Source organism: Beta vulgaris, chromosome 2 (assembly GCF_026745355.1).
Source record: "Beta vulgaris subsp. vulgaris cultivar EL10 chromosome 2, EL10.2, whole genome shotgun sequence".
Taxonomy (NCBI): domain Eukaryota; kingdom Viridiplantae; phylum Streptophyta; class Magnoliopsida; order Caryophyllales; family Amaranthaceae; genus Beta; species Beta vulgaris.
In genome coordinates, this window is record NC_079203.1 from 49,452,073 (window position 1) to 49,596,251 (window position 144,179).

The following is a 144,179-nucleotide window of genomic DNA, read 5'->3' on the forward strand; positions in this document are numbered from 1 at the left end:
ATCTTTTTTATTGTTGTGGATTACATGGTGTAAAACTCCCTTAGGGAGAGCGCCACGTGGCACCGTTTCTTGTTTGCGCACGCCTTTTAATATATTAGTATAGATATCTCTAATTCCTTATATGTAAAAATTATAAAAAAATTGTTATATTGAGAGAATATATGTTGAGACGATTCTAAAGAGCCCTTATTTTTCATTACATACAAATCACTGAACATAGTAAAGAAAGAGTATGTGTGTATAGCAGAAGTCAAAATGTGTCAGGTACGTACTTTGAAACATGTAAAGTACTAGAATTGTTTGCACGCGATGCGTGTTTGAATTTTTTTCGAAACAGAAACTTGATTTTCTTCAGCATAAGAGTCAAAATTTGAACATTAGACATATGAAGTATAATTGTTTTTAGTTGCAAAATTTGATTGGTTTAGTTTCTGTCACTTAAGTCTCTCAACATTATTTTTGTCTTTTTTTTAACTTTTCAAAGTTAAATTCTATGAACAAAATAGAAATTTTATTGAATTTATTTATGATTTCTAATATTATAATTTTTTAGTTGATTTTTGAATTAAGTACAATACTAACTTCTAAATTCTAAACACTATAAAAAAGTAAATAATTTTTTTCCTTGTCTAACTTCTAAATTATGATTTCACTACAAATACACCTCTATTGTTATCATGACCCACCATTAATTGTGAATGGTTCTTGAGAATAGTGATTTGTAAGTAAATTTTTGTAAATGTTTTTGTATGTATTGACGTTCTACGTTATTAGTTTTAGTTTGTATGGTAATTTTAAGTTTAAATACAGTTTCCCGATTATTTGAGTGATTTGCGTGATTTTTATAACGTGATTTTCTCAATTATATGAGTGATTTGTAAAGTTTCTTCTTTTAAGTGATTTGTGAGTGAGTGTTGTAAATTAATTTTCGGTAGTTTTCTTTGAGTGCCAATTTTAATTTTGACATTCCTTTTGTAATTTAGAAAGGGAAGGGGGCAAAATAGATATTTCAAAAGAGGACACCATTGCTCCCCCCCTTCCCTTATATAATAGAGATATGTAAAAGCTTAACTCCAATATATAAATTATTTTTAAAAAAAGAAGTATATGAATATGATAATACTAAATTAGTATAAAAATAGACATATTTAATTTGATTGTGCAAGTCAAGTATAACATTTACAAACATGTTTTAGCGTTAAACTAGATATTTGACTCGAGAGATACTATGGGAAATTTATTTGTTAGTACTAATCATTAGTTTAAATAATGTCATTAATGAAGTTGTCTATTATTTTGGATGGTCTCAAAGCTAAAGGCAATGATGATTACAAGTAAAAAAATTAATATAACTTTATGATCGTTTAAATTTTTTAACAAAGCAAATGAATAACTATCATTAAAATTTTATTACAAATAAATGTTCGTAATTTGATGGTATAATTTTAACATAAAAAATAATTGGTTAGAAGTTCGAGACCTGTTATAAAACATTTTGATAATTTTTCAGAGAATCGCCATAAAAGAGATGGTGTGGCGCCATGTCAACACTTGATATTGTGTGACACATGGCGGCTTGTAATTCTTTGGGCATGCGTTTTCATAATTTATATTGATATTGATAATAGATCATTGGGTCATAACCTAAGAATCAACTTGTATTCATCCTTTGAACAAAAAAATTATTTCTATTATTATTGTTATCTATTAAGACATATTCGAATCTTCCCACTCTTTTATTTTTTATAACTTGCAATTGTACTCCTTCCTTATTTAGAGTAAAACTACTATTGTTGCTACTATTACTAGTTCGCCATCATTATTTGGATCACCTTCTTCATCACCACCTTTATTTGTTATGTTTTCAGTTACATCCAACTAGATTCTCATCATTCCTGAAACACCGCAACTTCAAAAACAACTCCTTCTCCAACAACAACATGAGTTTCTGTTTAGGACAAATTTACACAAGGATCAATTTGCTTGAAGAGGGGTTTTACAATTAAGTTGCAATACTTGGCAAAATAAATAAGCAAAATGTAGTGTAGAAATAAAGAAATAACACAAGGCAATTGAACATATTGAGGTAGTATATTAATAGTTCGTCATACCTTTGGACAATCCAATATGGGTCGTTGGTTTGCTTCTCAAGGCGTCTGCTACTGACAAATTGAAGGTTGAACAGGTCCACCAAACCTGCAAAACTAGAAATAGCACCAATAGGTAGATTAATGAACCATTGAAGCGAGGGACCTGATAAAGTCGACCCAAATCCCTTGCACATGCAAGCTTCACGCATCTCACAGGATATTGGAATGATAATCATTAGTTGTTTATATTGCACAACATGCTCGCTAGGACTGTCGTTCCATCATATAGCTTCGTGGTAGGGACGACAAAACACTTTGGAATTACGACTAGAGCAATGACATCTACAAATGGCGAATCTGCATAGCTAGTTTTAGAGGTGAAATGATAATCATTCTTTGTTTATATATCTCTATTATATAAGGGAAGGGGGAAGCAATAGTGTCCTCTTTTGAAATGCCTATATTGCCCCCTTTCCTTTCTAAATTACAAAAGGAATGTCAAAATCAAAATTGGCACTCAAAGAAAACTACCGAAAATTAATTTACAACACTCACTCACTAATCACTCACAAATCAATTAAAAGAATAAACTTTACAAATCACTCATACAATTGAGAAAATCACACAAATCACTCAAATAATCAGAAAACTTTATTAAAACTTAAAATTAACATACAAACTAAAACTAATAACCTAGAACGTCAATACATACAAAAATATTTACAAAAATTTACTTACGAATCACTATTCTCAAGAACCATTCACAATTAATGGTGGGTCATGATAAAAAAAAATAGAGGTGTATTTGTAGTGAAATCAGAATTTAGAAGTTAGACAAGGAAAAAAATTATTTAATTATTTATAGTGTTTCCTATATATAATGAAACTTTTACATGTATTTGGATCTATCTTTTTCTATTATATAATAATAATTAATTATCAAGGTAAAAAGGTTTATGTAAAATATCATTCAAGAATTAAAGTACAACATATCTCTATTATATAAAGGAAGGGGGGAGATATGGTGTCCCCAAATGAAGAGACTATGTTACCCCCTTCCCATTCTAAATTACAAATTCACTTACAAATCAAAGGGGGCTTCAAACAAAAATACCAAAAATATAATTATAACAAAAATACCAAAAATATAAATTATAATTATAAAATTGCATAATTTGCGTTATGCAAATTACTAAAATGAGGAAACTTTACAAAAACTTAAAAATTAACTTACAAACTACAACCTATCAAAAAATTTACTTGAAATCAAAGTGTCCACTTTCTTTACAATTTATGAAGTACTGTACTTAATTTAAAAATCAACTAAAAATTATAATATTAGAAATCATAAATAAATTCAATAAAATTTCTATTTTGTTCATAGAATCTAACTTTGAAAAGTAAAAAAAAAAATAAAAAGAATGGTGAGAGACTTAATTGACATAAACTAAACCAATCAAATTTTGCAACTAAAAACAATTATACTTCGTATGTCTAATGTTCAAATTTTGACTCTTATGTCGAAAAAAATCGAGCATCTGTTTTGAAAAAAATTCAAGCACGCATCGCGTGCAAAAAAATCTAGTATGTTTAATTTCAGCAAGGGAGACGAAAAGTGGAGCTTCACGTTCCCTCCAAAATTCTCTAGTTTTAGAGGGGTGAGGTTTACTAAAGAGTGGATTTCTCTCTCTCTCCCCCTTCCTCCGTAACATCTTTTTGTTCAAATAAGGGAACTAGCTTTGATCCCCTTGCTATTCCTTCCTCCATTTCTCGCTAATTCCTCTTACCTAAATAATGTGTTAGAGTAAAGTAGAAATGTAAAATTAAGTTGGTAAAAATGGAAAAAAGGATTTAAATCGGAGTGTTTGGTTGGAATTTTAGGAATGAAATAGAACATATGTAATATTGTAGAAAATGACAAAATTGTGTTGTTGTAGTAATTTGGATATGGAAATTGGAACCCATATGTTTCTCATCCCCTTAAAAAAATTATAAGTACGCGAGTTAGAGCCTGTTCTCCCCAACTTATTTTCAGTTCAGTTTAGTTCAATTGCAAATTTGCAATCACTTCAGTTTAATTTTAGTTCAGTTGCAATCAATTCAGTTCAATTTAGTTGTTTTATATCGAATAGAACAGACCCGTATAACTTGAACCTACATACTAGGAATCAAACAAAGTAGTCCAAGGAATTAGAGAGAGCTCAATTACTAAAACTAAGTTGTCACCTAAGAGTAAATTAGGTAATGATAAAAAAAATTGGCTAAGCGCATATAATAATAAAAGTTAATAACCTTCCTCCTCAAGATACAAAAAATGACCGTTGTAGAGTAGACGCTCTTAATAACCGCGTTACACAGACTGTCACAAACAACTCACAACTTAAACCACCGCCTCATACTCATAACTCATAACTCATAAATCTAAATCACCCTTCATCAAGAATTTGCTCTCTGCGATTGTGCTAAAACCTAATGAAAAACCCCCCATTCATTTTCTCCTTAAATTCATGCTTTAGAATATATTCGGCGACAAATCAAAATTTCGCTCCTTTTCCAACCATTCTGAATTTAGGATGGAATGTGAAGTTCTAGAATTCGATTTCTAGGGTTCCACATTCCGTAATTGAATTCGTATAATTCAAATGAGTGGTAATCGATTTCGGAATTTTGATTTATCACCTTTTCAAGATAGAATATTGTAGAGATTTAGGTATTTTATGAATTTCGTTGAACATTTCAAGTTCTCCCCAATAATTCATGATATTGAAGTGTGAAGAACGAGATTCTAAGTGGAAGGTTGTTCAAAGCGAAGGTAATGTACGTTCTCTGTGAATTGCTTAATAAAAGCGTCACTTTTTGGTTGTTCTTAGTCATGTTTTTTTTTAGGGACCAATTGTTCATCGAGTTTTATGATTTATTAGGGTTGTTGTTGTGAATGAGATTTGTGAGACATGTTCATGAGAACTTTGTTGACGAGCTAACATTATTGGAAATAATGGGAATTTGGATCTGATTATGTTCTTTCATATTAGTATTGTTATCTGATTGACTAGGGAAGTTATTAGTGATATTCGAGGAGGGAAAATGGTGTTTATTTTAAAATTTAATAGTGGGTATGCGAAGCACCGAATATATATGGTTTTTGGTAGGATGAAGCGAGTAAGAGTGTCATGTTTAATTGAAATTCTTCGTGCAACCTGATTTGGGAAATTACTTGCAGTTATTCTAATAATACTTAGTGTTCCCTTAATAAATGGGTATAAAATTTTTCCTTTTTGGATGTTTTCAAAGATCACACACTTCTTTTCCATCTTTTCTCTCTTGATCTCATTTACCTGATGTTTTGTGTTTGTTCCAACACTCTTTGTTTTTATTGTTCTCTCGTTTTATATTGTTTTTTAAATTGCATGTAACAACTATTTTTAATCTTTGCTTTTGGTAATCGTATGATCTGTCTTTATTTCCATTATGTACCATGGATTTATTAGAATTACTATGGCTTCTGGTAATAACTATCTCTAATAACTAATTTTAATCTCTGTTAACTATGATCTCTAATAGGATGACGGGAGTGAAAAGAGACCCTGATTTGGGAAACTAAATGACAGTTGTTCTCTATGTTAATATTAGTATTCACATTGACTATAATAATACTCACTGTCCCTTTCTTATATTGGTATCAAAATATTCTTTTTTGGATGTTCTAAAAGAAACTATACATTTCTTTTTTTCATATTTTCTCTCTTGGTCAATGTTTTGTGTTTACTTAACACTTAGTGAGGTTCGTAGGATACTGAAATTTGTATATTCCGTGCATCTTGTTGAGAATTGTGTATGACAATGCATGTAGTGAGATAGTTTTGTTTTTGTATAGTCCTCCCTACTGATGATATTGTTCAATTTCATAGGCCTTTTCTTATATCTTTGATTTTTGTAATGTTCTTTAATGGATCAAGATAAAGCAAGCTTTTTGTCAGATGTCTATATGGGCATATAGTTGACAACAAATGTGAAATCAGAGTTGAAAATTATGAAATTAGTTGAATTGAGTTTTGTCCTTGCCCCCCACGGATTAGACAAAATATGAGGAAATGATTTGAATTAGTCACATACTAGATAGGGTCATAAGCTTATGAGGTTCGAGGTTATCTAGCTGATGTATATATCATGTGATCTGTCCAGGATGATGCTCCTATTAAGATTTGTAGATTTTCCAAGGTTCACCATAAATATGTTACAATTTTTTTTTGAGGAGTGAGTTGTTGTTGAGTTTTGTGGCTGTTGTCGTGAATGAGTTTGTGAAACCTATTTATGAGAAATCTGTTGACTAGCCAACTTTAGTGAGGAAAATCGGAAAGGTGACTTGAGTGTATTTGAATATAAGTGTCATCGTTGCTATGGTGGATTTGGGATCCGATTGACTAGGGATATTATTTATGATATAGTTTGAGGATGGAATATAGTGCTGAGCAGAAGAAGAATAGTGGGCATGGTGATCATCCAGTAACCTTGGTGTCGTGTACGATTATGTGAGTGAAAGTGAGTCTTATTTAGAATAAACAATACACGCACCTCATATGGGGAATTACTTGATGCTATTCAATTAACGATAATGAAGGTGAATGTTGTCTTAAACTAGGGTCAAATTTATTTTTCGATTGTTTTAAAGAAACATTACACTTTTTGCGATGCTAAGTTTAAAGCTGATTGATAATCAAAGCCTTAGGTAGGTAGCATGGGATGTGAATTTTTGAGGCGTGTGAGGATTTGAATGCCTCCTGTAGACTAGCTTGCTTATGGTGGTTCATAAGATGTTGAGGTTTGTATATTCCTTTTGGATATGTGGGAAGTTGATTTGATGTCAGCGTCGAATAGATAAAAAGCTTCTGTTGAGGCAGTAAAGTGTTGCTCAAAGGGAAGTGATGTTATTATTATCTGCATCATATCAGACTTTGGGAATTCGTATTATGAAACAATTGAAATGATCATAGTATTGAAGCTTTTATATCATATGGCCTTGTTGTTGATGTTTATATGGGAGTGTTACTTGTTGATGACAATTGTGAATTAGTGCATAGAACAATCTTTGAAATTAGTGGAAATGAGTTGTGTCCAACTAGTTTCTGATTCTAACGAAGTGAGGCGAAAGGCTTTGAATTAAGTGTTTACTACTTTGGTAAAAATAGGTGATATAAGGAATAAGGCGTTTATGTAATGTCTATGTCATGTGATGTGTCAAGAAATGCACCCATTAAGGTATAAGTGGATTAATATTTTCGGGGTTTATTGTAAACGTGTTAAAAAAATTTAGCAAATGATGGGTTGTTGAGTATTGTGATTTATCATGGTTGTAGCGTGAATGGAAGTTGTGAGACATTTCAATGGGAGATATGTCGGGGTTCTAACTTTATTGATGGAAATCATAATTGTGACTAAAAGTATATTTGGATTTAATTGTCATTGTTGCGTTCTGGTCTTAGCAACTTATTGACCAAGGATTTTATTAATGGTACGTAACATGAGGTTCGAATATTGTGTTGAGAACAAAGAACAGTTGTGGGCTAGTGATCATCCAAATGACCATGGTTGGTATTGTGGATGAGATTCGTGTGACTTATTCATGAGAGTTTTGTTGACAATTGGGGAGAAATGTTAAATTGGATCGTATTGTCATTGTTGCATATTGATTTGTGATCTGATGACAATCGATGCTATTTAATAGGAGGAGGCTAGAAAATCACCAAAAAGTGCTATTGTGTAAGGGAGCACCAAATAACAATGATTTCTTATATGATGAAGTGAGTGAGAAGGAGACTTGTTTAGATGAAATTATACATGAACCTTTCATGGGGAATTCCTCGCAGGTTTTCTTAGTAACATTAGAGATTGGAACAAAGATTCAGGGGAGAATAAGATAGTGGGTGGGTGGGTATATCTTTGTTATTGTAATAAGTTATGTAAAACTAAATCACAACTCTTTATTTTTTCCTATACTAGACTTATTTTTAAGCTAAAAAATAATTAGAGTCGTATCTAGTTACCATGTGATGTATAATTTTCAGGTGTTAGCAGATGTGAGTGCTTGTTGTAGTGGAGCTGGGTTACATGTGGCTTATTGGATTCTGAGTTTTGCATATCATGTGGGGTTTCAGTAAATTTGACTTGATATGAGCGTTGAGTTGATGGAAAGATTCCCTTGAAACACTATGGTCATGCGTAAAGTGGTTGAATTAATTGTTTATATCTGTGTAGGCTCGTGTGATTCTTGTCTATATTAGGATTGTGTAATATGGATATTTTGCTCAAAACATTTGGGAAATTAATACTTGTAACATATATGAATCAACCTCGATTTCTAGCAATCGAGTGGAAATGCTTTCGAATTAATGGTGTACCACTTGGGGTAATAAAACAGGCGAGACGAGGTTTTGAGGCTATTTTTGGGATGTGTATATCTTGTGATTTCGCAATGAGGGGGCAACTATAAAGGTATAAGTACACTGATGTTTTTGGGGTTTATTGTGAACATGTGTAGCATTTTGGAAACGATGGGCTCTGGAGTTTTTTGATATACTCTGTTGAGTTGTGTGAATAAGATTTATGTCTGTTGAGTTGGTGATTTCAATTAAATTGTCATTGTTACGTAATGGTCTTTTGATCTTATTGACGAGTGATCTTATTAGTGATGAGTCAAGGCTGAAAATAAGAGGAAACACTTTGTATACCAGTTGGGGAAAAAAATTGGTGGTTTAAAGTTCGATACTGCTTAGGTGATGTTTCATATCATGTGATGTGTCAAAGAAGGTGCTCGGATCACGGTGTTAGTGGAATAATTTTCCTTGGTTTTATGTAAAGAGCTTTACTATCTAGGTGTGATGGTTTATTGAATTTTTTATTAATTATGTTTGGTGTCGTGAATGAGATATGTGGGACTTACTCATGAGAGATCAGTTTATAATATGATTAATGGTTTTTTAATGTTGAAGTAATTGAAACAGTGAATTATTTAGATGAAATCATACATGGTCTTGTTTTGGGAAATTACGTGTAGGTATCTTAATAATGTTAGTATTTGAGACTGGAATAAAGAATCGGAAGAGCTAGAAAGTGTGAGGATGTTTGTTTTAGGTGATGTTTTATATCATATGATGTGTCAAAGAAGGTGCTCCTAGCAAGGTATTAGTGGAGCAATGTTAAAGGGTTTATTGTAAAGAGCTTTACTATTTGCGGTGTGAGGGGTTGTTGAATTTTTTATGTATTATGCTTGGTATCGTGAATGAGATTTGTGTGACTTATTCATGAGAGATCTCTTTATAATGTTAACAATTGATTCTTTAATGATGAAGTGAGTGAAAGAGAGTATTGTTCGAATGAAATTATACTTGCTCTTGTTTTGGGAAATAACATGTAGGTATTCTAATGATAGTAACATTTGGGACTAGAACGAAGAATCTGAAGAGATAGAAAGTGTGAGGGTGACCTTTTTTTTTTCCCCTTTATCTTAGCTAATCATGTTGTAATAAACTGAAAGTTTATCACTGCCAACTTTTATTTGCTTAACTATGAAAGTTTGAAAAACAATCAATGCCTTAGGTAGGACCTGTAGGTACCACAAGATTCATGAATTCTTAGTAGGGGTATACGTGAATGCTTGTTATCGTCTAGCTCACGTAGAGTTGTTTATACTATGCTGAACTTTGTATATTCTTGTGGGTCTTTGGCGAATGTGATTTACTCTTGAAGGACAACAACTTCCCTTGAAAGAGTTTGGTTTTTCCTGAAGGGGTCAGTGTTATTGTTTATTTTGGTTTAGTCTTCTCGGCTTCCTATTGACTTTAGGATCGCTGTCAACTTATATTTGCTTAACTATGATTATACTTATTAAAGTTAGAAAAATAATCAATGCGTTAGGTAGGTACCACGAGATGTATGAATTTTTAGTAGGGGTGTATTAGAATGCCTGTTATCGTCTAGCTCACCGAGGGTTGTTTATACTACGCTGAACTTTGTATATTCTTGTGGGTCTTTGGCGAGTGTGATTTACTATGAGCTGTTGAAGGACAACAACTTCCCTTGAAGAAGTTTGGTTTGCCTAAAGGGGTGGGAGTTATTGTTTATTCTGGTTTAGTCTTTTGTGCTTCCTATTGACTTTGGGATTGTGTGCTACAGTTATTATTTATTGTGAAATTAGCTGAATTGATTTGTGTCCTTCCCCCCTACGGATTTGGTGAAATATGAGGAAATGATTTGAATTGGTCACATAATAGATAGGGTCATAAGCTTATGAGTTTCGAGGTTATCTAGCTGATGTATATATCATGTGATCTGTCCAGGATGATGCTCCTATCAAGATTTGTAGATTTTCCAAGGTTCACCATAAATATGTTACAAAATTTTTTTTGAGGAGTGAGTTGTTGTTGAGTTTTGTGGCTGTTGTGGTGAATGAGTTTGTGAAACCTATTTATGATAAATCTGTTGACTAGCCAACTTTAATGAGGAAAATCGGAAAGGTGACTTAGTGTATTTGGATATAAGTGTCATCGTTGCTATGGTGGATTTGGGATCCGATTGACTAGGAATATTATTTATGATATAGTTTGAGGCTGGAATATAGTGTTGAGCAGAAGAAGAATAGTGGGCATGGTGATCATCCAGTAACCTTGGTGTCGTGTACGATTATGTGAGTGAAAGTGAGTCTTATTTAGAATAAACAATACACGCACCTCATATGGGGAATTACTTGATGCTATTCAATTAACGATAATGAAGGTGAATGTTGTCTTAAACTAGGTTCAAATTTATTTTTCGGTTGTTTTAAAGAAACATTACAATTTTTGCGATGCTAAGTTTAAAGTTGATTAATAATCAAAGCCTTAGGTAGGTAGCATGGGATGTGAATTTTTAAGGCATGTGAGGATCTGAATGCCTCCTGTAGACTAGCTTGCTTATGGTGGTTCATAAGATGCTGAGGTTTGTATATTCCTTTTGGATATATAAAAAGTTGATTTGATGTGAGCGTTGAATAGATAAGAAGCTTCTGTTGAGGGAGTAAAGTCTTGCTCGAAGTGAAGTGATGTTATTATTATCTGCATCATATTAAACTTTGGGAATTGGTATTATGAAACAATTGAAATGATCATAGTATTGAAGCTTTTATATCATATGGCCTTGTTGTTGATGTTTATACGGGAGTATTACTTGCTGTTCACAATTGTGAATTAGTGCATAGAACAATTTTTGAAATTAGTGGAAATGAGTTGTGTCCAATTAGTTTTTGATTCTAACGAAGTGAGGGGAAACCCTTTGAATTAATTGTTTATTACTTTGGTAAAAATAGGTGACATAAGGATTAAGGCGTTTATGTAATGTCTATATCATGTGATGTGTCAAGGAATGCTCCCATTAAGGTATAAGTGGATTAAAGTTCTCGGGGTTTATTGTAAACATGTTAAAAAAATTTAGGAAATGATGGGTTGTTGAGTATTGTGATTTATCATGGTTGTAGCGTGAATGGAAGTTGTGAGACATTTCAATGGGAGATATGTCGGGGTTCTAACTTAATTGATGGAAATCGTAATTGTGACTAAAAGTATATTTGGATTTAATTGTCATTGTTGCGTTCTGGTCTTAGAAACTGATTGACCAAGGATTTACTTAATGGTACGTAACATGAGGTCGGAATATAGTGTTGAGAACAAAGAACAGTTGTGGCATGGGGTGGTAATCATCCAATGACCATGGTCGGTATTGTGGATTAGATTCGTGTGACTTATTCATGAGAGTTTTGTTGACAATTGGGAGAAATGTTAAATTGGATTGTATTGTGGTGTATTGATTTGTGATCTCATGACAATCAATGCTATTTAATAGGAGGAGGTTGGAAAATCACCAAAAAGTGTTATTGTGTAAGGGAGCACCCAATAATAATGATTTCTTTTATGATGAAGTGAGTGAGAGAGAGACTTGTTTAGATGAAATTATACACGAACCTTTCATCGGAAATTCCTCGTAGGTTTTCTTAGTAACATTGGAGATTGGAACAAAGATTCAGGAGAGAAAGAGATAGTGGGTGGGTGGGTATATTTTTGTTATTGTAATAAGGTTTGTTAAACTAAATCACAACTCTTTATTTTTTCCTATACTAGACTTATTTTTAAGCTAAAAAATAATTAGAGTCGTAGCTAGTTACCATGTGATGTATAATTTTCAGGTGTGAGCAGATGTGAGTACTTGTTGTAGTGGAGCTGGGTTACAGGTGGCTTATTGGATTCCGAGTTTTGCATATCATGTGGGTTTTCAGTAAATTTGACTTGATACGAGCGTTGAATTGATGGAAAGATTCCCTTGAAACACTATGGTCATGCCTAAAGTGGTTGAAGTAGTAGTTTATTTCTGTGTAGGCTCGTGTGCTTCTTGTTTATATTAGGATCGTGTAATATGGGTATTTTGCTCACAACATTTGGGAAATTAATACTTGTAACATACATGAATCATTCTCGATTTCTAGCAATCGAGTGGAAATGCTTTTGAACTAATGGTATACCACTTGGGGTAATAAAACAGGCGAGACAAGGTTTTGAGGCTATTTTTGGGATGTGTATATCTTGTGATTTCGCAATGAAGGGGCAACTATAAAGGTATAAGTACACTGATGTTTTTGGGGTTTATTGTGAACATGTGTAGCATTTTTGAGACGATGGGCTGTGGAGTTTTGTGATATATTCTGTTGAGTTGTGTGAATAAGATTTGTGTCTTTTCCATGAGAGAGATTTTGTCAAGCTAAAATTATTTGGGAAAAATGGTGATTTCTATTAAATTGTCATTGTTACGTAATGGTTTTTTGATCTTATTGACGAGGGATCTTATTAGTGATGAGTCAAGGCTGAAAATAACAGGAAACACTTTGTATACCAGTTGGGAAAAAAATTGGTGGTTTAAAGTTCGATACTGCTTAGGTGATGTTTCATATCATGCGATGTGTCAAAGAAGGTGCTCGGATCATGGTGTTAGTGGAATAATTTTTCTGGGTTTTATGTAAAGAGCTTTACTATCTAGGTGTGATGGTTTATTGAATTTTTTATTAATTATGTTTGGTGTGGTGAATGAGATCTGTGGGACTTACTCATGAGAGATCAGTTTATAATGTGATTAATGGTTTCTTTAATGATGAAGTGATTGAAAGAGATAATTGTTTAGATGAAATTATACGTGGTCGTGTTTTGGGAAATTACGTGTATGTATCTTAATAATCTTAGTATTTGAGACTGGAATAAAGAATTAGAAGAGCTAGAAAGTGTGAGGATGTTTGTTTTATGTGATGTTTATATCATATGATGTGCCAAAGAAGGTGCTCCTAGCGAGGTATAAGTGGAGCAATGTTTAAGGGTTTATTGTAAAGAGCTTTACTATTTGCGGTGTGAGGGGTTGTTGAATTTTTTGTGTATTATGCTTGGTATCGTGAATGGGATTTGTCTGACTTATTCATGAGAGATCTGTTTATAATGTTAACAATTGATTTTTAATGATGAAGTGAGTGAAAGAGAGTATTGTTGAGATGAAATTATAATTGCTCTTGTTTTGGGAAATAACATGTAGGTATTCTAAAGATGGTAACATTTGGGACTAGAACAAAGAATCTGAAGAGATAGAAAGTGTGAGGGTGACCTTTCTTTTTTCCTAATTTTATCTTAGCTAATCATGTTGTAATAAACTGAAAGTTTATCGCTGTCAACTTATATTTGCTTAACTATGAAAGTTAGAAAAACAATCAACGCCTTAGGTAGGTACCACAATATGCATGAATTCTTAGTAGGGGTATATGTGAATGCTTGTTATCGTCTAGCTCACGTAGAGTTGTTTATACTATGCTGAATTGTTATTCTTGTGGGTCTTTGGCGAATGTGATTTACTGTGAGCTGCCGAAGGACAAACAACTTCCCTTGAAAGAGTTTGGTTTTTCGTAAAGGGGTCGGTGTTAATTGTTTATTTTGGTTTAGTCTTCTCTGCTTCCTATTGACTTTAGGATCGCTGTCAACTTATATTTGCTTAACTATGATTATACTTAAAGATAGAAAAATAATCAATGCGTTAGGTAGGTACCACGAGATGTATGAATTCTTGGTAGGGGTGTATGTTAATGCGTTTTATCATCTAGCTCACCGAGGGTCGTTTATACTATGCTGAACTTTGTATATTCTTGTGGGTCTTTGACGAGTGTGATTTACATGAAGGACAACAACTTCCCTTGAAAGAGTTGGGTTTGCCTAAAGGGTTGGGAGTTATTGTTTATTTTGGTTTAGTCTTCTGTGCTTCCTATTGATTTTGGGATCATGTGCTATAGTTATTATTTATTGTGAAATTAGCTGAATTGAGTTGCGTCCTTGCCCCCTACGGATTTGGCGAAATATGAGGAAATGATTTGAATTGGTCACATAATAGATAGGGTCATAAGCTTATGAGTTTCGAGCTTATCTAGCTGATGTATATATCATGTGATCTGTCCAGGATGATGCTCCTATCAAGATTTGTAGATTTCCAAGGTTCACCATAAATATGTTGCAATTTTTTTTGAGGAGTGAGTTGTTGTTGAGTTTTGTGGCTGCTGTCGTGAATGAGTTTGTGAAACCTATTTATGAGAAATCTGTTCTAGCCAACTTTAGTGAGGAAAATCGAAAAGGTGACTTGAGTGTATTTGGATATAAGTGTCATCGTTGCTATGGTGGATTTGGGATCCGATTGACTAGGGATATTATCTATGATATAGTTTGAGGCTGGAGTATAGTGTTGAGCAGAAGAAGAATAGTTGGCATGGTGATCATCCAGTAACCTTGGTGTCGTGTACGATTATGTGAGTGAAAGTGAGTCTTATTTAGAATATAAAATACACGCACCTCATCTGGGGAATTACTTGATGCTATTCAATTAACGATAATGGGGAATTACTATACACGCACCTCATCCGGGGAATTACTTGGGATAAAAAACAAGTGACATAACATTTGAGGTTATTTAGGTGATGTGTCAAGAAGGTGCATTGGATTAATTATAAGTTGAGTTATGTTCCCGAGTTTATGAACATGTTTAGTATCGAACCAATTGGTTGTTAATCTATGATTTATTATGGTTTGTATCGTGAATGAGATATGTGAGACTGTTCATGAAACTCTGTTTACAAGGTAACTTATTTGGAGAAAATGGGAATTTGATTGATTATCTTATTTCAATTGGAAGTGTTATCTGATGACTAGGGAAGTTATAAATGATAATCGATTCTGGAAAATGGCGTTCATTTTGAAGTCTAATAGTGGGTATGACGAGCACTAAATAATTATGGTTTCTGATAGGATGGAATGAGTGAAGAGAGTCTTGCTCAATTGAAATTCTACGCGCAACCTGATTTGGGAAATTACTTGCAGTAGTTCTCTACTGAAATAATAATACTTATTGTTCCTTCCCAAAATTGGCATCAAGTTTTTATTTTTTTCATGTTTTAATAGAAATTATGCAATTCGTCTTTGTTAATCTTTTCTATGGGTCACATAAACTTAATGTTTTGTTTTTTCCCAACACTTACTGAGGTTCGTACAATGTGAGCTTTGAATATTTCGTGCGTCTTTAGAGAATTGTGTATGGCAATGCTTGCAGTGGCCGAATAGATATCTTTGTTTATTCATAGTCCTTCATACTTCGTACTTTGTATTGACTTTGGAATAATTTATTACAAAGCTAGTGAATCTATGCTATTGTACCAAGCTGTCATCATGCGGTCATTCTAGTTGGTTGTGAATATATTTGATGATCTAACTGAGTGTCGGGCAATCTATATCTTATTTGTTTGTGTCTGTATCTTTAGTCAAACGAATTGGAGTGACCTTGTACTCTTATCTTGGTTATAAATTTGGGATTCCCAGTTTTACGAATATGGAGGGTTGTCTAAATTGATATATAGGTGTAGTGGGTTTTGGAGACTGGAAATTGTGCTGAATAGTGGGACAGTATTATGCTGATTCCTCATGTGGCTATCTTTGTAAATATATAAGTTCTATAGGCTTTTTAATCTTAAATTTTTTAACGTTGTTTAAAGGATTAGGATAAAGCAAATTTTATGGCAGATGTTTCTATTGGCAAATAGTTGACAACAAATGTGAAATTAGAGTTGACAACAGTGTGTGATATTAGTTGAATTGAGTTGTGTCCTTGTCCCTCACGGATTTAGCAAAATATGAGGAAATGATTTGGATTCGGCGAAATAGGATCATAAGCTTATGAAATTTGAGGCTTCTAGCTTGCTGAATAGTGGGACAGTATTATGCTGATTCCTCATGTGGCTATCTTTGTAAATATATAAGTTCTATAGGCTTTTTAATCTTAAATTTTTTAACGTTGTTTAAAGGATTAGGATAAAGCAAATTTTATGGCAGATGTTTCTATTGGCAAATAGTTGACAACAAATGTGAAATTAGAGTTGACAACAGTGTGTGATATTAGTTGAATTGAGTTGTGTCCTTGTCCCTCACGGATTTAGCAAAATATGAGGAAATGATTTGGATTCGGCGAAATAGGATCATAAGCTTATGAAATTTGAGGCTTCTAGCTGATGTGTGTATCATTTGTTCAGTCCACGATGATGCTTCTACCAAGGTAAATTTGAATTTCTGAGGTTTACTGTAAATATGTTACAATTTTTTTCAGGAGGGAGGTGGTGTTGTGTTTTGCGGCTGCTGTAACGAATGAGATTGTGGAATTTTTTAAAGAGAAATCTGTTGACAAGCTAATTGTAGTGAGGAAATTGGAAATGGTGTATGTGAGTGTATTAGGATTTAATTGTCATCGTTGCTTTGGTGGATTTATGATCCGATTGACCAGATTAATGATATAGCTTCAAGCTGGAATATAGTGTTGAGTAGAAGAAGAACAGCTGGAATATAACCTTGGTGTCGTGAATGATGAAGTGAGTGAAGTGGAGTCTTATTTAGATTAAATTAAACGCGCACATGATCTCGGAACTACTTGGTATTCAATTAACGATAATGAAGGTCAAAGTTGTTGTCTTAAATTAGGTCAAACTTTCTTTTTTGGTTGTTTTAAAGAAAACATTACACTTTAAGATAAACTCGTTCTTTCTTTCCCGAGAAAACTGTTTTTTTTTTTTTGTGCTCGTCGCAACATATTGTCTTCCCTTTTTTGTCTTCTGTTCCCCTTTTTCTAAAAATACATGTATTAGTTGTTTTTATATTTATTTGTTTGTTATATTTTATCTTCTATATCTATACTTCAAGGATATAGAAAGATTTTTTTTTGAAATAAAAATATTGAAGGAGTAGATTGTACGTCCCAATACAATGCCAACATTAGAGATTGCAACAAAGATTAAAGCAAAATAGAAATTGGGTGGTAACCCCTGAATATTCTTGGTGACTTAACTTACTTTTGCGATGTTAGTCTTAAATTTAAAGCTGATTGATAATCAAAGCCTTAGGTAGGTATCATGGGATGTGAATTTTTGAGGCGTGTGAGGATGTGTGAATGCCTGTTGTTGACTACCTTACTTAGGGTGGTTTGTAAGATGACGAGGTTTGTATATTCTTTTGGATATGTGAGAATTTGATTTGATGTGAGCATTGAATGGATAAAAAGCTTCAGTTGAGGCAGTAAAGTCTTGCTGGAAGTGAAGTGATGCTATTATTCTCTGCATCATATCAGATTTTGGGAAATGGTATTATGAAACAATTGAAATGATGCTAGTATTGAAGCTTTTTCATCATATAGCTTTCTTGTTGGATGTTTATATGGGCCTATTACTTGCTGATGAGAACTGTGAATTAGTGAAGAGAACAATCTTTGGAATTAGTGGAAATGAGTTGTGTTCAGCTAGTTTCTGATTCTTGCGAAGTGAGGGGAAAGGCTTTGAAGTTTGAATTAATTGTTCAGTACTTTGGTAAAAATAGGTGACATAAGGATTAAGGCGTTTATGTAATGTCTATATCATGTGATGTGTCAAGTAATGCTCTCATCAAGGTATAAGTGGATTAATGTTTTCAGGGTTTATTGTAAACATGTTAAAAACTTTTTAGGAAGTGATGGGTTGTTGAGTTTTGTGATTTATTATGGTTGTATCGTGAATGAAAGTTGTGAGACATTTCAATGGGAGATATGTTGGGGTTTTCTAACTTTATTGATGAAAATCGAAATTGTGACTAAAAGTATATCTGGATTAAATTGTCATTTTTGCGTTCTGGACTTGGAAACTGATTGACCAAGGATATTATTAATGATAATATGAGGTTGGAGTATTCGGTTGAGAACAAAGAACAGTTGTGGGCTGGTGATCATCCGGTGACCATGGTTGGTATCGTGGATGAGATTCGTGTACTTATACATGAGAGTTTTGTTGACAATTGGGGAGAAATGGAAAATTGGATTGTATTGTCGTATGTTGTGTATTGATTTGTGATCTGATGACAAGCAATGCTATTCAGGCCAAAAGTGTTATTGTGTAAGGGAGCACCCAATGACAATGATTTTTTTTTATGATGAAGTGAGAGAGAAAGAGAGTTGTTTAGATGAAATTATTCATGCACGTAACATGGGAAATTCCTTGCAGGTTTTCTTAGTAACAACAGATATTGGAATATAGATTCAGGAGATAGAGAGATAGTGGGTGGATGGGTTTTTTTTTTTTATTGCACTAAGTTATGTTATACTAAACCGCAAATCTTTTTTATTGCTATACTATACTTTTTTTTAAGCTAAAAAATAATAGAGAGCTGTAGTTAGTTACCATGTGATGTATAATTTTCAGGTGTGAGCAGATGTGAGTGCTTGTTGTAGTCGAGCTCAATTCCAGGTTTTTAGTATATTCATGTGGGTTTTTAGTGAATGCGACTTGATGTGAGCGTGGAATTGATGGAAAGATTCCCTTGAAGCTCTATGGTCATGCCTAAAGTGGCTGAAGTAATTGTTTATTTTTGTGGAGTCTCAGCTGCTTCCTGTTTATTTTAGGATCGTGTATTTTTGGCATATTGCTGACGACATTTGGGAAATCATTACTTACAAAATTTAAGAATTAGTGGAATCGAGTTGTGTCTCCCCTCGGTTTCTAGCAATTTAGTGGAAATGCTTTCGGATTAATGGTGTACCACTTGGGGTAAAATAACAGACGAGACAAGGTTTTCAGACTATTTTTGCGATGTGTATATCTTGTGATGTCGCAATGAGTGTACTACTATCAAGGTATAAGTAGAGTACTGTTTTTGGGTTTATTCTAACATGCTTAGCATTTCAGAAATGATGGGTTGTCGAGCTTTGTGACTTATTCTGTTGACTTTTATGAAAAAGATTTGTGTCTTTTCCATGAGAGATATTTTGTCGAGCTAAAATTATTTGAAAAAAATGGTGTTTTCAATTAAATTGTCATTGTTACGTATTAGTTTTTTGATTATTGACAAGTCAAGGCCGAAAGTAACAGGAAACGCTTTGTATACCACTTGGAAAAAAAACTAGTGGCTTAAAGTTTGAGGATGTTTAGGTGATGTGTGTATCATGCGATGTGTCAAAGAAGGTGCTCCTATTACGGTATTAGTGGAGTAATGTTTCAGGGTTTATTGTGAAGAGCTATACTATCTGGGTTGTGATGGTTTGTTGAATTGTTGATTTATTATGCTTGGTGTCGTGAATGAGATTGTGTGACTTACTCATGAGAGATCTGTTATAATGTGAAGAATGGTTTCTTTAATGATGAAGTAAGTGAAAGAGAGTATTGTTTAAATAAAATTATACATCGTCTTGTTTTAGGAAATTACTTGTAGGCATCTTAGTAATGTTAGCATTTGAGGCTGGAACTAAGAATCAGAAGAGCTAGAAAGTGTAGATAGTATCGTTTAAATAAAATAATACATGGTCTTGTTTTAGGAATTTTTTTTGTATGTATTATAATAATGTTAGCATTTGAGACTGGAACAAAGAATCAGAAGGCTAGAAAGTGTGAGGATGGCTGTTTAAGATGATGTGTATATCATATGACTTGTCAAAGAAGGTGCTCCTATCAAGGTGTTAGTGGTAATGTTTCAGGGTTTATTGTAAACAACTTTACTATTTGCGGTGTAATGGTTGTTGAATTTTCAATGTATTATGCTTGGTGTCGTGAATGAGATTCGTCTGACTTATTCATGAGAGATTTGTTTATGTTTTTAACATTGGTTTCTTTACTGATAGAGTGAGTGAAAGAGAGTACTGTTTAAATGAAATTATACATTTATTTTGGGAAGTTACATGTAGGTATTTTAATAATGGTAACATTTGGTACTAGAACAAAGAATCTGAAGAGATAGGAAGTGTGAGGGTGACTTTTTTTTCCCTTTTATCTTAGTTAATCATGCTGTAATAAACTGAAAGTTTATCGCTGTCAACTTTTATTTGCTTAACTATGAATCTATGATTGTACGTAAAATTGGAAAAAAATCAATGTCTTATATTGGTATTTATCCCAACATTTACTAAGGTTCGCACAATGTGAGCTTTGTGTTTCTTGCATCTTTGGAGAATTGTGTATGGCAATGCTTGCTGTAGGAGGTGATAGTTTTGTTTGTGTATAATCGTCTCTACTTCATATTGACTTTGGAATAATTTATTATGAAGCTAGTGAATCTATGCTATTGTAACAAGCTGTCATCATGTAGTCATTCTAGTTGGTTGTGAATTTATCTGATAATGTAATTCAGTGTCAGGCAATCTATATCTCCTTTGTTTATGTCTCTATCTCTAGGAAAACGAATTGGAGTGACCCTGTACTCTTATCTCAGTTATAAATTTGGGATGCCCAATTTTTATGAATATGGAGGGCTGTCTACATTGATGTGTAGGTGTAGTGGGTTTTGGTTATTGGACACGGTGCCGATAACTAAGAATAGTGATAGAGTATGCTGATGCCTCATGTGGCTATCTTTGTAGATATTTGAGTTCTATAGGCTTTTTCTTATATCTTAAATTTTTTAATGTTTTTTAATGGATTAGGATAAAGTAAATTTTATATCAGATGTTTATGTTGGCAAATAGTTAAAAACAAATGTGAAATTAGAGTTAACAACAATTGTGAAGTTAGCTGAATTGAGTTTGTGTCCTTGTCCCTCACGGATTTGGCGAAATATGAGGGACTCGTATACTTCCACAGGGTCATAAGCTTATGAAGTTCGAGGCTTTCTAGCTGATGTGCATATCATGTGATCCGTCGAGGTGATGCTCCTTTCAAGGAAAGTGTGGATTTCTAAGGTTCAATGTAAACATGTTACAATTTTTTTGTGGAGCGAGGTTTTGCGTCTGCTGTCGCGAATGAGATTGTGAAATCTAGTTATGAGAAATCTGTTAACAAGTAACTCTAGTGAGGAAAATGGAAATTGTGTCTTTGAGTGTATTTGGATATAATTGTCATTGTTGTTTTGGTGGATTTGTGATCCGATTGACCACATATATTATTAATGATATAGTTTGAGGCTGGAATATAGTGTGGAGTAGAAGTAGAACAGTGGGCATGGTGGTCATCCAATAACTTTGGTGTCGTGAACGATGAAGTGAGTGAAAGTGAGTCTTATTTAGTTGAAACTATACGCGCACCTGATGTGGGGAATTACTTGATGGTATTTAACTAACGATAATGAAGGTTGATGCAGTTGTCTTAAAGTAGGGTAAAATTTTCTTTTCCGATTGTTTTAAAGAAACATTATAGTTTAAGATAAACTTGTTCTTTCTTTCTTTCCCCATAAAATTGTTTTTTTTGGTGTGCCTCACAACATTATGTCTTCCCTTTTTGTCTTCCGCTTCCCTTTTCCTAATGGTACATGTAATAGTTGTTTTTATATTTATTTATTTATATTTTATCTTCTATATCTTTAATTTACGGGTGTAGAATGATTTTTGTTTGAAATAAAATTATCGAAGGAATAGATTGTCCGTCCTAATACAATGCTCACAATAGAGTTTCCAACAAAGATTAAAGCGAAATAGAAATTGGGAGGGTAACCTGTGAATATTCTTGCTGACTTAACTTACTTTTGCGATGCTAGTCTCAACTTTAAAGCATAAATAATCAAAGCCTTAGGTAGGTACCATGGGATGTGAATTTTTGAGGCGTGTCAGGATCTGAATGCTTGCCATAGACTAGATGTGAGTTTTGTATATTCTTTTGGATATGTGGGAATTTGATTTGATGTGAGCGTTAAATGGATAGAAAGCTTACGTTTAGGGAGTAATGATCTTGCTGGAAGTGAAGTGGTGCACTATTAATCTCTGCTATCATATCAGACTTTGGGAATTGGTATTATAAAACAAGTGAAATGATGATAATATTGAAGATGTTCATCATATAGCCTTTTTGTGGATGTTTATATGGGCTTATTGCTTGTTGACGACAACTGTGAATTAGTATAGAGGAACAATGTTTGAAATTAGTGGAAATGAGTTGTGTCCTCCTAGTTTTTGATTCTAGCGAAGCGAGGGGAAAGGCTTTGCAAAATTAATTGTTTACTACTTGGGTTAAAATAAGTGACATAAGGATTAAGGCGTTTTTGGTGATGTCTATATCATGCGATGTGTCAAGGAATGCTCACATCAAGGTATAGGTGGATTAATGTTTTCAGGGCTTGTTGTAAACATGTTACAATTTTTTTTTATTGTACTAAGTTATGTTATAATAAAGCGCAACTCTTTTCCTTTTGCTATACTACACTTATTTTTAAGCTCAAAAATAATTACAGCCGTAGTTAGTTACCATGTGATGTATAATTTTCATATGTGAGCAGATGTGAGTGCTTGTTGTAGTCGAGCTCAATTTCAGGCGGTTTGTAGGATGCCGAGTTTTGTTTATTCACGTGGGTTGTCAGTGAATTTGACTTTGATGTGAGCGTTGAATTGATGGACAGATTCCCTTGAAGCACTATGGTCATCCCTAAAGTGCCTGAAGTAATTGTTTGTTTTCGTTTAGTCTCATCTGCTTCTTGTCTATTTTAGGATCGTGTATTGTGGGAATATTGATGACAACATTTGGGAAATTAGTACTTGCTAAATTTACGAATTAGTGGAATCAAGTTGTGTCCTCCCTCTGTTTCTAGCACTCGAGTCACAATACTTTTGGATTTTTCTTGTACCACTCGAGGTAAGAAAACAAGCGAGCCAAGGTTTTGAGGCTATTGTGATGTCGCAATGCGGGTGCTACTATCAAGGCATAAGTAGCGTACTGTTTTTGGGTTATATTTTGTACATGTTTAACATTTAGGAAACTATGGGATGTCGAGCTTTGGGACTTATTCTATTGAGTTTTGTGAATAAGAGTTGTGTTCTTATCTATGGGAGAAATTTTGTCAAGCTAAAATTATTTGGAAAAAATGGTAAATTCAATTTAATTGTCATTACATATTGGTTTTTTGATCGATCAGGGATATTGTTAGTGATAAGTCATGGGTGAAAATAACAGAAACGCTTTGTATACTACTTTGGGAAAAAATGGTGGCTTAAACTTGAGGTTGTTTAGGTGATGTGTATATCATGTGATGTGTCAAAGAAGATGCTCCTATCACGGTATTAGTGGTGTAATATTTCAGGGTGTATTGTAAAGGGCTTTACTATCTGGGATGTGATGGTATGTTGAATTTTGGATTTACCATGCTTGGTGTCGTGAATGAGATTTGTGTGACTCACTCATGAGAGATTTGTTTATAATGTGAACAATGGTTTTTTTTAATGATGAAATGAGTCAAAGAGAGTATTGTTTAGATGCTCTTGTTTTGGGAAATTACATGTGATGTTAACATTTGAGACTTAGACTGGATCAAAGAGTTTGAAGAGATAGGAAGTTTGAGGATGGCTGTTTTAGGCTATGTGTCAAAGAAGGTGCTCCTATTAAGGTGTCAGTGGAGTAATGCTTCAGGGTTCATTGTAAAGAGCTTTACTATTTGGGGTGTGATGGGTTGTTGAATTTTTTTTGTATTATGCTTAGTATAGTGAATGGGATTTGTCTGACTTATTCATGAGAAATCTGTTTATATTGTTACAATGGTTTTTTTAATGTGAAGTGAGTGAAAGACATTTGAGATGAAAGACATTTATATTGTGAACAATGGTTTTTTTAATGATGAAACGATGAAAGAGAGTATTGTTTAGATGAAATTTTAGATGCTCTTGTTTTGGGAAATTACATGTGATGTTGACATTTGAGACTTAGACTGGATCAAAGAATTTGAAGAGATAGGAAGTTTGGGGATGGCTGTCTTAGGTGATGTGTCAAAGAAGGTGCTCCTATCAAGGTGTTAGTGGAGTAATGCTTCAGGGTTCACTGTAAAGAGCTTTACTATTTGGGGTGTGATGGGTTGTTGAATTTTTGATGTATTATGCTTGGTATCGTGAATGGGATCTGTCTGACTTATTTATGAGAAATCTGTTTATATTGTTACAATGGGTTTTTTAATGTGAAGTGAGTGAAAGACATTTGAGACTGGAACTAAGGATCACAAGAGATAGAAAGTGTGAGGATGGTTTTATTATTCTTTTGTCTTACTAAGTTATGGTGCGATAAACTGAATAATTATACTTGAAAGTTAGAAAAACAATCCATGCCTTAGGTAGTTACCACGAGATGCATGAATTCTTAGTAGGGCTGTATGTGAATGCTTGTTATCGTCTAGCTCTCGGAGTGCTGTTTATACGATGTTGAACTTTGTTTATTCTTATGGGTCTTTGGCGAATGTGATCTACTGTGAGTTGTTGAATGGACATATAACTTTCTTTGAAAGAGTTTGGTTATGCCTAAAGGGGCCGGAGTTTATTGTTTATTTTTGTGTAGTTTTCTCTGCTTCCTATTGACTTTGAGATCGTGTGCTATTGTTGAAGCTTTAATTATATAGCCTTGGCTGTTAAATGTTTGTATGACAACAAATGTAAACGAAAACGATAATGAAATTCGCAAAATTGACCCCCCCACCCGCCGGGGTAGTTTCTAGCAAATAAGAGGAAATGCTTTGAACTTATTTTATACCACAAATTCGGAAAAAAAAAAGGTGACGTAACGTTTGTGGTTATTTAGGTGATGTGTATATCACGTGACATGTCAAGATGCATTAAATTAATAAGTTGAGTTATGCTCTCAAGGTTTATGGTAAACATGTTTAGTATCTGTGGATCAATCGGTTGTCGAGTTTTATGATCTATTATGATTTGTATCATGTATTTAGATTTGTGAGACTTGTTGACTTGCTAACATTATTGGGAAAAATGGGAATTTGTATCTGATTGTCTTCTTTCATATTGGAGTTGTAATGGTTGATTATGGAGGTTATTAATGATAATCAAGGCTGGAAAATAGTAGTTATGAAATGAGTGAAAGAGATTCTATGTCCTACCTGATTTAGGAAATTACTTGCAGTTATTCTCTATTTCAATCATAATACTTAGTCTTCCTTCCCATAATTGGTATCAGAATTTTCCTTTTTAGATGTTTTAAAAGAAACTATACGCTTCTTTTTTTTTTTCTTTTCTCTCTTTGTCCCATCAACCTAATGTTTTGTGTTTATCCCAACACTTACCGAGATTTCTTGGATGATGAGTTTTGTACATATCGTGTGTCTGTGGAGAATTCGTGTGTTGCAATGCCTCTAGTGGCTATAGTTTTGTTTATGTATAGTCCTTCCTATTTTGTGTCGAGCCACTGAATTGGTGTTATTGTTCTAAGCTATCATTATGTGGTTACTCTAGTTGGTTGTAATATATTCGATGATTTAACTCATTGTTGCGCAATTTATATCTCATTCGATTGAGGCTCTAGCGGTGGCAAAATGATTTAGAGTGATCTTCTACTCCTATATTGGTTATAAATTTGGGATACCCGATTTTATGATATGGAGGGTTGTCTAAATTGATATATCGGGGCACTCGGTTTTGAAGATTGGAAATTGATATATCGGTGCCTTATGTGGCTATCTTTGTAAATATTTCAGTTCGAGAGGCTTTTCTTATATCTTAAATGTTTTAATGCTATTTTATTGATCAAGAATAAAGCAAGTTTTGGGTCAGATGTTTATATAGGCAAATAGTTGACAACAAATGTCATAGTGGAGTTGACATTAATTGTGAAATTCGGAATTGCGTTGGGTCCTTGGCCCCCACAGATTTGACGAAATATGAGGAAATAATTTGAAATAATATGTACCATATAGGGTCATAAGGTGCTATAAAGTTCAAGGCTATTTAGCTAATGAGTATATCATGTGATTTGTCCACGATGGTGCTCCTTTCAAGGTATATGTGGATTTCTAGGGTTCATTGCAAATATGTTGCATCAAATTTTTTAAGAAGTTTTGTGGCTGCTCTCGTGAATGAGATTGTGAGACCTATTTATGAGAAATTTCTTGACAATTAACTTCAGTGAGGAAAATTGGAATGGTAACTTGAATGTATTTGGAAATAATTGTCATTGATGCTTTGGTGATTTGTGATCCAATTGACCAGGGATATTCTTATATAGTTTGAGGCTGGAATATAGTGTTGCGTAGAAGAACAGTGGGCATGGTAATCATGTTACCTGTTGTCTTGTACGATGAAGTGAGTGAATGTGAGTCTTAGTTAGATCATATTATATGTGCATTGTATTGGGTTACATGATTCAAGGAAAAAATGAAAAATATTACTCAATGCGTTCCAATACAATGCTTAACATTAGAGATTGGAACGAAGATTAAAGCGAGATAGAAATTGGGAGGGTGTTATATTAATTGCACTAAGTTACAATCTATTATACTGTAAATATTTTTGATGGTATAACTTATAAATGCGAAGCTATAGGATGTGTGAAGTTAGGTAGGTACCATGGGAGGGGATGTGGGATCTGTGAATATTTGAGGCGTGTGGGGATCTGAATGTTTGTTGTAGACTAGCTTACTTAGGGCGGTTAATAAGATGCCGAGTTTGATCTGAGCGACTGACCGTTGAATGGATAAGCTTTGTTTGACAGTGCAAAGTTCATGCTGGAAGTGAAATGATGCTATTATTCTCTGCATCATATCTGACTTTGGGATCTATTATTATGAAGCAAGTGAAGTGATGCTATTGTTCAAGCTTTTAGTCATATAGCGTGTGTTGGATGTTTATATGGGGCATATTGCTAATAACTAATGTGAAATTAGTGCGGAAAACAATTATGTAACTTTGTGAAATTGAGCTCTGTCCACCTAGTTTCAGTTTCTTGAAAAATAAGGGGAAAAGGCTTTGAATTAATTGTATACCACTTATGGAAAAATAGGTGTATGTTTAAGGCATTTTTGGTAACGTGTTTATCATGTGATGTGTCAAGGTCATCCTATTCAATCCAAAGGGGATGACATGTCTCTTGGTAAGAGGAACATAGAGCTCAGAATTATGGGTGTATTAGATACTCCCAAATGAAAAGGGAATTGATCTATGGTCGATTAAGAGACCATGTGGGACTAACCCTAGACACTCTTAGATCCTTTCTTGATCCCATTTCGAGTCAAGAGATAGGTAATTATACACATTCCGTTCCTGTGGGGCGCTCGCAATAAGGAAGGTGGTCCCCGTAAGGTAGATAAGTCGGGTAGTGTTTTCAGGGTTTATTGTAGTCATGTTACGAAATTTTAGGAAGTGATTTCTTTTGAAGTTTTGCGATTTCTTATGGTTGGTATCGTGAATGAGATTTTTGAGACATGGTTTGGCTTTCTTATGATGCATGTCTTTATTGGGAGAAATGGGAATTAGATTTAATTATCATTGTTGTGTGTTATTGCGTTCAGGAAAAATCTAACTAGTATGATGGTGTGAGAGAGAGTTGCCTAGATCAAATAACATTGGAGATGGGAACGAAGATTGAAATATACAAGTCGAACGGTACGCGTATATTTTTCATTGTACTAAGCTGAAAATATTCTTGCTGACTACTTATTTGGTTGTACTGTAATTGATACTCAAAGCTGAAAAATAATCCTAGTTAGGTACCATATGATGTATAAGTTTTAGGTCTTAATGCTTGTTGTAGTCTACCTCACTCGGCTGGTTTATAGGATGCTGAGTTTCTTGTGGGTCTATGCCAAATGTGATTTGAAGTGAGTGTGGAATGAACGGAAAGCTTCCCTTGAAAGAGTATGGTCATGCGAAGAGACTTTCTCTATAGTCTTCTCTACTTTCGATCGACTTTGGGCTCTTATATTATGAAGCAAGTGAAATTATGCTATTATTCAAACTTTTCATCATATAGCCCTTGTGTTAGGTGTTTTTATGGGCAATTGCTAACAGCAAATGTGAGATTAGTCCAACAACATTTGTGAATTAGTGGAATTGAGTCTGCCCCTCCCCCTCTGGTTTCTTGCAATTGAGATGAAACGCTCTGAATTGTTTTTATACCACAAAAGAACAGGTTACTAAAGAGGTTATTAGGTGATGTGTATATCATGTGATGTAGCAAAGAAGTTGCTCCTATAGGCTGTAAAGGTATAAGTGGAGTAATATTTTCGAGGTTTATTATAAACTTATGAAGCATTCAGGATGCGATGGGTTGTCTCGTATTGTGATATGTAAGGGTTGGTGTATACTGAATGAGATTTGTGAGCCTTTTTAATGGGAGATATGTTGGGCATGCTAACTTTAATGTGGAAAATGAGTATTTGGATTTAAATGTCATTCTTGCGTATTGGATTTGTGATATGAATGACCAGGGATGTTAGTGGAAAATTGTATTTAGAATATGTTTCAATAGTGGGTATGTGAGCACCCATAAGGCCATAATTGTGGTTTCGTGTGATGAAAGTGAGTGAAAGAGAGTATTGTTTCGGTGAATTCATACGTGCACTATTTTTATCTGCAATTATTTCCGATTCTTTATATTAGTATTTATATTGAAGATTATGATACTTACTAATCTGTCACTGAATTGGTATCAGATTTTCTTTTTTGGATGTTTTACAAGAAACTTTACGCTTCTTTTTTCTCTTGAACCCGTGAACGTAATTGTTTGTCGTTTTAATCTAACTCTTTGTGCCCTTTTTTCTCTTCCTGCTTCATTTTTGTTTGTTTTTTTAGCTACATATGGTAACTAGTCTTGATCTTCTTTTGTTTAACTGTGTCTTCTTTTACTTAAATTTTTTTACGGGATATCTTCTTTGATTTTAGTTTGATGCTATGGATGAATATTCATTAGAAATTACTATCCAAAGATCTAAACATCCCAATATAATGTTAATATTAGAGTCTGGAACAAAGATTGGGATCCGATGAAAAATGGAAGGGTGGGTGTTTTTTCGTACTAAACTATGTTTACTAATATGGAAATAATCTTGGTGGCATATACTTATTTTTGCTAAACGATACTAGAAATTAAAGTTGAAAGTTAATCAAAGGAAGTTACCATGTGATGTTTTAATTTTTGAGGTATGGGAGGATGTTGAGTTTTGTGTGCCTGTGATGAAGGAGTATTAATAAGTGTATTATGATGCCTAAACTGACTCAAGAGAAAGTTTATCTATGTTAGTCCTCTCTACTACATATCGACTTTGGGATATAAGTATTATTGAAGCAAATGGAATGGTGCTATTATCAAGATGGTTGTGAAAAATATTTGATGATCTAACTGAGTGTCGTACGCTCCATATCTGATCGAGTCTGTAGCTCCAAGAAAATGTTTTAGAGTGATGGCATACTCGTATAACTTGAACCTTATTGTTCTCCCATTTTGTTATCATGGAACTTGGACCGACATAATGCTTGAGATAGTTTGTCTGAGTTGTTGCTCATTCTTTAAGATGTGTATGTGTGATATAAGATATGCTAAGTGCTTTTTTGAAGGTAAGGGTGGATTACTTGATCACTGCCTATTTTTGTGAGGAATTCGAAGTCATGAACCAGCCTTTATGGTGGTGTTTTTTTCTAGTAGTTAGTGCAGACCTTTTGTCTGAGAGGTATGGTTTTGGTCTATGTTACTCGCGATTCATGGTAATTATCTGTATGGACTATGGAGTTATCTATATTCAATTGGGTTACATGTCCTCTGGAGTTAACACAGGTGTATTGATGAATAAAGGACTATTTGAGAGTTTGTGATATGTAATGAAGTGAGTTAACTGAAGCCAAGTTTGATGTTGCTACAGCTACATATAATGGGAAGCCTTTCAACTTTACGTTTTAATCCAGTTTAAGGATATTAGCCTATATGTTTGTAGTGTATGTAGAATGTAGCATTGAGTTTTATTCAACCTCGATGAAGTTTTGGCTTCTTTGAAGATAACTAGATTTTACTAATTCTGTTCCTTTTTTTATTGTTCAAAGAATTTGTATTAATCAGGAAACTACATTCAAGATTTTAATAAAGCAAGAAAAATTGCTATTGTTTTTAGGTACAAGATAAGTGATCTCAATTTCTAATTGCAAGCAAGCTAAGTAATGTGAGGGAAATGTTAGTTGCTAATCTTCTGACTGTGGTTGCTCTATAGATGTTCAAGGATGGGCTGGGATGATTGACGACATCGTATATTTACGCTTTTTTCAATACATTTAAAAGCATTATTAACGAATTTTAATTGCAGGAAAGCAGCTGCTTAATGATTGGTTATATGGACTAGTTTTGATTGGAGATCGTTATGCATCTGGGAAGTAATAAGTGTGTGCTTTGTTATCTTTTGATATTTGGTGTGGTTATTAGTTTTGATTGAAAGATTTTAGAAGTTATATGAATTGTTTTATGAGATTTGGATGTGTTTGTGGGTTTGGTTTCAAGGCTTTTTATGGTTCCAATATGTAATTAAGTAGTGTTCACTTTAATTATGTATTAAATTATTTAAATATTTTTTCTGTGTAATAAGAATACTTTGAAAAAATAATTTTCATGTGTGGCTTATTGTTGAATTATGCTACAAGATTGACCATAATAGTTTTGTATCTTTTTATGAAAAAATGTTTTTTAAAAAGGAATTATTATGAAGTTGTAGTTATATTCTATTAATTTTTGTCAAGATTAGGGTTAAGGTATATCCGTAATTTTGATATTTAAAAGCTATTTAAATTTTACAAAAAGTTTTTTTTGTATTTTTATATAAGGTTTTGCATAGGGGTATTTTTGTAATTATAAATCGGGGTAAGTAATTATACACGAGTAAAAAAAAAAGTACATAATTATACAGAGTATGTAATTTTACATGTGGAATTTCGTAATTTTGATATAAAAAAGGGATATTTATGTAATATTACAAAGGGATATTTACGTAATTTTTTTAAAGGGTATTTTATGTAATTTTTTAAAAGGGTATTTTAAATGGGTAAAATTTTACACTAGGGGTACGTAAGTTTACAAAATGGTAAGTGCTAATTTTATATAGGAGTAATTGCGTAATTTTCTATAGGGATATTTGTAATTTTACACTGGGGTACTTCGTAATTTTATATAAGGGTAGTTTTGTAATGTTATATAAGGGTATTTTGTATATATATACAGGAGTAATTATATAGAAGGGTATTTTTATTATTTCACATGGGAGAATTTTGTAATTTTGATACTACAAAGAGATAACTACTTAATTTTATAAAAAGTATTTTAGTAATTTTTTACATTAGGGGTATTTTAGTAATTTTATTTAGGAGTATATTTGTAATTTTGCATTAGGGATACTTATATAATTTTACAATAAGATATTTTTGTAATATATAGGGGTATATTTGTAATTTTATGTTAGAGGTACTTATGTAATTTTATGATTGGATATTTTAGTAATTTTAAATAGGGGTATTTTAGTAATTCTATGTAGGGATATTTTAGTAATTTTATACAGGAGTATTTTAGTAATTTTTCATAAGGGTATTTTTGTAATTTCACAAAAAGGTAATTTAGTAATTTTATATAAGGGTATTTTATTAATTTTTATCTTAGAGATTTACGTAATTTTGTACTAGGTATTTACGTAATTTTACACTAGGGGTATTTTTGTAATTTTACGAAAGAGTATTTTGGTAATTTTCACACTAGGGGTATTTTTGTAATTTTACATAAGGGTATTTTTGTAATTTTATACTAGGTTTTTTTTTGTAATTTTCACACTAGGGGTATATTTGTAATTTTACATAAGGGTATTTTTGTAATTTTATATAAGGGTACTTTAGTAATTTTATATAGGAATATTTTATTAATTTTAAATAGGGGTATTTAGTAATTTTATATAGGGGTATTTTAGTAATTTTATATATGGTTATTTACGTAATTTTACAATAGGGGTATTTACGTAATCTTACACTAGGGGTATTTTTGTAATTTTAACGCTAGGGATATTTTTGTAATTTTACATCAGGGTATTCTAGTAATTTTATACAGGGGTATTTTTTTAATTTTATATAAAGGTATTTTTGTAATTTTATATAGGGGTATTTTAGTAATTTTATATATGGGTATTTTTGTAATTTTACACTAGTGATAGTTTTGTAATTTTACGAAAGGACATTTTTGTAATTTTCACGCTAGGGATATTTTTGTAATTTTACATAAGGGTATTTTTGTAATTTTATATAAGGATATTTTAGTAATTTTAGATAGGGGTATTTTAGTAATTTTATATAGGGGTATTTAGTAATTTTATATAGGGGTATTTTAGTAATTTTATATTTGGTTATTTACGTAATTTTACAATAGGGGTATTTACGTAATCTTATACTAGGGGTATTTTTGTAATTTTAACGCTAGGGATATTTTTGTAATTTTACATAAGGGTATTTTTGTAATTTTATACAGGGGTATTTTTGTAATTTTATATAAGGGTATTTTTGTAATTTTATATAAGGGTATTTTTGTAATTTATAGGAGTATTTTAGTAATTTTATATATGGGTAGTTTTGTAATTTTACACTAGGGGTAGTTTTGTAATTTTACAAAAGGGTATTTTTGTAATTTTCACGCTAGGGATATTTTTGTAATTTTACATAACGGTATTTTTGTAATTTTATATAAGGGTATTTTAGTAATTTTAGATAGGGGTATTTTAGTAATTTCATATAGGGGTATTTAGTAATTTTATATAGGGGTATTTTAGTAATTTTATATATGGTTATTTACGTAATTTTACAATATGGGTATTTACGTAATCTTACAGTAGGGGTATTTTTGTAATTTTAACGCTAGTGATATTTTTGTGTAATTTTACAGAAGGGTATTTTTGTAATTTTATCTAGGGGTATTTTTGTAATTTTATATAAGGGTATTTTTGTAATTTTATATAAGGGTATTTTTGTAATTTTATATAGGAGTATTTTAGTAATTTTATATATGGGTAGTTTTGTAATTTTACACTAGGGGGTAGTTTTGTAATTTTACAAAAGGGTATTTTTGTAATTTTCACGCTAGGGATATTTTTGTAATTCTCACGCTATGGATATTTTTGTAATTATACATAAGGGTATTTTAGTAATTTTATATAGGGGGGTATTTTTGTAATTTCATATTGGGGTATTTTTGTAATTTTATACGAGGGGGTATTTTCGTAATTTTATATAGAGATATTTTAGTAATTTTATATATGGGTATTTACGTAATTTTACATTAGGGGTATTTACGTAATCCTACATTAGGGGTATTTTTGTAATTTAATATAAGGGTATTTTTGTAATTTAATATAAGGGTATTTTTGTAATTTTATATAGGGGTATTTTAGTAATTATATATATGGTTATTTACGTAGTTTTACAGTAGGGGTATTTACGTAATTCTACATTAGGGGTATTTTTGTAATTTTATAAAAGGGTATTTTTGTAATTTTAAATAAAGGTATTTTTACAGGGGTATTTTTGTAATTTTATATAAGGGTACTTTTGTAATTTTATATAGTGGGTATTTTTGTAATTTTTTATATGGGTATTTTTGTAATTTATATGGGTATTTACGTAATTTTACACCAGGGGTATTTACGTAATCTTATACTAGGGGTTTTTTTATAATTTTACAAAAGGGTAATTTTTAAATTTTATATAGGGCTATTTATGTAATTTTAATATAGGGGTATTTTTGTAGTTTTCACACTAGGGTACTTTTGTAATTTTACATAAGGTATTTACGTAATTTTACACTAAGGGTATTTTAGTAATTCTATACAAGGTTATTTTTGTAATTTTATATATGGATATTTACGTAATTTCACATTAGGGGTATTTACGTAATCTTATACTAGGATTATTTTTGTAATTTACAAAAGGGCATTTTTTAAATTTTATATAAAGTATATTTACGTAATTTAACATATGGGTATTTTTGTAATTTTCACACTAGAGGTATTTTTGTAATTTTATAGTTAGCGTATTTTTGTAATTTTATTTTTGTAATTTTATAATAAGAGATAGTTTGGGTATTTTTGTAATTTTATACTAGGAATATTTACGTAATTTTACAAAAGAATGCATATTTTACAGGGGTATTTTAGTAATTTTATGTTTGAGTATTTACGTAGTATTTTTGTAACTTTACAGTAAGAGTATTTTTGTAATTTTATATAAGAGTATTTTCGTAAATAGCCCTAGTCTATAATTACATAAATACCCCTATTTGTAGAACTGCTTCCAAATGTATTGAAAAAAGCGTAAAAATTGACTCTATGATATATTGATATATGACTCATTTGACCTCAATCGTCCAGTCCATCCTCGAGCAAATATAGAGTAGCCACAGATAGAAGATTAACAATTAACATTTCCCTCATATTACTGCTATGCTTGCAATTACAAATCGAGATCACTTATCTTGTACCTAAAAACAAATAGCAGTTTTTCTTGCTATCAATCACAAAATATAAAAAAAAAAAAAAATCAAAATCTTGAATGTAGTTTCCTAATTAATACAGATTCCTTAAACAATAAAAAAAGAAATATAATTAGTAAAATCTAGTTATCTTCAAAGAAGCCAAAAACTTCATCCAGGTTGAATAAAACTCAATGCTACATTGTACATACACTACAAGTCTATAACATATAGGTTAATATCCTTAAACTGGACTAAAACGTAAAACTGAAAGGCTTCCCATTATATACAGCTGTAGCAACATCAAACTTAGCTTCAATTAACTCACTCCGTTATATATCACAAACTCTCAATTATTCCATTGTTCATCAATACACCTGTGTTAAGTGTTAACTCCACCCTTCTAGCTTTCCTGTCGAACACAGACATGTAACCCAGATGAATATAAATAACTCCATAGTCCATACAGATATTACCATGAATTGCGAGTAACATAGACCAAAACCGTACCTCTCAGACCACTAAATACTAGGAAAAACACCACCATAAAGGCTGGTTCATAAATTTGAATTCCCCACAAAAATAGACAGTGATCACTTTATCCACACTTACCTTCAAAAGAGCACTTAGCATACCTTTTAACACATATACACATCTTAAAGAATGAGCAACAACTCGACAAACTATCTCAAGCATTATATCAGTCCAAGTTCCATGATAACAAAATGGGAGAAAGATAAGGTTCAAGTGATATTGTCTTGGAGCTAATGACTCGATCAGATCAGATATGGAGCGTACGACTCTCAGTTAGATCATCAAATATTTTTCACAACCGTCTTGAAAACATACACAAAACTCAGCATCCTCCAATACCTCAAAAATTAAAACATCACATGGTACCTTCCTTTGATTAATTTTCAACTTGTTTAGTAAAAATGAGTTTATGCCACCAAGATTTTTTCCATATTTGTAAACATGGTTTAGTATGAAAAAAACACCCACCCTCCCATTTTTCATCGGATCCCAATTTTTGTTCCAAACTCTAATATTAACATTGTATTGGGATGTTCAGATCGAGTGATATTGCCATGTATTCTTTGGACAGTAATATCTAATAAATATTCATCCATATCATCAAACTAAAATCAAAGAAGATATCCCGTAAAAAAATTTTGCAAGCTGGCAGCAACACTACGCTGCGGCAACAAATTGTGACAACACCATGGAACATATTGTACTTTTTAATGGAAAGTTTGGTTAACAATGGCAGGTTAATGATAAAGACGATGACAATGAGAAGAGAAAGAACAAGAGTGACAAAAGTAGGAATAAGATACTTGATTAAGAGTGGAAGGAATTACAAGACAAGTCAAGGAATTCAGTAGGCTAAGATCTCTCCGAATTACTCTAAATTACTGAATACCTATTGTCCCTACCTCCTTTATTTTATAGAGATTTCATTCACTCACACTTCCCTTAGGTCAGTTATGCCACCTCATGATCTTGCTAATAGAATATGATATTCTCCTAACATTCTCTAGATATTCTCTGACCCTTAGGTGATCCCCCCCCCCCAGTTGCACCGCTTTTTTTCACACTTGGCATATGTAAACATAATATGAGGCCTCAATTGATTTGCTACACAGCGCCTGCAGATAACGCTTGCAGTGCCAGTAAATTACAGGCAAGTGGATAGAAGTGGGATATTTGAACAGCAAGATGCAAAGAATACTTACTCTGCCAGCAGACTACGAACACAGTACAAATGTTGCTAGATACTTTTAGCAACCCTCAGCGTCCTGCCATGTGGCGATCCCAAGTAAAAGAAGATACAGTTAAACAGAAGATGATCAAGAATAGTTATCATATTTAGCTAAAATAACAAACAAAAATAAAGTTGGAAGAGAAAAAAGGACAAAGAGTTAGATTAAAACGACAAACAATTACATTCACGGGTTCAAGAGAAAAAAGAAGCATAAAGTTTCTTTTAAAACATCCAAAAAAGAAAATCTGATACCAATTCAGTGACAAATAAGTAAGTATTGTAGTCTTCAATGTAAATACTAATATAAAGAATCGGAAATAATTGCAAGTAAAAATAGTGCACGTATAATTTCATCGAAACAATACTCTCTTTCACTCACTCGCATCACACGAAACCACAATTTTGGGGTGCTCGCATACCCACTATTAGAACATATTCTAAATACAATTTTCCACCTCAAACTATCATTAAAAATAACATCCCTGGTCATTCAGATCACAAATCCAATACGCAAGAATGACAATTAAATCCAAATAATCATTTTCCACATTAAAGTTAGCATGCCCATAAAATGTTGTTGCACTAATCTCACATTTCACTGATTCAAAAATGTTCTTACACTAATCTCACATTTGCTGTCAGCAATTGCCCATAGAAACACCTAACACAAACTCTATATGATGAAATTTTTTGAATAATAGCACCATTTCACTTGCTCCATAATACAAGATCCCAATGTCGATCGGAAGTAGAGAAGACTAGAGAGAAAATCACATTGCATGACCATACTCTTTCAAGGGAGGCTTTCCGTTCATTCCACACTTACTTCATCACATTTGGCATAGACCCACAAGAAATTCAGCATCCTATAAACCAGTCGAGTGAGGTAAACTACAACAAGCATCATATCTGGCCAAACCTAAACCTTATACATCACATGGTACCTAACTAAGATTAATTTTCAGATTTGAGTATCAAATATAGTACAACCAAATAAGTAGTCAGCAAGAATATTTTCAGCTTAGTACAATGAAAAATATACGCTTACCATTCGACTTGTATATTTCAATCTTCGTTCCCATCTCCAATGTTATTTCATCTAGGCAACTCTCTCTCACACCATCATACTAGTTAGATTTTCCCTAAACACAATAAAACATAACAATGACGATTAAATCTAATTCCCATTTTTCCCAATAAAGACATCATACCAAAGCAACACCATGTCTCACAAATCTCATTCATGATACCAACCATAAGAAATCGCAAAACTTCAAAACAAATCACTTCCTAACATTTCGTAACATGACTACAATAAACCCTGAAAACATTACCCGACTTATCTAACTTACGGGGACCACCTTCCTTATTGCGAGCGCCCCCCAATCACTGGAACGGGATGTGTCTAATTACCTATCTCTTGACTGGAAATGGGAGCAAGAAAGGATCTTAAAGTGTCTAGGGTTAGTCCGACATGGTCTCTTAATCAACCATAGATCAATTTCCTTTTCATTTCGGAGTATCTAATACACCCATAATTCTGAGCTCTATGTTCCTCTTACCAAGAGACATGTCATCCCCTTTGGATTGAATACGATGACCTTGACACATCACATGATAAACACGTTACCAAAAATGCCTTAAACATACACCTATTTTTCAATAAGTGGTATATAATTAATTCAAAGCCTTTTCCCCTTATTTTTCAAGAAACTGAAACTAGGTGGACAGAGCTCAATTTCACTAGTTACATAATTGTTTTCCGCACTAATTTCACATTAGTAATCAGCAATATGCCTATATAAACATCCAACACAGGCTATATGACTAAAAGCTTGAATAATAGCATCATTTCACTTGCTTCATAATAACAGATCCCAAAGTCAGATATGATGCACAGAATAATAGCATCATTTCACTTCCAGCATGAACTTTGCACTGTCAAACAAAGCTTATCCATTCAACAGTCAGTCGCTCAGATCAAACTCGGCATCTTATTAACCGCCCTAAGTAAGCTAGTCTACAGCAAACGTTCAGATCCTCACACGCCTCAAATATTCACACATCCCACGTCCCATCCCATGGTACCTACCTAACTTCACACATCCTATAGCTTCGCATTTATAAGTTATACCATCAAAAATATTTACAATATAATAGATTGTAACTTAGTGCAATTAAAATACACACCCTCCCAATTTCTATCTCGCTTTAATCTTCGTTCCAATCTCTAATGTTAAGCATTGTATTGGAAATTGGAACGCATTGAGTAATATTTTTCATTTTTTCCTTGAATCATGTAACCCAATACAATGCACATATAATATGATCTAACTAAGACTCACATTCACTCACTTCATCGTACAAGACACCAAGGTTATTAACATGATCACCATGCCCATTGTTCTTCTACGCAACACTATATTCCAGCCTCAAACTATATAAGAATATCCCTGGTCAATTGGATCACAAATCACCAAAGCATCAATGACAATTATTTCCAAATACACTCAAGTTACCATTCCAATTTTCCTCACTGAAGTTAATTGTCAAGAAATTTCTAGTAAATAGGTCTCACAATCTCATTCACGAGAGCAGCCACAAAACTTCTTAAAAAATTTGATGCAACATATTTGCAATGAACCCTAGAAATCCACATATACCTTGAAAGGAGCACCATTGTGGACAGATCACATGATATACTCATTAGCTAAATAGCCTTGAACTTTATAGCACCTTATGACCCTATATACTACATATTATTTCAAATCATTTCCTCATATTTCGTCAAATCTGTGGGGGCCAAGGGCCCAACGCAATTCCGAATTTCGCAATTAATGTCAACTCCACTATGACATTTGTTGTCAACTATTTGCCTATATAAACATCTGACCCAAAACTTGCTTTATTCTTGATCCATAAAATAGCATTAAAAAAATTTAAGATATAAGAAAAGCCTCTCGAACTGAAATATTTACAAAGATGGCCACATAATGCACCGACATATCAATTTCCAATCTTTAAAACCCAGTGCCCCGATATATCAATTTAGACAACCCTCCATATTCATAAAACCGGGTATCCCAAATTTATAACCAATATAAGAGTAGGAGATCACTCTAAAATCATTTTGCCACCGCTAGAGCCTCAATCGAATGAGATATAAATTGTGCGACACTGAGTTAAATCATCGAATATATTACAACCAACTAGAGTGACCACATAATGACAGCTTAGAACAATAACATCAATTCAGTGGCTCGACACAAAATAGGAAGGACTATACATAAACAAAACTATAGCCACTGCAGGCATTGCAACACACAAATTCTCCACAGACGCACGATATGTACAAAACTCATCATCCAAGAAACCTCAGTAAGTGTTGGGATAAACACAAAACATTAGATTGATGGGACCAAGAGAGAAAAGATCAAAAAAAAAAGAAGTGTAGTTTCTTTTAGAATATCTAAAAAGGAAAATTCTGATACCAATTTTGGGAAGGAACACAAAGTATTATGATTGAAATAGAGAATAACTGCAAGTAATTTCCTAAATCAGGTAGCACATAGAATCTCTTTCACTCATTTCATCCCATCTGAAACCATAATTATTTGGATCTCGTCATAACTACTATTTTCCAGCCTTGATTATCATTAATAACCTCCATAATCAACCATAACAACTCCAATATCCAAATTCCCATTTTTCCCAATAATTTTAGCAAGTCAACAAGTCTCACAAATCTAAATACATGATACAAATCATAATAGATCATAAAACTCGACAACCGATTGATCCCCAGATACTAAAAATGTGTACCATAAACCTTGAGAGCATAACTCAACTCATTAATTTACATTTGTTGTCAGCTATATGCCTATACAAACATTTAACAGCTAAGGCTATATAATTAAAGCTTCAACAGCTCTTTCAAAGGAAGTTATATGTCCATTCAACAGCTCACAGTAGATCACATTCGCCAAAGCCCCACAAGAATAAACAAAGTTCAACATCGTATAAACAGCACTCCGAGAGCTAGACGATAACAAGCATTCACATACAGCCCTACTAAGAATTCATGCATCTCGTGGTAACTACCTAAGGCATGGATTGTTTTTCTAACTTTCAAGTATAATTATTCAGTTTATCGCACCATAACTTAGTAAGACAAAAGAATAATAAAACCATCCTCACACTTTCTATCTCTTGTGATCCTTAGTTCCAGTCTCAAATGTCTTTCACTCACTTCACATTAAAAAACCCATTGTAACAATATAAACAGATTTCTCATAAATAAGTCAGACAGATCCCATTCACGATACCAAGCATAATACATCAAAAATTCAAAACCCATCACACCCCAAATAGTAAAGCTCTTTACAGTGAACCCTGAAGCATTACTCCACTAACACCTTGATAGGAGCACCTTCTTTGACCATCACCTAAGACAGCCATCCCCAAACTTCCTATCTCTTCAAATTCTTTGATCCAGTCTAAGTCTCAAATGTCAACATCACATGTAATTTCCCAAAACAAGAGCATCTAAAATTTCATCTAAACAATACTCTCTTTCACTCGTTTCATCATTAAAAAAACCATTGTTCACAATATAAATGTCTTTCATCTCAAATGTCTTTCACTCACTTCACATTAAAAAAACCATTGTAACAATATAAACAGATTTCTCATGAATAAGTCAGACAAATCCCATTCACTATACTAAGCATAATACAAAAAAAATTCAACAACCCATCACACCCCAAATAGTAAAGCTCTTTACAATGAACCCTGAAGCATTACTCCACTGACACCTTAATAGGAGCACCTTCTTTGACACATAGCTAAACAGCCATCCTCAAACTTCCTATCTCTTCAAACTCTTTGATCCAGTCTAAGTCTCAAATGTTAACATCACATGTAATTTCCCAAAACAAGAGCATCTAAACAATACTCTCTTTGACTCATTTCATCATTAAAAAAAAACCATTGTTCACATTATAAACAAATCTCTCATGAGTGAGTCACACAAATCTCATTCACGACACCAAGCATGGTAAATCCAAAATTCAACATACCATCACATCCCAGATAGTAAAGCCCTTTACAATACACCCTGAAATATTACACCACTAATACCGTGATAGGAGCATCTTCTTTGACACATCACATGATATACACATCACCTAAACAACCTCAAGTTTAAGCCACCATTTTTTCCCAAAGTAGTATACAAAGCGTTTCTGTTATTTTCACCCATGACTTATCACTAACAATATCCCTGATCGATCAAAAAACCAATATGTAATGACAATTAAATTGAATTTACCATTTTTTCCAAATAATTTTAGCTTGACAAAATTTCTCCCATAGATAAGACACAACTCTTATTCACAAAACTCAATAGAATAAGTCCCAAAGCTCGACATCCCATAGTTTCCTAAATGTTAAACATGTACAAAATATAACCCAAAAACAGTACGCTACTTATGCCTTGATAGTAGCACCCGCATTGCGACATCACAATAGCCTCAAAACCTTGGCTCGCTTGTTTTCTTACCTCGAGTGGTACAAGAAAAATCCAAAAGTATTGTGACTCGAGTGCTAGAAACAGAGGGAGGACACAACTTGATTCCACTAATTCGTAAATTTAGCAAGTACTAATTTCCCAAATGTTGTCATCAATATTCCCACAATACACGATCCTAAAATAGACAAGAAGCAGATGAGACTAAACGAAAACAAACAATTACTTCAGGCACTTTAGGGATGACCATAGTGCTTCAAGGGAATCTGTCCATCAATTCAACGCTCACATCAAAGTCAAATTCACTGACAACCCACGTGAATAAACAAAACTCGGCATCCTACAAACCGCCTGAAATTGAGCTCGACTACAACAAGCACTCACATCTGCTCACATATGAAAATTATACATCACATGGTAACTAACTACGGCTGTAATTATTTTTGAGCTTAAAAATAAGTGTAGTATAGCAAAAGAAAAGAGTTGCGCTTTATTATAACATAACTTAGTACAATAAAAAAAAATTGTAACATGTTTACAACAAGCCCTGAAAACATTAATCCACCTATACCTTGATGTGAGCATTCCTTGACACATCGCATGATATAGACATCACCAAAAACGCCTTAATCCTTATGTCACTTATTTTAACCCAAGTAGTAAACAATTAATTTTGCAAAGCCTTTCCCCTCGCTTCGCTAGAATCAAAAACTAGGAGGACACAACTCATTTCCACTAATTTCAAACATTGTTCCTCTATACTAATTCACAGTTGTCGTCAACAAGCAATAAGCCCATATAAACATCCACAAAAAGGCTATATGATGAACATCTTCAATATTATCATCATTTCACTTGTTTTATAATACCAATTCCCAAAGTCTGATATGATAGCAGAGATTAATAGTGCACCACTTCACTTCCAGCAAGATCATTACTCCCTAAACGTAAGCTTTCTATCCATTTAACGCTCACATCAAATCAAATTCCCACATATCCAAAAGAATATACAAAACTCAACATCTAGTCTATGGCAAGCATTCAGATCCTGACACGCCTCAAAAATTCACATCCCATGGTACCTACCTAAGGCTTTGATTATTTATCAGCTTTAAAGTTGAGACTAGCATCGCAAAAGTAAGTTAAGTCAGCAAGAATATTCACAGGTTACCCTCCCAATTTCTATTTCGCTTTAATCTTTGTTGGAATCTCTATTGTGAGCATTGTATTAGGACGGACAATCTATTCCTTCGATAATTTTATTTCAAACAAAATATTCTATACCCGTAAATTAAAGATATAGAAGATAAAATATAATAAATAATATAAAAACAACTATTACATGTACCATTAGAAAAGGGAAGCGGAAGACAAAAAGGGAAGACATAATGTTGTGATGCACACCAAAAAAACAATTTTATGGGGAAAGAAAGAAAGAACAAGTTTATCTTAAACTATAATGTTTCTTTAAAACAATCGGAAAAGAAAATTTTACCCTAATTTAAGACAACTGCATCAACCTTCATTATCGTTAGTTAAATACCATCAAGTAATTCCCCACATCAGGTGCGCGTATAGTTTCAACTAAATAAGACTCACTTTCACTCACTTCATCGTTCAGACACCAAAGTTATTGGATGACCACCATGCCCACTGTTCTACTTTACTCCACACTATATTCCAGCCTCAAACTATATCATTAATAATATATGTGGTCAATGGATCACAAATCCACCAAAACAACAATGACAATTATATCCAAATACACTCAAAGACACCATTTCCATTTTCCTCACTAAAGTTACATGTCAACAGATTTCTCATAACTAGATTTCACAATCTCATTCGCGACAGCAGACACAAAACCTTGCTCCACAAAAAAATTATAACATATTTACATTGAACCTTAGAAATCCACATTTACCTTGAAAGGAGCATCACCTCGATGGATCACATGATATGCACATCAGCTAGAAAGCCTCGAACTTCATAAGCTTATGACCCTGTGGAAGTAAACGAGTCCCTCATATTTCGCCAAATCCGTGAAGGACAAGGATATTCAGCTAACTTCACAATTGTTGTTAACTCTAATTTCACATTTGTTTTTAACTATTTGCCAACATAAACATCTGACATAAAATTTATTTTATCCTAATCCATTAAAAAATTTAAGATATAAGAAAAAGCCTATAGACCTTAAATATCTAAAAAGATAGCCACCTGAGGCATCAGCATACTCTATCACTATTCTTAGTTATCGGCACCATTTCCAATCTCCAAAACCCACTACACCTACACATTAATGTAGACAACCCTCCATATTCATAAAAATTGGGCATCCCAAATTTATAACTAAGATAAGAGTATAAGGTCACTCCAATTCGTTTTCCTAGAGATAGAGACATAAACAAAGGAGATGTAGATTGCCCGACTGGGTTAGATCATCAAATAAATTCACAACCAACTAGAATGACTAAATGATGACAGCTTGTTACAATAGCATAGATTCACTAGCTTCATAAAAAATTATTCCAAAGTCCATATGAAGTAGCGACGATTATATACAAACAAAACTATCACCTCCTACAGCAAGCATTGCCATACACAATTCTCCAAAGATGCAAGAAACACAAAGCTCACATTGTACGAACCTTAGTAAATGTTGGGATAAATACCTATATAAGACATTGATTTTTTTTCCAATTTTACGTACAATCATAGATTCATAGTTAAGCAAATAAAAGTTGACAGCGATAAACTTTCAGTTTATTACAGCATGATTAACTAAGATAAAAGGGAAAAAAAGGTCACCCTCACACTTCCTATCTCTTCAGATTCTTTGTTCTAGTACCAAATGTTACCATTATTAAAATACCTACATGTAACTTCCCAAAACAAATGTATAATTTCATTTAAACAGTACTCTCTTTCACTCACTCTATCAGTAAAGAAACCAATGTTAACAATATAAACAAATCTCTCATGAATAAGTCAGACGAATCTCATTCACGATACCAAGCATAATACATTGAAAATTCAATAACCATTACACCGCAAATAGTAAAGGTGTTTACAATAAACCCTGAAACATTACCACTAACACCTTGATAGGAGCACCTTCTTTGACAAGTAATAGATATACACATCATTTTAAACAGCCATCCTCACACTTTCTAGCACTTCTGATTCTTTGTTCCAGTCTCAAATGCTAACATTATTATAATACATACAAAAAAAATTCCTAAAACAAGACCATGTATTATTTTATTTAAACGATACTCTCACACTTTCTAGCTCTTCTGATTCTTAGTTCCAGCCTCAAATGCTAACATTATTAAGATGCCTACAAGTAATTTCCTAAAACAAGACGATGTATAATTTTATTTGAACAATACTCTCTTTCACTTACTTCATCATTAAAGAAACCATTCTTCACATTATAACAGATCTCTCATGAGTAAGTCACACAAATCTCATTCACGACACCAAGTATAATAAATCAACAATTCAACAAACCATCACAACCCTTTACAATAAACCCTGAAACATTACTCCACTAATACCGTAATAGGAGCACCTTCTTTGACACATCGCATGATAAACACATCACCTAAACAGCCTCAAACTTTAAGCCACCAGTTTTTTTTCCAAGTGGTATACGAAGCGTTTCCTGTTACTTTCCGACTTGACTTATCAATAATCAAAAAACCAATACGTAACAATGACAATTTAATTGAAAACACCATTTTTTTCCAAATAATTTTAGCTCGACAAAATATCTCTCATGGAAAAAGACACAAATCTTTTTCATAAAACTCAACAGAATAAGTCACAAAGCTCGACAACCCATCATTTCCGAAATGCTAAGCATGTTAGAATAAACCCAAAAAACAGTACTCTACTTATACCTTGATAGTAGTACACTCATTGCGAATCACAAGATATACACATCGCAAAAATAGTCCCAAAACCTTGTCTCGTCTGTTATTTTACACCAAGTGGTACACCATTAATCCGAAAGCATTTCCACTCAATTGCTAGAAACCGAGGAGAGACACAACTCGATTCCACTAATTCTTAAATTCTGTAAGTAATGATTTCTCAAATGTCATCAGCAATATGCCAAAAATACATGATCCTAAAATAAACAGGAAGCACATGAGACTAAACAGAAATAAACAATTACTTCAGCCACTTTAGGCATGACCATAGAGCTTCAAGGGAATCTTTCCGTCAATTCAACGCTCACATCAAGTCACATTCGCTAAAAACCCACATGAATATACTAAAAACCTGGAATTGAGCTCGACTACAACAAGCACTCACATCTGCTCACACCTGAAAATTATACATCACATGGTAACTAACCACAACTCTTTATTATTTTTGAGCTTAAAAAAAAAGTATAGTATAGCAAAAAAAAAAAAGATTTGCGGTTTAGTATAACATAACTTAGTGCAATAAGGGAAAAAAAAACCCATCCACCCACTATCTCTCTATCTCCTGAATCTATATTCCAATATCTGTTGTTACTAAGAAAACCTGCAAGGAATTTCCCATGTTAGGTGCATGAATAATTTCATCTAAACAACTCTCTTTCGCTCTCACTTCATCATAAAAAAATCATTGTCATTGGGTGCTCCCTTACACAATAACACTTTTGGCCTCAACATCATTTTCCAGCCTCGTCCAATAAATTAGCACTGCTTGTCATCAGATCACAAATCAATACACAACATACGACTATACAATCCAATTTTCCATTTCTCCCCAATTGTCAACAAAACTCTCATGTATAAGTCACACGAATCTCATCCACGATACCAACCATGGTCATCAGATGATCACCAGCCCACAACTGTTCTTTGTTCTCAACCCAATACTCCAACCTCATATTATCATTAATAATATGGTCAATCAGTTTCCAAGTCCAGAACAAAAAATGACAATTTAATCCAGATATACTTTTAGTCACAATTTCGATTTTCATCAATAAAGTTAGAAAACCCCAACATATCTCCCATTGAAATGTCTCACAACTTTCATTCACGATACAACCATAATAAATCACAAAACTCAACAACCCATCACTTCCTAAAAAGTTTTTGACATGTTTACAATAAACCCTAAAAACATTAATCCACCTATACCTTGATGGGAGCATTACTTGACACATCACATGAAATAGACATTACATAAACGCCTTAATCCTTATGTCACCTATTTTTACCAAAGTACTCAACAATTAACTCAAAGTCTTTCCCCTTAATTCGCTAGAATCAGAAACTAGCTGAACACAACTCATTTCCACTAATTCCAAAGATTGTTCTCTTCACTAATTCACAGTTCTCATCAGCAAGTAATAGGCCCATATAAACATCCAACAACAAGGCTATATGATGAAATAGCTTCAATACTAGCATCATTTCAATTGTTTCATAATACCATTTCCCAAAATCTGATATGATGCAGAGAATAATAGCATCACTTCACTTCCAGCAAGACTTTACTGCCTCAACTGAAGCTCTTTATCCATTCAATGCTCACATCAAATCAAATTCTCACATATCCAAAAAAATATACAAACCTCGTCATCTTACAAACCACCCTAAGTAAGCTATTCAACAACAGGCATTCACACATCCTCACACGCCTCAAAAATTCACATCCCATGATACCTACCTAAGGCTTTGATTATCAATCGGCTTTAAATTTAAGACTAACATCGCAAAAGTAAGTTAAGTCACCAAGAATATTCACAGTTTACCACCCAATTTCTATTTTGTTTTAATTTTTGTTGCAATCTCTAATGTTAGCATTGTATTGGGACGTACAATCTATTCCTTCAATATTTTTATTTCAAATAAAAATCTTTCTGTATCCTTAATGTTAGATATAGAAGATAAAATATAACAAACAAATAAATATAAAAACAACTAATACATGTATTTTTAGAAAAAGGAGAACAGAAGACAAAAAAGGGAAGACAATATTTTGCGACGAGCAACAAAAAAACAGTTTTCTAGGGAAAGAAAGAGCGAGTTTATCTTAAAGTGTAATGTTTTCTTTAAAACAACCAAAAAAGAAAGTTTGACCCTAATTTAAGACAACTTTGACCTTCATTATTGTTAATTGAACACCAAGTAGTTCCCAGATCATGTGCGCGTATAATTTAATCTAAATAAGACTCAACTTCACTCACTTCATCGTTCACGACACCAAGGTTATTGGATGGTCACCATGCCCACTGTTCTTCTTCTACTCAACACTATATACCAGCTTGAGCTATATCATTAATCTGGTCAATCGGATCACAAATCCACCAAAGCAACAATGACAATTAAATCCTAATACACTCACAGACACCATTTCCAATTTCCTCACTAGAATTAGCTTGTCAACAGATTTCTCTTAAAAAAATTCCACAATCTCATTCGTTACAGCAGACGCAAAACACAACACCACCTCCCTCCTGAAAAAAATTGTAACATATTTACAGTGAACCTTAGAAATTCACATTTACCTTGGTAGGAGCATCATCGTGGACAGATCAAATGATACACACATCAGCTAAAAAGCCTCAAATTTCATAAGCTTATGACCCTATTTCGCCGAATCCAAATCATTTCTTCATATTTCGCCAAATCCGTGAGGGACAAGGACACAACTCAATTCAACTAATATCACAATTGTTGTCAACTCTAATTTCACATTTGTTGTCAACTATTTGCCAATAGAAACATCTGAAATAAAATTTGCTTTATCCTAATCCTTTAAACAATGTTAAAAAATTTAAGATTAAAAAGCCTATAGAACTTATATATTTACAAAGATAACCACATGAGGAATCAGCATACTGTCCCGCTATTATTTATTTATCAGCACAATTTCCAGTCTCCAAAACCCACTACACCTATATATCAATTTAGACAACCCTTCATATTCGTTAAAACTGGGAATCCCAAATTTATAACCAAGATAAGAGTACAAGGTCACTCCAATTCGTTTGACTAGAGATAGAGACACAAACAAATAAGATATAGATTGCCCCGACACTCAGTTAGATCATCATATATATTCACAACCAACTAGAATGACCGCATGATGATAGCTTGGTACAATAGCATAGATTCACTGGCTTTGTAATAAATTATTCCAAAGTCAATACGAAGTACGAAGGACTATGAATAAACAAAGGTATCTCTTCGGCCACTGCAAGCATTGCCATACACAATTCTCTAAAGACGCACGAAATATTCAAAGCTCACATTGTACGAACCTCAGTAAGTGTTGGGAAAAAAACAAAACATTAAGTTTATGTGACCCATAGAAAAGATTAAAAAAGACGAAGTGCATAATTTCTATTAAAACATGCAAAAAGGAAAATCTTGATGCCAATTTTGGGAAGGAACAATAAGTATTATTATTTAAGTAGAGAACTACTGCAAGTAATTTCCCAAATCAGGTTGCGCGTAGAATTTTCAATTGAGCAAGACTCTCTTTCACTCATCCATCCTATCAGAAACCATAATTATTTAGTGCTCGTCATACCCACTATTAGACTTCAAAATGAACACCATTTTCCAGAATCACTTATCATTTATAACTTCCCTAGTCATCAGATAACACTTCCAATTGAAATAAGATAATCAAATCGAAATTCCCATTTCTCCAAATAATGTTACCTTGTAAACAGAGTTCTCATGAACAAGTCTCACATATCTCATTCACGATACAAACCATAATAAATCATAGAACTTAACAACCAATTGGTCCTCGATACTAAACATGTTTACCATAAACTCCGGGAACATAACTCAACTTATAATTAATCCAATGCACCTTCTTGACACATCACCTAAATAACCTCAAACGTTATGTCACTTGTTTTTTATCCCAAGTAATTCCCCGGATGAGGTGCGTGTATAGTAATTCCCCATTATTGTTAACTGAATACCATCAAGTAATTCCCCAGATGAGGTGCGTGTATTGTTTATTCTAAATAAGACTCACTTTCACTCACATAATCGTACACGACAACAAGGTTACTGGATGATCACCATGCCCACTATTCTTCTTCTGCTCAACACTATATTCCAGCCTCAAACTATATCATAGATAATATCCCTAGTCAATCGGATCCCAAATCCACCATAGCAACGATGACATTTATATCCAAACACACTCAAGTCACCTTTCCGATTTTCCTCACTAAAGTTGGCTAGAACAGATTTCTCATAAATAGGTTTCACAAACTCATTCACGATAGCAGCCACAAAACTCAATAACAACTCACTCCTCAAAAAAAAATTGTAACATATTTATGGTGAACCTTGGAAATCTACAAATGTTGATAGGAGCATCATCCTGGACAGATCACACGATATATACATCAGCTAGATAAGCTCGAAACTCATAAGCTTATGACCCTATCTATTATGTGACCAATTCAAATCATTTCCTCATATTTCGCCAATCGTAGGGGGCAAGGACACAACTCAATTCAGCTAATTTCACAATAAATAGTAACTATAGCACACAATCCCAAAGTCAATAGGAAGCACAGAAGACTAAACCAAAATAAACAATAACTCCCACCCCTTTAGGCAAACCGAACTCTTTCAAGCGAACAGCTCACGGTAAATCACACTCGCCAAAGACCCACAAGAATATACAAAGTTCAGCATAGTATAAACAACCCTCGGTGAGCTAGACGATAACAGGCATTCACATACACCCCTACTAAGAATTCATACATCTCATGGTACCTACCTAACGCATTGATTATTTTTCTAACTTTAAGTATAATCATAGTTAAGCAAATATAAGTTGACAGCGATCCTAAAGTCAATAGGAAGCAGACAAGACTAAACCAAAATAAACAATAACACCGACCCCTCTAGGAAAAACCAAACTCTTTCAAGGGAAGTTGTTTGTGCTTCGGCAGCTCACAGTAAATCACATTCGCCAAAGACCCACAAGAATATACAAAGTTCAGCATAGTATAAACAACCCTATGTGAGCTAGACGATAACAAGCATTCACATATACCCCTACTAAGAATTCATGCATCTTGTGGTACCTACCTAAGGCGTTGATTGTTTTTCTAACTTTCATAGTTAAGCAAATATAAGTTGACAGCGATAAAGTTTCAGTTTATTACAACATGATTAGCTAAGATAGAAGAAAAAAAAAAAAAAAGGTCACCCTCACACTTTCTATCTCTTCAGATTCTTTGTTCTAGTCCCAAATGTTACCATCATTAGAATACCTACATGTTATTTCCCAAAACAAGAGCAAGTATAATTTCATCTGAACAATACTCTCTTTCACTCACTTCATCATTAAAGAATCAATTGTTAACATTATAAACAGATCTCTCATGAATAAGTCAGACAAATATCATTCACGATACCAAGCATAATACACAAAAAATTCAACAACCCCTCACACCGCAAATAGTAAAGCTCTTTACAATAAACCCTTAAACATTGCTCCACTAATACCTTGCTAGGAGCACCTTCTTTGGCACATCATATGATATAAACAGCACCTAAAACAAACATCCTCACACTTTCTAGCTCTTCTGATTCTTTATTCCAGTCTCAAATACTAAGATTATTAAGATACCTACATGTAATTTCCCAAAACAAGACCATGTATAATTTCATCTAAACAATTCTCTCTTTCAATCACTTCATCATTAAAGAAACCATTAATCACATTATAAACTGATCTCTCATGAGTAAGTCCCACAGATCTCATTCACGACACCAAACATAATTAATAAAAAATTCAATAAACCATCACACCTAGATAGTAAAGCTCTTTACAAAAAACCCAGAAAAATTATTCCACTGACACCGTGATCCGAGCACCTTCTTTGACACTACATGATATGAAACTCACCTAAGCAGTATCGAACTTAACCATCAATTTTTTCCCAACTGGTATACAAAGTGTTTCCTGTTATTTTCAGCCTTGACTCATCACTAATAAGATCCCTCGTCAATAAGATCAAAAACCATTACGTAACATGACAATTTAATTGAAATCACCATTTTTCCCAAATAATTTTAGCTTGACAAATCTCTCTCATGGAAAAGACACAAATCTTATTCACACAACTCAACAGAATATATCACAAAACTCCACAGCCCATAGTTTCCAAAATGCTACACATGTTCAGAATAAACCCCAAAAACATCAGTGTACTTATACCTTTACAGTAGCCCCCTCATTGCGAAATAACAAGATATACACATCCCAAAAATAGCCTCAAAACCTTGTCTCGCCTGTTTTATTACCCCAAGTGGTACACCACTAATTCAAAAACATTTCCACTCGATTGCTAGAAATCGAGGATATCATATATGTTACAAGTATTAATTTCCCAAATGTTGTGAGCAAAATGCCATATTACACGATCCTAATATAGAAAGAAGCACACGAGCCTACATAGAAATAAACAATTACTTCAACCACTTTAGGCATGACCATAGTGTTTCACGGGAATCTTTCCATCAATTTAACGCTCATATCAAGTCAAATTTACTGAAAACCCACATGATATGCAAAACTCGGATCCAATAAGCCACCGTAACCCAGCTCCACTACAACAAGCACTCACATCTGCTCAACACCTGAAAATTATACATCACATGGTAACTAGCTACGACTCTAATTATTTTTTAGCTTAAAAATAAGTCTAGTATAGGAAAAAAATAAAGAGTTGTGATTTATTTAACATAACTTATTACAATAACAAAAATATACCCACCCACCCACTATCTCTTCCTCTCCTGAATCTTTGCTCCAATCTCCAATGTTACTAAGAAAACCTACGAGGAATTTCCCATGAAAGGTTCGTGTATAAATTCATCTAAACAAGTCTCTCTCTCACTCACTTCATCATAAAAGAAATCATTATTATTGGGGCTCCCTTACACAATAACACTTTTTGGTGATTTTCCAGCCTCCTCCTATTAAATAGCATTGATTGTCATCAATACAAATCATACGCAACAATGACATCGATCCAATTTATTATTTCTCCCCAATTGTCAACAAAACTGTCATGAATAAGTCACACGAATCTCATTCACAATACCGACCATGGTCATTGGATGATCACCAGCCCATGCCACAACTGTTCTTTGTTCTCAACACAATATTCCGACCTCATGTTACGTACCATTAAGAAATCCTTGGTCAATCAGTTTCTAAGACCAGAACGCAACAATGACAATTAAATCCAAATATACTTTTAGTCACAATTTACGATTTCCATCAATTAAGTTAGAACCCGACATATCTCCCATTGAATGTCTCACAACTTCCATTCACGCACAACCATGATAAATCACAATACTCAACAACCCATCATTTCTATAATTTTTTTAACATGTTTACAATAAACCCCGAAAAATTAATCCACTTATACCTTAATGGGAGCATTCCTTGACACATCACATGATATAGACATTACATAAACGCCTTAATCCTTATGTCACCTATTTTTACCAAAGTAAAAACAATTAATTCAAAGCTTTTCCCCTCACTTCGTTAGAATCAGAAACTATTGGACACAACTCATTTCACTAATTTCAAAAATTGTTCTATGCAGTAATTCACAATTGTCAACACAAGTAATACTCCTATAAACATCAACAACAAGGCCATATGATATAAAAGCTTCAATACTAGGATCATTTCAATTGTTTCATGATACCAATTCCCAAAGTCTGATATGATGCAGATAATAATAACATCACTTCACTTCGAGCAAGACTTTACTCCCTCAACAGAAGCTTTTTATCTATTCAACGCTCACGTCAAATCAACTTTCCACATATCCAAAAGGAATATACAAACCTCAGCATCTTATGAACCACCATAAGCAAGCTAGTATACAGGAGGCATTCAGATCCTCACACGCCTCAAAAATCACATCCCATGCTACCTACCTAAGGTTTGATTATAATCACTTTAAACTTAGCATCGCAAAAAGTGTAATGTTTCTTTAAAACAACGAAAAATAAATTTGAGCCTAGTTTAAGACAACATTCACCTTCATTATCGTTAAATGAATAGCATCAAGTAATTCCCCAGATGAGGTGCGTGTATTGTTTATTCTAAATAATACTCACTTTCACTCACATAATCGTACACGACACCAAGGTTACTGGATGATCACCATGCCCACTATTCTTCTTGTGCTCAACACTATATTCCAGCCTCAAACTATATCATAAATAATATCCCTAGTCAATCGGATCCCAAATCCACCATAGCAACGATGACACTTATATCCATTACTCAAGTCACCTTTCCGATTTTCCTCACTAAAGTTGGCTAGTCAACAGATTTCTCATAAATAGGTTTCACAAACTCATTCATGACAGCAGCCACAAACTCAACAACACCTCACTCCTCAAAAAAATTGTAACATATTTTATAGTGCACCTTGGAAATCTACAAACCTGGATAGGAGCATCATCCTCGACAAATCACATGATATACACATCAGTTAGATAACCTTGAACCTCATAAGCTTATGACCCTATTTAGTATGTGACTAATTCAAATCATTTCCTCATATTTTGTCAAATCCGTAGGGGGCAAGTACACAATTCAATTCAGCTAATTTCATAATTGTCAACTCTGATTTCACATTTGTTGTCAACTATTTGCCCATATAGACATCTGACAAAAAGCTTGCTTTATCTTGATCCATTAACGAGCATAACAAAAATCTAAGATAGAAAAGGCCTATGAAATTGAACAATAGCATCCAAAGTAGGGAGGACTACACAAAAACAAAACTATCTCACTACATGCGTTGTCATACACAATTCTCAACAAGATGCACAAATATACAAAATTCAGTATCCTACGAACCTCACTAAGTGTTAAGTAAACACAAAACATTAGGCTGACCAAGAGAGAAAATATGAAAAAAAGAAATGTATAGTTTCTTTTAGAACATCCAAAAAAGAATATTTTGATACCAATATAAGAAAGGGACAGTGAGTATTTATTATAGTCAATGTGAATACTAATATTAACATAGAGAACAGCTATCATTTAGCTTCCCAAATCAGGGTCTCTTTTCACTCCCTTCATCCTATTAGAGATCATAGTTAAAATAATGGAAATAGAGATAGCTATTACCAGAAGCCAGTAATTCTAATAAATCCTTGGTACATAATGGAAATAAAGACAGATCATACGATTACCAAAAACAAAGATTAAAATTAGTTATTACATGCAATTTAAAAAACAATATTAAACGAGAGAACAGTAAAAACAAAGAGTGTTGGGATAAACACAAAACATCAGGTAAATGAGATCAAGAGAGAAAAGATGGAAAAGAAGTGTGTGATCTTTGAAAACATCCAAAAAAAGGAAAAATTTGATACCCATTTATTAAAGGAACACTAAGTATTATTAACATCAATGTGAATACTAATATTAGAATAACTGCAAGTAATTTCCAAAATCAGGTTGCACGAAGAATTTCAATTAAACATGACACTCTTACTCGCTTCATCCTACCAAAAATCATAGTAATTTCCACTATTAAATTTTGAAATAAACACCATTTTCCCTCCTCGAATATCACTAATGACTTCCCTAGTCAATCAGATAACAATACTAATATGAAAGAACATAATCAGATCCAAATTCCCATTTTTTCCAATAACGTTACGTCGTCAATAAAGTTCTCATGAACAAGTCTCACAAATCTCATTCACAACAACAACAACCCTAATAAATCATAAAACTCGACCAACAATTGGTCCCTAAAAAAAACATGACTAAGAACAACCAAAAAGTGACGCTTTTATTACGCAATTCACAGAGAACGTACCTTACCTTCGCTTTGAACAACCTTCCCCTTAAAATCTCGTTCTTCACACTTCAATATCATGAATTATTGGGGAGAACTTGAAATGTTCAACGAAATTCATAAAATACCTAAATCTCTACAATATTCTATCTTGAAAAGGTGATAAATCAAAATTCCGAAATCGATTACCACTCATTTGAATTATACGAATTCAATTACGGAATGTGGAACCCTAGAAATCGAATTCTAGAATTTCACATTCCATCCTAAATTCAGAATGGTTGGAAAAGGAGCGAAATTTTGATTTGTCGCCGAATACATTCTAAAGCATGAATTTAAGGAGAAAATGAATGGGGGATTTTTCATTAGGTTTCAGCAAAATCGCAGAGAGCAAATTCTTGATGAAGGGTGATTTAGATTTATGAGTTATGAGTTATGAGTATGAGGCGGTGGTTTAAGTTGTGAGTTGTTTGTGACAGTCTGTGTAACGCGGTTATTAAGAGCGTCTACTCTACAACGGTCACTTTTTGTATCTTGAGGAGGAAGGTTATTAACTTTTATTATTAAACGCGGTTAGCCAATTTTTTTTATCATTACCTAATTTACTCTTAGGTGACAAGTTAGTTTTAGTAATTGAGCTCTCTCTAATTCCTTGGACTACTTTGTTTAATTCCTAGTTTTTAGGTTCAAGTTATACGGGCCTGCTCTATTCGATATAAAACAACTGAATTGAACTGAATTGAATTTAACTGATTGCAACTGAACTAAAATTAAACTGAAGTGATTGCAACTGAACTAAATTGAACTGAACTGAAAATAAGTTGGGGAGAACAAGCCCTACCTCTCGTACTTAAAATTTTTTTTATTTATCAAAACTCCCTCCTTTTCAAATTATGAGACATCTAAACCACTTTTACACATATTAATAATTTAGTTAGCTTTAGCTAGATTTACATAGGTAATAAGAATTGGCATTAGATATTCCATTGGTAATACAAAGGTGATAGGTGAAATGCCTTATAATTTGGACAAAGGGAGTATTTTACTTTTTAATATTATACCAGATATTATTACTTGAATTAGCGGTTAAGTCAAAACTTGAAATCATGAGATCAAATATTATATAAAATATTTTATTAATTTTTATGTTATTGTGGATTATATAGAGTACAACATTCAAAGGGAATATTCCAACTTTCTAGGTGAAGGAAAGGGATCACCGCCAATTTACAAAATGTTTTACATAAAATAGAATTCAAGTATAACTTAAGATATGAATTAACATGAACAACACAAACAAAATAAGGTTACAATCAATAAAATATCAAGTAGGTGAGTACCATTAACTATTCATATTGTACTTACGCCTTGTATCCATACTTCATTATTATTAACCAAGGAATTTTGTTCAAATAATAGGAATTAACGAAAACCGCATAAGTACAAATTTAGAACTCATTATATTACTCAAAGCCTAAGATGTATATATAGGATCTCAATCCTCAGGATTCATTGGTACGGGATTCAAGAATTTTAAGGAGGTGAGAAACATATGGGTTCCAATTTCCATATTCAAATTACTACAACTACACAATTTTGTCATTTTCTACAATATTACATCTGTTCTATTTCATTCCTAAAATTCCAACCAAACACTCCGATTTAAATCCTTTTTTCCATTTTTACCAACTTAATTTTATATTTTACTTTACTCTAACACATTATTTAGGTAAGAGGAATTAGCGAGAAATGAAGGAAGGAATAGCAAGGGGATCAAAGCTAGTTCCCTTATTTGAACAAAAATATGTTAGGGAGAAGGGGGGAGAGAGGGAGAAATCCACTCTTTAGTAAACCTCACCCCTCTTAAACTAGAGAATTTTGGAGGGGACGTGAAGCTCCACCTTTCATCTCCCATGTTGGAATTAAACATATATATAAACAAAGAATGATTATCATTTCACCTCTAAAACTAGCTATGCAGATTCGCCATTTGTAGCTGCCATTGCTCTAGTCATAATTCCAAAGCATTTTGTCGTCCCTACCACGAAGCTATATGATGGAACGACAGATCCTAGCGAGTATATTGCACAATATAAATAAATAATGATTATCATTCCAATATTCCGTGAGATGCGCGAAGCTTGCATGTGCAAGGGATTTGGGTCGACTTTATCAGGTCCCTTGCTTCAATGGTTCATTAATCTACCTATTGGTGCTATTTCTAGTTTTGCAGGTTTGGTGGACATGTTCAACCTTCAATTTGCCAGTAGCAGACGCCTTGAGAAGCAAACCAGCGACCCCTATCGGATTGTCCAAAGGTATAAAGAACTATTAAGATACTACCTCAATAGGTTCAATTGCGAAAAATTCTCCATTCCAAGATGTGATGCTCCTACAACCATAGAGGCCCTCGGGAGAGATTTGCTTGTAGAATCAGATTTGTACAAGCTAAGGAATTGACAGAATACCCTTGTCCGACGTTTGAAGATACCCAAGCCAAAGCTCTTGTGCAAATTCAGTTTGAGGAAGATTTTGACACCAGGCCACAAAGGGAGCACTTCCTAGGCAACTTTCCAAACAACTTCCTAGGCAACTTTTCGAACCACTTCATAAGCAGATCCCAGCAAGAAATAATATCTTCTCGTAGCAAACTCAACTGGCATCTTCCCATGACAAATCAAATAAAGGCATCTTCCTATAGCAAATCAAGTATTCATAGGCAAAAAGAGTAACATGTTATTTCTGTCTTTTAATTTCATTTTCATTTTTATTTTTATGCAAGCAAACAACCAATCCTTTAACTAAATTTGTTTTGCAAGACTCTTGAAAACTACCGTCCAATGGCAATTTTGCTCGATAACAAAACACGCGCAAACTATTGGTATGACCTTTCAAAAAAGGAACAATGCCTATGCATATTACAAAACAAATGAGTACGAAACAAACTTCAAAACGGGTCGACGTTTTAGTTTTCTACAACATGCAAGCATGATATAAATGAAACACATCATTTCGAGCGAAATGACAAGTAAAACAAAAGCAAATTTCAAACTAAATACACAAATTGCTTCCAGCAAGCAACATGCGAAAAGCATACACAAAATGCTTTTAGCAAACAAAAAGCATACACAAAGTGCTTCTAGCAAATACATACAAATGGCAAAGTCTTGAGGCATATTCACTTTCAAATTGTCACATAAGAGAAATTTGCAAAACGTCATCTCAACATGCATCTTGCAACGAAGATAGAAGCACAATTTCCTAATTCGTCATCATTGCTTCAACTAAATTAGGAAATTGGGGGCTATTGTTATTGGGTAAAATTCCAATCCACGTGGCAGCAATATAGTGGCAGTATATGTGTACCGGTGGCGACAAGTGATTGGTTTAAAGATAGAAGCACGGGTCGCTGATGTATCAGGAGGTTAGTTTTGACCTTCCTAATAAGAAGGAAGTTGGCACCATCATGGAAATACCAACAAAGAGGTTACAACAACTTAGCAAATACATGGTACCTAACTAAGATTATTTTTCAGCTTTGAGTATCAACTACGGTACAACCAAATAAGTTGTCAGCAAGAATTATTTCAACTTAGTACAATGAGAAAAATACGCCTACCATTCCACTTGCATATTTCAATCTTCACTCCCATCTCCAATTTTATTTCATCTAGGCAACTCTCTCTCACACACCATCATAGTAGTTAGATTTTCCCTGAACACAATAACACACAACAATGACAATTAAATCTAAATTTCCATAACAACCTCAACTGGGTCTTCGTTTCTTCATCTTGGCTGGTCTTCAGCCAAAGTATAGGCATACTCAATATACGTATAACTTAGTTTCTAAGTTTCTCCAAATTCATCGAAACTCGGGCAGGATTAGAGAATTTCTTGAATGTTATAGGGTTGAAGATTATTTAACTAATGTGAAATTGTCTAAATTAATTTGTGTAGAGAAGAATATGGGGGAGTTTAATTATAGGCCGGATTCAACAATGTATAATGTGGTAATCCTTGATATAGCAATTGGGTTGATGAGAGATATGGAATCTTGTACTTGACCTAATTTAATGGGTTTTAATTTATTCAGAGGCCTAAGATAGATCAAATTGGAGTTTGATAGAGCATGGCTAAACAATAGAGCTTACTATGTAAGATTTGATGTGCTTCTGTACTTAGGCAGACATGTATCTGGTTAGGTGGAAACCAATTATGGAACTCATTGCATGTTGTTTGGACATGCACATTTTCTCCCTGTATAATTAAGCAAATTGTACAATATTTTGCAATAAGACACCAATATATTGTTAAATTACTACTCTATTTTGAAGAAGATTTCTAGGGATTGTTGCTATAAAGCACTCTTGCTGTTACACCTTAGTATGCAATAGAGCACAAAACAACAGCTGTCGAAATACGTTCAGAAACTCTAACCTATCACAGAGGGGTGGAAAAAGATACTTTCTGGCTCTTCTTTTTGTTTTTAATGTTGTACTAAGTTTAGTATAGTTGGTATTCCATGTTTCCGCTGTCAATTATGCACATTTCTTGTACTTTTGAAGGGTGGTGATGAGCTAGATTTTGAAGCTCTTATGAAGAAATGTAGCAGGTTAGCCTCAAAACTTTCAACTTACAGGACTTATATTCTTGAAATAGAGTATTAAAAAATTATTAGAACTGATACATTGGATTCCACTATCTATTTATTTCTATTAATAGTGGGTTGTTGACACGCTGAGTAGATAAATTTTTTTCCTTCCCATAGCACTATGGGTATATTTGACTTCAGACAGTGGCGGATCCAGAAATTGAGCCACGTGGGTTCGGGATTGTTCGAACATAAATTTTAAATTACACATTACTATTGAGAGTTAAAAAAATTTTAAAAGGAAAATTTTCAACAATTATACTTAACGGAAATTCCATTCTTAATTACATTACAATAAAATAACTTTGAGATTGGGGGTTGTATATTTATATAACATTAATCCTCATACCTAGTTTTATTTCATAACAAAGTGAATTTTTGACTAAGTAAAGTTTTATTTCATAACAAAATGAAGTTTTGACTACATATAGTTTATTTAGTGGTCAACCAAGTACTAAAAAGAGGAGGGAACAAAAAAAAAGAATGAGAAAAAAATGAAATAAAACCGCCTCTCATGATTGATGAACCAAGTACTAAGGGGAAAAAAAGAGAATGAGAAAAGCCAAAAATGAAATAAAACCCCATTTCACAGGATCGAATCTGCGTTCCCCACCAGAGGCGGAGCTAGAGTGGGTAACGTGGGGTCACGTGACCCCTCAAATTAAAAAAAAAGAATTAAAGATTTTTCTTAAAAAAAAAAAGAAAAAAAACAAACCAGCAGCTCAGCAGCAGTACAGGCGTGTAGCAGCACCTAAGGGCTAATGTTTCTGCTTCTTTTTGGAATTTGGCCCACTTGCATATATTTATTATAGTGGTCCCCAATTTCCTAACTCCCTATTCTTATCAGATTTTAAATTAAATTAAAAATTAAAAACCATTTAATTTTGAAGACTATCTATTTCTCTCTCCTTCCTTTCCCAATTCTCACGCTTAAAAATTTTTTTACCTCACTATCACTGAGTCGCTCCCCAGTGCTCAGTCGACATTCAGTACCGGCCCACCGCAGCCTTCACCGCCGCACTGCACCGCAACGGCACCGCAGCCTCCTCCGACCTCCGACCAGCCGGCAGCTATCGCCCATCAGGCATCAGGTATTATTATAAAACTATTTACAGAATTTAAATTTTAATTCTTTTACATTATTTATTTTCTAATTCCTAAATTGTATATTTAAAATCTTATTTGGTTGATATTAATTGTAATATTTGCATATATGTGTGAATTTTCGAATTTGTAAGGTGTGATAAGTGATTGATGCATTTAGTTAGTTTGGTTTTTATTTTTTTGTGAATGTTGAAATTGTGAGATGTAAATTTGATAAATTAGGTAGTGTTAATTAATTATAATTTTCTATGATGATTTAGTTTCTTTATGATGGTAATTTATTGATTGATTTTCATATAGTTTAATAGTTAGTTCATATGTGTTAATTTGTATATAGAAAATGATGAGTGATACACCTACCTAGATCAAAAAAATCAAAGGCAATGGGAAAACAACCCGATCTTCGACAATTTATATTAAAAAAAATGAAATTTCAATATTGAATATCCTTTGTCTTTTTTTGTGACCCCTCAATTTTGAAATCCTGGCTCCGCCACTGTTCCCCACTCACACAAACTATCATTGCACGTATAGGTTGCCACTGTGCCAAGTTAGTAGGTCTATTGTATTTAAACGTGTTTATTATATATATCTCATATTTGATTTCTTGTTTCGCCCAGTTTTTCTCCCAGATTCGCGTGGGTTCAGTTGAACCCACTGAACCCACGCTGGATCCGCCACTGACTTCAGGGTACTGACATACCTATGCTTAATCACTACTAGAAAACAAAAAGTGGTTTATGTTAGTAACATCTCACCTTATCTAGATTATCATAATCAGTTTCAAAGTTGCTATTAGTAATGGTTTTGATCATTATTCAAAATAAAGCTAAGATTTTTTTGGATGTTTATATGCATGTGTATTAATAAAAAAGGTCGAGATATAAGGATGTTCATATGTATGTGTATTAATAAAAAAGTAGAGATATAAGGTATTGGTGCTTTTCCATTTTTGAGATTATGAATGGCAATAACTCTACTCTTTTTCACACTACAAGTATGATAATATATAAATTCCTATCATATAATTATGTTTATCTATATATACTCTAAGGCTCTCTCCAACTTTAGATAAAGCGCTTTAATGAAGATTGTCAACACATATGTGACATTTGCTTAATCGCACTAATAAAGATATGAGAATTGCTCTCTTTCTCTCTTTATCTGAATTCAAATTATATTAGATTCAAACTTTCTAGCAGAGTGCTTTTCATTAATCTTTGCTAAGCTGGTATCATTGATTGATGGGGAAGTTAAACTAGCCAAGGAGAAGATGCATGGGAGGTTGGCTTGTGGACTTGCTAGTGAGAAATCTGCTGCTGAAACGGCGAGAAATTTGTCTAAGGGTGGTTGAGCTGTGAGCAGATCAACTTATTCAGGTAGTCCTTCTGCATCTGGACAAATGAGTCGAAGTGCAAAAATAGTCGCTATAAAGAACAAATTGAAGGTTTTGGAAGAAGATGTCAGTAAATCAAATCAGAAGCAGATCGAGTGCATATCAATATATCATCATGGTTCATAAGCTTCCATTTTAACTTATGTATTGTGCATTTTCTTCAAAATCTCATGCGTCAGGGGCCTATTTTTTCAATTTCTCCCTGGGTCTAATAATATTCAGAAACGGCCCTAACAATCGCCCTTTTTGTATGGGCCAACACCCGTCCTTATACGTGATACTACTTGGACAGACTGTGTCGTTACTCGTTACTGATAAAGATGTTGTCTAGTTTATTGAGGGGGCCCAAAACTTTAATGCATGTTGAAAATTGCTCTCTGCTAAGTTCGAGCAAATTGTCTTTTTCTTGGGGCTACACCTATAGAGATTGGACTTCAATGGAAATTAGGATCCACTATTTTCTTCTTCTTCTGTCTTGTACTCTTCTAAAGAAGTTAGAGTATGTTCAATTGTTAGACTCTTCAAGGAGTTTATCAAATACTATATTAATTTTTCTCTCCTCCACATCACTCATACCCAATCTACTCAAAAACTCTATTTTCTTACTCCAATGTTAGACAATTTTGGGGTCATCACATTTCCCATGAAACTAATAATACTTTGCCCTTGTCCACTCAAGTGATACTTTTCAGATTTTTTTCTTTTGTAAACGGTCCATATTCATGAACTGGGCAAGCCTTTCTCTCCTCCCTTTTTTTCTCTCTCTTAATTGTTTATTATTTTTTTTAGCATTCTCTCTCCTCATAAACTGTCAGTGGACCAACCACTGGACATACTCTTAAATTCTTGAGGAAATAAAGAAGATCCAGAATCCAGTCTACTCTAGGTGTTACCTACCTATCCCGAGGTTTGACTTCAAAAAGTATGTGTTCTTTGTAACTTTGTATTTAAGCTGTATAAAATGTGTTCACAAATTGATATGACACGATCGTGGTGATTATATGACTTTGAGTTAGCAAAAATAATATTTAATAAAAGGAAAATGATAGAAGGTCTTATATTAGAAATAATAAGCTAAATTCAAAATTACTTACATTGATTGACGAGTGATTTTGTCGTTCACAAATTTCCTTTGTAGTTTTTTTTTATCTTATATATTTGTTTTTAAATAATTTGCAAATCATATATGACAATTAATTTGAATTTGTGCGCACATGATTATTGCAAAGTACTTTTTAATATAAAGGAAATTTGTCAGTGACGTGGAATTTTAGTTGAGGACTTGAAATACATGAGAATCACTTATATAATTTTGGAGTCGAGGCTTGATTAGTAAAACTAAACTTCAAAAATTATTATGTCCTTCCAATATATTTAGGCATTGGGAAGTAAGGAATTGAAATTAGAGGTTTTGACCCATTATAAAAGACTGGTTAAGTTTTTTTTTATATAAATATATACAAACCTCTAGTATTGAAAAAACTATTGGGAGAAGCTTTTTAATGAGAGAAGATTGGAACTATTGATATAAATTGACAATTAGGCTAAGATAATATCAACTAAAATATTAATCGCAATACTTTTCTTTTCTGAAAGTTTCAAAATATTTGTACCCTCATTTATAATATTAATGTTGGCCTTTTTTTTCTCTTTCTTTTTCCTCAACACACGGGGTGTCCATTTGCAACTTTTTGTGCACCTCACTAAGTAGGGATATTCATTTCGGATATCGGGTCCAACTCAAAAGTTTGGATATGCGAAAATTTTGGATTAGGAAAAACGCTATTCGAATCTGATCCGAAAAATTTCATAACGGATCGCATATTCGAAATTGCGTCTCGAATCGGTCAAATATTCGAAAACTAAAAAAATTGAAATTTTCAAAGGAAAAGTTCATAAAATACGTTTCGGATCGGATTATCGGATATCCGGCCTTGAAAGCGGATATTCTGATCAGATATCCGAAAAAACCGAAAATTTTCCATTTGAAAAATCCCGGATATTATTCAATCCGAAAACCAAAATATCGAATCAAGTATTCGAAAAACCGGATAGACCAGATAGTATATTTATGAACACCGTCACTAAGTTGCAACTGAAAAACAAAGCATATAATTCTAATATATCTAAATAGAACTAAATTAATGTATTGATTACTCTAAAATAACCTTTTTTTTTATTTCAGAAAACTGGAATAGTAGCATACGGCATACCACATATATATGTACAATTAGTCAATTACTTCTTTTTTTTAGGTAAGAAGGCCGCCCTAATCGGATCGGAACCTTGCACATGTCAATCCGACCCGGGTTTGCAAGCAAGGCCCCTTGGGAGTAGGAGAAATGGTAAGGGAAAATCCCCACCCCCAAAATGCCTCTAGTGGAGTTTGATCCCACAACCTTAAGGTTGTGCGATACAAACCAAACCACTCGACCAAGTATTACTTGTTATATATGTACAATTACTTACTTGATCATTACATGAATGGTTCTTGGAAGTTGTATTATCAGGTCTTTTTCTTTTTGTTCTTTTGATTGGTCTATTCAACTTTATCTGATAGTTCATGACTCAAATCAAATAATGCATCATTAATGTATATTAGTTGAGGGGGGGCATGTTACTGATTGAGTGTTTATGTGTTGTCGTTAACAAAGTTTGTCAATTGGTTCACAGTATCTAAGATAAAATGCGCACTTATAACTTATAACTTATAACTTATAACTTATAAGTAACTAGCTCCTACGATTATACTTCATGTCGGCAAGAAGTAAAAAGATTAACAATATGGCTTATGGCAAGCTTTGCCTTTTACTGCTTATTCTTTCTGGTCTGTCTCTAACTATACATGCCAAGCTTTCATCTAATTTTTACTCTTCTACTTGTCCAAATGCTCTCACTATTGTCAAGCAAGAGATTGCGAAAGCCATAAAAATCGAGGCTCGAATCGGAGCTTCGTTACTTCGCTTGCACTTTCATGGTTGCTTTGTCAATGTATGTAAGTACTATTAAGTGATTGTTTGTAACTTTGTGTACAGATTCATTTAACGCATTGCAAATTAACCAGGGTTGCGATGGATCACTTCTTTTGGATGATACTTCAACTTTATTAGGCGAAAAAACAGCTAATGCTAATAACAACTCAGTTCGCGGGTTTGAGGTTGTAGACAACATTAAGGCCAATTTAGAGAAGGCTTGCCCCGGAGTTGTGTCTTGTGCTGATATTCTTGCTATTGCTGCTCGTGATGCTGTTGTTTATGTAAGCAGAAAAACTTGTCAAGATTATGTTAATACAATAGTAATTGAGCTAACAAGAATATAATTGAAATTATTGCAGTATGGTGGCCCATTTTGGAAAGTAAAATTAGGAAGAAGAGACTCTCTCACTGCCAATAGAAGTGCAGCCAATGTGTTTATCCCTCAACCTTCTTTCAATCTTAGTAATCTTACCTCAAGTTTTGCTACCGTGTGTTACAAATTATATGTAGTTTTAGGATTGTGTGCTGTACTTTGTAGGTGAAATTTACTAGTACTACACCTTTACTATAAACCCTTATACAGGTATATACTTTTTGCAAAAAAAAGATGTATATCTTGTGGTAGGAGATTGTCTATAGGAGGATGATACTTAGATTTGAATTCCAATAATTATTCTTTAATGTCTTTAAGTTGCGATTTAAGGGAATTAACTTCAGCTTGTAAATGTTTAGTCGTAATTTGTTTTGAAAATATTGAGAGTTAGGTATTAGTCAAATATTTTTGATAAGTAACAGGTTCAGTTCTAGTAGGATTTTTTTCTTTAAAAATAACATATTTTAATTTCAAAAGATGTTCCTTTTTTTTTTATATATGTATAATTAATCTTATCTATTAGCTCAAATAAAAGTTCTTTCTCATTCTTATTATTTTTGATACTTCCTTTGTTTCTTCTTACTCGCTACACTTTGAATTTCACGCTTGTCGATGCACTATCTTGACTATTAATATCTTTAATTGTGTATTAGAGTAAACTATAAAAAATTGATTTTATGAAAAGATACATTGAGATGAATCCAACGACATATTACATTATAACATTTTGATTTTATATAATAGTAAATAATGCATGGTCAAACCTCATAGATGAATAGTGGAATTTTTAAAGTGTAGCAAATAATTTAAAACGGAGGAAGTAACATTAATAGAAGGAAAAGAAATAATATCTGCATATTTTTCGGCGTAGTCCAGTTTTGAAAATTTAGTCAGAAAAAATATATCTTCACTATGTACTATGTTTTGAGTTATTACTATAATGTGAGGACAACTTCCTACAAAAAGTAGCTAAGCCATATCATAGAGGGAGTTTTTGTTTTTTCTCCTGTTCGTTGCCTTTAGGCTTTAGGTATGTATACATGGCCTTTGACAAATATGCATGCAATGTGGAAGCCGTAAAGAATAGATGTCGGTGAAGTTCTTTTAACTTGTTTGTATATACAAGTTATTAGACTTATTACTGTGAAGTTAAAACATATAAGTGATAGAACTTTGTAACAGTGATCTAAAATGAACTTTTCTTCATACCTATCCAATTTATTCTTTAAATATTGTAATATGTGACATGAAAAATTACGTTTGAAATCAAATTCTACAGTACAGTACAGAAGTTGAGAAGCATTGCCATGAGATAATTATTAACTTTCCTTGTTCCATGTTTTGTGACCTTCATCTGCGTAGGCGGGCATACCGTTGGGTTTGCGAGGTGCACAAGTTTTCGGCCACACATATACAATGACACGAACATTGATTCGGCCTTTGCCAAATCGCTTCAGAACACGTGTCCGCGAAGTGGAAACGACAACGTTTTGCAGCCCCTAGATTACCAAACAAGGTTTCGTTTTGATGACAAGTATTACCAGAATCTATTGGTTAAGAAAGGTTTGCTTCATTCGGACCAGCAACTTTACAATGGGAATAAAGCTGATTCTCTTGCTAAAAAGTATGCTATGAAGCAAGGCGATTTTTTTAAGGACTTTGCTAAAAGCATGATTAGGATGGGGAACATCAAGCCACTCACTGGAAATAATGGCCAAATTAGGACCAATTGCCGTAAACCTAATTAGGAAAACTTAATTTCTCGTATATAGATGTTAGCTAATTTAGTTTGTGATGTTTGAAGGTGATATCTAAGGCTTAAAATAGTCCATAGAGCAAAAAGTTATTGTCTAATGTCTTATATGTTCATAAGATTGATCAATGTAAGAATAATGGTTGTGATACGTCCAAAATCTTACCTAAATAATGTAACATTTGTTGTGCTTCCATTTAGTTCTCTTTCTTTTTCTAAAAAAATAAAATAAAATTTCAAGTGCGAAGAAGGTAAAATGATAAACACAATTTCAATTGAAATTATACAATAATGAATAGATGGGTAGCACTTTATACATCAACTTCTGCTAACGAAAGAAAATAAAAACTTACTAACTAACAACACATGCACAAAGCAAACAAAACTCCGTGCATGTAGGGTGCAACGTGCAATGAATAATTGATACTTCTATTTACTATTCTCAATTCCTCCCCTTTCTTGCAAGATAAGGGAATTATCCTTACTTCAAAATGTATATAAATAACTACTATCAGCTATTAATTTTCAAGCAATTATGCTTTGAAATCTTAACAATGTTAGTAGATTTTAAGTTCTTAAAACTAATTGTTCTAAGTAAGATTATTCATGTGCCTAGCCTAAATCATCAACACTCACACCAACTTCTAGTTCCTCCCAAATCTTGGCCTATCAGGATAGAGAAATATAATTTTCCAAAACTTGATTCAAAAAAATTGCTTGTAAAGGTAAAAATTGATGAGTCCAAAACACGGTTTATCAATTTGGAGTTCAATTAATTTCCAATTTTTCATATTTTCACAATAATTAACTTCACTTTACATGAATTATTTTTGCACTTAATTTTATTAATTATTAAGATGGGATGTCTGATTTTTCCCTTTTCTACGCTAATATGTACATCATGTGCCATTGTCGAATAGCAGTTGCAAGTTACAATATTGGGCAACTGATAATCTCGAGAAAAAAATAAAGCAAAAGAGATGATGAAGAAAGAGAAAGAGATGATTGTTAGGAATGCGCACATATCGTAGGCGCTAACAAATCGAGCAATCGAAGTATAATATATGAAGGGATTAAGAAATCTAAATCAATAAAAAAAAAATACAAGAAGATTTAACGTGTAAACCCTTGAATAAGGAGAAAATCACGAACACTACATGAACTTTAAATATGAGATGATGTTACAAGGAAAATTCTCTAATCTCTCTAGACTCTCTAACCTTTCTCTAGGTTCTCTACATTTAAGAATAATTCTCTCACTTCACATAAGGCATCATATAAACAATAATGATTACAAACATATTTATATTACAACTCAAACATAAGCCTAGAACACCTAGGAAAACGAACACCAAGAGGAAACACCCCTTGGGAGGCAAAACCTGCGAGGGAAGGGTCAAACCTATTACGGCCCGGCAGCAGCAACGTTGGCTAGGCAACAGCCCCCTGTAGGATTTGCTTGTTGCGGGTTGGTGTGGACTAGCTGCGGGTGCAGGTTACTACGTTGCCAATTCACGTGGGTGTGCGTCGCTCGAAGCTTCCTTGCTCACCACACCCCCCCCCACACACACACACAACACTCTATTTACCATCTCCGCTCAATAGACCCTACAATCTCCCGCATGGAGATCGGTAAAAGTGAAGAACACGCCCTTAATTAATATGTAGCCACAATCTAAACTTGTCATGATCACTCTCCATACATTACCTAGTACAGAATCACTTCCTAGTTCCTACTCACATGGGAAGTAACACCGAGGTTTCACTCAAACCCGAGTCTCCATCATCAGAACACGAACCATAAGACTCTTCATAATTCTACGAGCATCCCGGTAATGCTCCCACTCGAACAAAACATCCTTTTCTAGGCTTAATTTCTTATGCACCACACTCATGTGTGCCTTCTTCACCTTGTTCGTTCCACGATCGACTTTAGCCAAAGAGACACCGACTTTACCACCATAGTTCTTCTTCACAGGCCTATTATACACAGATTTGGCCGAACGACAGTCTTTGTGATTTTTTCTTCATTCCTTCCTTATCTACCTTTGTCGTGTTCCCCATGGTGTACATCGTTCGTTGCTTGCACCTCGAGCTACAACGACCATAACACCCTTAACAATTTTTTAGGAACCACCCTCAAACACTACCTTGTAGTCAGATTTGTCAAGTTGACTAATTGATATCAATTTTTTTTTCAAATCAGGGATGAACTTGACATTCTTCAACTCAAACATGTCCCCACTTGCAAGCTTCACGCTCACATCTCCCTTCCCTTGAACCTCTAATGGTCTACCATCTATAAGGTACATGACTTTCCCGAGTTTCTCAAATTTCAGATTTTGAAACAACTCTTCACAATGCGAAGACTAAAACGAAGAACCCGAATCCAAAATCCATGAAACAATTGAATTCTCTACACTGCTTACCACCAAAGCATCAGAAACATACTATGTTACAGAGTTTGTCGAAGCATCACTATCTTCATCACTATCTTGATCCTCCTTCTTTTCTTCCCCTTGTCAATGTCTTTGGAACCCTAACATTATCTCCTATAGTGACCTTTCTTACAACATCACTAAGATTCCGCTTTTACCTTACCTTTCCTCACTTTTCCGTTATCCATTATACATATTCAACAAGATTTAACCGTACAACGATTCAACCTAGCTCTTATACCACTTGTTAGGAATACCTTTCATGGGCATTAACAAATCGAGCAATTGAAGTATACTATATGAAGGAATTAAGAAACCAAAGCAATAAAGAGCACAAGAAGATTTAACGTGAAAACCCTTGAATAGGGAGAAAACCACGAACACTGTACTAGGACTTTAAATATGATATGATGATACAAGGTACCTTTCTCCAGGTTCTTTAGTCTCTCTAGATTTAAGAATAATTCTCTCTCTTCACATATGACATCATATAAACAATAATGGCTACAAAAATATTTATAGTAGGACTCAAACATAAGCCTAGAGCACCTAGGAAAACAGAACACCAAGAGGAAAATCCCCTTGGGCAGCAAAGCATGCATGCGGGCGTAGGGTCAAATCAGATCTGCGACCTGGCAGTATCCCCCTGCAGGCGCAGGATTTGCTTGATGCGGGCTTGTGTGGACTAGCTGCGGGAGCGGGTTACTACATTGCCAATTCACACGGGTATGTGTTGCTCGAAGCTTCCTAGCACACCACACCACACACACACCACTCCGTTTACCATCTCCATACAATATACCCTACAACGATCACTTGTATAACATTATGTAAAAAAGTAAAATGAAGGTGAGTAAGAAACTTTTTTGATGTAAGCTGAAGGGAGTGGGGAAGGAATATTGAATGAGGAGAATACAGTTAATTGACAAAATATTGGTCGGGTAATTGGAAAATCAATTATTAGTTAGGAAATGAAGGAGTAGACCTCATAAACCTAACTTTTGGATATAAATTATCAAATACATAGTGATTTTTGAATTGTAACTAGGTTTCCGTTATAAATTTGAAACCTAGCTATTAAAATGACTTTTTATACAAACTACATGCTAGATAGGATCTATTCACAAATATATTCACAAAATATTGTATTCAATAATCACACCCCATAGTCATAGCGGGAGGATGGTGAACGCTAAGATTGGACTTATAGATATTCACATAACTCAGAAGGTCGATAAGGATGTTTTTTATGATTATTGGTTTTATGAAATATCTTTGGACTGTAACATTTTTCACATAATTGCAAAGAAAGTGAAATTTAGTGCTCATTATATTCGAAATGGATGAATTCTTACCAAGGGACACTTAAGAATCTAGCTACTATTAATAGAAAGCCGTGAAAGAAAATAAAAAAAAATCAGGAAACCAAGAAAGAAAATAAAGGAAAAACATTCGAAAGCCACCACGCCAAGCAAAGTTCCCTAATTCCAACTATGGAAAGAGGTATTCGACAATGACTTGATTTGGATATAACTGTTTTTTGGACCCTCTTAGCTTAGCTTGCTTTATCATTTGAAAATGAGTAAATAATACACCAATCATAAAGAACTTTGGAGTGAAAAACTAATTATTGGTGTTTTCTCTATTGCTTTTATGCACCGCACAACACATGATATATTAGTTGACGAAGTCATCATCTAAAGAAAAACTATCAATCTAGTTAGACAATTGTCGGCAAGAAGTAGAGTGAGCTGAATATGGCGTGTGGCAAGCTCTATTTTCTTATACTTGTTATTTTAGGTCTTTCTCTAAAAGTTTATGGTAAGCTTTCACCAAATTTCTACTCTTCTACTTGCCCAAATGCTCTTAGTATTGTCGAGAAAGGAGTTAAGGCAGCTATAAAAAATGAAGCTCGAGTTGGAGCATCAATACTTCGGTTGCATTTTCATGATTGTTTTGTCAATGTGAGTATTATTTAATTATAAGCCAATTTATGATTAAGGTCAAGCCTTTGATTTTGGTTTATATATATATATGAGCCATGAAGGCGGTACAGAGTGGGGATTCGAACCTGTGACATATCGTTCACAGCACCTCAATCTTAACCACTAGGTCAAAACACCTTTGGTTTGGTTTATTTATATATGATGCTATTGTTTAAATGTTTTAAGTAATATATGCATTGTTGATGATCAACTAGGGTTGTGATGGATCTATCCTCTTAGACGATACTGCAAACTTTAGAAGTGAGAAAACAGCTGCTCCTAATAACAACTCGGCTCGAGGGTTCGAGGCAGTAGACCACATCAAGGCTAAGTTAGAGAAGGCTTGTCCAGGAGTTGTCTCTTGCGCTGATATTCTTGCCATTATTGCTCGTGATGCTGTTGTTATTGTAAGATCTATTTTTCATTTCATATTAACTTATAATAATAAAAATACTAGTATTTAAATGAAAATCTTGAGTGGGGGTTTCCCAAATTATTTAAAGTGACCACTAAAAATTGAGTCCTGTATGTGGTCACTTATATCTGAAAACTCAAATAGTTAAAGTGTTTTACTTATTTTAAAATGACGGGAGGATATTATATATGTATTCCGTATGCATTATATGAAATAATTGAGCTAAAGATTGAATATATATATGAAAAATGTAGTATGGTGGACCAACATGGAAAGTGAAACTGGGAAGAAGAGATTCTCGCACAGCAAACAGAAGTGCAGCCAACGCCTTTATTCCTCAACCTTCGTTCAATCTCAGTAATCTCACTCAAAGTTTTGCTAATGTTGGTTTATCATTCAAGGACATGGTGGTCCTCTCTGGTACGCTTTATATCTTATCATTTTATTTATTGCCTACTTACATTAAATATACTCTACTGTGTCTTTCATCCATTACCAAGATCTTGGAGTTCCCTTTTTCTTTATTTATTATTTTTTTCTTTTTTGCGGTTTTTCTTTGGTTTTGTGGGCTAAAACTTTGAAAGTGAATTCTGTCACAAACTTTTTGTCTTTCATCAAGAAATTATTGTATGGTTCAGGACAATCATGTTCTCTCACAATAGAATTTTTTTTTTTTTTGAGAGGCACAATAGATACTTAGTTAAGTTAGTTATTATCCTTTTTAAAGGTATTGGTAGCCACCACATAATTAAGGAAATGCATTTGTTTAAGACTAAGCTAAAAAGAAAATTATATTTGTGGATGAGTTTTCTAATACAATGTTTACAAGAAGCTTACTCAGCTCATATGCGTTTTCTAAAAGTTAAAGTACAAAATTGAAAATTAGGACACTTTTTTCTTACGAGAGTTTTCGAGTTTATATATATAAGAAAATAATGGATTTTTTGTTGAAATAAATATAAGATATTCTAGATGATCAATGAACTTTCTTTGTTTTCTTTGCTCCACTTTTAATTCTCTTGTCCTCCTCATTTAAAAAATTATGTTGTCCTCTATCCCTTTTTTCTTGAGTTTGGAAGCAAAATGTCGACATGTTATTTTGTTATAATTCGCATGATTTACCTTTTTGGAAATCAAAATCCACAAAGTTTTGACTAATTTTTTCACTAGTTATCATGTGACATCTTTAAATATATCATTTCTATATAGTTAATATGTAATTTAGTACATAAAGTGACAAACTTGCGCAATTAAGAATGTAATAAAACAAATTACAACTATCATGAAACAGAAAAAGTATAAGTTATGTCATTTTTGTATAAGCTCCTTGGGTCTAATTAAATGTAAAGATTACAAATTAAACTATATATAATATGGACATTATATAATAATTTGTTTACTTCCTTTGTAACAAAATCATTGCAACAATTTGGCTCGATCGGCACGGACTCCTAGTCAAAATTTGTTATTTGTAGTTAGAGGGATGAATTAGTAAAAAAGGAAGAGAGAGAAAAAAGGGGGTTCATTGGGTTTGTTGCCCATGTGACATTAGGGAGTAAGAATGATAATTTTGGGTTTTTTTAGTAATGACATTGTTGTAAATATGTTGAAATTTTCTAACTAAATCACGTAAGTTTTAAATTGTTATATTTTTGTGTTACATCCAAATATGACAAATGTTGCATTTTTTTTTTTTTTGTTACGGACGAAGTAATTTAATTTACTTTACCAATACTTCATCTTGATTGTTGCTTTGTATGTGAAGGCGGGCACACCGTTGGATTAGCAAGATGTACAACTTTCCGATCACACATCCACAACAACACAAATATTAATTCCGGCTTCGCGAAATATCTACAGAGAAAATGTCCAACAAGTGGAAATGACAACGTTTTACTGCCCCTTGATTACCAAACTAAGTACACTTTTGACGACAAATATTACAAAAATTTAGTAGCTAAAAAAGGTTTACTTCACTCAGATCAAGAACTTTACAATGGAAACAAGGCTGATTCTCTTGTTCAAGATTACGCAATGGATCAATGCAAGTTTTTCAAGGCCTTTGCTAAGAGCATGATTAGAATGGGGAACATTAAGCCGCTTACGGGAAGTAATGGCGAAATTAGGCTTAATTGCCGTAAGCCTAATTAATTAGGAATTAATTGAAGCCCCCAATTCATGGGTGTTTTGAATTTCTATATATCTCAAAGTGTTGAGGGTGATTTGCCACTTTAATGTACGTACATGTTAAATTTATGTTCTTTTTATGTAAATTTTCAAAAAGTTCATTTGTATCAATAATCAATGTTTTTGAGTGGTTAGTATATAGTTAATAGTCTCATTGCATGTAATTGATCAGTGTTATGAATAATCGATTATAAGTACTTAATGCAATTCCAAATTTCACGTGATATTGTTGTCTTAGTAGTTAATATGCGTCTTTTGTGCGTGGAATAACTTCTCCGGTAATTTAATTTGTCTGATTGTCTCCTTAGTTTGCCTTTGAAGTACTTTGAACAATAATAAATATAAGAGTGAAGTAGGAAATAGGTGGGAAAATTCATTATTTTGTCATCTTTTTTGAACAAAATGCTAATAAAAACAAGTTAATACACATGAACAATAACCATAATATTATGAATACAATTCGCCCTCTATTTTTTAAACTTATTCTATTTTACTTTATACGCTATTCACAGGTTTCACTAGACCTTATTTTTTTTTACTAAGCAATAAAATAAAATGTAAGTATGTGATATGTTTAGGATTTGTCTTAAATGAATTTATAAATGCGAAATCTAAATTTGCACAAGTATAAATATATGGAGTATAAATTCTATTCAGTGGAATGTTGTACTAGATTTTTAGGAGTATGAGAGTTACATTACTGATGAAATACAACCATTTTATGAAATAAAAAATCGTTTTCAATAGTTAGGTATAATATTGACGACAAGCTAAGTAGCTAACTAATTACTTTATTAAGCTACCGTGACACTGCACAAGGGGAAAACCATTTCAACAAGAATTATCGAATCAGCCATCAACTTCTTTTGTCGAAGAAGCTGAAAGCATACCAGATACCAAGTGTCCAAAGTGCTGGCCACTTGCAAGTTGCAAGTTGCAACCATATGTACAGTGTACTGTGATCTGTTTTAATGCATAGTACTACGTAAGCTACAAATATCCTTATCACCTTCAGTTACCACGTACAAGGTTTGACTTTGTCAGCAAGAGACCTACTGCAAATTTAAGGTTATGTTTTGGCAATTAGCAAATAGGTATTAGATGTTAACTGATTATATTAGCTGATAGTTGATTGTATTATATTAGTTAATTTGATTAGCTGATTGTATTAACGGTTTGTACAAAGTTGTTTGGTAAGTAGGTTAATAGTTGATTAGTACTCGATTGCGTAAAATGATCAATAAGAACATGGCAATAATTTTCAATAATAAATACTTCCTCCGTTTCAAAATAGATGCTACATTGTTGACTTTTCCACTATTCATGAATGAGGTTTGACCATGCATTATTTACTATTAGGTAAAATCAAATGTTATAATGTAATATGTTGTTGGATTTGTCTTAATGTATATTTTCAGAAAATTAAAATTCTATACTTTACTCTAATACATAATTAAAGATATTAGTAGTCAAAGTAGTGCCTCGACAAGCGTTTTAGTCAACAATGTACCATATATTTTGAAACGGAGGAAGTAATAAATTTAACCACATCTATAAAATTCAATATTCATCATTATTTAAAGTTTTTAAATATTCAAATTTATAAGTTGATAATTTGCAAATATATTAGTAAGAACATTGACATAATCCATTATTGTACCTTTCTTGTTTATAAGATAAATATGTTTGGTGAATATATATTGGCAATAAGGTATACAAGAAAAAATCCAGATATTGAAAAGACAAGACTAATGAAAGATTAACAAAAAAATTACAAGAGCAAGAAAAATCAAATAAAAAAGCATTAGACTCATGAAAAGTTTAGGGATACCTTGGTAGGGGTTGTAATATTATATTAAAGAACTTCAAGACATAAATGTAATTTTCACTCATTTTCAAATAAAAAAAAATTAAACCCCCCCCCCCCCCCAAAATTTTTAAAAAAGAGCTTTTTGAGTCCAATTAAAATCTATTTTGAATTCCTTTACCAAATACCCAAATTAGAAAATTGACTAGTCAGATTCTCTAATATGTGCTCAATCCACTAATTTTTTCCAAGACCTTTCTTTGTCAAACAAGGGTTAAAGGTTTTTGGGTCCGAATGTTAAGTGGGGGTGTTTAGGAGAGATATTCCCTTATCTTTTCCCCTACTTTCAATTACCTGATATGCGAATATCGTACTGACGAATAGTGAGCATTGAGATATGATCATGATATTTATCCTTATTTTTTTTTTAAAAAAAGGAGCAAGTAACTTTAAATCTAATAGAAAATAGTACTCCTAGTACTTTTGTTTGATTTTTTCGGCAATTAAGTAATATAAAATTTTGATTATTGATAAAATAAACCAAGCGAAAATATTATATATATATATATATATATATATATATATATATATATATATATATATATATATATATATATATCAAGCACTAATTAAATAGAATCGAACCTCAAGTGAAAGATACATCTATTAGCTAAATTACTAAACTAGTATTTTTGGCCCAAGCAACGCCACGGGCAGTTATAATTATCAAATATATAATTGTTCATTCCTTATAATTCATAATATAATCGATTTTATTACTTTTCATATATTTCTTTCTAGTGTGAAATTGAAGAATGGGTGTTATGGCATGAGCATGATAAATTGTTTTTAAAAAATTAACTTTCAAGATTAGAGATAAAAACAATAATGTCAACTAAATAGGGGTAAAAGAATGTTATTATTACCTTAATAAAAGTATTAAGGATCAAAAGGTTTTCTCTATGTTTTCATAGTTACATATACCTATAATAATTTATTATGCTGTACTTTAAAACATTAGACATTGAAATTGTACTATTGGTAGTCAAACTTTCACAATTTATTTCAAAGGTCATGTGTTAGATTCCTATTAGCTACATATTGTTAATATTTTTAATGAAATCACAAACATATATCAAAGCTTGAGTAGAGTGCCATGGCCCATGTGGTACATTTCTCTTTTATATGGAATACCTTTGAATGTATTTATACTAGTTGCATATGCACGCGATGCGTGCGTGATAATCTTAGGTAGGTATATACAAATGGACATGTTTTTTATCTAAAATTATTTTGGTAGTGATATAAATTATTGAGGTTCTTTTGTAGATGTTATTATCTTTTTAAATTAAAGGTGAATGATTTTTTATTGTTCAATACCGTCACCGAAAAATTTGGTAGATGATATAATAATTTCTTTTCGCGACTTTAATATAGTTCTTTAACAATTATAAATGTTAATAAACTATATTGTTTGAACTTTGTAAATATGAAATATTTTGTTATCACGATATATTGCAAACTTTTTTTGGTTGAAGATTCTAATTGATTTTATATTCTATTTTTGACCTACTCATATGGCAAGTTTCATTGATTTCTCATTTTTCAATTTTTTATAAAAAGAAAAATATTGTTTTATATTATTAAAGGGTATTCTAGTCACTTCAAAAGAGGACACCATACCTCCTCCCTTGTCTTAATAATAGAGATAGATAGATTAGCTCCCTTTGGAAGTGTAATCCCCCACATTTTTAAAGGATTTTCATAAATATATTAAGTTATTTATGCAATTATATTTAAATCCAAATGGGTTTGGAAAATGATTTGACTTTTAAAAAGGGGTTGACTATTTTAAAAGTCAACTAAAAATATTTTTCTTAGCTTAATAAAGTTTGTAATATTTTGATTAAGCGTGTTTTAAATAAGAGTTCAATTATTAAAAGCATATTTGAAAAGAAAACTTAATGGAATCGAAAGCCCAAAAGAAATAAAAAGGGAAAGGATAATTTGATGACTAAAGTCCTAACAAGCCCATCTTGTTAGTCATCAAAAGTTTTAATTATTGAATTCCTTTTCCTAAGCCCAATAGGATTAGCCTATTTAAATATCCTAAAACCCAAATATTTTGCCCTACACTTTATTTTCTCTCTCCTCTTTCCACGTGACTTTTCTTTTCTCTCTTCACTCGTTTTTTTCTCTCACCCGAATCTGATTGGCCATATTTCTCATAGTTCCGTTTATTTTTAGCCAAAACTTCCTTCTTGAAAGTTGTAGATCTCGAAAGTTATTAATATATACTCGCAATCTCAATTCGATTCTTATTCTATAGTTATGGCCTCTGCAAGTTTCGCAATTCTGCTGCCATATTTCCCTCGCGATTTCGGTATATTACTCTTTTTCTTCCTTTTTCTTTTGATTCTTTTCCTCGTTTTCTTATATATTGACTTCATATATATTATATATTGAATATTAATATTTTCGATTTGTTATTATTTTTAGATTGAAGTTTTAATCATTAAAGCATGGATTTTTAGAGTTTAATTACTATAAAACCATAGTAGCATATTAGATACTATGAGATTGATTTAGATTATGATTTTAAACATGTTTATATACGTTTAAAGAAGGTTTTATGATTTTAAAAGTTGCTGGAATTTTAGAAAGAGTTTTATTATATAAGATTTTAATTTACTTATATGTAATACTCTAGACTAGAAAATGTTATTGAAGTTTTGATATTAAAATAAGCTTTTGAATATATTTAAAGGGGATTTTAAATATTTTAAAGTTGCTGTATTTTTAATTAAGAGTATTGATTTTAGTTTATATTAATTTTTAGGCGGAGAATCTTTCGTAGGAGACTTTTAACGTTTTAAAAGTGGCCTACAGGCTAGTATATAAAGGTACGTACATAGTCTACGTGCTAAATGGTTAGAAACATGCTCTAGGGATGTTTTTAATTTTAGTATCATGTATAGGACCTTGTAGTTCATATATATGATTTACTGAGATGGCTTTACATGTTATTTGCTTGTATGCTACATGTAAACTAAGAATATGTTTAAGTATGACTTGTTTGTATGAAGTGATCAAAGCATAAGTTTAGTTTGGTATTAATTCGTGAGTGAATTAATGTAAGTAAATTGGAATCATGGATTCTTTGAGTTTATATTTATCTTATAAGAACCGAGGATCTTATTTGGTAATTTGAGTTATACCTATATAAAGGTACAGTTTACTGTTGGCTAGGTTCAACAGGCAAGTTAGTAAAGAATAAAAGAAGTTAAAAGAGTCTTGATGCTAAGTTGTGAACACTTATTAATTCTAAGATTAAAAAGGAGTTTTGTGATGTTATGTGATTAGTAGTTGTGAGTATTATTGCTTGGTTGGTGTCAACACAAGTATAAAATGAATTCAACGTAAAGTGAAACGAGAATAGGTTATAGACTTTAGACTGGTGCACGTCTAGAGTTGGACACTAAGGGTTGGGTACATAGTCCGCCGTGATATGTATCTTCGAGGTTGGATTGATCACCATTCCTCTTTAGTCTAAAGGTTCCTCGATATCGTAGGTCATTCTGGTTTGCGGAGTCATGACCGTATTCCTATTTCAGTATAGTCAACTCGTCCCAATAACTATTCCATTTAAAGAAAAAATAAAAGTTATAGTCTAGTTCAGTAAGAGTTATCTGCAATTGTTATGTTATTATTATTTTATTCTATAAGTGTGTGTAGTATCATGTTTAGGAGTATTATTATCTGATATGTAGTACTCAGCTTTGCTGATTACGTGCTTGTCTGTGTTTGTGATCATGGCTTTGCCTATTGATCCTGTGGTGATCCTTCGGGGGAGCAGAGTCAAGAAAGCATTGACATTACAGGTTCGAAGATGCATACCATTGGGGAATCTGGAATGGAGAGGCTTTGTGATAGTAGTATTTAAGTTGTTTCTAGGAGTTTATATTTTAGACTTTAGCTTTGAGTTGGTGTGTTTCAGTTCAAACATTGTTTGACTCTTATTTCATAAGTTTAATAAAGTTGGTTTTGTTTTAGTAAGTTTTCCGCTGCAAAATTCTGAGTAAGCCGAAACGTTATCACACGGGCGATAATGCCTGGGTAATTCTCTAAGTTTTATATCATAAAGTATTTTCTAGAAAGAGAGAATTATCGGGGTGTTACAAAGTGGTATCTGGGAGCTTTAGGTTAGTTTAAGACTTATAGGCGCCTAACTAACTAACTAGCTTATTAAGTGACTTTAGCTTCTTAAGTTACCTACCTTATGGGTTATTTGAAGGAAACCTTAGTATGCTCCTACGTTTTCATTTCGAAAAGTTAGACACAAAATATTTTGAGGATCAAAATTTTTTTTTTAAGAACCGAAATTTTTCGGAAATTGGGTTTCGGAAATTGTATTTTTCGAAAGTTTGAGGAGTCCGAAAAAAAAAAAAAAAAAAAAACGTGCTTAGTCCGAAAAAAAAAATAAATAAATTTTCGAGTGAAATTTTTTTTCGAGTAACCTTGGAGTCCAAATTTTTTTTCGAAAAATTATTTTAGGCACAAAAGTAATGTTATTTATAAAAAGTGTCTGCATTATTTTCATGCCTTTAAGGTATAGTATTGCATTGTGAGAATGGGTAGTATAAGAAGGGCATATAGGATAGAAAATTATATGCTGCATTGAAAGTTAGTTCAGCATCATCATTATTTCTTCCCTGCAAATAAGTGCATTATTATTTTTCTTCCCTGCTATGATGCATGAATGTTTTTCTTCCCTGCTAACTGTTATACCTTCTTGCCTGCTAAGGTGTTATATTTTACAACCTTTGTTTTTGTTTACCCTTGTTATTTGTGGGAACACGTTAGAGAGAGTGCTAAACCATTATAGGTTTATTTGTTGTAGATCCCTAACCATGTCTGCCAGACAAGTTAATAGAATTGTCAGGCAAAGTTAATAGAGTAGGAAGCTATCATAACCCAACTATATTGAGTGATGATGAGAATGTTCGATGTTATGAGCCTTGAAGTTATAGTTACATAGCTTAGAGAGCATTATGCATTATGTATGTGTTAAAAGTAGGCATCCTGTTATGATATATGAAGAGTTTGATTGTACTAGAGTGCAAACTTGAAAGGACATCTACAATGTTATTTGGAGACTTTATCTGAGCGATGTGGTTTTTAGAGATGGATGAAATGGACATCAATCCAAAAGTATTTGAAGATCTACTGATCTAACTCAGTTATATATTATTATTATTATTATTATTATATATTATTATAGTGAAGACTTTGGAGACTTTGGAGATGAAATGTTTACTCTATAAAGGAAATAAGGATGAGAATGATATGTAACTCTATAGAGTATTTATTTATGCTTTAAGATTAGTTGTTGGAAAGTAGTCAAGCTATAATGGTTTAAATTTCTTATTAGTATTCTTTATATTATTGAGGAATAAGTTGGTTATTTTGGATTGGGAAATATTCTTATTATCGATTGAGGAAAAATTATTATTTTTTAATGAGTGAGTAAGAATTTATTCTGGGCACGTGATGGGAATATTTTTTTTTATTATATTCTTTTCATCATGTGATTATATTCTTGCTTGCTTGTTTCTACTTGCACGTTGATGTGAATATATTTTACATGAACGATTATGTGATTATTAGAGAACATTTCATGTTGAACTTAGGAAATTGTTTGTTGATGCGATCTTTAATGATCAAATCAAATTTGCCTTATTAGATGGACATGTAAGTTATGCTGGAACCTAAAGTAGAGTTATGTTTCAGTCGCGAAGTAGAGTGTCAAACAGTAATGATGCCTTAGCTTCTGCTATTCGCCTTTGGCAAAGAATTTGACTCGAAAAAGTTGAGTGTCCCGATTCTGTGGGACATGTTGAAAGACTAGCTAAGATTAAACGTCGTACCTTAAGGGGTAAGCTGACCCTATCCTCTTAGAGAGTCGGATTAGGGCGTTTGAAAAGATTTTTGGGGCTGTGAACTGTCCTGAGAGTGTGAAAGTAGGTCAAGTTATACTGTATCTGAAAGATGAGACTGACTTATAGTAGAAAGAGAATGAGACTAGACTCAGTATTATGAAAGATTTATTTGGGAATCCTTTATTGCTGCTTTAAGAGAAAAGTTTTACCCTGCTTTTATGAGGAAACCTAGAGTTTATAAACCTTAGGATGAGAAGTATGACTATCTCTAAGTATTATAGCAAGTTCATAGCGTTGTCTAGATTTGCACTTAGTAGTATAGCCACTGAGGAGTTAAAGGCTCATGATTTGAGCAAGTTTGATTGAGGAAATTCAATTGGGTTTAGTAGATTTTGAAGTGATTGACTTGCCTATTAGCATACCTATTGGAGAAATCATAAGGTATACCGAGTTGTTTAGAAATTGCCTTTAAAGATAGGAGACTTTGTATTTCCGTCTGACTTAATAGAATTTAATTTGGGAGACCTATGTGATTCTTGGGATGAACTGGTTGAGTCATTACAAGGCCAGATTGATTGTGAAGTTCAAAAGGTAGTGTTGAGAAACCCTTGGGAAAATTGACCTCATATAGACGATTTGGGAAACCAAAGAATTTGGAGTGATCTCTGCTATCAAGTGCAGAATTGAAGAAAGGGGTGTGAGTTTTTTCTGTAGTGTGCAAGATGTGAGTAAGAAGCTGAGTTAAAACTTGAGGATGTTCCATAGTGAATGAGTTTATGGACGTATTTCCGAGTGAAATTTCAGGTATGCCGCCTGCAAGAGCTGTTGAGTTTACCATAGACTTAGTTCCTGGAACTGCACCTATATCTAAGGCACCTTATAGAATGGCACCTCCTGAGATGAGTGAGTTAAAGACGCAATTGCAAGAACTTTTGGATAAGGGTTATATCAGACCTAGTGCATCGCCTTGGGGAGCTCCTGTTTTGTTCGTGAAGAAAAAGGATGGGAGTATGAGTTATGTAAGACTATAGGGAGTTGAATAATGTTACCATCAAAAACAAGTACCCTTTGCCTAGAATAGATGACCTATTCGATCAACTTAATGGAGCGAGTGTGTTCTCGAAGATTGACTTACGTTCAGGATATCACCAATTGAGGGTAGCCGATAAGGATGTACCTAAGACTGCCTTTAGAACGCGTTATGGTCACTACGAGTTCACTGTAATGCCATTTGGGTTAACCAATGCTCCTGCTATATTTATGGATTTGATGAATAGAATCTTTCATGAGTTTTTAGATAAGTTCGTAGTGGTTTTCATGATGACATTTTGATATATTCGAGGAATGAAACCACATGATGAACATTTGAGGATTATCTTGGAAACCTTGAGAAGAACCAATTATATGCCAAGTTCTCTAAGTGTGAGTTTCGTTTGGAGAAAGTAGCATTCTTGGGTCATTTTGTGTCTAAGGAAGGAGTCTCGTAGATCCTGCTAAGATTCAAGCTGTGAGTGAGTGGCCAACTCCAAAGAGTGTGCTGACATTAGAGTTTCTTGGGTTTAGCTGGCTATTATAGGAGATTTGTGAAGATTTCTCGAAGATAGCAAGACCTATGACTAATTTGATGAAAAAGGAGTCCAAGTTTGAGTGGAATGAGAAGTGTGAGGAAGCTTTCAGATCTTGAAGGATCGTTTAACCACTGCACCTGTCTTAACCCTACCTGATGGAATGAGGGATTTGAGGTCTATAGTGATGCTTTAAAGAATGGTTTGGGTTGTGTGTTGCAACAGAATGGTAAGGTAATAGCTTATGCGTCGCGTCAATTGAAACCTTTAGAGGCTAATTACCCTACCCATGATCTAGAGTTAGCTGCCATATGTTTGCATTGAAGATTTGGAGACATTATCTTTATGGGCAACTTGCAAGATATTACAGACCATAAGAGTTGAAGTACATATTTACCCAAAAAGACTTGAATATGAGGCAAAGAAGATGGCTAGAGTTGATTAAGGATTATGATCTAGATATCCAGTATCATGAAGGGAAAGCCAATGTGGTGGCTGACGCCTTGAGTAGGAAATCGAGTCATAGCTTGAGTGCTTTGATAGTCCCTGAGGAGTTGTGTAGAGATATGCAAAGGTTGAACCTAGAAATTTTAAATCCTGGGGAAAGTGAGGCTAGACTTAGTAATCTTTCTTTGGGAGTGTCAGTTTTCGATGAGATCATTGAGGGTCAAGGGGATGGACACAGATTTAAGAGAAAATGAAGCAAGGTAAGGAAGTAGACTTCAAGATTCATGATGATGGGAGTCTAAGGTTTAAAGGGAGGTGGTGTGTACCACAGAAGTCAATGACCTTAAAAGACGTCTTATGGATGAGGGCATAATACTCCGTATTCTGTGCACCCTGGGGGTGACAATTGTATAAGGATCTTAAGGTGATATATTGGTGGCCGAACATGAAGCGAAATAGCTGAGTATGTGTCTAAGTGTCTAACCTGTCAGAAAGTGAAGATAGACCATAAGAGGCCCATGGGGAAAGTCCAACCACTAGAGGTTCCTGGATGGAAGTGGGATTCGATTTCTATGGACTTTGTGACTGCCTTACCCAAGTCGAGGAGTGGAAATGATACCATTTGGGTGGATAGACTGACCAAGTCCGCTGTTTCATACCTATTAAGGAGACATGGAAGAAGAAGCAACTCGCTACAACCTATATCAAGCATGTAGTGAGATTGCAGGAGTTCCAAAGGACATTATTCTCGGATCGTGACTCTAGATTTCTATCTAAGTTTTGGAAAAGGTCCAATAAACCTTGGGACAACATTAAAGATGAGTACCGCCTTTCACCCTGCGACCGATGGTCAGACTGAGAGGACTAACCAAACTATGGAGGATATGTTGCGAGCTTGTGCTATAGATTTTCAAGGAAGTTGGGAGGACCAATTAGATTTGATTGAGTTCTCTTACAAAATAGTTACCATGCGAGTATAAGATGGCACCTTTTGAGGCGTTATATGGACGGAAGTGTAGAAGTCCCATTTGCTGGAATGACTATAGTGAGAATATAGTTTTGGGGACGAATTCATTGAGGAGACCGTCAAGAACGTTAGATTGATTCAGGCTCGAATTCAAGCTGCGCAAGATAGGCAGAAGAGTTATGCAGACTTAAAACGGCGCGAAGATGAGTTCGCTGTAGGTGATAAAGTATTCCTGAAAGTATCACCCACCAAAGGCGTTATGAGATTTGGGAAAAAGGGCAAGCTGAGTGCTAAATATGTAGGCCCATATGAGATTTTGGAGCGCATTGGGAAAGTAGCTTATAGATTGGCATTGCCAATGGATTTGAAAAGATGCATGATGTTTTCATATATCCCAATTGAAGCGCTATATCCCTGATGAGCGCCATGTGTTAGAGCCTGAAGATTCAGATAGATAGTAGCCTCACTTATGAGGAAAGACCTGTCAAGATTCTCGACAGGAAAGTGCGTAGTACGCGTAACAAGGATGTTCATATTGTCAAAGTTCTTTGGTCTAACCACGAGTCAGAAGAGGCAACGTGGGAAGCCGAAGAGGATATGAAGAAAAAGTATCCAGACCTATTCCTTGAGGTGAGTTACGAGGGCGTAACTCGTTTTCTTTAAGGGGGGTAGAATGCGATAAATTTCGCGCTTTTGTCTATTTTTATGAATTTTCATGATATGTATGCCTATGTTGGGCAATTTGCACATGTTAGTGCAAAAGAAGTAGAGTCTCCGCATAAGAAAAGTGTTCATAAGTAACACAAGTGTTTTAAAAATGGGAAAGTGCACGAGAGCACTACCTTCTTCAAAAGATTTTCGAAATGATGAGTTCAAACTTTCGAAACACGAGGGTTTTGTGTTAAGTTTCGGGACGAAACTTCTTTTAAGGGGGGTAGACTGTAATCCCCCACATTTTTAAAGGATTTTCATAAATATATTAATTATTTATGTATTAATTTAAATCCAAATGAGTTTGGAAAATGATTTGACTTTTAAAAAGGGTTGACTATTTTAAAAGTCAACTAAAAATTTTTTCTAGCTTAATAAAGTTTGTAATATTTAATTAAGCGTGTTTTAAATAAGAGTTTAATTATTAAAAGCATATTTGAAAAGAAAACTTAATGGAATCGAAAGCCCAAAAGAAATAAAAAGGGAAAGGATAATTTGATGACTAAAGTCCTACAAGCCCATCTTGTTAGTCATCAAATTTTAATTATTGAATTCCTTTTCCTAAGCCCAATAGGATTAGCCTATTTAAATATCCTAAAACCCAAATATTTTGCCCTACACTTTATTTTCTCTCTCCTCTTTCCACGTGACTTTTCTTTTTCCTCTCTTCACTCGTTTTTTTCTTTCACCCGAATCTGATTGGCCAGATTTCTCATAGTTCCGTTATTTTTAGCCAAAACTTCCTTCTTGAAAGTTGTAGATCTCGAAAAGTTATTGAAGTTTAGGCTCAAGAATCACTCAATTCCGATTCTTATTCTATTATTAGGCCTCTGCAATTTCGCAATTCTGCTGCCATATTTCACTCGCGATTTCGGTATATTACTCTTTTTCTTCCTTTTCTTTTGATTCTTTCCTCTTTCTTATATATTGACTTCATATATATTATATATAATATTAATATTTTCGATTTGTTATTATTTTTAGATTGAAGTTTTAATCATTAAAGCATGGATTTTTAGAGTTTAAATTACTATAAAACCATAGTAGCATATTAGATACTATGAGATTGATTTAGATTATGATTTTAAACATGTTTATATACGTTTAAAGAAGGTTTTATGATTTTAAAAGTTGCTGGAATTTTAGAAGAGTTTTATTAATGGAGTTTTAAGATTTTTAATTACTACTATGGTAGTACTATGCTAGGAATTAAAAGTTATTGAAGTTTTGATATTAAAATAAGCTTTTGAATATATTTAAAGGGGATTTTAAATATTTTAAAGTTGCTGTATTTTTAATTAAGAGTATTGATTTTAGTTTATATAATTTTTAGTGCGGAGAATCTTTCGTAGGAGACTTTTAACGTTTTAAAAGTGGCCTACAGGCTAGTATATAAAGGTACGTACATAGTCTACGTGCTAAATGGTTAGAAACATGCTCTAGGGATGTTTTAATTTGTAGTATCATGTATAGGACCTTGTAGTTCATATATATGATTTACTGAGATGGCTTTACATGTTATTTGCTTGTATGCTACATGTAAACTAAGAATATGTTTAAGTATGACTTGTTTGTATGGAAGTTTGATGCAAGCAACTAAGTTTAGTTTGGTATTAATTCGTGAGTGAATTAATGTAAGTAAATTGGAATCATGGATTCTTTGAGTTTATCGATTTATCTTATAAGAACCGAGGATCTTATTTGGTAATTTTGAGTTATACCTATATAAAGGTACAGTTTACTGTTGGCTAGGTTCAACAGGCAAGTTAGTAAAGAATAAAAGAAGTTAAAAGAGTCTTGGATGCTAAGTTGTGAACACTTATTAATTCTAAGATTAAAAAGGAGTTTTGTGATGTTATGTGATTAGTAGTTGTGAGTATTATGTGCTTGGTTGGTGTCAACACAAGTATAAAATGAATTCAACGTAAAGTGTAACGAGAATAGGTTATAGACTTTAGACTGGTGCACGTCTAGAGTTGGACACTAAGGGTTGGGGTACATAGTCCGCCGTGATATGTATCTTCGAGGTTGGATTGATCACCATTCCTCTTTAGTCTAAAGGTTCCTCGATATCGTAGGTCATTCTGGTTTGCGGAGTCATGACCGTATTCCTATTTCAGTATAGTCAACTCGTCCCAATAACTATTCCATTTAAAGAAAAAATAAAAGTTATAGTCTAGTTCAGTAAGAGTTATCTGCAATTGTTATGTTATTATTATTTTATTCTATAAGTTGTGTCGTAGTATCATGTTTAGGAGTATTATTATCTGATATGTAGTACTCAGCTTTGCTGATTACGTGCTTGTCTGTGTTTGTGATCATGGCTTTGCCTATTGATCCTGTGGTGATCCTTCGGGGAGCAGAGTCAAGAAAGCATTGACATTACAGGTTCGAAGATGCATACCATTGGGGAATCTGGAATGGAGAGGCTTTTGTGATAGTAGTATTTAAGTTGTTTCTAGGAGTTTATATTTTCAGACTTTAGCTTTGAGTTGGTGTGTTTCAGTTCAAACATTGTTTGACTCTTATTTCATAAGTTTAATAAAGTTGGTTTTGTTTTAGTAAGTTTTCCGCTGCAAAATTCTGAGTAAGCCGAAACGTTATCACACGGGCGATAATGCCTGGGTAATTCTCTAAGTTTTATATCATAAAGTATTTTCTAGAAAGAGAGAATTATCGGGGTGTTACAGGAAGGGTTCAACTAATCACTCTTCATATGCTAATTAAGTAACACTAGTGGAAAAATGAAGAAGGGTTGCGCTGAAAAAGGCATGTAGGGCTGCGCTTTTTTACAGCAGTCCTTTCAATAGCAGCCCTTCAGATTTTAAGTAGGGTTGCGCTAGAAAAGCGCAGCCCTTCACTATGAAGGGCTGCGCTTTTACCTAAAAAGCGCAGCCCTTCCTACCAAAAAAAATAAAAAAAAAAAAATTTTTTACATTTTTTTACTCATAATCTCACATTTTCTAAAATTAAACAGAAGAGAAGAGAAACGAAACGAAAATGAAAATACTAAACCCAAAACAAAAAAAAAAGAATGAAACGAAAATGAAAAAAAGGAACAAAAACTAATATATAGAAGAGAAGAAATTATATATCTGAAAATACAAGAACATTAATCAAAACAAAGAGAAGTATACAAGAACATTAATCAAAACAAAGAGAAGTATACAAGAACATTAATCAAAATAAACAAAGAGAAGTATACAAGAACATTAATCAAAATAAACAAAGAGAAGTATACAAGAACATTAATCAAAATAAACAAAGAGAAGTATACAAGAACATTATAGATCTGAAAATACAAGAACTACCTTCAAACATTAACCTAATAATGTTTAAATACATAAAACAAAACCCTAATACATAATTTAAGGGAAAAAAAATTGGAAAAAACTTAAAATGCCTATTTGGAGGCTTAAACGAACTCGGATGGCTTAAAAAGCCTAAACATCACAACATAGCGGTGAGTTTGACTCGTTGGCCCGTTCCGCTTCCGAAAAGGTATCACAATAGGCAATCGGACTCCGTCGGCATGTTTAGTGCAAATCATTTCAGGGATTTTTGTCGCAAATGTTTATGGGAGTTTTTGAGAGAGATGATGAGAGAGAAGAGAGGATGAGAGAGGAGGAAAGGAATAATGAGGGACGTGAGAGAGGAGAGATAATGAGGGATAATATATTTGACGAATCCCGCTTAATATTTGAAGCCCGCGAACTTTTTTATTTCAAATTTTTTCAGGAAGGGCTGCGCTTTTTTTAAAAAGCGCAGCCCTACATAGCAGAAGGGCTGCGCTTTTTTAAAAAGTGTATCCCTTCACCTAGTAGGGCTGCGCTTTTTAAAAAAGCGCAGCCCTTCTTACCTACAGAAGGGCTGCGCTTTTCCTAAAAGCGCAGCCCTTCTGCTATGTAGGGTTGCGCTTTTTAAAAAAAGCGCGCCCTTTACTAGTAGGGCTGCTCTTTTACGAAAAGCGCAGCCCTTCCTGCGCAGCCCTTTCTGTTTTTTCCCCTACTGTAATCACATTAACTCCTTCCTTAATTTTTTTTTTCTTTACACATAACTCTGCACGATCTCTATTCTCTAATATACACATCTTTTGGCATATCAATATTTTTAAGTGCTTATTTAGTAAAAGAAAATCAAAAGTTAACTTTTTAAAATATGTATATATATAAATTTTATACACCACTTCATTATTTCTTATATAAAGTCTTCGAAGGATGGCGAAAATTTCGAATCTTTGAACGCAAGATCTTTTAGTATAAATAAGAACAAAAGCTATGAAGGAGTACAATCTATATCTAAGTATTTGTTTGAATTGAATTTAATCTTGAGTTGATCATTTTGGCTCGGCCCGGCCGGGTTTTGGACAGATTTTTTCGGCCTGTGATCGAGTCGGGTCCGAATTTTTTTGGATTTGGGCAAGTCAAAAACGACTTTTTAGTCTATTTTTTGGCCCAACCTATTTTTGGCCCGCAAAAGCCCGCTAATTTAGGCCCGAAATAGGGGGCTTTGGGCACAAAAATTCGGCCCGAATTTAGGCCCGGCCAATGGGCAATTTTTTTTGCCGCGGCCCGGCCCATGATCACCTCTAATTTATTAATCTCAACATATATAAAGCAGATTGCATTATCAATTTTGGGTATAATATGTTACAACGAACATAATTTATTATAGGTTGTAACACCTGTAATATTATCCAACAATAACACTATATGGTGTAACAGTTACATCTAAAAATTAGTAAAAGTTAAAATATACAAAATTCAAGCGCTTATTTGATCAAGTAATGTAGAATAATGTAGACCTGACCCACACCTCTAAAACGTTTTGGTTTGAAGCTAGCCATGTCCATGTGTAGTGTTGTTGTAGTTGTTGAAAGCTTCCAATCATCCCATGTGGTGCGAATGGACGTAATATTAGCATAATGGCATATACTCATGATCATATTGCATGGTCACATCGAAAAATAATCGTCCACTTTAAATACTATGCCAAATTAAAGCACTTACATCGTTATCTAAAGGAATTGGTCGTACTTTTGAAGATGACAATTCCGTGGAAATTTTTCCTTCATATACCATTGTTGTATGTGCTCATGTCTTGCACATACAAGTTACACCTATAACAATGGTCCATTTCCTAGACTTGGAAAGATTTGTTTATTATTGAATTTTTGGATTTGTTTTAAATTAATCAAAGCTAGAAAGAGATGTTGGACTTGGAAGTTCGGTTGCATGCCAAAATAATATGTCAACTTCAAGTTCCATGAGAAAACGAAAACTAGTGGTGTGTAATGTGTTTTAATTGTCTTTCAACAAGCTTGAAGTTTCACGTGTATGTTATTATTGTGGAAGAAACTTTTTGTAGATGTTGTTTACTCCTTTGTCTCAAAATTATTGTTTTTCTTCAATATGATGAAGTTTAGACACCTAATATTTTGGAACAAAAAGAGTTCATATTTAACCAATCAATTTGCTTTATTTCCACTACTAACATACTATATATAGGTTAATATAATTTAGGATATAGTGAATCTTTTTTTCATATTATCTATTAATTCAAAAAATTATAGTAGATCGTGTTTACTAATTATGGGTCCCTAATTTATACTCATAACTTATTACACAAATAATAATTGATCTTGTCAAATTTTATTTTCTTTATCCCATGTTTAGATGCCATTTTCGAGTGGCATTAGTCCTAAGACATAATGTTAAAAGTAGAATAATGAAAATGTTAATAATGGATATAAAGAAAGAAAAAGAACGTTATATTGACATGAAAATAGTAATAATTTCAAGCATCACCCAGGCCTAATAACTATTTTTCAAACTTGGTGATAAAGTTGACTTTCTTTGTGCAATAGTTTTATAAATAGAAGCTTATAGATGGGGGTGGGGGTGGGGGGTTTGAACTGATTTCTACATAAAACTCATTATATTATAACAATTCAACTTCCCTAAATCTACTCTACCATTTATTAGACATAGTGAAGTTAGTTAAATTCATCGAGCTGATCACGAAGGCTCTATTTGTTTCCAAATTCTATTGACATTGGTTGTCGAGATTAAAGTTCGCAATTCATAAGATCCTAGATGATCTTTGTAATAGATTCATTAATAATTTTTCCAAGTAATAGTTTAATTGGATACCCCTAATTTTGAACCCGTACAAGTATAAAAGAAAAATAAGGAATTTTATCAAAATCATAACATGGCCCACAAAATCGCAATCCACATTTCTACATGGACTCGTCCTTACTTCCTTACTTCACATGCTTCATCAAATCACAATTCCTCTACAGGTTATTTGGGCCAATTTTCTGGGCCCATATGAATAGTAAGCTTTTTATTTGAGTTATTTGGGTCCGAATACCATAGCTCAAATAGAATTCAAATCTCAAACTGTTATATTTTGGGCTCAAATTCAAATCTCTATTATATAAGGGAAGAAGAGGGGGACACCAAAAATATTAATTCCTTTTATACCCTTAAATAATAAAATACAAATTCACCATCTTTTATCATTATATCCTCAATTAACAAACCATTTACATCATCATTAATTTATTGACTTTCAAAAAACAAAAACAAATAATATACAATGAACTTTATGAATAATTTTTCGTATATATTATTACGCAATTGATCTTTTGTTTGTTTTCGCACGTATCGCATGCATATAGGACTAGTCAAATTAACTGAATGTCTAAATTGAATTAATTTGGTCTAGAGTTCACAATTATTCCAAATAACTAACCAATTACACCTATACTCTTTTCTATATTTTAAAAAATAAGAAAATAGAAAGTATTGGAAGACTATCTTCTCGAAATTTCCTCCTAATGCCTCATTTACAAGGATGACATGTAAACTTGAATCATTACACAAAATAATAACAAAATAAATATTAACTAAATGTCACACACCTATACTTGCCTTGTTCTTTCCCCTAACTTTATTTAATCTTTGGTGAATCCTTTTTGTCTATTGCATGAACCAAAGGCAAAAGAAAAGGGGATTTGTAAGGCAGTAAATCAAATAAATTTACCTAAGTGTTACAATTAATGTTTTTTCACCAATTATTCTCAATTATCTCCTCCTAAAGTTCTTTTCCCGTACAACACTTATTTTAATAAACAAAAAATCTTACTATCCTTCTTAGATTCACTAACATTAATTTCCGTGAAAAAATAAAATCAGTAACTATATTTTAAAACAGTCCGTTTTTTATACAACACGCCACACGGAACAAAACGGTGTGGCCACGCTTCATTTTCTTCCTCACTTCTCCTTCTAAAGTTGTCTCAATTCATAAGATGATTTGGTCGTCTGATTTCTCTACTCAAGCTCGTGTTCAATCATTTCAAGTTCACTCCAAAGCTTTAGCCTCTAACAATATGGCGGCGCTGCAGCTTCTCCTAATTCTATGAAATTCGCTTGGTTTGGCGGTTCAAAAGAAAGAATTCATCACATTTTATCTCGTGGTAATAGCTTCAACGACATCCGAGATAACATTAATGCCGCCATTTTTCTCTCTCCTGATCATTCACCTGGTAACTAAATTACTCCATAATTAACACAATTCCTTGTAATTTTCATTAATTTCTCATTAGAATTGTTTTTTTTTGGATTGATTGAAGTTTGGAGAAGGCGATCCAGACGAAGATGGAGTTCGATATTTGCTACTTTGCCGAGTCGTACTCGGACGATCCGAGTTAGTTCAACCTAACTCAGCTCAAACATAACCGAGTTCGAACAAGTTTGACTCAGGAGTTGATAATTTTGAAAATCCAAAAAAGTATAGAATCTGGAGTTCCAATATGAACTCTCACATTTTGCCAGAATATGTTGTTAGGTTGTGGAGGAGGTGTGGTGGTGTCGGAAGAAAAGAGGCGACGATCGTGGATGTAGAATTGAAGGGGATGTGTGATCTGGAGACTGGAATTGATTTTGTAATTGTTTCAAGAGATTGAATTGATTGAGCTGAGGAGAGAGAAAAGGATGATAATCTGTTTCTTGCTCACTTCATTTTCACCCGCCATTTTTACAACTCCTTGCTTTGTCTCTCTTCTTCTTTCAGGTGTTTGTGAAAGTGGGTAATGTGTAATTGTAATGTAGAAGATTGGGGTTTTTATAGGAGAGAGATTAAAGTGTGAAAATATGTAGAAATGGTTGAAGGTGTAGATGAGAGAAAAAGATGTGTTTGAGAGTGTGAGTGTTAATTAGGTGTAACACTCTAAATTGTGGCCATTTCATTCATCAAGGATTCACGCTCTCTTTCTTTTGATGAAGAGAGAGGATATTTGATGAAGAGAGAGGAGATTGTGGTGGAGGAAGAGAGATTTTCATTAATAAAAGTAACTCCTTATAATTACAAAAGTAACTCCAATTCAGTAAAAGTAACTTTTTATAATGACAAAAAGCAATCCTTAGTTTCAATAATAGTAACCTCTTATAATTACAAAAAGTAACCCTTATTCACTGTAGAAGTAATCCTTTATAATTACAAAAGTAACCCCTTATAATTACAAAAAGTAATTTCTATTTATTGTAGAAGTAACCCCTTATAATTAAAAAGTAACCTCTAATTTCAATAAAAGTAACCCCTTATAATTACAAAAGTAGCACCTACTTTTAGTAGAAGTAACTCCTTAACATTACAAAAAATAACCCCTAATTATAATAAAAGTAACCCCTAGTTATAGCAAAAGTAACCCCATTACAGTTACAAAAAGTAATCTATACTTTCAGTATAAGTAACTCCTAGTTATAGTAAAAGTAACCTATACTTTTAGTAAAAGTAACCCCTATTTATAGTAAAAATAACCCCTATTTATAAAAAAAAAAGTAACCCCCTTATAGTTACAAAAAGTAACCCCTATTCACTGTAGAAGTAACCCTTTATCATTACAAAACTAACCCCTTATAATTAAAAAAAGTAACCTCTATTTACTGTAGAAGTAACCCCTTATAATTAAAAAATAACCCCTTATAATTAAAAAGTAACCCCTAATTTCAATGAAAGTAACCCCTTATAATTACAAAAGTAGCACCTACTTTTGCGAACATATGAGGTTACTCGAACAAATAAATAAGGTTACTCAAACATGTAATTAGGGTTACATTTGTTAACTAATGAGGTTACTTTTATAATATAATGAGTCATTTGAAAATAGATAAGGGATACTTGTAGAATAAATGGGTTACTTGTATGATAAAATAAGGGTATAAATAATAATAGTTACTTATTATGAAGTAATGGGTTTCTCGTATCATAAAATAAGGTTACAAATGATAAGGGTTACACGTACATTCAGGTAGGGTAATCCAAAAACGGATTCACGCTTGGATTTTTTTAAAAGGGGATACGAGCATCATTATACGGCCTAGCTTGGACGTATTATTGGCCACATCCTTATTTATCAATGTGTTAGTGGTAAAATTCTAGAGGAAATAAGAGGAGAGAGAAAATAGGAAAAAAAATAGGGGAAATAAGAGGAGAGAGAAAATGAGGCAAAAAAATAGGAAAAATGATAGACACATCAAAGAGAAAAAAAAAAAGAAAAAAGAAGAAAGAAAAAAGAAAGAGTTAAAAAAAAAGAACAAGAGAAAGAGGGGAGGCGTGAGATAGAGAGGGGGTTGAGAGGAAAGGGGAAGGGTGGCCACACCATTACTTGAAGGTGTGGCCCGCCTCATATAAAAGTTTGTGATTTTAAAAAGGAAGGATTATATTCTAATTTCTCAACTTTGTCACACAATGTTCTAGAACACCACAGCAAACATGTTTGAAGAGAAGAATTTTCCTAGTCTAATTTATTGTCAACAGTTCTCGACAACCATATGATCTAACAATGTCACGTTCCCAAGAACGTACGCAATAAAGAGAATATGAGGTGGCTGTGGCCTCCAGTGAAACTAATTTCGGAAACTATTATGAGATCGGTCCTCTGATGTGAGTGTGTGAAGTGCATTGCACAAAAATATTAGTGTCACTGATTTCAGCAATTTTTTAACTTTTCCTAGTAGGGATGGGCATGGATCCAGGACCCTACCCGGATCCTGTTGGACCCGACCCTAATTTAAGGGTCTGGGTCCAATTTTTTAGACCCTAAGGGTCCGGGTCCCGGTCTGGATCCAAGTGAATTTTTTAGGGTCCGGGTCTTAAAATTTTGGACCCAGACCCGACTCTTAGACCCCTAAACTTATTTAATATATACATTTTAACTTTTTTAAAAAAAAAACTGATTTTCTAAAAGACTATAACCTAAACTACAACACACATTCTGAACTCTTATGTAAGTGGTGTTTGTTTCGTTTTTTTCAGTTTGTATGTTTGTGTTTGTTTTGTTTTGTTTTTTTCAGTTTATATGTTTGTGAATTGTGTTTGTTTCATTTTTTTTTCAGTTTAGAAGTTTGTGTTTGTTTCATTTTTTTCAATTTATATGTTTGTGTTTGTTAAATGCAAATTCTTGTGTTTGTTTCATGCGGTTTTTTGGTTTTGTTTCATGCGAATTTCAGATGATTATTGATTTTAATAATACTGAAAATTTGGCAAAATAAAGAATTTAGGCTTGGACCCTCCAGACCCTATGGGTCTGGGTCCAATTTTTTCAGACCCTTAGGGTCCGGGTCTGTGTCTGCAAAAAAAATTAGGGTCCGGGTCTAGGGTCCAGCTGGACCCGACCTAGACCCGACCCTTGCCCATCCCTATTTCCTAGTCCTATCACTTTTGTATGCGCCTCCATATATATAACAAGTAATTTATGCGTGTAATGCGTACCTCATTTTTTTTAGAAACATAATTTATAATTTTTGAGCATAAACAAAGGTAAAATTTGAACATTAAACATGTATTTTGGGCTAGCTAATTTTGTTGATTAAGCTTATCTCTATTATATAAGAGAAGGGGAGCTATGGCGTCCCCCAATAAATTTACTTAATTACCCCTTAGTAAATCAACTACTCTACCAAAAAAGATGAAAGAAAATCAAACTCAAATCTAACATAAAAAAATTAACAAAGAAATTGTATCAATCAATACATAATCAAAAAGTAAATCAAAAAGGAAAATGCAATCAATTAACAAAGTGAAATCATTTAATTAAAACAAAACACTTTGTTGATAAAAATATAAAAAAAATTAATAAATCTGCGTAACATCTTTTATCGCTTATCAATTTTAATTTTAAAAATCTTTAAAAAAATTATAAATAAAAAAGACGAATTGATTAAACCTGACTGTAAATTCATAATATAAACTTCTTCTGGTCTGGAGTTCCCTCTCAAAAACTTCTCCTCTTCTATCTTGGAGTTCAAGCTCAGAAATTTCATTTCTTCTTGGAATTTCCAACAAGACCTCCCTTCATTAAGCACCTTTTATTAATGAGAAGGTATTGGGTCAGCCCCGTCTGACCATAATATTTGGTCGGACGACTTTCAGTTTGTTTCAATTTTTTTCAGTTGGTTTCAAATTTTTTTCAGTTGGTTTCAAATTTCTTTTCAGTTGGTTTCAATTTTTGTTCAGTTGGTTTCAATTTTTTTTCCAGTTGGTTTCAATTTTTGTTCAACCAACTGAAAGAATACAATAATCAACTGAAAGAAAACATCAAAAAATCAAAGAAAAACAAAATCAAAAATACCAAATGAAAGGTAGAAATGTCTAAATGAAAGAAAAACAACATCAAATGAAAGGATAAACCTACCAACTGAAAGAATAGACCAATGAACTGAAATAATAAATCAATTAACTAAAACTGTAAAAAACAAGTGAAAGACATCAACTGAAGCATTAACTGAATCATCTACGAAAGATGTTGCTTCTCTGGTTCAGAAAGTGAAGGAGAAGTACATTGAAGAAGTCGAGAACAAGAAGAAGAAGCTTCTAGATGAATCTGCCGCCACCGCTGCTGCTGCGTCGTCGTCGTCTTCATCTGATTTGGAGAAGAAGGTTGATGATAATGAGAGTGCGGAGGAGACAGAGAAATCTAAGTACGAAGGTTTGATGTTGTTTATTAATTGATGATTTTTGAATCTGATTACTTTGAATATGATTGGAGAAGAAGGTTTATAATGTGACGTGGATTTTGTTTACTTCTGCAATCGTGAGGATTTTGCTTTTAAAAAAAGATTGAGTTTTGGGCTCAACCCGTCTGACAGTAAATATTGGCCAGACGGTCTGACCCAATACTTTCACTATATTAATATATGATTATATCACATATAAAACTTAAAACCATATCAGTTAATTATTTTAGTTTGTCCTCATTATAACTATTTAACATGAATGAAATCTGTTATGATCATGAAATTTTTTTATTCATTCTATTTATATATGACTCCAATGCTAGACAGCCTTCAAATTCGTACCCATGCATCAAAAGAACATGCACATTAAAACAAGTTTTGGTTTCTATCTCTGGTAGGCCATGCAAGAAAATTGTTTCATTAATTACTAAGTAGTTAAAAAAACTTCTAACCACTTAATAATGGAAGCAAGCAATTGATGCGGCGGTTTTACTCTTTTCATTTAATTCACCTTTAGGTGTTAGTGCTCCTTTAGGGAAATTGGTTAACCTTTTGTAAAATAAATCATGATCAGAATAATTGCCCAAGCAACTTTTTGTTCAACCTATATCAAAATAGCAAGAAAAATGTGCCTAGACAGCCTAAAAGATGTACTTCTTAGACAATGTTCTCTCTTTCACAGTTTCACCCCTTTATGATCTTCTATTATGTGCTTTTTCTATGTGCTTGCTTCCTTAGCTTAAAAATATAAGACAAACAATCCTATTTATACAAAACTTGTTTTACTCTGTAATCGATTAGGGATGAAAATAGAACGGGAAAATATATAAATGCATAATTAATTTCTTCATTCCCATACACGCCATAGGTACGATATCCAACATCCTATTTATATAGCAAGTACATACAACTCTAAAACTACTTCCTCAACACCATAATCCTCCCTTCCCCAATTCATGATGAGTATGATTTTTGACCTCCATAACTGCCCCATATTCATCAAAGTACACCCATATCCACCCAAAATATATCCATGATGTATGTCTTCTGATTTGGTGTATATATATGTACTTGAACTTTTAGTAAGAGATATTCATTGTTAACTTAAGACATAGGATTAACTTGTACTACTATGAACACTTTGATCAAGTAGGATTTGATTCCTTTACCCCTTCCTCCCCCCCCCCCACCTCCCAAAAAATTTATGTTCAACGAGATATTTTGATTTACTGGGATCATTATTATCTCTTTACCAAACAAAAAAAAAATAAATAAATAAAACTATATATTCTTGAAATAATATATAATACACTTTCACAGTCACAAGCTCACGGTTAAAATCACGAATTCAAAAGTTAGTAGGCCATCCATCTCTAATAGATGGGATATGATAAAAAGTCTTAACTAGAAGAGTATTACTAAATTCATCCCAACAAAAATAAAGTTTTAGGACATGAATCATGTAATTAGAAATAAAGTAGAACAAACTAAAAAATTGTTAGGATAGTTTTAGGACACTCTAAATCCATCCTAACAAAAATAAAGTCCATGAGCACACAAATTCCAACACAAATCATCCTTCAATACACGAATGATGTGGATCCCATCAACGTTAACACTCAATTAATTAACAAAGTTTTTAGTATTAGTAAGGGAGTATAATTTGCCTCGATATTTAGAACCTAACAACGGGAGTATCAACTATCAAGTACAATTTCCTCGGTAATTAGAATCTGCAACGAAGTAGCATTAATTTAAATATTAAAAAAGATTGACCACATGATATTATGCAAAACCTTCATGTGAGATAACAAGATTTGTCTCCTTAATTGAAGTCTTAAACGTGGTTTACTCTACATGAAGACAACCAATTTATTTATACTTATATGTTTATGTTCTTATATTCTGATTTCTGACCATATATTTTAGTATTACCACTACTTTATAATCTTATAGTGACGGCCGATTCTAAGCTGCATTAATTGGACCACCATGCACTTTACTACTTTAGTATTAAATAGTCAACCATCTATATATATATACTATAAGTTTGCACTTTTGCAAAAGTAAAATGGCACTATCATTCTACTACTCTATGCCTTCTTTCAAGTGCTTCATAGTATCATACATTTTAGTGCTCATTTTTAGCTTCTCTAATGTTGAAGCTCGTCAAAAGGAACTCTCAACAGATTTCTACTATTATTCGTGTCCACAAGTACTCGATATTGTGCGCGATGGAGTTGTAGAAGCTATTAAGAATGAAACTCGAAATGGTGCTTCCTTGCTACGACTTCATTTCCATGATTGCTTCGTCAATGTGAGTACTTATTCTTTTTCATCGAACTTGTGTATTTATGGAAAAATTATTATCGGGTAATTGAGTAATGAAGTTGAGAATTGATTTCGATATTATATTGTAGGGGTGTGATGGATCAGTGTTATTGGATGATAATACAACATTTACAGGAGAAAAAACAGCATTTCCTAACAATAATTCTCTAAGAGCATTTGATGTGGTAGATGTCATCAAAGCTCGATTAGAGAAAGTTTGTCCATTGGTGGTCTCGTGTGCTGATTTACTAGCTATTGCTGCTCGTGATTCTGTTTTTCATGTAAGTTATAACCACATTTCAATTATTATCATGAAACTCATAACAATAAATTTGTCTCTTTTATGATCATTTATATCATAAGAATCTATATATATTCCCATGAATTTCCTTGAAAGAATATAGGTAATAATTACCCCTCAAAACAAATATAGGAAATAACTTTCACTAATTTGGTAAAATACTATACTCACTTGTAAGGTATACATAATTAAGCTTGCTAGATCAAATAGGAGTATATCACGGGGATTGACAACTATTTTTAATAATTGGTCATACTTTAATATTTTTATAATTACTAAGAATATTAGGAGAGAATCACGTGGAAGCCCAATGGTTGGAGCTCCCACTTCCCAACCTCATGATCGGGATTCGGGAGTTCGGTTCTCATTCACCTCAAATTTGGGGTATTTGTGTGGATATTTGCTGGTGGGTATACATCCCCACGCCTACTTGACCAGTTAGTTACCAAATAAATAAAAAAACTAGGAATACTAGGATCACTAAAATTAGGACTTCTTTCAAAAAAAAAAATACTATATATATATGGCTTATTTTTTTAATTATGTTGTGTAATCAAAATTTGTGCAGCTAGGAGGGCCCACATGGGAAGTAAAATTGGGAAGGAGAGACTCACTGACAGCCAACATAACAGCTGCCAACATCTTCATCCCATCACCTTCATCCAACATCACTGTTCTTAAATCTAATTTTGCATCTGTAGGTCTATCATTCAAGGACTTGGTATCTCTTTCTGGTATGTTCTTTTCTTTTTCTTTATTCTCATTTTAATTGTGTACTTTTTCTGGATTTTTATATGTATTCCAGTTATTATTCTTTTAACCATTTCAAAATTGATCTTAAAATTTCCAAAATTAACTTTATTTCATATATAGTGTAATTTCAGCCTAAAAATTGTAATGCTCCTTTTCATGATTTCCTAAATTGACCATCATGCAATTATGTGAAATTTCATTAAGATATGCATGTTAAATACATTTCTCATAAACCAGTGAGATTAGATTATATTATCTAAATTGATACTAATATATAATTTTGTAATTATCATACAGTGCATGATATAATGACAAGTTGCAATTAGTTGGAATTATAGATGATGCTGATATACCCAATTATATAAAAATGCATGTGATGATGACAACATATACATATTTATGATAATTGATCATATCGTTCATACTTTTAGCTAAACATGAGGGAAAAGTTGGTACATTATATTGCCAAACTGTGCGGAAAATCTATTCATTTTGTCGAACATAAATGTAATTTTAAAATGACGTTGACACATGTACAAATGTATGAGTTTGTCTTGTAAGAGACCGCATACTTTTAAATTAAAACTAGTTATAGTCCCGGGCTATGCTCCCGATAAGAAAAAATCTCATTTATTAGTATAATATATTATGATAATAACATTAAATACAACATAGTCTAGTGGTTAGAACTTTAGTATATGTACTTGAGGTCTTCGGATCAAATCCTATACTATGCAATTTCTTAATTTTTTAAGTGTACATGGATTACATGAACTAAAACTCCCTAGGGAGAGCGTCACGTGGAACAATTTCTTGTTTTCGCACGCCTTTTAATATATTTGTATAGATTAGGCAATAATAAGCTCAATATTAAAAAGAGAATAAGCCTAATAGTGACTAGGTTAATTCTTTCGGTAACTAGTTTAATAGTGATTAGGTCTACTTTTATATTATAATTAGACCATCTTTTTTAATAATTTTTGTAAATATATGATGGTACATTTTCAGGAGCACATACAATAGGGTATGCAAGGTGCACAACATTTAGGCCAAGAATTTACAATGACGGTAACATAAGTCCCTCCTTTAAAGATTCACTAAGGAGCAAATGCCCCCAAGTTGGAAGCGACGACGTTTTGCAAGGATTGGACCTCAAAACTCCATCTCATTTTGACAATTTATATTACAAGAATTTGTTAACAAAAAAGGGATTGCTTCATTCTGACCAAGAGATATACAACAGCAACAAAGCTGATCCTATTGTTAGGAAATTTTCAAGAGATCTTTCAAAATTTTACAGAGATTTTGCAAAAGGCATGATTAAAATGGGTGACATTAGCCCTCTTCTTGATAATCAAGGTGAAATTAGACAAAATTGTCGAGTAGCGCGCTAATTAGGCTCTAAATCAATCTATTAAGTTGATTCCCATTATGTATTAAAATGTGATTATATATAGCTATTTTTTAGTTCTTTTTTTTGTTATATTACACATAATAATAGTGTTCACAATGTATAGGAGTGTAAATTGTACTCCTCTTTCTTTACTTCATGTACATTAGGAAAAAATAATAGTAACATTTTTTTAATTAATTGTTAAAGTATTGCTCTTCAACTAATTGTTATAATGTTATCAGTTCAGATGGTACTTTGCAAATTTATTATTGATATTGTGTATAATTTTATTTTACGTTGTTACACATATTCTTGTATTAGACCGTACGTTAAGAAAGATACCGTAGATTGGACCAAAAAAGATAGAGAGAAATTATGTATGAAAATATTGTACAAAAACCCTGAAAAATGAAAATTTTACCTAAAGTTTAGAAAAATACATAAAAAGTAGTAAGGTTTTTGGCCAACTATTCTTTTCATTGACCAATAATAATATTTGTCGAGTCAATTTTTTTGCGAAACAACATAATCATTCAATAAAACATATAGACATACACTCCTCACTTCTTAGATGGCTAAAATTGCAGTTAGGAATTTAATAAATTAAAGCAATCGACTTAAAATGTGATTACTATTAAAAGAGTGAGGATCCTCTCCATTATACTGAATGTTCCTATTAAAAGTATCACTCTACATGACCTCCAGTATTACAATGATGTCATTTCTTAAAATTTGTAGTTAATGAATAATGTGACATAAAAAATTGCAAATTTTAGCTTGTCAAAATGTAGGAAGGTAACATGTAGTATTATTATTTATTAAAGGAGGGATTGCAACTCAAGAATAAAATTAACTGAGGGTGTCAGGAAAAATATAAAAATAGTCAATCATGCATGCATGAATTCTCCATGCTCGCTAAGTAAATATTAAATTAAATAGGGATCACCATCACCATGCTACCGAAATACAACACTCCCTTCAAATATAATGTTCCTTCGTTAATTAATTTCTCATAAATGAATTTGATATTTCAAAGTTACCAAAAATAAAACAAAAAAATAAAATAAAAAAAAGCCAAAGAGAGAAAAAAGTGGACCACGATGCTATATCCTTTTAAATACGTCAGCATTTTCAACCAATATGTAAATTAATTTTCAGAAAAAAATAAAATCAGAAGCATCAAGTGATACTTTTTCATAAATCTTATCTAGTGATATATGGCATCATTGCCCTTTTCCCTTCCTTCTTTTAGTGAAAGATTTTTAAGATTAAGTTAGTAGTATCTAATGATCAATATAAGAAATCTAATACTAAATGATTTAGATTAAGGGACCCTTTGTCTAGAGACATATGATTTCCCACATCTTAACACCCATCATAAAATTATTCTGGTACGACAAACATATAGCTTATAATATTTAAAATCGGTTAAAACACAAATGTAACAATGAATTTAGATAGAGCTAGTAATCAAGCAATACATTAGTAGGCTTCGACTTTAGTCTCAAAGAATCAGGTTGGATCACGCTCAAAATATTTAAGGTTTTGTAGAATTTAGTAATTTTAAGATATGCAATATAGATATGTCAAAATCAAGTTCAATTTAAGTTGTACGGATTTGTGCCCAATCAAATTTCGTGTTTAGATTATGATTTCTAGGCTACAATGTGCGAGGTCGAACTTTGACCGTTAATTACTTTTAATTTATGTTGATAGAAAATTTTAAAAATTAATTTTTTATAGTATTTTTCAAGACGAATCTAATAATTTTTATTTATCGTATTTGATAGATATTTGTGGTCAAAGCAAATTTTTATAAAACACGAATGCCTTATATTTTGAAACAGTACTCGTCATGTTTTCTAAATCAAATTTCACAAATCATGAAAACAAGCTATGGCCCAATGATTAAGGTTAGGTAAATTGTGGAAAGGTGGTGCTAAGTTTCTCTAAGTAAATAATGCCATGGAAGATGTCATTATACAAGTGATGGATATATTCCTAATGTATGGACCCTAACAAAAGAGGACGTGAAAGCCAGCTAAGGCAGCACAATTATAGATGTTGATGCTATATCGTTACACAAATTGAGATGCATCTATAAAGTACATAAAATTAGTGTAGGACAAAATTGATGAAACATCTATTGGGTAATACACTGGTGCTACCATGTGATTATTCACAATAACTTATCTATAGCAATAATCTTCATTCAATTATTTTCCATGCCTATTAAATAAACATCGTCGGTGGCTAGGTGGCGGCTGAATCATGTTGAAATGTACAGTATTTCAAACCCAAGAAACAATCTAAGAACGACAATTTATGTGATGATAGTTTTGGCAAATAATTGATCTTTTAAATCTTTGGATGGATGTTCTTATTTTTGGGCATATCATGGATCTTTTTATTAGAACGTGAAAAGAGTGTATAAGCTCGTTGTGTATGTATATTACATCCTTTAAATTAAAACTAACTATTAGGTCCGGGTTATACTCCGGGTAAGAAAAAAATTTCATTTATTAATATAATATCTTATGATAATAACACAAAATACATCTTAGTCTAGTAGTTAAGATTTTAGTATATGTACTTAAAGTCTCGGGATCAAACTATATACTACGCAATTTTATAACACATAGAATACTCATAAGTTCAAACGATCTTCCTATCTCAAAAGAAGTCATCACAACCCCCTTTCCCCTCCAATTCCCTTGATAAGATTCAAACAGTCATTACCTAATTATATGGAAAATACGTAGGATTATCATTTTATAAACCTTGTTAAAACTCAAACACATAATTTCAACAATAATATATAGTAAAACATGTTGAAATTTAGGCTATACCAATCTCCAAATGAATTTATATTATCGTATTCTATAACTTAATCAATATAGATAAAATAAGGTTGCTAAGGTTCTCCGCATTGAGTATGTGTATGTCAATTGAAATAACAAATGTAAATAACTCAAACGTCTGCGAAAAAATGAAAAGATTTGCAACACTTAAAAGTGATTTCACTCTTAAGGTTGATTTCACAAGTTCATATAACTTCCAACAAAAATCTTGGAAGATCAGTTCTAGAAAGCCTTCCACTTAAAAAATATTAACGATGAAAACAGTAATAATTATTTGTTGACCTAGGATTTAAGGAAAAAGTAGTACAAGGAATAAGGTTTTTATGTTAATGAAAGCTTTCTAAATTTGACAACAAGAACAATAACTAGCTAATTCAATGTCATAGATATTGTACCCGTACAATACAATATCATGTTTTCATCATTTCTCTTGACATTCTATATACCAACTAAGTGTATATCTTTTATTGGGATACCAAATAAGTGTATGTAAGTATAATTTTACTTTTTATTAACACAAGTAGCAATCAAGCAAGGTTTGACCTAGTAGTAAAGATTTGGTCTCGTGACTTTAAGGTCATGTGTTCAAATTCCACTATGAGCTTTTTGGGGCGAGGTTTCCCTTACCATCCTCCTCCCTCCAAAAAGTCTGACATGCAAACCTGGTTGATTATACTTGAGTAAGGTGTCATACCTATACGAGGTGTCAATATAATAGGGTCCTTCATCTTATCAACTTAAAAAAAAATAACAATGCTACTTAAAACTTGAAGAGTCCTAAGCAAAACTATTCAAGATGACCCAAAAACACCAACAAGTTGATGGCAAAGATAAAATCTGATTTGACTTCATTTTCTTCTTTATATGGTTGTTCCACATGGTGGTTACCTTCATACCTTTATTATTTTTCTTTTCTTAAATCTTTTTTTTTTTTTGAGAGGGCTACTTCATAGCTTTAATATAAACAATGTTGCTTGTCCGTGTATTGTTGTAAAAAGAAATTAAAAAGAGAAAAACAAAGTTTTAAAAAAGGTAGCAGAAAAGAACACAAACAGCTTTTCTCTTGTAATAAAGACTTATGAACTTTCCTTAACAATGATTCGGTGAGAGCATATTGGTTTTAAAGAAAAGGTGGGCATCAAGTAGTTAGAAGCTGAGTATGAAGGAAGCTAAGGGATACCCTTATCTCACATGTTGTCCTCTCTTTTTACTTCCTCGCATCTTATGCGCTTTTCCAATTTTGCTATTAATATGATCACCATCTTTTTGTTCAATATGCCCACTTTCTTCATGTAATTTGGATTGAAATTTCTTCTAGCTAATCAAGTAGCAACAACACTCAAGGTTTAGCTTTCCATGAATTTAGATACAATTTTGGGTTAGTAGGTACGTTACTTAACCATCATGATCCAATTGAAAATCCAATTTGAGCACTCGGTTTAACAACTCTAGATATACTCAGTCATTTACAAAAGAGTTGTCGCGAGCAACAAAAGTATAACCAAGCAAGACTTAGTCTATCGACTATAGTTGCATTACGAGCCATGAAGGTCATGGATCCAAGTTTCATTCGAGACACTTTAGGCTATATTTGGCAACACTGGCCGATATGAAGCTGAAACTGATAAGGTGATTAACTGAATAGGTAGCAGCTAAAACTGATAAGCTAGCTGATTGCATAACCTATTTGGTAAAATTTCTTTATAACTGTAGCTGAAATATCTTTTTAGGCTTAAAAAGATAAAAAGAAAATAAAAATAAATAAATAAATTTCAACATCGGATCTCAGACACTATATTTTACTCCAACTCAATTTCAGTCAAATTTTGGACTTAAATTTTATTTAAGTTCCTCCACCAAACACCACTAATCATATGAGATGACTTAAAATTGTAGCACCTTATCATTTAAGTCACTTGAAATGCTTACCCAAACAGAGTCTTAGTGATTTAATTCCCTTATGGCTTATGCCCTCTCCGTTACGGCCTTACCTTTTCTAAAATGAACTTAAAAGTATCCTCGCAATAAGGCCCAATATCAAAGATCTACTGTATCCTACATACATGATATGATCCCTCTTATTATTTTCAAACATTGTCTCTTGTACAAAAAGTTAATGTAACAAAGCCAAAACATACTGGATCTTCTCTCTCACACAATGAGTTGAAAGAACTTTAGTTAACTTAATTCTCTCATATCGTATAAAGCCATAGGTAATAATGACTAAAAGACCTGATTGTCAAACCCTTAGGAGTTCTGCTCGAAATAGATTCTCGCTAGTCACATGTAGAATATATAGCAGATAAAATGACCACTGAAGGTCAGTGATATTTGTTGTGAGCCTAATCCTAAGCCCACAGACAAGTGTTGGCCGAAAAATGGGAGGAAAGCTTCTACAGAGGGGCCTTGGGCTAGACCTGCAGCAAATCGTATATCCTATGGGCCAAAGCCCACAATCAAGATTTTCCCGTCTACTGCAGGAAAAACGGCCACCACCGCCATGCACCACTTCGACCGTTTTTCCATAACCTCCAGAACTCTACCACCGCCAACACTTACACTTCAGCTGGTGTGTTGGGTTAGTGGCCAAGTGGGTCAGTATATGAACACTTATAATTCTCAAATTTGCCACACTTGCGTAGCAGTTTCAATCTACTCAATTTACAGCCTGAACCACTTTGCATCGTGACTTCTTCTAAGGTTGACGTATACATCAATATACTACTTAACATTAGCACTATAGGACATTCACTCTACACTAGTCTATGTTTGAGTCTATCACGCAGTTTCAGTTACGTATACCAGCAGCTATACAAAAACTGGAGTGCTTGCTTTCAGAAACGTGCTTTTACTCTACCTCACTCTCTGACGCAACCTCCTCTGGCAGCTCAAACGAATCAATGTCAGCATAATATGCTCTAAGCTTTTCTACCTCTTCTTTCGGCATAACATGCATCGCACCACCACCATACTTGTCACGAGACCGTTTCTGCAATTACATAGAAACAAAAGAGTCCATCAAGCACGGTTAAAACTCTGACAGACCGCCTCAATGGTAATAGTAATTAATTTATAACTAAATCTGTGAAGAAATTTTCATGCAATATAATTCAACATAGTAATTGATTTTCAAGCGATGCTGGTCCAAGTAATATGAGTCTATAACTAACCTTCTTATGCACTGGGATAGGGTCTGTATGCGATCCAGATTTGTTCTTACCCCGATCATAACCAAGAACAGACCTGAACGAAGTTGTATAGCATTATTAGAGCAGTGCAGAAAATATTAAAGAAGAAAATGATGAGAAATTTTCTAACTAGAATAAACTTCTTTAAGCCAATGTTACTTGAACTCCTCATTTTAAATGAAAACATGAAGTACCCTTTGTAGGATCCTGGACACTTCGACATGAGTATGGACATTTTGCCACTTCACTAAGGGCTAGAATCATGAAATCTTTTATACATAGTTGAGTCAGACACTTGGACACATATTCGTTAAGCATACTCAAGTAAAGAAACATAGCTTTAAACAACCAGTATATATATAGATATAGTGATATTACTAGTCTATCGTGGCATTCGTAAAACTAAAAAGTAGCAAGCAAGAGATCAGAAGGGGAAGAAAGTGGAGGAACAAAAAGGGATGAGTATAGGTAGAGTTTTCAGTACCCTTTTCTCTTTATTCTCTGGTCAGGAGGAGGACAGCTGAACAGCACATTCATATTCCCAGCTGCATGCTTATTTCCCTGCCGGGCCCTTCTTTGATTATAGACAGTCACAGGTCTGTCACGAGTACCTTAGCAAACAGTAAGGTAGACCGCTTAGAGATGGATAAAAGCCTCTACAGGTCTATTTCAGATCAAATTTACTATTTCACAACAAAATATGACACACGTAAACAACTATGTACAGAGACTGCAGATTACTCCATAACCAACTTGTATACACACACCATATACTAGCATTCTCTTCACCTAAAATATGTTGATCTAATAATTGAAGCTTATTTTCTATCCTAGTAGAGCTTATAGGAACCTATTTGGAACTTACCTAAACTTTAATCGAACTTATGTGTACTTATATTTCCTGATACTTATTTGTTTAGGTGAAGAGACGCCCTATAGATATACTTCTGTGTAACAATATATATGATACATAGTACAAACAACTAAGCATTTCTCCTCAATGCCAATTTTCCATCCTTTAACAGATCATGAGCATAGATTTGTATGGTATATCACAAATCAATACAGACAGCATATACTAATTTCGGGAAGGTTACAGATAACAGATACTTCATCAAGTTAATATGATAGAAATCTTAGAAAATTACTATGAACAACGAACTGTAATGCTAGGCATAATTTTATCTCTACAAAAATAGAAAAAAATGGGAACCACTTAAGATTGCCAACCACATGTTGATCTTCATGTCAGTACAATTTTCGTTAACTGAATATATTTCAAAATGTGTGTTATGCACTATGTTAACTGGACTCGTATACCCATGTCTGACACGGGCACGTGTCCAAGTGTCTGACTCGACTATTCTATGTAAATTTTCAATGATTTTGGCCCAAAATGAAGTGTCCAAGTGTCCGTGTACACGTCCGAGTGTCAAGGACCTGACACGGGTACTTGAGGTAAATTGAAGAGTCCATGTAACTAAGGCTATACATCAATAGTTTACGAATTCAAGTGTGGTTTTTTTATTATTAATATCACAATCGCCTGCCTAAAATATATATCCATAGAAAATCAACTTTTTATGATTATTTTTCTTGTATTTTAGTAAGAAAGAAACAGCACGAGTTGTTTTATTCCAAAAAATAAATTCATGTAACCTACTCCAATGAAACACAGTATATAACAAATATAATTGCAAACTGACAACAAGATAAAGCATATATAGATATAATGACAGGGCTCATGACAAATATACCGTACTATATAAACATGACATATGTAACCAAAAAATGAAAAGCATTTTACTAAAGTATGAAAACATTTATAAATCAGTCCTTCAGATGTTCCAATGTAGATCATGAGATTAGTAAGTAACTGGTGCTGACATCCTAATAAAAAAAAGGTAACTGATGCTCATAGCTAATGTCCCGTATCCAAAAAAAAAAAAAAAAGAATAAAATTGCTGATGTAGTGTGCGTAGCATCATCATGAATCACACAGGAAGGTGCCTGATCGTATATAACAGGCAGTAACACCATTAACCAGCTATAGGCACTGAAAACCTCCCAAGAATAACATAATTATGACGCAAGGAAACAAGATACTATTACTTATTCAGCATAGCTGGATAAAACTTTACTTACTTCTCTTTCCTCAATTTTTCTTGCCCAAGGGCTGGGGAGGGGAGTTCAGAACTTGAATCACAAAAGAGAAAAAAATTACCAGAAGCAGTAGGTGATACAAGGGGAGCATGAGGAGTTGAGGGTTCAAATGCCTCAATGTCAGGAGTCTCTAAGACCGTTTTCCCCTTGTCCTTCCTCTTTTCTTCATGCAGTTTTTGACTATTAATTGCTGGTGCCTCGGAGAAAGAACCAGAGGAGACAGATGGTGACATATGTAGGTACTTTGATACCCAAGAAGCATCGGATGTTATCTTTTCCGTATCTTTCACTGTTTGTGTTTGCAGATTTTGACTGTGAATAACTTGAATATCAGAACGAGAACAATGACCAGGATCAGTAGATGATGATATTTGCAGGGGTTTGGATGTCAAAGATGCATATAACTGGATAATAGGAGTATCTGCAACCATCTTTCCCTTATCCTTCCTCGTTGCTCCATCATGTCTTTGACTCGGATTACCTGAAAGCCTAGATTTCTCAATATCCATGCCACCCAAAAAGAATTAACACTCATAATTGTTACACTATCAGGAAAGAAACCAGATACAAGATAAGCTCAATCACATTCAATTTACAGAATTAATTTGCATCGAATTTTCACTGCATAATAATAAACCTCATGGGATTTTCCTTCATACAACCTTGCATGCGTTCTTAGAGGGAAGCTGAGTATTACAAAAAGACATAAGTGATAAACCATGGTCAAAAAAGCAAACAGCCAAATAACGGTACAAAAAAGAACCTTGACATCAATGACATAACAGATTTCGTGCATGCAGCATCTGTGCAAGCCTGCAAGGTGTTAGTATCATACGAGAAGTAAAAACAACAGGATGAACAGTTCGACGGATTGAAGTTCAAGAATGTTTAGCAACTGCAACCCTTTACATTTTCATGTATCAGATGATTAGACTCAATTCCAGTGGTTTCCTGTATATAATGAATTGAAATCCCAACAGCTCATTGTCTTCACTTTGCTTTGTAGCATTATATGTAGCTGCGTCTAAACACAGGCAACACAAGTAGTTTTTCACAAAAGGTATTTAGAATTTAGAAAGAAACGAAATAGAAGTCTTCATCTAAGTCATTTATTCAATATTTCCCCGTCCAGATTCTCCCCTCAGAAAGTCATTCATTTAAACAATTGAGCAAGTAGCAATTGACATTTAGATACAAGTGTTAGAAACAATCTTACAACTACCAGACATTTAATTAAGAATCAGCTGCTTTACAACGAAATCATACGATTATCTGCACCTCTGAAGCTCTCAACAACAAACTGATCCTCAAGCCTCATAAAACCAGGCAACCAAACGTGTTGCGACAGACATGTCTCATTGAAGTAACATCTCAAGTTACATGGAGCATTGAAAACTAAAAACCATACAATATGTTGATCTAATAATTGAAGCTTATTTTCTAACCTAGTACAGCTTATAGGAACCTATTTGGAACTTACCTAAACTTTAATCGAACTTATGTGTACTTATATTTCCTGATACTTATTTGTTTAGGTGAAGAGACGCCCTATAGATATACTTCTGTGTAACAATATATATGATACATAGTACAAACAACTAAGCATTTCTCCTCAATGCCAATTTTCCATCCTTTAACAGATCATGAGCATAGATTTGTATGGTATATCACAAATCAATACAGACAGCATATACTAATTTCGGGAAGGTTACAGATAACAGATACTTCATCAAATTAATATGATAGAAATCTTAGACAATTACTATGAACAACGAACTGTAATGCTAGGCATAATTTTATCTCTACAAAAATAGAAAAAAATGGGAACCACTTAAGATTGCCAACCACATGTTGATCTTCATGTCAGTACAATTTTCGTTAACTGAATATATTTCAAAATGTGTGTTATGCACTATGTTAACTGGACTCGTATACCCATGTCTGACACGGGCACGTGTCCAAGTGTCTGACTCGACTATTCTATGTAAATTTTCAATGATTTTGGCCCAAAATGAAGTGTCCAAGTGTCCGTGTACACGTCCGAGTGTCAAGGATCTGACACGGGTACTTGAGGTAAATTGAAGAGTCCATGTAACTAAGGCTATACATCAATAGTTTACGAATTCAAGTGTGGTTCTTTTATTATTAATATCACAATCGCCTGCCTAAAATATATATCCATAGAAAATCAACTTTTTATGATTATTTTTCTTGTATTTTAGTAAGAAAGAAACAGCACGAGTTGTTTTATTCCAAAAAATAAATTCATGTAACCTACTCCAATGAAACACAGTATATAACAAATATAATTGCAAACTGACAACAAGATAAAGCATATATAGATATAATGACAGGGCTCATGACAAATATACCGTACTATATAAACATGACATATGTAACCAAAAAATGAAAAGCATTTTACTAAAGTATGAAAACATTTATAAATCAGTCCTTCAGATGTTCCAATGTAGATCATGAGATTAGTAAGTAACTGGTGCTGACATCCTAATAAAAAAAAGGTAACTGATGCTCATAGCTAATGTCCCGTATCCAAAAAAAAAAAAAAAAGAATAAAATTGCTGATGTAGTGTGCGTAGCATCATCATGAATCACACAGGAAGGTGCCTGATCGTATATAACAGGCAGTAACACCATTAACCAGCTATAGGCACTGAAAACCTCCCAAGAATAACATAATTATGACGCAAGGAAACAAGATACTATTACTTATTCAGCATAGCTGGATAAAACTTTACTTACTTCTCTTTCCTCAATTTTTCTTGCCCAAGGGCTGGGGAGGGGAGTTCAGAACTTGAATCACAAAAGAGAAAAATATTACCAGAAGCAGTAGGTGATACAAGGGGAGCATGAGGAGTTGAGGGTTCAGATGCCTCAATGTCAGGAGTCTCTAAGACCGTTTTCCCCTTGTCCTTCCTCTTTTCTTCATGCAGTTTTTGACTATTAATTGCTGGTGCCTCGGAGAAAGAACCAGAGGAGACAGATGGTGACATATGTAGGTACTTTGATACCCAAGAAGCATCGGATGTTATCTTTTCCGTATCTTTCACTGTTTGTGTTTGCAGATTTTGACTGTGAATAACTTGAATATCAGAACGAGAACAATGACCAGGATCAGTAGATGATGATATTTGCAGGGGTTTGGATGTCAAAGATGCAGATAACTGGATAATAGGAGTATCTGCAACCATCTTTCCCTTATCCTTCCTCGTTGCTCCATCATGTCTTTGACTCGGATTACCTGAAAGCCTAGATTTCTCAATATCCATGCCACCCAAAAAGAATTAACACTCATAATTGTTACACTATCAGGAAAGAAACCAGATACAAGATAAGCTCAATCACATTCAATTTACAGAATTAATTTGCATCGAATTTTCACTGCATAATAATAAACCTCATGGGATTTTCCTTCATACAACCTTGCATGCGTTCTTAGAGGGAAGCTGAGTATTACAAAAAGACATAAGTGATAAACCATGGTCAAAAAAGCAAACAGCCAAATAACGGTACTAAAAAGAACCTTGACATCAATGACATAACAGATTTCGTGCATGCAGCATCTGTGCAAGCCTGCAAGGTGTTAGTATCATACGAGAAGTAAAAACAACAGGATGAACAGTTCGACGGATTGAAGTTCAAGAATGTTTAGCAACTGCAACCCTTTACATTTTCATGTATCAGATGATTAGACTCAATTCCAGTGGTTTCCTGTATATAATGAATTGAAATCCCAACAGCTCATTGTCTTCACTTTGCTTTGTAGCATTATATGTAGCTGCGTCTAAACACAGGCAACACAAGTAGTTTTTCACAAAAGGTATTTAGAATTTAGAAAGAAAAGAAATAGAAGTCTTCATCTAAGTCATTTATTCAATATTTCCCCGTCCAGATTCTCCCCTCAGAAAGTCATTCATTTAAACAATTGAGCAAGTAGCAATTGACATTTAGATACAAGTGTTAAGAAACAATCTTACAACTACCAGACATTTAATTAAGAATCAGCTGCTTTACAACGAAATCATACGATTATCTGCACCTCTGAAGCTCTCAACAACAAACTGATCCTCAAGCCTCATAAAACCAGGCAACCAAACGTGTCGCAACAGACATGTCTCATTGAAGTAACATCTCAAGATACATGGAGCATTGAAAACTAAAAACCATACAATTATATTAAGATCATGAAATGAACTAATAGAGAGCACAATATGATTCCCATGCTTCCATCTTCTTTCATTCTAATTCTAATTCATGAAATTATAACTTATAAGTCAAACCGAATTCATCGCCGAACAAGTCAAAATCAACTTAGATCATCAACAACAGTCACAATTACAACTTTACAAGCTCTAAAAGCACAATCTGGTAATACTTAAAATCAACCCATATCCTTAAACAATTATATAGAAATAAAAAACCCTAATCAGCGAGTAGTACAGCAAATAACAGCTCATTAACCCAGAAATTTAGCTCAGTATACTAAAACCACAAAACACATCATCTATTAACTTCAAAATCATTTCAATCAAGGAAATACCTCACTTAGAAATCCATAAACTAACATAATATCAGCGAAATCAAATTTAGGGTTTCAATCAAAATCACAACCCACCCCCGAAAATTCAAAAAAATAAACAGAAATTAAAAGTATACCAGCGTCGGAAAGAGGAGTAGGAGGAGCTGGAGGATCAGGAGAGCGTGGAATCGAAGGAATAGTAAAGGAATTAGGCGAATTATTGGACCCAGTACTAGTATACGATTTCGGAGAGCTACTAATTTGAGGATTAAGGTTGTTGTTGATGAAATTAGAGGGTTTCGCATGTTTAATTAGGGTTTGTGATATGGGGATTTTGGAAGACGATGATAATGGAGGGTTTTTGCGCGTGGTTGGGATGATGTTGGTGCAATCAGAAAGGGGTTTTCTCTTCGGTCTTAAAGATGGTTTTCTGTCAGCTTCCATTGTTGTTCGAATTTGCGATTTCTGTGAGTTGAAGTGAGAGAGAGAGTGTGGAGGAGAGAGAATAGTTCGTGTAAGAAAATGGCGGGAATGTCTGTCGTCTTCAACAATCTTCTGGAATTAGGAAGAAAGAGGGAAGATGGTAGTTAAGTGCGCAAATGAGTTGTTAAAGAGTGCTGCTAGATTGGGCTCATCACTTGTGCCCTTTTGAAATTCTTCAAGGCCCTTTTGCTAGTAACTTTACACGTAGCTAGTGCCTTTCTTTTTTTTTTTGAAAGAAAGAAAAGGGATTTCATTAATATTTCGTCAAACGGCACTTATAAGTCATTTCTGAAAAACATAAAATTCTAATAGAAATACATATCACCCTAGAAATGTAAACATCGCAGATTTGACTTAATTTTGCCTTAATAAAAATCTTCATCTGAAGCAATGCAATCTGTGAGTTCGCTCTGGTTAGGCATACGATCTGCAGATGCGGAAATTTTGGGATGAACGTACTCCAATAGTCTTCCATAATTTTACAGAAGTTGTGAAACCCTAATTCTTCAGGTTGAATCTCGAACTTCAACCAATGAGAATAATTTCTCATACCTAAAAACAAAAGAACCATACTCACAACTCCCATAGGGGAGAAGGAGATTTCCAAAACATAAACTAAAAACCCCATAAAAGGGTTTGAGAAAATCTCATAAAGAGATACTAATTTATTGAACAAAACAAGATAATGAACTAAAAACTGAAAATAAAAGGGAAAAAGGGGATTACCATGGATGAAAACATCCATGGCAGCCCCCTAATTGATGAAGAAGGGGTAAGGGAGGCTAGGGTTTTAGAAAGAGAAAAGGAGACACGTAGCTAGTGCCTAGTGGAAGCATTCTCATCGGTCAAAACTCTCTTAGGGACTTGGAGTAGTTTTTTTTAATGAGTGTTCATAAATATTCGATCCCGATTCAATTCGTGATCTGATCGATTTGGTTCGATTTTTGTATATTTGGTCCGATTTTAGTTTTTGGATCGAATATTCGAAAAGTTTCATATCGGATATGAATAGGAAATTTTCATTTTCATATATCCAAAATATCTAAAACATCGAAATTTTGTATTTTTTTTTTGATATCTGATCCGAAATGTCCGTTTTCAAGAGGGCGGATATTCGAAATATCCGATGATTCGATCCGAAACTTAATTTATGAACTTTTTCTTTGAAAATTTCCTTTCTTTTTAGTTTTCCGGATATTCGATCCGAAAATTTTCAGATAGAATTCCAATCGCATTTTTCCCGGTCCGAAATTTCGGCTTGGATCAAATATCCGAAATGAACACCCCTAGTTCTTTTTAACTTATTATTGCTTATCTAAACTTATTAAAACTTATTTGAACTTATATAATCTTATAAGACCTTATTATGAGACCTTATTTAAAATTATCGAAACTTATTTTATGAGACTTCTTTTTACTAACCTGAACTTCTTAAACCTTATTAGCTCTTATATGAACTTAATATTATCTTACAATAGCTGAAAAAAGTTAAACATAACCGACTCTAAAAATGAAAAATAATGTTCGCTAAAATGTTATATGGTAAGTCATAGAACATTTGATGACCGATAATAAATTGCACTTATAGTCATAATATATTTCTATGTGATATTGTAAATAAATTTTGTATTTTTTGGACTCCCATTGGGAATTCCATGATAAGATGATGCCAGATCGTAACCTCTCGTAGGTTAACACAGCCTGTTTTGCAGGCAGACACTTTGAGATGAGGGATGATAATAAGGGGAAACCTTCTCTCAAAGTGCTCCTAGTAGGGATCGAACCCCCAAACTTGAGATTAGAAGGTTATTTCCTTACCAATAGACAAGCTTAGCTTGGTAAATAAAGTTTCATATGGATGTTAAAGGTAATTGGTTACCTTTTCTTCTGCTTAATATGTATTTATTTTTTAAGACCTTCACTGGGGACCTCTTGGTAAAAAAAAATGATTTTACTGGACCAGCACCTTTCACATGTTAGCCAGCCCAACTATACAAGTCAATGCTTGATAGTAGGGAGATCTAAGGAAATCCTACTCTCAAGCATAAGTAAGTAGTGGGGTTCGAACTTATAACCTCAAAGTAACAAGTTGATGTAATATATCCCAAAAACTAATAATTAATTATAATAAGTAGTTAAATATATTTTATTTTATCGTCTTACTAATTAAGCAAAATATAATAAAACGATTATAGAATTATAACATAAATTTTAACAACTTAAAAATGTTAATATCTAAGTGACAATAATTTATATTTTGCGATTTCATGAATTAAACAAGAAGGTTAGTTTTGTTGTTAAATCAATAAAGCACAAAATATCCACATTTCACTAAACTTTTACAAGGTCACCTGAAGTAGATAGAGAGTAGAACAATTTTTTTATTTTTGTTACAAAATAAAAAAGGAAAAAGGAGAAAAAGTCCTCCATAGTCAACCACCCCATAACTCCTACCTTCTTCCTTACTCTTCCATGGACACTTGGCAAATATGCCAACACCCTCCATTTTTTTCCTCTACCATATCCTGTCATCCAATCTATCTCATTCCTCAAGTCAAAAATGCACAAATATCTACTCTAATTTTCTTCTTCCCAACTATTGATTTAGTGCTAAGTGCTCTTAAACCCACTATAAACGGCCATGAAAACCCCTAAGAACACAATCAACAACAAACTTCATCCTCTCATCTCTCACCTCACCACCACCTACGAACCACCTTTCAAACACACTTGAATTTCAGTCATAAATTCGTCGGAACCTCACCAGAAAATATGACCCAAAGAAAACCCATTTTTTTTCTCTCTCCGTCCTCTGTTTCGGGTTCTCCCACCCACATCACCACCACCATCTGTCACCTGTCGCGCGACACCACTGCGCCGCGTCTCAGTCGCACCCTCCCCCTGCTTCGCCCGTTGCTCGCCGACCACCCGCCGCGATAGCACCCCTCATTTTCTTTCTCTCTTCCTCACACTCTCCTTCTTCCTCGCTCCTCTTCTTCGCGCCTAGGGATGGCAATGGGGCGGGTCCACCTGGACGCAGACCCAGACCCGTTGGGTCTAGATTTTTCAGACCCAGATTCGTTGGGTCTAGCGGGTCCGTGGGTCCTTACTGGGTCCTTCTTAGTTTTAAGTTTTCATCACATTTTTGAATATATGTAATTAAAATTTTTCGCTCTAATATATATAGGTTATTGTATCCATGGTTAAAGCATTTTCTAAATAAAATTTCAAGAATTAACTCATAAAATATTAAAATGTTACATCTTATAAAGTTACATGTCTTAGTGGAGTTGCAACACTAACGAGTTCACAAAATCATAACTCATAAAATTTTAGAGTTTAGGTAAAAAAAAAAATTCTAATATATAAATGGGTCCGTGGGGCGGGTCTGAGTCTAGCATATGTGGACCCGGACCCGGACCCGACCCATGCTCTTTGGGACCCAGACCCGACCAGAACCTATTGGGTCTAAAATTTTTGGACCCAGACCGTTATAAATGGGTCGGGTCCTAGCGGGTCTGGGTCGGGTCCAGGACCCATTGCCATCTTATTCGCGCCCTGCTATACTGCGCACACCACCGAGACTTTCGCCGCCTTCGCGCTGCCATCGCTGCTGACCACTGCCGACCACCGGAGCCGGAACCGAAGCCACGCTGCCTTCGTCATCCTTGCTCCTAGTAGCAGAGGTAGAAATGTTTTTTTAAAAAGAAACAGAAATTCTGATTTTTATGTTTTAATCTAAGCCAAAGTTTAATTCCTTTTGTTATTTATTCTAGTTTTGAACCTAGGAGAATCCAATTTGAACTAAACTTAAGTGTTTATAAATCTGAATGGCTATATTGCCGGGCTAATAGATGTTTTGAACTACTTTTATGGACTGATTTAGTTAGTTTAATTAAACCAGCTAACTTATTCGGTTATTTCCTATAACTAATTATTGGACAATATTTCATGATTACTTAGGGCCCGTTCGATATTACTGTGGTTTTCTGTTTTTTGGTTTTTTATTTTCAAAGTCATATGATATATTTCCTATAATGAATAAAAATTAGTCAAATTTATTGGGAACATGATGATTTTGAAAACTGATAACTAAAAAGTGAAAACCACCTTTTCTGATTTACAGTTTTTGGTTTTTAGTTTTAAAAAAAACTGAAAATTGAAAACAAAAAACGATAACGAACGGACCCTAAGCTAGTTGAGTTGATTAAAACTAATCTGATAAGCTTGTTAGTTCTAGTTTGAGTATAAGTTATTATTACCTCTACTAATACTTAAGTTCACTTATATTAACTAGTTAGCTTTATTTATTAGCTTTATGCGATTAAATAATATTATAATAATAAGTTAACATTCTATTATAGCAATAAACTTAATTAGTTAATAATATACGATAAATTGATGATTAAATATGAACTCTTATAACAATAATAATATACTTTCGAATGATTATATATTATTTATTAATATAATTGTAAGTATAATGTTTTGATAATTCTAAAAGTATAACTAAAAGAGTTATTTCACTCATTAATTGATTTAAGAGTCACCTTGAGAAGTTATTAACGACTAAGAAAATAATGACTTTTGTTGAGACCTTTATGACAATATAATGAACGCTATATATAACTATAATAAGCTCCAACTAATATTTATACTTAAAAGCTAAATGATGAAACATTCATTAATAAAATTATTCATTAATAAAAAAAATAGAACTTCATTTTTTTCACAAATAATAGTGGGTCACGTGACGTCGTGACCCATCATGACTAACTGTGGCTTCACCACTGTTTATACTTATAAATAAAAAAATTATATATGTTATTGTATGCAAAATATTATTTCGAAATTACGATTATTATTAGAATTCATGTTGGCTACAGCGTGCGTAGTAGCACGCGATGGTCCAACTAGTAAGATGGGAAAAACAGAGCATAAGACCACCCACTCAATGAATTCTCATACTCGACTAAGGTTTTTTCGTTTGTCCTCTAAGAATGTTTCATTTGTCCTCTAAGAATGTTTCATTTTTTTCCCTTTTTAAATTTACGTATTTCTTCACTAGGTTTAAGATTAGTGCAAAATGTATAGGAAGTTTTTTTTTAATGTATTTAAGCTTATCTGAATTTATTGGTATTTATTTTTGTTTATTTGAACTTATTATAACTTATTCAAACTTTATTTGTGAGAGGGTCAAACGTTACTGTTAGTTATTTTTATTTATCTGAACTTATTAAAATTTATTATTACATTTTAGAACTTAGACGAATTTATCTGAACTTATTTTTTCTGATAACAAATGAAAGTAAGTTGAAAAGATCGGGGCCAAAATCCAACTTGGTTGGAGCAAGTTTTCCATGAGAGTGAAAGGAGAATGATTGAAAATAAAGAAAATCACACAAATTATTTTGATCAATTTTGGGGCTCACAATTGCTTTATCCATCTCAATTTCTTTGCTATATTATCTTCTTTGCAGTTTTCAAGATGCTGTTTCAAAACTAATATGTCAATTTATGCATGGAAAAATATTAGAAAAAATATATATTTCAAAAGTATACATTAAGACGAATCAAACAAGATCGCACATAATATGCTTTTTTGTTATGTATATGAATTTAAAGGTAGTCAAATTTAGAATGTAAGAGGTGTTTAGAGGCGATATGTACCAATAAATGTGATGAAGGGAGTAATAAAGATGACATTGACAATCCTTAATTAAGGATATCTATCTCTGTTATATAAGGGAAGGGGGGAGGAAGATGATCCTCATTTGAAAATACTAAATTACCCTTAATGATCTAATGAAATGAAAAAAAATTACAAAAGAAAACAATTTAAGAATCATTTCTCATTTGAACTTGTCATTTAAAACAAGTTAAAAATGGTAATGTCAAATATTTCAATCAGAAAATTAAATGGACAGAATATCTTGACCCTTTTTTTATAAGAGAATATGATATACATGACGTCCACATGAAAAGTCTGAAAACTCACTACCTTTGATACTCTTTAATTTAATCACAAAAAAAATAATATTAAAAATCATTCACAATCTTTATTAGCTTTTTATATTGGCAAATTACTATATCTAAATTCATCTAACTAGTAGTCTTTGACATTTTAAGCGTAATCATAGTTATAGTACGAATGAGTATATATAATAATTTTGCCAGATGCATCCCTTTAAAGTAGTCACTTTGTTAATTGCAACTCTTTTATTTCAATATCTTCAATTGCAACCTCAAATAAAGCAAACACTTTTAAGTTGCAGTCCAAAATGCATGAAGATAAGTTGGGTTTAGCCTGCAACTTAAAAGTGTGTGGTTTATTTGAGGTTGTAATTTGAAGAGATTGCAATCAAAGGGGTGCAATTAACAAATTGGTTATTTTGAAGGGTTGCATTTGGCAAAAAAAATCAATAATAAAATAACAAGTTTTGAAATTAACGCACGCATCTCGTGCATATAGGACTAGCTAGTACAAATATATTAAAAGGCGTGCGAAGGAAAGCTTATGTACCACGTGGCACTCTCCTCAGATTTCTAACGGAAATGTTTTATGTCTATGTGTACTCACTTTTTTAAAAAAGTTTAAGTGCAAGGTATCGAACACGTGACTTTTGAAATGAAAAGTAAGAGTTTAACCATCAATATACTATGACTTTGTTGTCTAATATTTCAAATAAAATATGATGAAGTCTTGTAATAATTATAATTAACTAAAAAGACTTAAACGAGTATATACATCTCTAACACCTTATTATGCTTACTAGGAAATATTGATGTCATATTCTCTTACCACAATTCCTTTTAAGGTATTGTTTTCAAACTCAAACATTTCAATCAAACTTTTCAATTTTTTTTACTTATCACGTCGTGACGTGGATTTTTCAATTTCTTAATGGACAAAAGATACGAAAAGTCGCAAAATAAATTATGAAATTTAAAAATAATAACTTTTTTTTTTTACTGTAACTGACCCAAGACATCACTCGGGTATAGGGATGGAAATGGATCGGATTCGGGGCGTGTGAAACATCACCCACATCCACCACCCCCATCCATCCACCCGTCATCCATCGGGTGAAACGACTGGGTCGGCTGCTACGGGTGATGATATTTAGTATATTTTTAAAACAAATTAGTGACATAATATAAAATAATTATATCAAAAACATAAAATAATATAAGTAATTTACATGTAAAATTTAATAATTGGGTAATGATGAGCTGGATGTTAAACGGGTGATGGATCGAGTGACGGATGAAAAAATTCTCACCCACCACCCACTTTCCATCCATTTAAATTCGGGCTTTCATCCATCTAAAATACCGGGTTAAGCGGGTGATGGATCATCCATCACCCATTTCCATCCTTACTCGGGTAAAAGAACTAGTTTATACTCCCTCCGTCCCAAATTAGTTGCTACATTTTGACTGTAGGCATTATTCACGTCATAACTTTGACTATCTTTTACTCCATATACATAAGAAAAAACATAGTCATGTTGAATCTTGTTTGATGCGTCGCAATTTGTATTTTCCAAATATATAATTTTTATAATTTTTTTCATATATGTAACTCAAGATATTGGTATTTGAAGTTGTATCTCGTAAACTGTGAAAAAGCAAATGTGACAATTAATTTGAAACGGAGGGAGTATTGTTTTTAGAGTGGTTTCTTTTGTATCACATTTAATGCATGGACAGATGGACCAGCTCAATTATAGACTTTGAAATTTTGGTCCTAATTTGATTGCCGGTCGATTTCGATTTTATTTTCAAATTGGATCCCACCTAATACATATTACATACTACAAGCTTGCGGTCATTGTGCCTCTTAGAATTAGGGCCACCACTTGATGAGCTAATACTCTCTCAATGAGATGAATAAATCCAACTAATTTGTAATCAAGATGTTTGGAATCTTAAATAGCGTGAGATTTAACTCTAGGTCTTTAGAGGTAAAAAAAAAAAAGTGAAAGGTCCTTAAAGGTGAAAAATATTTTGCTTATTACGACGATCCTCGATACCGAAGAAAGAGTTCGGGAATTACTAAATATGGTACTATAGAGATGCATTCAATCGTTAAAAAAGAGGATTTGATTGAGTATCGAGGAGTCAAAGAATTTCGACCAAAATACCAAATGAAAGTCGATCGGTTTTTAATTTCTGTATTTATGCTTCACTCAAACTTATTGAACCTAAAATTTAATTTATTAAGGTGAAGAAAATGCACCCTAATTTTGACGTCTAGGCTCTAGTGTAAGGGCTCTTCTAATCGGACTGCTATCATGCCTTATCTTGTCATAATCGGTTGCCCCCGTGGTAGGTAGTTGGTTTAAATATCCATATATTAAATATAGAATATGAACCACGTGTCTTATCTTCAATGACCTATCAATATCAAGTAGTTGGCTGCAGGTACACTCATTGCTTTCTGATGCGAATGCAAGTAAGGGTGTTTATGGGTCCAGAATTAGATCGGATCAGAACCTAAAATTTTAAATTTGAAAATCATAGAGCGGAACGGTTATAGTTTGGATTAGGATCGAACTGGACCGATAAAATCGTTCTAAATCATGTATTGGATCGATTAGACGTATATGAAATTTGATTTTTTTTCATCAGTGATGAGGTTTAAATAAAGGAAAATTTTAAGGAAAATAATTATTTTATACCCAACCATTATTAATTATTGGTAATTTTTCCTAAATAATACTCCCACCGTCCCAAAATATAGTTCCCATTTTTATTTTGGGAGTCAAATTTTAAAAACTTTGACCAAATATTCTTACTAATGTATACAAAAAAACATATTCATGAGAGATCTTGTTAAATTCGTCTCAATGTATAAATTCGTAATATCAACTTTTTATATTTTTTACTAATAAGAAATAGAAAATATCGTAGGTCAAAAATACGTCTTGCAGACTGTGCAAAATGAAATGGAAACTATATTTTGGGATGGAGGGAGTAGTACGTATTTGAACATATAAGAAAATAATTTTTCTGTGGCGTAAGGGCCTGTTCTCCCCAGCTTATTTTCAGTTCAGTTCAGTTCAGCTCTCTTCAGTTCAGTTCAGTTCAGTTCAGTTCAGCTCTCTTCAGTTCAGCTCAGTTCAGTTCAGTTCAGTTCAGCTCCATTCTTTTATAACCATTTTTGTTAAATATTATTATTATGTCGGTATAATTTATTTTACTAATTACTCTTATTATTATTATTTATTTTTATATCATTACTATTAACTATTATTATTATTATTATTATTATTTCTATATATTATTTTGTTCATTATAGTTTTACTCATTATAATTAGGAGGAACATGGTTTAGCACAAAGCGCAAATAACCCACGTATTTTAGCCCATAAACCAATCAAATCGCTTCAAAACGGTTTATGATGCAATTTTCGCGGTCCAATCCCATCATTATTTTTAATTACTAAAGATTATTATATTATTAAATCTAATTATTAAAATAGTAATATTAATTTACTTCTTAGATATTATTGTTATTATATAATCATCATCAAGTATTAATATATTAATACAAATAATTATTATTAGTTAGTATTATTAATTATTATTATAAATTTATGATTATTAATATTATTTATTTATAACTATCAATTAAAAATATCCAAAATACTATTATTATTATTATTCATTATTATTACTTATTATTATAATTAATTATTATTTAATATTCATATTATTATTGTTTAAATATTATTTATATATTTATTACATTAAATTCAATTCAATTCAATTCAATTCAATTCAGTTCAGTTCAGTTCAGTTCAGTTCAGCTCCAATCAATTCAGTCCAGTTGTTTTATGCCGAAGAGAACAGGCCCTAAGATATATAATTAGTAAGTAAACACAAAATAGGTCTAGTCCGATCCAAACTTGACAAATGGAACGGACCGAACCGAAAAATAGAAATTGGAGAACTAGATATCAGATCGGTTAGTTCAGTTCAGGTTCATTCTGACCCGAGTTTTTTTAAAGTCCAAACATATTTTTGAACAGCCCCAATTGCAATCACATTACTTTCTCATAAATTACACGTTAGCCTAAATTCCACCACCAGTGAATAGTGATATACTCTCTTCGTCCTCTATTAGTTTACCCGTAATCTTTTTAAGGGTGTCTATTATTAGTTTACCTCTTTCTTTTTTTGCTGTTTTTGGAATGGGACCACAAACTTTTCATCACACATACATTTAACTTTAATATAAAATAATAATTTCTCTTTTTTTTCTATGACCCACAAAATTATTTTTCCTAAAATTCTGCGCAAAACAAATGGGTAAACTAATAGAGTACCGGGGGAGTATTATGGTGGATATAAATTACATACATGTGGTATAACTGCTTACCACTTCTCAAATAACAAACAATTCACCATGAACAACATTACAACTTTCTCTCTTCTCCTCTTCCTCATCTCCCTCTCCTCCCTACCCTCCTTATCTTCATCATCCTCCCTCAACTTGACCGAGACGGTCTTCGACATCCTAGACCGATACAACCTGCCAAGAGGACTACTTCCAGACGCCATCAATACCTACACTTTCAACCCTTCGAATGGCCGATTAGTGGTAAGATTGAGGCCAACATCGTGCAGATTTAACCGTGGTCAGACCTTATGGCGCTATCAGACTTGGGTGAATGGTCGTGAGGCCGCGCTCAACATAGACCTCTCTAGGGACCGCATGGTCGTAAGGACGGGCTCAAGGTTAGGCACCGTTGCTGCAGCGCTTGACCCACCTTTCACCAACCCAAGAACAATCACCGAGTTTTGGCGCCGCGACCTTGTTAACGCCCAAGGGGGAACTACGGACACGCTCTGGCTTTTTCCTCCTACAAATTATAGGATCGTTCATACTGCTCCGTTTCGCCAGGTCATGCGATGCAACCCCACCACTAATATGGATGTAATGTAACATTCTTGTTACTGCAACTAATAATGCTACTGCGTGCTTCTACTACTTCTACAACTATCATTGTAACTTTTATTTATTTTTGTTGTTGTTATATATTGTCGTTCATTATGGTTCCAATAGGTCCCATATATGTGAATGGATCGTCATTATGTTACGAGTTACTATTAGAGCTGTCAATTTGGTTATTAATTGATGGAAAGTTGAACTGAATTAAACTGAACTGGAGTATTTGTAACTGAAATCAACTGAAAAATCTTGAATTGAAACTAAATTAAACTGTAAATGAAAATCAACTGAATTTAAACAAACTGTAACTAAAAATAATTGTTGATTGATCAACTGAATTAACTGAACTGATTCAAACTGAAATATAACCAATTTAAACTGAAAAATATTTTAAACTGATATTTAACCGTACTCGAATCAAATTCACATACTACACAAATTCATGATAGTACTCTAATTCACATACAAATTTTATCATCATAATTTTTTTAGAGTTTTTTTTGGCAAAGACAACCTTTTATATACACTTTTTTTGCGAAAGACAACCTTTTAAATTTTTTTAGACAACTTCAAACCTTAATGAAATTATTTTTTGTCAAAAACAATCTTGATCGATATTCTAATGTTAACTCGCCAGAAATCGGTGTTAGACCGTACTCAAATGGTCATATGCTCCTCACATAATTTCTTTTATCCCTAATTTTTATTTTCACTCTCAACTCAAATTCCTCATCTTCTCTCGGTGCCCATGAAGCTCAATTAATTCTAGCCCTAAATCCATCATGGAATTTAACACCCTTAAATTCAAACTCAACAAATCCGTTGTTACCCTATGTTTATCTGTCCTCTACTCATTATTGTTTTTGTGTCCATGTTGAGTTTTTGTTGCTGTCGTTGCCACCAATTGTGTTGGTGGTGTTGTTGCTGCTACTAATGTTGTTTTCCCTGCTACCATTTTTTGTATTTTCCTCTGGCTGCTTCGCCTTCCCTTTCTTCAGCTCGTTGCTGTTATGGTCAGGTGGCGCTGCACCACCGTATTTCTACTTTGTTTGACGGAAGTGGTCGCCACCACATTCTTCCTCTCCCATGATTTTTCTTCTTGTTGCTAGTGAGTTGGTTTTGCTACCATATATTCTCTGTTTTTGCTTATTGGGGTTATAATTTGGAAGAAAGAGGGAGAATAGATTGAGGAGAGAGCAATGAAGGGAAGACAATAATGACTAAGGGTTGAGAGTGAAAAATGGTAAAGTTAATTGAGCTTCATGATGCACAATGAGAAGATGAGGAAATGGGGTTGAGAATGAAAATGCAGAACATGGGAGGGTGATTAAGGGCAAAAAAGGGAGGGACATGGGGAAGATTAGGGTGAAAAGAAATCACGAGAGGGGCACATGATTACTTAAGTAAGGTTAACAACGGTTTTCGGCGAGTCAGCGTCGGAATGTTGGTCAAGGTTGTGTTTGACAAAAAAAAAATTTATTAAGGTTTGAAGTTGCCTAAAAAATTTTAAAAGATTGTGTTTCGCAAAAAAGTTTATATAAAAGGATGTCCTTGACAAAAAAAAACTCGACTTTATTACATAATTTTATTTCTTGATAACTTTTAACTATGTCAAGTTCATTTTAAGAAGTTATGCTCTATGACTCTTTGCAAGAAGGATTTGAAAGACATTCAACTAAATGTTGTCTTGGTTCTTTCCAAGCTAGAAAAAGAATTTCTACTAGCCCTTTTCACTATAATGGTTTGTTTCTGTCTAGAAATTAAGGGTTCAGATTCCTTTGCTTAGGGAGTACCGGGTCAGATTCGAATGTCCTGAGTTCAAAGTCCGTACGCCGGAATCCTGCAAAAGTAACGGTTAGACTGCCCCGGGGGTTGTTCCGGGATCGCCTCTCCGACGCTCAAGTCAGTGATCAAGCTTAGAGAGATAAAGTCTAGAGAGAGAGAGATGCTCTGGTTTGTTAGGTAAGAATTCAATACCTTCTCATTGATGAGGGGTGGTAGTATTTATAGTGCCTGGGATATCCCAGTGTAGGCCAGCTGGGGAGCACTGACAGCTGGAATGCACCATCACAGGTGGGCCCACTGGAGGCTCTAAGGCATTTATTGGGCTGGATTATCCTTGGTAAGCTTAAACCAGGAAATAAGCCCAAACAATTAGCCCCACGCCAGGAATGGGAAATATCGAGGCCCTGCTGAAATCTTTCCCGTTCGTGGCGGAACCTAGACAGTTTGGAACCCAGGTTGCCCTGCTTCTCAGGCAGGAAAGGAGGGCGCGTGCCGACCCAGTCTCCTCAAGGAGGAGGGAGGCAGGAGTGCCGACCCGGTCTCCTCGAGGAGAAGGGTGGCTTGAGTGCCGACCCGGTCTCCTCAAGGAGAGGGGTGGCTTGAGTGCCGACCCGGTCCCCTCAAGGAGAGGGGTGGCTTGAGTGCCGACCCGGTCTCCTCAAGGAGAGGGGTGGCTTGAGTGCCGACCCGGTCCCCTCAAGGAGAGGGGTGGCTTGAGTGCCGACCCGGTCTCCTCGAGGAGAAGGGTGGCTTGAGTGCCGACCCGGTCTCCCCAAGGAGAGGGGTGGCTTGAGTGCCGACCCGGTCTCCTCAAGGAGAGGGGTGGCTTGAGTGCCGACCCGGTCCCCTCGAGGAGAAGGGTGGCTTGAGTACCGACCCGGTCTCCCCAAGGAGAGGGGTGGCTTGAGTGCCGACCCGGTCTCCTCGAGGAGAAGGGTGGCTTGAGTGCCGACCCGGTCTCCTCAAGGAGAGGGGTGGCTTGAGTGCCGACCCGGTCTCCTCAAGGAGAGGGGTGGCTTGAGTGCCGACCCGGTCTTCTCCAAGAAAGGTGGGATTAGTGTACGGCTCGGCCTAGGGACCAATGAGTCCCATGGTTGTCCGAGCCGGTATTCTCATTCGCTTAGTCAGCCAAGGAGGGTCTCCTTAGGCCGAGCCGGTTGGACGCGGCTCGGATGAGGGGCCAATGAGCCCCATGCTTGTCCGAGCCGGTGCCTGCTCTCGCTAAGTCAATCTGGGACTTAGGAGACTCACTCAACCAAGGAGGAGTGCCTCCAAGGGCCGAGCTAGGTGGACGCGGCTCGGATGAGGGGCCAATGAGCCCCATGCTTGTCCGAGCCGGTGCCTGCTCTCGCTAAGTCAATCTGGGACTTAGGAGACTTACTCAACCAAGGAGGAGTGCCTCCAAGGGCCGAGCTAGGTGGACGCGGCTCGGATGAGGGGCCAATGAGCCCCATGCTTGCCCGAGCCGGTGCCTGCTCTCGCTAAGTCAATCTGGGACTTAGGAGACTTACTCAACCAAGGAGGAGTGCCTCCAAGGGCCGAGCTAGGTGGACGCGGCTCGGATGAGGGGCCAATGAGCCCCATGCTTGTCCGAGCCGGTGCCTATGGTTTTGGACCACTGGCTGAGGTGACCGAGTGGATAACCTTGAGCTGATGAACTGGCAATACTGAGCTGGTGAACTTAATAGTTTCTTGGGAACCCAAATGCCACGTGGCAACGGTGGATTATTGGGGTGCTTGAAAACATGGTGGCGATTCAACTTCTGGTTAATCATGACTTTTGTGACGATTGATATTCCGAGGGGTTGTGCCTGTTGAACAGTTTTGGGCACTTAGGAGGCCCATTAAGGTGTTGAAGACACAAGGCCCGGTCCAAGAGGTGACGTGGAGCACGGGGACCGAGGTTTTTGCCTATAAGTAGGAGAGAGGGGAGAGATTTTTGTCACTTTTACAATTCTCTCTCTCTCTCTAAATTTGAGTTTTCTGCTCTCTCTCTCTCTACTTTCGAGCATTTTCTCTCTCTAAGTCCGAGCCCCATCTTCTTCGTCCGACCAGGTACGCATTTGTTTTGTTTTTTCGCTAAGTTTTTCTTCTCCTTCTTTTTAATAAAATCGGCCGACCCCCTTCTGTTGATAAATAATGGGGAGCTCGTCCGAGTCAGTGACACCCCCTCCACCTCCTTATAATTTAGCCGAGGAAGTGAGGGGTATGGGAATGGTATTGGTGTCAACTTTAATAAGTTGCCCGGATCCCTCGGCTGTGCCTGAGGCGCTTTCCCTCCCAAGTACTCCTTCGCAAGCCGAGGAGGAGGAGGCCGAGGGAGCCATCCCCCTACCCTGGGAGGTGTCCCTGGCCTATCCTTCTTCGAGGAGTTACTTAGACAGATTTTTGTCTGATGGTGTAGTTAGGATAGCTATGCCGGGAGAGGAAGGCGAAGCGTCGACGTCCGGGAGGCTCGTATATCCGGAGCTTGATCCGAAGGGCGGACCGGGAGCAAAGTTTCCACTTCCGTCTTTAATAAAAGCTTTGCTAGAAGATGCTCGAGGCCAAGCGGCCAAATTTCAAATAAAGGACCCTTATATACTTGTCCGACCCGATGCTAACCACACCATCTTATCTCCACCGCCGGGATGCACGGCATTTTATTACAAGGCAATGGAACTAGGTCTAAGATTCCCGCTGACCCAATTTGAGAAAGACCTTCTGAACGCCTACAACTTGTGCTTGGGTCAGCTTTCCCCAAACTCTTGGGGCGGCATTTTAGCGGTTCAAGTGATCTGTGACATCATCGGTGTCAAACCGACCCTGACCCTTTGGCGGCATATGTACAAATTGTTCGAAATGCCAGCCGGGGATCATGGTCCGGGCTGGTGGTGCTTTCAGGCTCGGCGGGGCTACCGTACCGTCCTTGATCTCCCTACTTCTCAAAAGGGGTTCCGCCGAGGGTTCGCCTTTGTGTATTATGGTGGGGAATGGGGCATCCCCACCGTGCCCCCGCCATCCGAGCCAAACCATTGTTTGAACTTCAAGGTGCCAGAGCTATCCGACGAGGAAGCTGTAGCCGCCATCTACTTTCAACTGGAGGCTAAGATAGTCGATGGTGGCGAGGTGTTCGTAGCGGGGAACTGGCTCCCGAGCTGTAAAGTGTTCAAGAACGAGCACTTCCTCGCCGCATTCGGCCTGAGTCCGGCCTTTCCCAAGGGTAATTCGGCAAAAGGGGGTCCGGTTGACTTATATTTATGCTTGCTTTGATATTTTGCTCTAACTCTTTTTCCTTTTGCAGAAGCCTCCCTAGCCTTTCTCAAAGAGACCGACTCAGAGATGGCTGAACGATTGACCTCTGCTGCACTGAAGGCGGCTCGGATTAGGGCCGAGATGAAGGCCAACAAGATCAACAAGCCCTCGAAGCCAAAAGTGAGAACCCTTTTACTTCCGACCCGGCTTAGGTTTTTCAATTTCTCACCAACTTTTAATATGTTTTGCAGGATCCTTCCAACCCTAAACCGAGGAAGCGCAAGGAGCGCACCGAAGAGAGGGTGGAAATGACGGAAAAGGCTTTGGCGAAGGCCCGAGCCGAGCAGGAGGCTGCCGCCAAGAAGGCAAGAAAGGATCCTTCTATCGAGGTGAATAGTCCTCGACCCGATTCAGGAGGTGGGGGGACACATGTCTCGGTCCACCCTTCAGATTTCGAGCCTGTTCGGAGTCCGGGGTACGAACCGGGGGCCTCTCACCATTCTCCGACCGAGCGCTCTTTATCCGAGGCACCGGTCCCGTTTACGCAAATGTCCAAGACGGACAAGAAGAAGAGGATCTCCGACGCACTGGAGATCCTATGCACTCAAACTGACCGGGACCACATCAACGAGGTCAACCCGAGGAATGAGTCGAGTGAGCTCTTCCGCTCTTGGATGGACGTGAGTGAACTTTTCTCCGCCCTTTTACTTGCTTTTTTATTGGCCAACTTCTAATTGTTGTTTATTGTTCATGCAGTTTTCCATCCGAATGACTAAAGTGGCCGAAGACCGGCTCGCCCTGGTACAAGAGGTCTCGGACCTGAAGCAGGCGGCTCGGTCGCATTTTGATGAGGTGTACCAGGCCAAGGAGGCCAAACGGTTGGCCGAGCTGCGCTTGGAGGAGGCCAACAAAAAAATCGAGAAGGGCGAGGCGACCTGGAAGCAAGAGAGGGAGGAGTGGCAGATCGAAAGGACCAATCTCTCTCTTGCCAAGGAAAACGCTGAGTCCGCCAAAGCTACGGCCGAGACCAAGCAGCTCAGGCCGAGAAGGAGTTGGAGGAGGTCCGGCTCAAACTTTCAACAGCCGAGGCTCAACTGAAAGAAGCCCAAGCGGCCGTTTCTCGCTCTCAGGAGGAGTGGTTCCAAGCTTGGCAGAAGTCGGATGACTGTACCGATTTCTGTGCCGACGTGGGCCAGTCTTCCCATAAGATGGGCGAGGACGAGGCGCTTGGTAGGCTTAAGGTGGCCTTTGCTGATTCCTGTCCCGGGGCCGATTGGAATTCAGTCTGGTCTCGCTACCAGGAGCTGGCGATGCCGAGGCAGCAGAGATTAAGGCTAAAATGGCTGAAGAGATGAGCTCGGACAGCGACTCTGACTCTGACTCCGATGATGGAGTGGAAGATGCTGGAGCACCGAGCCACCTCCACCAGAGCAACCTGCGGCCGAGCAACCTGCCACTGGTCCTTCTCTTAGCTTCTTAGGATTTTTATTTCTTAGCTTTGGCCTTGTCGGCCCTTTTAGCTTTTCTGCCTTCCGACCCCCTACTTTTGTAAACTTTTGGTTGTATTTTACAACTTTTAATCAATTGGAATACAACTACTATTTTGCAACTCGTCATTTGTCGCATATTTTTCGTTATTTGCAATATTACAACATTCAATAGACAATAAACTGGTTAAGTTTTGCTTGCCTTTTTGTTCAAAATAGACTGGTTAAGTCTCTTTCATTTCTGAGGTATAAACCGACTTGATACATGGACTGGTTAAGTCCGAGTTACAATTGATTTGTTTGCTAATCCGACCAAGTACTGCTGGCCTTACATCATGCCCCTAGTGCAAGTAACGAAAAAAGTTACACATAGAATCTTTTGAGATTATCTAGGTTCCAAGGCCGAGCCAGAGGGACCCCTTCGGGAGATTCGAGTCGGAATGTCCCTGGCTTGATGATTTCTGTAACTTTGTAAGGGCCGTCCCAATTTGCCCCCAACTTCCCTTTGAGATGGGAAAGTCCGGTGGCTTCGACCTTGCGGACGACCCAGTCACCTAGACTGATTGGCCGAGGCTTTACTCGCCGGTTAAAATGCCTTGTGATTCTTTGCTTGTACCGGATGGCTTGCAGCAAGGCATTGCCTCGGGTTTCTGGCAATAGGTCTAAGTTGATGGGCTTTTCTTCTTCATTCTGGTCGAACTCATAGAATGTCATCCGAGGGGAAGGAATTCCCACCTCGACCGGAAGGACAGCCTCGCTTCCATAGACCAAGCCGAAAGGGGAGTGCCCCGTGGCTGCTTTTACCGTCGTTCGAGCCGACCAGAGTACTCCAGGTAGGTCGTCCACCCACGCCCCTTTAGCGGCATCAAGGGACTTCTTGATACCCTTCAGGACAATTTTATTAGCCGACTCGGCTTGCCCATTGGTCTGAGGGCGGGAGACCGCTGAAAACCTTGTTTGAATGCCGAACCGGGCACAATATTCTCGAGTCGGCCCACTGTTGAACTGCGGCCATTGTCTGATACCAAGGCTCTTGGAATTCCGAACCGGGTAATGATGTTCCTCCATATGAACAACTGAACCTGCTTGTCAGTAATTGACGCCAGTGGCTCGGCTTCGGTCCACTTGGTGAAATAATCAATTGCCACAATTAGGAACTTCCTTTGCCCAGAAGCCGGGGGAAAAGGTCCGAGCAGGTCCATGCCCCACTTGTCGAAAGGCAGGACTGCTTGAATGGTGGTGAGGGGAGTGGCCGGCGCCCTCGGTATGTCCGAGTGAATCTGGCAGAGGGACACCGTCGGACTAAGTCCGAGGCATCAGCCTTTAAGGTAGGCCAATAGTACCCTGCTCTTAGCGCCTTTCCGGCTATAGTCCGACCCCCTTGATGGCTTCCACAGGCTCCTTGGTGTATTTCTCGGAGGACATAGTTTCCTTCCTCGGGAGTTATACATTTGAGGAGGGGATGAGTGAAAGACTTTTTATAGAGCTGCCTTTCATGCCAAGGAACCAACCAGACTTTGCTTAACCGGTCGGCTTCTTTAGGATCAGCTGGGTAAGGTCCCGTCTCGCAAGTACTCCACAATTTCCCATCCAGTTTGAGGATCGATTGAGTACGAGCTGCTCTTTAGCATTTATGCTAGGTCCTTCAACACTTCCCAAGTAATGGTTCTGGGGGCCGACCCCTCAGCAGAACTAGCCATCCGAGCCAGTGCATCGCCTGCTGATTTTCCGAGCGAGGAATGTGGGTGATCCGGAATCCGGACAACCTTGCAATGACAGCTCGGGCTTTGGCCAAGTACATCCTCATGTTGTCCTCCTTGGCCTCATAGTCTCCGGAAATCTGACCCACTATGAGTTGTGAGTCGGACTTGGCTATGATTGAGGTTGCTCCAGCTAGGATGCAACTGTATTCCGAGGATGAGAGCCTCATACTCGGCTTCATTGTTAGATCCGAGAAATTCGAACTTAACAGCATATTCAATTTTTTCTCCGACCGGAGGTTTGATGACCAATCCGGCTCCCAACCACTCTTTGTGGATGACCCATCAACAAGCAATTCCCACTCCTCTTGCGAACCGACCGGGGGTCGAGTTGCGCATTCAGTGATGAAGTCAGCGAGTGCTTGGGCCTTGATGGCTCTTCGGGGCTCGAACTCGAGCCCAAAATCTGCTAACTGGTCTGCCCAATCACTCATCCGACTCGAATGATTTCTATTTTCAATAAGCTTCCGGAGCGGTTGTCCGGTTAGGACTTTGATGGGGTGTGCTTGAAAATAGGGCTTGAGCTTCCGGCTTGCCATTACCAAGGCAAAACCATTTTCTCAACATCGCTGTACTTCGCCTCGGCCCCCTATAGGCGTGGCTGATGAAGTAAACAGGATGTTGCTTTCCTTCTCGCTCGGCTATCAGGACGGCGCTAAGAGCGTAGTCCGAGACAGCCAAGTAGATAAACAGGGGTTCCCCCGGCAAGGGGGAGATCAGTTTGGGCAAAGATGCCAAGTGATTCTTGAGGTCAGCGAAGGCTTGCTCGGCTTCGTCTCCCATGCGAACTCTTTTCGCTTAGGGCCTTGAAGAACAACAAGCTTTTCGGCCGACCGGGAGAGGAACCGACCGAGTGCCGCTAAGCAGCCGGTTAGGCGCTGTACTTCCCGAACATTCCGAGGCGATTTCATTTCTAAGACCGCTTTGATTTTGTCCGGGTTGGCCTCTATACCTCTCTCATCACTAGAAATCCGAGGCATTTCCCCCTTTGAACCCGAAGACGCATTTTTTAGGGTTGAGCATCATCGGTATTTCCTTAGGGTGCTCAGCGTTTCTTTCAGATCTTCAGGTGATCCGACTGGGCCTTGCTTTTGACATCATATCGTCAACTATACCTCAATGTTCCGACCCAATTGGTCGCTGAAGATTTTGTTACGGTACGCTGATATGTCGCCCCGGCATTTTTGAGGCCGAATGGCATCATTTTGTAGCAGTAGACACCCTGAGGAGTGATGAACGCGTATGAACCCTATCCTTCTCGGCCATGGGAATTTGATGATAGCCGGCATTTGCATCCATGAAGCTGAGAAGGGCGTGCCCTGCCGTTGAATCGACCAGCCTATCGATCTTTGGCAAAGGGTGATTGTCTTTTGGGCAGGCTTTGTTTAAGTCGGTGAATCGACACACATTCGCCATGCCCCACTCGGCTTTTTGACCAAACCCATTGGCCAGCCATTCCGAGTATTGACACTCTTCTATAAACCCGCCTCGAGCAGCTTCTTGACTTCTGCTGCTGCCGCGGCCGCATTTCTTTCGGGACCTTGGTGCCTGAGCTTCTGCTTGATAGGTCTGAACCCCTCTTTGATGTTAAGCTCATGGCACATGATTTTCGGGTCGAGCCCCGGCATTTCTGTGGCCTCATAGGCAAAGACATCTTGGTACTCCGTGAGCACTTGGATGATATCTTGCCTTGTTTGCGGGTCCATGGCCTTGCCTACCCTGACAGTCCGACCGGGGTCCTGGCCGATCGCGACTTCTTCGTCCTCTTCGGCTGGTTGAGGACGTTCATATTGCTTGGGGTTTTCAGTTATATACACCCCGAGGCTCGTTGAGGGCTGACCCCCTTCATACTTTCTTTTTTTCGAGTCCTTTTGGACGTCGTTGTCCGAGTCCTTTTGGACGTCGGTATTTTTGAGGCTATTCACATAGCACTCTCTTGCGGCCTGTTGGTCGCCTTGAATTTTTCCTACCTTCCCGTCATCAGTCTCAAACTGCAAGAGGAGCTGGTAGGTGGAGATGGCGGCCTTGGCCTTGTTTAGCATGGGCCTCCCCATTATTATGTTGTAAGGCAAAGGGATGTCTACCACCAAGAAGTCGATCGGTAGGCTTCTCCCCTTACCCTTTTCACCCATCCGAGTGGGTAATTTTATTGATCCGACCGGTGGACAGAGTACCCCCGAAGCCTATGAGCGGCTGAGCCATGGGGGTAACATCCCGTTCGGTGTATTTCAGCTTTTTGAGGCAGTCGAGGGTGATTATGTCAGCGGATGAGCCGCTATCTACCAATACCCTCTTCACCTTTGTATTCGCTACCTTGAGCTCGATGACAAGGGGGTCGTCGTGCGGAACACGCAACGTCCGACTGGGTTCCCCAAATGTCATGACGGGCAGCTAGCTCGGGGGAGCTGAACATCAAGCACCTGATGTTTAAGGTTCTGGAGGTGAGCCTTGCGCGCTCGGCCGGTTAGGCCTCCCGACGCAAATCCCCAGCGATGACACCAATGAAGCCTTCGGTGTCCCCACTGTTCGACTGACCCACCTTTTGCTTTCCCTTTTCCTCGCTCGAAGCTTGAGGTAGTGGTTGAGCTTGCCCTGGTCGGCCAACGTTCAAGGATTTCTTGAGCTCCCGACAGTCGTTGGTGGTGTGACCACATTCCTTGTGGTAGTCACACCACAAACTTTTGTCCCTCCGAGACGATGACGTCCGGATGGGTGTTGGCCTGGGAAGCCAATTTTTGTCCCGGATGCCAAAGTAGATTTCCTTCCGGTTTTTATTGAATCGGGGGTCGTTGCCATTATCAGTGAGCCGATCCCCTCGGCCCCCTGTTCTTTGATGCTTAGGCTGACCCACGTGATTCCCTTCATCCTTCCTTTTCTTGCCAACCTCGTCCGAGTAACGGCAGATATCCGTTGCTTGGATGAATCTTTGGGCCCGAGCCATGGCTTCCGAGTAAGTTTTGACTTCATTCTCGGCCAGTGACCATCTGAGCCGACCCGGTTGGAGGCCGGACATAAGGGCAGCGAAGGCTACAGCGTCCTGTAGGTCGGTTATTTTGAGAGACTCTTCGTTGAACCTCTTGATGTAGTCCGACAAGGATTCATTCTTGTCTTGCTTCACCCCCATGAGGTGAAGGCTGGTTTTTCTTTGCCTCTTTCCCGCTACGAACTGATGGATGAAGAGGTGCTCCAATATGGCGAAGTCAGTGATGACCCCCGCCGGCAGTTCTTGGAACCAATTCAGAGCCAACCCTCTGAGGGTGGTAGGGAAGAAGCGGCACCAAGTGGCCTCGCAACTTGTCTGCACGCTCATTTGAGCTTTATAACTAGCCATATGATCGTCCGGGTCGGTTAGGCCCGCAAATGGCTCGATCAGGGGGGTTTTAATTTTACCCGGAGGTTGGGTCCCTAGGATTTCCTGACTGAAGGGGATCAGGAACTTGAGCCCTCCCCAGCTAGCCTAGGGGGCTGAGAAGAGCCGAGTCCCCTTGGCCCTCTCGTCATTTGCTTCTTCCTGAGGAACTCCCGAGCGTCATAGCCTTGGCTGAGGCGCTTCTTGTTGTTAAGGAATCTCGGGCATCTTGGGTTTCCGACCCGCACCCCCCTTGGGGATTTAGATACATGGGTCTCTGCATGCTGAGGGCCGACCCTGTCGCGCTGACTTTTCTCTTTCCCGGTGGCTCGGGTCTCTCGCATCGGACCGTGGCCGGCTAGGCTGCGGGTCTCGATTAGAACGAGAGTTGTCCCTCTGAGAGCGGACGACCGTGCGCTCCCTGGTTCATGCTGATTGAGCGGGAACGACTTGTTGTGGCTGCCTCTGCTGAAGCATGGCCATCATGTCCATCATACCCTTTTGGAATGTCTCCTGGAGCTGAGCCGTGATAAGGGCCAGGTCAGACGCGAAGAGCGGCTGAGGCTCCACATGCTGGATATGCTGGGATACTGACCGAGGGTCCAAAGTTTGGACAGTAGGTGACCTCCGAGCTGGTGAGGGAGTTCGCTCGGCCTCTCGGTTATGCGCAGGCGAATGGCCTCGCTCCGGTCGAGGGACTGGGGGATCCCGATTATGTGCGGGCGAGTGGCCTCTCTCTGGCCGAGAGACCTGCTCGGAGGCTGGCTTGCCGCGAGTGTTTTTGGTTGGTGCCATGGTCAATTGGCGTTCTGAGCTGAGTAGCGAATGAATAAATCTGAGTGAGTGGTGGCGAAGTAACTTTTTGTACTTTCCCCACAGACGGCGCCAAACTGTTTCTGTCTAGAAATTAAGGAGATTCCTTTGCTTAGGGAGTACCGGGTCAGATTCGAATGTCCTGAGTTCAAAGTCCGTACGCCGGAATCCTGCAAAAGTAACGGTTAGACTGCCCCGGGGGTTGTTCCGGGATCGCCTCTCCGACGCTCAAGTCAGTGATCAAGCTTAGAGAGATAAAGTCTAGAGAGAGATGCTCTGGTTTGTTAGGTAAGAATTCAATACCTTCTCATTGATGAGGGGGTTGAGTATTTATAGTGCCTGGAATATCCCAGCTGTAGGCCAGCTGGGGAGCACTGACAGCTGGAATGCACCATCACAGGTGGGGCCCACTGGAGGCTCTAAGGCATTTATTGGGCTGGATTATCCTTGGTAAGCTTAAACCAGGAAATAAGCCCAAACATGGTTCATTTATTAATTCATTTAGTGAATGAGGTCATACTTGGTGGACCCGTTTATTATCAATGGATGTACTCGATTGAGAGGTCATTTTATTGAAATTATATTTCGTTTGTTACAATCGATTACAATTTCTTCTTGTTTTTTTTTCTTTTACATTCACGTTAGGTACAATTGATTAAAATATGTACTTGGCCTATCTGAAATCACAACTAAGTAACAAAGTCCGACCCTAGGAGTCTATAGGGGAAGGATACTTGCTAAGGGAGACAATTCTTTTTTGTTCAAGATACTTAGAAGGTATTGAAATAATTTTCATCAGACTTAAGATAAATGATGAAGGTAGCCGAGAAATGATAAACATCTATCTGAGAGATGTTTGAAAACACCAATCAAGGATAAATCTGTCAATATATATGAGAATAGGTTGTCAGTCAAACAAAAAAGTGATCTCGAAAATTACAAAACTGTCAGTCAAACAAAAAAGTGATCTCAAAAATTGCGAGCTGAAAAATAGTGGTCATGCTACTACAACTAGTGTTCGTGTAACTACAAATAGTGTTTATGCAACTAACAAATAGTTAGAGGTGATCATGTGCCAGGTCGCGGCTAAAAAAATTTGCAATTGGCTGGGCTGGGCCGAAATTTTGTGCCCAAAGGCCGCTATTTCGGGTTTAAATTAGCGGGCTTTTGCGGGCCAAAAACGGACCGGGCCAAAAAATAGACTAAAAAGTCGTTTTTGGCTTGTCCAAAGCCCAAAAAAATTCGGGTCGGGCCCGACAGTGGGCGCAAAAATCTGCCCAAAAACGGGCCGGCCAAAATGATCACCTCTACAAATAGTGTTCGTGAAATATAAATAGTGTTTTATTCCTCTTCTATTTCCTGGGACCCATATCACCATCTTTTCAGCCTTTTGGGACCCACATCACCACCTTTTCAGCCTTTTATTATTTGTTATTCCTTGATAGATGTTTGCAAACATCTATCAGATAAATGTTTATCATTTCTCGAAGGTAGCCTGAGCTTCGATTCCTATCTGTTTGACTCAGGTGGTCGAGTGATTGGGAAGGTTCACAATTATTGTCTTGATGATAAAAGTTTAAGACAAGCACATTGCTATGTTATGCTTCATTCCGATGAGATGAAACCTGTTATTAAGTAAGTAATATTATTATATTTTTTGGAGTTCACCAAATATGTAGAAATTGTAGTATAATACTTTCCTATGTTTTTGTAAAGGCAATTCAAGAGCTTGAAGCGACAACAGATTCCATTTGGACATAGGCACTCAAATGAACATGAGTGGCTAATTAATCGTAGTATTTTTTAGTCCCTCCATTTCATAAAGTTCTTTGCAAGTTTCCGTTTAAGGATATTCCATAAATTATCAATCATATTGAGACATATTCTATAATAAAGAATGATATGTATTTGTATAAGTTACTAAAATTTTACCAACTTTAACTAAAATGTCTAAGTTTTTTTTAGTTTGATAGAAGTAACACTATTTATAATCTTCTTTGAACTATGAACAAATACTCAGTATTTTGGTCACACATCCCGTTAAGAAGAAACAACATGAATGCTTCTAGTCTCAATAATCAATTATAAAAACAAAACGAAAAAGAACTTAAATGAAAAGGTAGAGAAACAAAAAAGAAAAAAATAGCTTAAAAAGTATAAGCAAAAGAAAAAAGAATTTAGGGGGCGTTTAGTTAGAGGTTTTAAGAAAGTGGAAGGGGATGAAGTTCCTCGTTGTGAGTGTTTGATTAGTGCTTTTTCCCCCAACCCTTTACCACTTTTTTCTTTTAATATTACCCCGCTTTTAGATTGATTTCCCACCACCCCTCAGGGTTTTTGGGATTACCCCATATCCCTCTACCATACAGCTATTATTATTATTATTATTATTATTATTATTATTATTATTATTATTATTATTATTATTATCATTAATATTATTATTATTATATCTAATATTAGTTAATAAATTATTTATTATTTATTGTTACTAATATTGATTATTATCTTCGATTTTTATTTATTATTATTATATTTAATTATTATTATTTATTGATATAATTATGATTAATTTTATTTATGTATTATTATTAATATCATTATCATCATTTTTTTCCATAATAATATTAAAGATAGTATAAATATTCCATTTGATGTTACTAACCAAATAATATTTTTAATCTAAAAGAAACCTTTCTATTGCTCTTGCAACCCTTGCTTTCTCATACCCTTCCCTTTCTTCTTAACAAATCAAAAATTCCCTTACAAGTTAGAAGAGAATATGTGGGAAAATCTGATGCGACTAAATAAGAAAAAAAGGAAAAAAGAAAAAAAAGGGAAGAAGCAGGTAAAAAGAGGGCATGATTGTGCATCGTCACCAATGCGCATTTAATAACCTCATAACAACACAAGTTATTCCGATGCATTTTATTTCTACTCATGCGCACCATGAACAACTTTCTCAGAGATGACCCATCCTAAGAAAACTTCTATTCAAACACGCTTAACTGTGGGGGTAACTTAGGAAATAAGCTTTTTAGAAAAAAAATTAATCTTGTTACTATGAAGAGCCTGCTAAATCACAAGTAATAATGAGAGGTAGTATATCAATTGTTTTTTCTCTTCATTTAAAACTAACTAGTTATTAGGCCCGGGCTATGCCCCGGGTAAGAAAAATTTAATTCATTAATATTGTACTTTGATATGATATCACTAAATACAACTTGGTCTAGTGGTTAAAACTTTAGTACATGAACGTGAGGTCACGGGATCAAAACCTATACTATGCGCAATTTCTAATTTTTTTCATTATACATGAATTACATGAACTAAAACTCTCTAGGTAGAGCGCCACGTGGCACCGTTCCTGGTTCACGCACGCCTTTTAATATATTAGTATAGATTTGTTAAAATAATGAATTACAAACTTATCATAACTTATTTGAAGTTATTAGAATTTATTATAGTTTTATGAATTGACTACTACAATCATTGTAAAAACTTGTGTATGTTTTTCATTGTAACTTATATCAACTTATTTTTTTAAAATTATTTTTTTAGCTGAGAAGAATATATCTTATTGAAGGATTTTGTCTTCGATCGAGTGTAATAAACTAAATAATATTAGGATAAATTATGGAGATAATATATTCAATAATATTAGGTGATCACAACGTTTTGCTAGAAGCTAATTGTGATTTGTTGGACTAATATGATTGGGCCAACTACTAGTATTATTGAGTCCTATGAGGTCATACAAGTAATGACACTTGGATATTACCCAAATTCATTTGTGAAATGGGTTGGGCGGTTTTATGATGGGTGGGAAGAGTTGTAACTCATGAGTTTATTAGGCTCATAATGTATGACATTATGAGGCAAAATAAAGTCTCGTGAAACACCTCTTTTGCAACCACCTTATATAATGATATAGGGGTTACAAAGGTGTACATACTTTACATCTTCTAGAGTGAAAAAAAATCTAATTTTCCCCTTAGTCTTTTACACACCCATTTCAGCCCTCAACTCAAAAGTAAGAGAGTGTTTTCTTTCTTCCGTA

The 144,179-nt window shown here is 34.7% G+C and overlaps 5 protein-coding genes and 4 long non-coding RNA genes across 10 annotated transcripts; 7 read left to right on the forward strand and 2 right to left on the reverse strand.

Annotated features, from left to right (window-relative positions):
- The first annotated feature begins 4,243 nt into the window (after window positions 1–4,243).
- On the forward strand, window positions 4,244–30,977 carry LOC104908293 (uncharacterized). Its single transcript, XR_002041364.3, has 2 exons — window positions 4,244–4,902; window positions 30,659–30,977. It is a non-coding gene; the product is annotated as an uncharacterized LOC104908293 (long non-coding RNA).
- Window positions 30,978–34,778: 3,801 nt separating this feature from the next.
- LOC104908287 (uncharacterized) lies at window positions 34,779–56,459 on the reverse strand. Its single transcript, XR_792156.4, has 3 exons — window positions 56,005–56,459; window positions 36,576–36,638; window positions 34,779–35,251 (listed from the first exon to the last, which is right to left on the reverse strand). It is a non-coding gene; the product is annotated as an uncharacterized LOC104908287 (long non-coding RNA).
- Window positions 56,460–65,845: 9,386 nt separating this feature from the next.
- LOC104908274 (peroxidase P7) lies at window positions 65,846–68,434 on the forward strand. The gene is made up of 4 exons (XM_048639294.2): window positions 65,846–66,128; window positions 66,202–66,393; window positions 66,472–66,634; window positions 67,848–68,434. The coding sequence occupies exons 1-4, from the start codon at window positions 65,892–65,894 to the stop codon at window positions 68,231–68,233; spliced, it is 978 nt and encodes a 325-aa protein (XP_048495251.1). The 5' UTR covers window positions 65,846–65,891; the 3' UTR covers window positions 68,234–68,434.
- Window positions 68,435–72,305: 3,871 nt separating this feature from the next.
- Window positions 72,306–75,487, forward strand: LOC104908267 (peroxidase P7). Its single transcript, XM_010697362.4, has 4 exons — window positions 72,306–72,640; window positions 72,877–73,068; window positions 73,331–73,496; window positions 74,842–75,487. Exons 1-4 carry the CDS (start codon window positions 72,434–72,436, stop codon window positions 75,225–75,227), a joined length of 951 nt encoding a protein of 316 aa, XP_010695664.2. The 5' UTR covers window positions 72,306–72,433; the 3' UTR covers window positions 75,228–75,487.
- Window positions 75,488–88,033: 12,546 nt separating this feature from the next.
- LOC130590626 (uncharacterized) lies at window positions 88,034–89,264 on the forward strand. Its single transcript, XR_008968469.1, has 2 exons — window positions 88,034–88,097; window positions 89,063–89,264. It is a non-coding gene; the product is annotated as an uncharacterized LOC130590626 (long non-coding RNA).
- A 4,698-nt stretch (window positions 89,265–93,962) lies between these two features.
- On the forward strand, window positions 93,963–94,964 carry LOC125495232 (uncharacterized). Its single transcript, XR_007271910.1, has 2 exons — window positions 93,963–94,254; window positions 94,342–94,964. It is a non-coding gene; the product is annotated as an uncharacterized LOC125495232 (long non-coding RNA).
- A 5,809-nt stretch (window positions 94,965–100,773) lies between these two features.
- Window positions 100,774–103,723, forward strand: LOC104908259 (peroxidase P7). The gene is made up of 4 exons (XM_010697355.4): window positions 100,774–101,042; window positions 101,146–101,337; window positions 101,926–102,091; window positions 103,119–103,723. The coding sequence occupies exons 1-4, from the start codon at window positions 100,797–100,799 to the stop codon at window positions 103,502–103,504; spliced, it is 990 nt and encodes a 329-aa protein (XP_010695657.2). The 5' UTR covers window positions 100,774–100,796; the 3' UTR covers window positions 103,505–103,723.
- A 5,244-nt stretch (window positions 103,724–108,967) lies between these two features.
- On the reverse strand, window positions 108,968–116,878 carry LOC104908249 (hypothetical protein). Of its 2 annotated transcripts, none has more exons than XM_048639295.2 (6): window positions 116,390–116,878; window positions 114,555–114,974; window positions 111,777–112,196; window positions 110,037–110,163; window positions 109,535–109,607; window positions 108,968–109,353 (listed from the first exon to the last, which is right to left on the reverse strand). In XM_048639295.2, the coding sequence occupies exons 1-6, from the start codon at window positions 116,694–116,696 to the stop codon at window positions 109,213–109,215; spliced, it is 1,488 nt and encodes a 495-aa protein (XP_048495252.1). In that variant the 5' UTR covers window positions 116,697–116,878; the 3' UTR covers window positions 108,968–109,212. The 2 variants fall into 2 exon arrangements, 1 of the variants encoding a protein (XP_048495252.1); XR_007271542.2 differs by having other exon boundaries at window positions 109,214–109,353; window positions 109,535–109,617.
- A 13,560-nt stretch (window positions 116,879–130,438) lies between these two features.
- Window positions 130,439–134,164, forward strand: LOC125495022 (uncharacterized). Its single transcript, XM_048639296.2, has 4 exons — window positions 130,439–132,681; window positions 132,763–132,893; window positions 132,965–133,393; window positions 133,470–134,164. The coding sequence occupies exons 1-4, from the start codon at window positions 131,619–131,621 to the stop codon at window positions 133,809–133,811; spliced, it is 1,965 nt and encodes a 654-aa protein (XP_048495253.2). The 5' UTR covers window positions 130,439–131,618; the 3' UTR covers window positions 133,812–134,164.
- Window positions 134,165–144,179: the final 10,015 nt, after the last annotated feature.

Excerpts from the sequence above, each read along its gene's own strand:
- LOC125495022 (XM_048639296.2), top strand. The coding sequence starts at position 131,619 with ATGGGGAGCTCGTCCGAGTCAGTGACACCCCCTCCACCTCCTTATAAT. Across the intron at positions 132,894-132,964 it reads ACAAGCCCTCGAAGCCAAAA|GATCCTTCCAACCCTAAACC; the intron begins GTGAGAACCCTT and ends TATGTTTTGCAG. Across the intron at positions 133,394-133,469 it reads TCTTCCGCTCTTGGATGGAC|TTTTCCATCCGAATGACTAA; the intron begins GTGAGTGAACTT and ends TTGTTCATGCAG.
- LOC104908249 (XM_048639295.2), bottom strand. The coding sequence starts at position 116,696 with ATGGAAGCTGACAGAAAACCATCTTTAAGACCGAAGAGAAAACCCCTT. Across the intron at positions 110,164-111,776 it reads TGTATCACCTACTGCTTCTG|GTACTCGTGACAGACCTGTG; the intron begins GTAATTTTTTTC and ends CTGTTTGCTAAG. Across the intron at positions 109,354-109,534 it reads CTATCCCAGTGCATAAGAAG|AAACGGTCTCGTGACAAGTA; the intron begins GTTAGTTATAGA and ends ATGTAATTGCAG.
- LOC104908259 (XM_010697355.4), top strand. The coding sequence starts at position 100,797 with ATGGCACTATCATTCTACTACTCTATGCCTTCTTTCAAGTGCTTCATA. Across the intron at positions 101,043-101,145 it reads TCCATGATTGCTTCGTCAAT|GGGTGTGATGGATCAGTGTT; the intron begins GTGAGTACTTAT and ends ATTATATTGTAG. Across the intron at positions 101,338-101,925 it reads CTCGTGATTCTGTTTTTCAT|CTAGGAGGGCCCACATGGGA; the intron begins GTAAGTTATAAC and ends AAATTTGTGCAG.
- LOC104908274 (XM_048639294.2), top strand. The coding sequence starts at position 65,892 with ATGTCGGCAAGAAGTAAAAAGATTAACAATATGGCTTATGGCAAGCTT. Across the intron at positions 66,394-66,471 it reads CTCGTGATGCTGTTGTTTAT|TATGGTGGCCCATTTTGGAA; the intron begins GTAAGCAGAAAA and ends AAATTATTGCAG. Across the intron at positions 66,635-67,847 it reads ATATGTAGTTTTAGGATTGT|GCGGGCATACCGTTGGGTTT; the intron begins GTGCTGTACTTT and ends TCATCTGCGTAG.
- LOC104908267 (XM_010697362.4), top strand. The coding sequence starts at position 72,434 with ATGGCGTGTGGCAAGCTCTATTTTCTTATACTTGTTATTTTAGGTCTT. Across the intron at positions 73,069-73,330 it reads CTCGTGATGCTGTTGTTATT|TATGGTGGACCAACATGGAA; the intron begins GTAAGATCTATT and ends TGAAAAATGTAG. Across the intron at positions 73,497-74,841 it reads GGACATGGTGGTCCTCTCTG|GCGGGCACACCGTTGGATTA; the intron begins GTACGCTTTATA and ends TTGTATGTGAAG.